The sequence below is a fragment of the Anolis sagrei genome, chromosome 4 (assembly GCF_037176765.1).
Source record: "Anolis sagrei isolate rAnoSag1 chromosome 4, rAnoSag1.mat, whole genome shotgun sequence".
Taxonomy (NCBI): Eukaryota; Metazoa; Chordata; class Lepidosauria; order Squamata; family Dactyloidae; genus Anolis; species Anolis sagrei.
The window spans coordinates 47,944,937-48,089,115 of record NC_090024.1 but is presented as its reverse complement, the minus strand read 5'-3'; the positions used below and the strand labels follow the sequence as shown (position 1 = coordinate 48,089,115).

The following is a 144,179-nucleotide window of genomic DNA, read 5'->3' as shown; positions in this document are numbered from 1 at the left end:
CTATATAAGCCAAAAAATACATATACTAACACTTTTACTTTTATGGTTTTGGAAACCATTAAATGACTTTTCCCCCCTAAAAAATTGAAACGCAGCCAAGTACTCATGAAAAGGGGACTCTGTGTCTTTAAACTAGGCAGAAAAATAAAACCCAATCATTCCAAATGTATTGCTTTAGTCATCTGGTTTCATTCTATTAATGACCTTTAACATCTGCAAAAATATTGTGAGAAGCTAATTTTGTTTGTACTGAGGTGGTGCAGAACAGTTTCTGGCTGTCAGTCTAGGATGTGCTATAAAATAAAATTGTCTTTCTGGGAGCCTGACAAAAACCTACTGTAAAGCTTCAGTTTATTTACAACAGGCTGAAATGAAAAGGGAATTTTACAGCATTCTAATATCTTCAAACCCCTCCATACACAAATGAATAGTACTTACACATTTATATACTGTTTTTTTTAAGTACCCAAAGTTCCAAGATAATCAACAAAATTGAGAGCCCTATTTTGTACTTTGTGGTGTTCCACAAACATTCTAAACCTGTAAGAAAATAAGCACTTCACTGTAACGGCTCTTCACTTAAATTGTATGGACGCTTCTTTTAAATAAGCCATTACACTCACATTCAGCAAACCCTTCATTCAATGGAAAACCTTCTTTTCCTGCTCCTGTTGCAGTATCTTTAGTGCAACATCATTCCTGTGCTGAACATGAAAAGTACAAAAAGAAATAAGGCAGTTTCTGCTTCTATTTTGTTCAGTTAATGACGCTTAGCATTTCCACGGCGTTCAGAGTATGTTACGTATCTCAATAGTTCCATCCTGTGTCTTTGTGTGTGTGTGTGTGTAACATCCATTATGTTTAGTCAGTCTTACTCCCAGATAAGAACTTTATCCCTTGAAGTGCCAACATAACTGGTATTACTCTCACTATTTACACCACTTTGCATTAGTGCAACTGGGCCAATCAGCTAATCCATGGTCTCACAGTTAAATTTCTGCTTTACCTTGCATCTCCAGTCTCCCACAGTTCCACTGCTCCAAGAACAACATCCTACACATCATCACAATTGTGTTTAGCTTGTCATATTTTTTTCTTAAAAGTAAACTGTGGATGCATCAAGACAGCCTCTTTACAGTGGTAGCAACCGTAATAAAGAAAAGGCTGTTCAGATGATGTTCTGGACAAACCCAAATTAATTTGCTACAAACCAGGAAAACCCTGGTTTGTAGCAAATTAATTAGATAGTGGATTTATTCCATGCCTTCTTGGAAGGCATGGGATAAACCCACTATTTCTGGTGTCTGGACTGCATTGCAGACACCATTCTCACAGTTTTCTAGGCAAAATTAGACCGTAAAACTGAGGGAATATCCACCCCTTCCCTCATAGCCCCCAATCCCCTTTAAAAAGAAAAGAAAACTTACCCGGCCTCCATTACAGTCTTGGAGCAGCTCTTCTGGTGTGTAGTAATTGCTCCCCCCACCCCGCTCTCCTGTGCGTCATTTCTATGTGCCAGGAGAGCTGCTCCAAGACTGTAATGGAGGCTGGGTAAGTTTTCTTTACTTTTCAAAGGTGTTTGGGGGCTTTGGAGAAGGGAGGAGGTTCCCCAGATGTTCTGCCAGGCTAGTCCCGGCAGAACATCTGGACACCCACCCTGGAAAGCACACACTTTCTGGGTTGGGTGTAGACAGGCCCCCAGGAACATCCGTATCTTTGAAACATGAATGATCCTGGGATAAAGAGTTGTCTGGAATCACCCTGTATTGGGTGATTGAATGGGGCCTGTCAAGCACCATCAGAGAACGCATGGCTCCCAAAGTGAGGAATGTGTTTTTCCACAGAGAGGAAAGTGTTTTTCAGGTAGCTCCAAGGGACCTACCCACACTTTCCTGCCCATTTCCCCATATGATGGAGAAAGGGGAAGCATGGTAATGTGTGTTGCTGCACATTGCTGGCCTTTCTCTCATCTGATGGGAACAGGGTGCCAATGTGCCCTGGCCCATCCCCACCATATGATGGGAGAAGGAGGAAGGGTGTACGGAGTGCCACAAGGTACCCCACATGCTTTCCCTTTTGCCAGCAACTGCCAGCCCAATTGCATAGCCTGTGTGGGCCATGTGAAGTGGTCCTAAAAGGAGTATGTAGAGGAACATCATGTAGCTGAAATAATACATATGACATTTAGCTCATAAAACCATAACTTGTAAATAGTGGTTACCCAAATTTAACTGCAGCAAGATAATCTTCCCAAATTATTATAGCCAACACTGTGCAAAGTCAGACATACTTATGATGACAGAACTCTATTATTACAGTCATATGTGGCAATGCCACCATGCAAAATCAACTTTTACAGCCTGCCAGCACCATTTCCAAGACACTGCATATGGGGATGTTGGGAGATAACATTTGCAGCTTTCTTTTGGTCATAGGGTGCATCAAGACTGGGCACCCTTAGGTTCTTGCTACAGCTGCTTGTGTCAAGGTGCCACACAACCAATAAAGCATTTCAGATTTTATTTGCCAGCACACCATTCTGCAGTGCCCTAGAAAACTTTCATTGGGGCACTGCCAAGGTGAAAAGGTGGGGGGGGGGTTAGAGAGGGATCATCTTATATCACTAACAGCCATACATGTGAAGTCCCAGCAGTTATAAGGCAGTTTATGCTCTTGTAACTACTCAACAGAATGCCAAACTATTATTGTTTTGAAATGAACTTGTACTCTCGTTGTTGAAAGAAGGACACTTGACAAAATTGTTGTGGTGCTCTGAGCCATCCCTAGACTAAATTGAACTAATGTAACCAAGCTCTATTTGCATAATTAAGAACTGAATGTTCAGATTTGTCTAAAAATCAAACAGAATGTGTGTGTATTTTCCACTTCGAGTTTAACATCTTCAATGCATTGTTCATTGTTTTTCCAATTATTGCTAAAACTATGAGTTACACTCTAATAGTCTGATGGTTCCAACAGAGCATTTGTCCACAATATCAAAAGGTTAATTGATTTATTTTAATTCTTTCCTCTAGAGACAGCATTAATGTTTATATTTCTTTTAGCAACCAAAGGCCGCTCATTATCCTACATATCTAAGGATGGCATATTTATTTTTTTACCTCTGTTCTAGGTCACTAACAGCTTCATCAGAAATGTATTTAGGCAGAAATTATCCTTTCAGCCCTGTGACATGTAACTTCATTTGGGACCTGAGAATATTTTTCCTTCATTGAAACCATGGAAACATTGAAGTATAAGAAACCAAGATCACTTCTGATCAGGAATCCCAGTTTCTAATGATGTTTGACTATTAAATTGAGGGGTTTTTTTTTCAGCCTTCTGAACTCAGATATCACAATAGACTATAACGACCTTATAAATATAATTATATTTTCAGAGTTTTCCTCATTCTTCCCATTTTAAATTACAAAATTGTTTAAAAAAATGTGTCATCAACTATTTAATTAATGTCTAGCAACATTCAGTTGATATACATTAACCAAGAATCCATGAGCCAGTGTTGTATTATTTTAGATGAAACTATCACTTATATTCTCTCTCTTTTTAAGTCACCTAAAACAAAATTTAAAAGCAGTGTATACTAACATTATCATATTTATATAGGGGTAATTCTTAAACTATATACAGTAGATAGATGACTGGTTGTTGATGGCCCATCCCATTACTTCTTTCATAATTATCTTCTGATCACCATGGTCTTTCAGTTTCATATCTTTTGGCCAAATAATCTCATTGAACAAGAAGACAGCCAGAATGGAAAATCACCAATGAAATGCTAATGGCATCTGTGATTCTTTAAACCAGTTGCAGTTTCCAAAATGCAGCCCTGTGTATGTAATAGAGTCCTTCCTTGTTTGCTTACTTCTTTTATTCCTTCCTGCTTGTAGACCTAAACTGATACAGTTGCCATAGTTGATCCCACAGTGTCCAAAACCAAGAAACAGCTATAGTGATGAAATTTCTATTATTTTCAATTATATCTATGCTTTCATCAGGTGAATTCAAGATAGTGTATGTGGTTGTCTTCTTCCCTAGTTATCTTTGCAACAACTCTCCCATTCCCACTGAGTTTCATGGCTCAGTGGAAACATAAATTTGGATATCCAAACTCCAAATCCAACTATCTAATTCATTGCTGTGTGTGTTAATGCCTTCAAGCTTCTGCTGACCTTTGGTGACCCTATGCATTTATTATGATTTTCTCAAAGATGGCTTTGACAGTTCCTTCTTCTGAAATACAACCTATAGCACTTGGTCTCCCATCCAAGTATTAACCAGAAATGAATTTGCTTTGCTTAGCTTCCAAAACAAAATAGGATCTGGTTTCTTTAGGGTATTTAGAGAACATTCAGTACTATGCCACAGTTTTTAAAAGATTTCAGAAAAAAATAGATAAATGAAAAAGCTATTTTCCTGGTACTATGTTGGTGGGAAGAAGTAAGAAGACATTAGGAAGGGAAAAAGAAGAACTAGGCAATAAAATAGAAGATAAGTATAGGCAGAATTGCAGTGAGGAGAGAAGGAGAAAGATGATGAAAGGTTAAATAAAATATTTGAGGGTAAGCTAGGAAGCAAAAAGGGAAGGGTGAAGAAAAAAAGGATAAAGGGAGAGAAGTGAAATCAAGAATTAAAAGGGAAATGAATTGAGGGCCCAAGTTCAGCTGGGATGAGGAAGGACTATTTGTGCAATACTTTCTGCTAACAGTGGAGCAACGCTTGTATGTCTCAGACCAAGAAAATATTGTAAATGACATTACTAGCTTCCAAAATTTAGCACTGAGTGAGGAAATGGGAGCAGAACTGGCAAATTTAATTGTAAGATAGGAAAAGGTGCAAAGCAGAAATTCTTTAATACCATATTTAGGGACACTTGCCACAAACAGTAATAAGATCGCTCAATGCTTTCTTGTTTTGACTACATCCTCCAAAGGAAACTATAAATCAGATCTCTAAGCAGAGAATATTCCACAATAGGGAGGCCAAGTAGGCAAGGCCCACTCACACGTCCTACAATATATTGCTCCCATGGATGAAGCAAAGATGGTGGCCCAGCCGTAGACCACAGACCTTGCACAGATATAGAGAGATGTACACTTTCAAATATTAAGTATCAAATATTTTAATCTGTGTAAATTAGCTTAGTAAATTTGAACATTTAGAAGTGAAGAATTACACATCTTCATTGTGTTTTATGTGATCTGAGGAATGGAGACCAACACTGGACATCACACAACTTTTTGTGACATCTGGCAGAGGCCCTGCCTACAACTGGGGTAAAAGCAGCATGGGACACATCTACCCCAACACAGAAGGCTTCCTATGTTGTCCTGGCTCCAATGGAGCCAGCATGGGGCCTCCCTGCTAGGGAGGGAGCTGTGTACAGGGTGACAGATTTGCCCTGCTGCTCCTCACAGAAGCCGGTGATGAGGTCCATAGGTAGTATTGGCTACAGGAGATGTATAAAAGCAAGGTAGGTTTTCAAAGCTGTAGGTTTTAGATAGATTTTATAATAAGACCCCTATTGTATTTAAATAGCATTATTATTTTGAACTTTCTTTCCCATCTTTGTGGTTATAGTTTTGCCAGCTTTGTCTCTTTTGACATTTTTAATTCATTTGGTCATTTTTGTTAGTATAATTTATTCTTGTTCTGGTTTGAATTAACTAAAGGTGAACTACAATATTTCTAATGAGTCATCAGAAGTACCACCTGTTCCTGGACTCAATACAGTCATGCACACAAATTCAAAACAGTTGTTAAGCTACAAAAAATCTACATGTAATTAACTTAATACTGGGGAAGGGGAGATCCCAATATTACCACAGTGGAAGAATTTAGTGACAAAAGACGGGGAGTGCATTTAACCTACAAATTACAGGAGACTGATACTATTTTTACTGCTGTGACACCAATGCATTCAATCTTGCTATCTGTATATTAAAAGGATACTTGGGCCCCTTCTACACTGCCCTATAGCCCAGGATCTGATCCCAGATTATACCAGATAATCCAGCAGTGTAGGGTCATATAATCCAGTTCAAAGCAGATAATCTGGAATCAGATCCTGGAATATAGGGCAGTGTAGATCAAGCCTTTGTCTTTCCTACTAAGAGAACACTAATACGAGAGTTTTTACCAGCCTCAACTTCCGGGTGTTTTAACCCTCAGTTCCTGTGGTGGGGCATTTCTGAGAGCTTAAGTTCGAAACTTTTGAAAGATAACACACAGAGAAACATTGCTCTAGTGCACTCCTCTACACCACTAAAGCAATATTTTAGTGAATTCTAAATTCAGTAGGATTCAGTAGGAAAGTGCCATGACATTTGAAATGGCTTCCAGCCGTTATAGCTTTGTAATGTAAATACACTCTACATCAATGGGAAAGGTTTTCCCATACAATGCTATATTCCACTTTAACTGAAGATTATGGGGTAGTTTAGTGAAGCCCAAAAGGTCTCTGTCAGAGAATTCTAAATTTGTTCTTGTTGTGTAACCTCAAGTAATTTACGACAGATAGCAAGCCTGAGGTGAACATATCACAGAGTTTTCTTGCCAATAATTATTTGGATGAGGTTTGCCAATGCCTTCCTCTAAGGTTGAGAGTGTGTGACTTGCCCACAGTCAAACCCTAGCCTCTGGAGTCCAATGTTCAAACCACAAAACTATGGTGCGTCTGCCTAAACCACAAATTTGAGGATTTAATGTGATATTTTTTGTGGTAGTTAAATGAAATATAGCACTATAATAGTGTAGCACCATAAGGCTCTCAGAGGAGGTTTGCAATTGCATTCCTCTGAGGCTGAAAGGACATGACTTGTCCAAAGTCACCCAGTTGGCTTCCATGGTTAAGCAGGCCCTGGTTTCCTAGCATCCTATTCCAGCATCCAAACAAAGATAGCATTCTAATTTTCATCGAAAAATAAGCACATATTCGATTATGAACAATACTGCTTAAACTTATGTAAGTCGTCAAGGAAAATGTGTTCAAACAGTGTGGACAATTTGAAACATGTATAAGATGCACAGATGTTGGACAGAAAGTGATAGATTTAGTTCCAGAAAAACATGCACACAAACAAAATGATGGAACTGAATATACAACAGGTGTAGGAATAAGAAAGAACAGATGTGCATGGATGTAAGGTTTAGAATTTTGCCTACACCTAATGTAGTAAGGGGTCCACATTACCCTTGAACACATTATCATTATCAATGACTACCTAGTTTCGCTTTCCAATAGAGGAGATATGAAAGACTTCCGCTTTTATGACATAACTGCATCTAATGGAAAATAAAAATCTTCACACCCCTCCCAGGGCCCTTCTACATTGCCATATAATTCAGATAGTCAAAGAAAATAATCCACATTATTTGCATTGAACAAGATTGTATGAATCTACACTGCTATATAATCCAATTCAAAGGAGATAATCTGGATTTTATATGGCAGTGTAGAAGAGGCCCTAGAGTACCAAATAAAGGTTGCCCTAATACAGTGTTTCTCACTCTGGGGGTTGGGATGCCTGGTGGGGAGGTTGTGAGGGCGTGTTAGGGGGGTCACCAAAGACCATCAGAAAACACAGTATTTTCTGTTGATCATGGGGGTTCTGTGTGGGAAGTTTGGCCCAATTCTATCGTTCGTGGGGTTTAGAATGCTCTTTGATTGTAGGTGAACTATAAATCCCAGCAACTACAACTCCCAAATGTCAAGGTGTATTTTCCCCAAACTCCACCAGTATTCACCTTTAGACATATTGAGTATTTGTGCCAAGTTTGATCCTGATTCATCATTGTTTGAGTCCACAGTGCTCTCTGGATTTAGGTGAACTAGAACGCCAAAACATAAGATCAATGCCCACCAAACCCTTCCAAGATTTCCTGTTGGTCAGGGGAGTTCTGTGTGCCAAATTTGGTTCAATTCCATCATTGGTGGAGTTCAGAATGATCTTTGATTGTAGGTCAACTATAAATCTCAGCAACTACAACTCCCAAATGACAAAATCAATATCCCCCTCCCCAACCCCACCAGTATTCAAATTTGGGCATATCGGGTATTTCTGCCAAATTTGGTCTAGTGAATGAAAATACATCCTGCATATCGAATATTTACATTATGATTCATAACAGTAGCAAAATTACTGTTATGAAGTAGCAATGAAAATAATTTCATGGTTGGGAGTCACCACAACATGAGGAACTGTATTAAGGGGTTGCGGCATTAGGAAGGTTGAGAGCCACTGCCCTAAATAGAATTTGGCCATTTGTGTAGGGTTTCCATCTCTAAGAAGTAAGCTTAGAATTGAATCCTTGGGGGTGCATACTTCATTGTATCATTCAAGCCATATTTTTTTATTAGAATTGTCTTATTTGCTTGCAATGCTATATTAGGATTCATGCAAGATGTGGAAAATATGACAACTTATTACCCCTTTCTTATCCTTGTAAAAGAAAAGTATGTGAGCATCATTGTTATACTGAGTTTCTCCAGGGTCACATTTAGAGATATTACAGCTAGTTTTTCATTGGTGGTTGCATATTAATCATAGTATCATGACAGATATCCCCTGGGCTAAGGGGTTGTTTCAGCAATTCAGACAGACAAGCAATACAAGCAAGTATAGTTTCAACTTCTTGTTGTACTGGATTAGCCAAGAGAAGGTTGCAGTCCATCCATCAAATGAACACTCAGTTGCAAATCTAAAATAAAATCCCCTAGCCCAGATCTCATCTAAATGCCAAAGTTAGCCGTTAGCTGAAACATATTTGTATGGTTGCTGTTTTTCCAGTTGCATTCCTGTGTTGCTGCTTGCAGAATCTAGTGGTATATCACAAAGGAATGGTTATAAAGTATTTTTAAGGGAATAGAAGAATGGCACCTCTATGAACTGTCAAATGTGAAACTCCAGCTAGCCATTGAACAGAAATGCTTTCACAAGCAACCTTATTTATGATCTGAATGTTTATATATACAGTGTTATTAACAAAGAAATTATATCGCTGCAAACTGCAAAAAATGTTTTAAGAACAATGCTTGCCTTAGATTTAGAGTGGAAAGAGAGAAATAGAGACATGTTTGAAATGGTGGCCCTGAACCATCAAGAGTGTTCAATGCTATTAGCTTTTGGCTCTGTGACAACAGACACTATCGAATTACTCAATATGGTCTCCGACTATGAAGCATTTAATTGTGAGAAAAATCAGTGAATTAATTACTTCTGAATAGATGTTTGAGAGTTCATATCTCAAGTAACCTTGCCAGCATACATTGTGTTTGTTCCTTGACAAAAAGCACAGTCGATCCCAAATTTTCCTTCTAGCCCATTTCGTCTCTTTATTGGCATTGGCTTTTTATAATGTAAAACATTTCTTCATTTCCAGCAGTTTCAGCTGAAAGGTAATTTTTGAAGTCTATTACTTGCATTCTTAGTGAAGAGCACAATGTAGCATTTTGTTTTAATATGCCATTGAAATTGTTTGAGTAGATACACCATGGAATCAAATACAATATGTCAAAATGGTTTCCATTAACTATGCACATTTGCACTGCTTCAGTTAATGGGTATGTTTTTGTTCTTCTCCTTCATCTTTGCATCCATAAGATGAAATGATTCAGTTAATGTAACTGAAAAGTACATTGGAAAAGGTAGAGCAAATTACAAAAGCATCAAACCACAATTCCACCCACGTAGGTTATTTTATAATGAAGTTTAATAATGACGGAAATTGTCTTTAGATTTGAACATCAGTCATTCCTGCAATTGTAGTTAATGTGAAAAAATTCACCCACAGTAATGTTTTATGAAAACATGGCAGTAACAGTACATCATATTTTAGACTAAAATGTCATCATAAAATCTTAACTAGATATTATTGAAATATATAGTATATTAAAAGTAATTTGCAAGAATTTTCCAGACTGAAATGTAGACTTTGGGTCCATCAGCAATATTACTAGGGTAGCAAATCCTGCCTGTTTGCTTGCTTTCTTTCTTACTTACTTCATGAGACCCATAATGCATTTTTCTTTTATGCTAGTGAAGAGAGCCTTTGGCATATGTTTTAATAAATTAAATACCATTATTATATCTTAAATGACCTGGACTGTGCACATGGTGTCACTGAATGGAAAAGCTTTTTGTGGAATGGAATTAAGCGATAATGTTTTCTTTTAATGACCTCTTCACAAGGGGCTAAATTTGGTGGCATGTGCCAATTTAGTCCCGGTCACCCACCAGGCCATCCGGCTCCCATCAGATGATGCTGGCGTGGCTCCATGGGTGAAGAAGGGTAGAGCCGGCATAGCAACACAGGAGGCTTCCTGTGTTGCCATTAGTGGAGGAAGCCACACACTCCATGCACACTCCATGCTTCCCCCCACGTGAATGCCCTCAGCTGGAGCCAAGAGATGTGGGACATGGGGTGACGGATTCCCCACACACTCCAGTGAAGTGGAGTGATGCCAGTCGCCGCGTGACAAGGTTGTAAAGAAAGATACCAAGTGGGTGCATCTGCATTACTTATGAAAGAGCCCCCACCCTGAGGGACTATGGGAGTTGGCTATGATCTTGGGGATCTGTATTTTCATAGGTTATGAATTTTAATCTGCACTTTATCAATGTATTTGAACTTGCATTTTAACTCTGCGTATTTTGTTGTATCTGCTGTGAGTCACAGGGTAATAATTTCATCATCATCATCATCATTATTTTAAAAGGAAAAGTTTTTAATTGGATTAAAGTCCAAAGAACTCATTTCAAATTAATTGTCAGGAATGTCATGTCCCAAGAGTGCAGCACCCATGAGGTTAATACATTTTTTCAACATTGAATACAAGTCCTATGTACATATCTGTTTCAGATTAGATGAAGATGGCTCTTATTTGGTCAAATACAATGTTAAATATTAAACTTCAATTTGGATAAGATCACATCGTATAGCTGTTTTATGTTGTTTTTAAATGGCATCAGTAATAACCAGATGGCCCCCTGGTGGTGCAGCAGGTTAAAACACTGAGCTGCTGAACTTGCTGAACAAAATGTTAGTGGTTCAGTTTCAGGGAGCGGGGTGAGCTCCTGCTGTTAGGCCCAGCTTCTGCCAGCCTAGCAGTTCAAAAACATGAAAATGTGAGTAGATCAATAGGTACCACTTCTGCAGGAAGGTAATGGTGCTCGATGCAGTCATGCTGTCCACATGACCTCTGAGGTGTCTAATATGGACAACATCAGCTCTAAGGCTTAGAAATTGAGATAAGCACCAACACACACACACACAGAGTTGGACACAACTAGACTTAATGTCAGGGGAAACCTCTACCTTTACTTTTCAATAATAACCAGATAGCCTAATCAATAGGAGTATCATTCCTTAAATGTTATTCAGGTATGTTTATAGGGTAACTATTGGATAAGGTAAAACTTTTTTTTCCCAAAAACGCCATCAGTCAATACATACTCATTAAATGAATGTGTAGACACTGCATTAATAAAATTATAATCTTGACTATGGCAGCATATGTAGTACAATTTAACTCCAGACTATTGTTTTCATAGTCCCAAAACAAGTCATCTTTATTGGTGCAATTCTTCTAATGCAGCAAATCCTGAAGAATGTATTGCCATTTGTCATTAGATGACAATATAATAATAGTTGCATATGTCCAAAAATTAAGAAAACAGGTTTAAACAATTCAGTCCATCAGTATTTTGAAGGAAGGATTCATAATTGGTAAGGGAAAGAAATATACTTTCATGTATTTCTTACTGAAATATTAGTTAGGCTTATTTTACTATTAAAAATCTTAATTAAGATTTTATCAGTATTCAATCAGAACCTTATGCTAGTTGGTCTTCAAATATCTCTTGGTTTCATCTCCTAATTTATGAAATGAGAAATGCTGTTGCTACATGCCTTCAAGTCTATTCTAATTTATGGAGACCTGATCAGGAGGAGTAGTGGGGGGAGGAGGAGGAGAAGAGGAAGACTTTATATTCCGCCCAGGCATGGAGCGGGGGGGGGGGGCTTGAGGACTTCATCCCCCCCTGAAATTCTCAGGGTGGTCCACAAGAAGGCCTTACTGGTACATTATTTAAACTGTTATGTTTATTCATATCATGATCTGATCACCATGCTCAATATATCCCATATGCATGGGGGTATTGGAATAATGATACAAAAGGTTTGCTAGGGTAAATCCTCACACACACACACACACACACACACCCGAATCAAACTCAGCTCCTCCTGAATCAAACTCACCCCACCCCCACCCCCAATCAAAATCCTGGCTATGGGCCTGATTCCGCCCTATCTCCCCCAGGATACTCAGGGTGGATTCAGCAGACAAAAAAGCAAACATTCAATGTCTCAATACAACAACAACAAATACAAATATAATAGCACAAAAATAATTCAACATATAAAACACATTATAACATGACACCTAAAGTTAAATAAAATGTAATCTATCAGATAAATTATATCTAACCTAAAACATGAACATTGTGTTTCTTTGGTAATATTTATTTGGATGAGATTTCCTGCTGCTTTCTTCTGAGGTTGAGTGAGAGATTGTGGCTTGCCCAAGATTTCCACATTTCAGTAAGACTTTAGTCTAAGACACCTAGTCAAATGCTCAAATCAATTACACCATGTAGGCTCAGGGCTCTGCCACACAGCCCTATATTCCAGAATATCAAGGCAGAAAATCACACATTCAGTTCTTGTGGGTTTTTTCGGGCTATATGGCCATGTTCTAGAGGCATTTCTCCTGATGTTTCGCCTGCATCTATGGCAAGCATCCTCAGAGGTGACCTCACCTCTGAGGATGCTTGCCATAGATGCAGGCGAAACATCAGGAGAAATGCCTCTAGAACATGGCCATATAGCCCGAAAAAACCCACAAGAACTGAATGATTCCAGCAATGAAAGCCTTCGACAATACAAATCACACATTATCTGAGTGTGGACTCAGATAACCCAGTTCAAAGCAAATATTGTGGGATTATCTGCCTTGATATTCTGGAATAAAGGGCTGTGTGGAAGGGCCCTTAGAAAATAAGAATGAGGAGTGTTATCAAGAACAAATGGTTTTGAAAAATGAAGTTATGTATTCAAGTTCTTATGGAACTTACTATGCAGTATGCTATAGCCTGAATCTTATTTGTAGTCCCAGCTGAAGAAAACCGACTCAATTGTTAGGAGGTGAATCAACATATCTGCAAATGCCATTAATTCAACACAGCAAACCTAGTAGGAACTACCCTTTTAATTTAGCCTTATACATGTAAAATATGCCTTAATTTAATCAAAATTAAACAGTTCTGAGTCTGACTGAAACCCAATGGACTTCAGTAGCATCTGGTGGCTTCTTTGTCAGTAAGAGAGGGAATCCCTTCACAGCTTTCATTTGAAACTATCCCAAAGAACAGAGGCCCTTCCACACAGGCTTTTATCCCAGAATATCAAGGCAGAAAAATCTCACAATATCTGCTTTGACTTTGAACTGGTTTATGTGAGTCCACGCTCAGATAATGTGAGATTTTCTGCCTTGATATTCTGGGATATAGGTCCATGGGGAAGGGCCCAGAACCTTATCCCCCAAAATAGGCTTAACACCTTGGATAGCTCCTGAATGTAAAACATCAATGATTTCACAGCCCCACTGACATGGAGGCCACCATTGCTAGGTTCTCCCTTTTCTCATTCACCAATTACAGGCAGGCAAACGGTTAGTGACTTAAAATAGCATAAATCCATTCTAAGTCTTCCCTTCGCCCCTTTTGCTTATCAAAATTCCCTGCTCCTTCCCCAGATATACGTGTTGGTTGCTACTTCCCCCTCTTTTAGCCATCTAGTGAATAAGTGGGGAGGATCAGAAGAGTATTTGGCTGTATTTCTTTTGCTAGATACTAAACAATGGCATCATGCTCTGACACCTCCAAGGGTTCTCTGGAGATCTCAGCAGATGATGACTTTGTCCCATATTTTGCTATGGTGAGACAATTCTCCAATGCCACCCCACACTTTCTACTTGTCATTAAATGAGTGTGGAGAGGGCACTCTAGCAGCTGAAAAGTATCTTCAAGGAGATGTATCATAATTCTTTGCACGGACATTTTATGCTACAGTTCTTTGAATCAGAATCTCAACCATGAATTTATCTAGGAGCCTCTCTTTCCAGTCTGAGCCTCTGAATAAAATATACCACCTCATGACCAGATAGATTCCATTCAGACTCCTTCTTCTCATGAAATCCTGAATCAAGAGCAAATATTACACTGATTTTAGTAGAGGCAGCAGGTGTTGTTTTTTTTAACTTTGTGTACTGAAACTGCTACAATAAATTACAACTAATTTAATTGGTTTAATTTTATGGACATTACAAACTAAATAAATCCCAGGTGTCCCATAGTTTTTGAACCAATGCCTGAAAACATCTGGGGCCAACTTGCAGAGCACTGTAAATGCTCCTGCCTTAAGGCAGATGTGGCCATGTTTTTGCTCTTTGTTTATACTACTTCAGAAAGGACACAAACGTAGGAGAGCACATGTAAGAGCTGTTAAATCGCTTGGGGTCTTTGGTATTTACTACCTGATGAATTTAAAGCTGCAGATTGTATGGCTAATCTTATTAAGTGTGGCCTTTTAATGCAAGTATCAGGTAATGAAAGTTAAATGAATAGAGCTTATACCTGGCTAGTTGCAGTTTAAAGATGTCCTAGTATTTGGTTGGCTGTAGCAATAGAATCACTGATGCTAGAATCATTGGGGTAATTTCACACTAAGGATGAGTTTGCAGCTATCATGTTCTGACATGATAACTGCCATGTTGGAAACATTTAAAGGAGAATGTGATGCTTGTGCTTGTTATTGCATTTGAGAAATAGCTATACATTTGCTTCTACATGAATTTGGTCATAGCTCTTAAAACTTCATCATCATATTCAGTCATAAATCTTCTTTAAGTTCTGACTAGAGTAGGCCCTCTAGCCAATAGGGAACTTGCCTCAGTGGAAAGTCTTGCTTGTGGAAAACAGTAAGTGAGTATCAATTTAAGCAGCTGAGCTAGTCCTGAAGATGTGCTTCTCATATAGAAGGGGTGGAGAATCCTTTCCAACATTCATGATCCCTCACCATTGACTTTGGGGAATGGAACTAATGGGATGCAGTTCAACATATCAAAGGTCACAGGTTGCCCATACCTATTTTACTTATTAAATTAAAATTGTTTTAGTTTCTCTAGATGTTTGTAGTATTTTATTTTTAAGCACCATATTTATGGCACTAGGTTTTTTTAGATGGTTCTGTTGGTTTCTAGATGGGATGCTAATTTTAATACTAATATCTCGGTTGTTTTAATCTGGTTGCATTATTCTAATCCCTTCCACGCAACACATTTTCCAATTAGGATTTCTCTATATATCAATATTTAGCAGAAAGTTGATAATAACATCAATTGCCGCTTTGTTCGATTGAAAGAGAAGTGAAATCCAAACTCTTAAAAGTGCAAAAGAAAAGAAACCTTTTGTAATTTATCTGACTTTTGCTTAATATGAATTTCATTAAAAAATTGAATGCAGTATTTTACTCACATTTACATACTGAAGTCTCATTTTAAATCTACAGTTGAGATGCTTATCATTTCAGAGCTGATTTGCAATTAGAGATAGACTACCAAAAGATTAAACATATTTCAGATGAATTTAAAATATTTGATAGAATACTTTCATGTATATTCTGTTAACTTATGATATTGTGAAATTGCCATTCTAAATTGCTTTATGAATGGAAATGAACAGAAGCATTCATTCTATCTGAACCACTTGGTTCTATGTATTGGCGTATCATAGAATCATAAAGCTGGAAGAAACCACAAAGGGCATCCAATCCAGCCCCTGCCATACAAAACACAAAATCAAAGCACTCCAAAAGATAGCCATCCAGCCTCTGCTTAAAAACCTCCATAAAAGGAGATTCCACCGTGGTCCAAGGCAACATATTCCACTGTCAAACATATTCCACTGTCAAACAGTTCCTCCTAATATTGAGATGGAATCTCTTTTCTTACATTTTTTATCCATTGCTTCATGACCTAGTCTCCAGAGCAGCAGAAAACAAACATGTCCCTTCCTCAATGTGACATCTTTTCATATTTTAATCATGGCTCTCATGTCAGTTTTCCTTACTCCAAGCTAAACATGCCCAGTTCCCTAAGCTGCTCCTCATAATGCTTGGTTTCCAGACCTTTGATCATTTTCATTGTCCTTCTCTATTGATACAGCCTAGAATTGCATTGGCTTTTTTAGCCACCACATCACACTGTTGATTTATGTTCATCTTGTGGGCTACTAAGCTTCCTAGATCCAGTTTCAAGCCATCTTGTATGTGTCCATACATTTCTGTTGAAATTCATTTTCTCAGTTTTGGTCCAATTCTTCAATGTGTTATGTTCATTTTGGATTCTGATCCTGTCCTCTGGGGTATTATAGCTATCACTTTTTGTGAGTATGGTATTCCTTTCTTAGTGCGTATAGTTAATGATCTGCTCTAGAATCTTTTCTGGTACTGATGTCAGGCTGACTGGGCAATTGTTTGTTTGGGACCTTGCATTTCCCCCTTTTTGAAGGTGGGAGCAACATTTGCCTTTTTCTAGTCTGCTGGGACTCCACCTGTTCTCTGGAATTCTCAAAGATGATTGACACTGGTTGTGAGATTACTTCTGCCAGTTCTTTTTATACCCTTTGATATAATTCATCTGGCCCTGGAGACTTGAATTCGATTAAACAGATATTCCTGTATATTCCTGTACCTCTTCTGTACTGCATTTCTCATAATGTGTATGTATACAAGATAGCTCAGCTTGTTAATGGCACTTTTCATTTAAAACAAATCAGGAAAGAAGAATACCTCATTTAGACAAATGTGGAACTTCCACTGGACCTAAAGATGCAGGCATTCGGTTTTTTCAAGGTGTTATCTCTTTATAACTTGGAAATCAACTGCCAATCAAGACATTTTAGCAAACTATTTTTGAATGAAAATGAGACACTCTGCTCTGATGACTGATGCATCCAGGCCTTCTTCCTGACCCTATCACTGAACCCATGGCAACATGAGGAACAAAACATATGTCCAAAAGATGACATTTGGCTTTTCATTAAACAGTAATCTTAAAGAAAGAAAGTTCCTGGTGCTTAGATAAAAGTCTGTGCGATACTTCTGTATTTTAATGGTAGGCTTCTGAAAGCAGAAACCCAATCTACCAATCCACAAATGTGAAATTTTGTGCACAGACAGTAGTTAAACAGACTGATGGCAGTGCCAACCATCTGTAGAGTCAAGAAGAGAAACATGAAGGTAGATCAGAGCTGGGTTGAATACTGATCTGCTGTTCATAGTGCACTGAAGCTGACTGTTAGTATGGAACAGGTCTAGAAACCAGTGCTGATGCAGAAACTGATATCTTGACTAACTCCTGTTGACAATTCAATAAAAGAAACCACATTGTGAAATCTGTTTGCAGCTCTATTTCTTTGGCTGGATCAGATGCACAATTTATGGTATACTGTTGATTCCTATGGCTTTCAAAGTGTACAGTTCTACACATTTCCAATAGGCACTTGTCTTTTAACTGAGGTTGTGCAGTTTGACATGAAAGACTTGTTAGAGCCATGCACACTTTCTGTTATGGGCACAATAGGTTTGGGAATGTATTTTTCTCTACTGCGTGTATTCCCTCCAGGGAATGGTTTCTTCTGCTATCCTGCATACTGTTACGTGTACTTTTAAAAAGTGCCAACAAAAGCCCTCAACAGGATTCTACCCTGTGTATATACATATTTTTTACAGTCTTGTTTCACAAGAGAGTATACCAATTGCCAAATTAATGTTTGTGAGAGCACAAAATAGAGCCTCCAGTTAAAAAATGTGCATTTCCCAAGTGACAGAAATATTCACAGAAAAATCAGCTCATTGATTTCTGAAAACCAGGTCAAAGAAGATATTTCACAGCAAAGTTTGCAAAATGATTCCTGAAATTCAAAACAGTATATTTATTTACAAGCTAAATGATGCCCAGTGAGCAAGGCCTGCCAATTGCACTCTGGTTGTTATAAATGAACATTGAAACAGCCATTGCATTACTCTTTGTGGGCTGTGTTCTAAAAGATCTAATGCATCATCTTTTTTGTACCTGAATCATGCATTAGGTTTGGAAACATATAGCCATTGAAAAGCATGAGGTCCAAATTACAGCAATAGAGCTGTTGCTGCCATAAAAAGGGCATCTTTTTTTAATATAGATTTTTGAAATGATGGAAAACGCCACTATCATTTCTGGCTTCCTTTCAGAATGGACACTTATTTATAAATGAATGGCTCTGTAATAACCCAGTGGCACCTTCATAAATCTCTGCAATGTATAGCAGTCTGTAACACATCTGATGAGAAATGTGTTTACTCTTTCAGGATTAAAAATAGAAAAACACAATAGAACAAGTTCATTGGAAGGTTCAGGTGGCCACTTAGTGTATAATAGAATCAGGAAATGAAAGTGCCCTATGGCACAGGAAAAGAAACACCACAAGTACACTTTTTCAGAGTACACAACAAGTCATTTTATTGTGCTTTCTCAATGGCCAGTATTAAAACAAAATGTAACTATACCTCTTCACAATCGTCTAAATATTTATACAAATCTTCCACTTGTTATTTCTTCATTAGCAAGATTTCCCCTGCTGCTCAGCGGAATATGTGAATAACTGTGAAAATGTCAGGAGCACTCAAGTTGAATCAACTGGGGATGTGCTAACAAGGCACATAATCAAATGGATGTACACTAGTGAGAAATAATAAATCAATACAAAAGGTTCTCTCCTTACTGTGCAATATTGCTATTTTTACTAATACTGAGACATTGGACTTTTCTTTCTTATATAACAAGTATAAAGTTGTGAATATGTGGAGGTGTTTGTGTATGTTTTGTACTGCCCTACCATAATGAAGAATGTAGTCAAACAAATGAACACTGTTGTGACATGACTTTCTACAATAACTAAAATGTAAGAAGGGCAACATTGTACTACTCCTGTCTAGAACTACTCTGGCTCTTTTCATACCCATCATTCAATGCATACATAAAGGTCTACCATGCTGAATATCTTGCTACTTGGAAGGTCAGGTGACAGCTTTGTGAATTAGAGATGGATAAACCTGATAGCTAGAGAACCTGTAGGTGTAGTGATTTAAGAGTTGGACTAAGCCTAGGTTCAAAACCTCATTCAGCACTAGAAACTCACTGATTGACCTTGGGCAAGTCACATTCTCTCAGCCTTTGTGGAAGGGAAGAACAAACCACCTCTAAATCAACCTTTCCAAGAAAATCCTGTGTTGGGATTAAGATGACTTGAAGGTATTACACAAAATTTTATACCCATTTTCCATATACACATATGTTATTGTTGTTAGAATGCAAGGCAGCTTGCAAGAATTGCAACAGATACAGTAAAATATACACCTGCTGCCTCCTGAGGCTGGGCCATAAAAGGAGGATGCCAGTGGAGGACCAGTCAAAAAGCACCATCCAAGACAGCCAAAGAACATCGGTAGCAGGGGGCTTGGAGGAAAAGGCAGTGTTTGTCCACTGCAGGCTGCCTTTGACATCAGCCCCTGGTGACTGGCTCCTTAAAGACACAGGCCCTGACTGCCTGGCTGAAGCAAGGCCCAGCAGAAACAACTGCTGCCTCCTGAGGCTGGGCCATAAAAGGAGGATGCCAGCGGAGGACCAGTCATATAGCACCATCCAAGTCAGCCAAATAAGACCTTGGGTCATTGGTTCTTGGCCTGTGGGCCCCTGGGTGTTTTGGCCTGCAGCTCCCAGAAACCAGCCAAATTTATTGGGATTTTTGGGAGTTGGGGGCCGGTGCATCTGGGGACCTACGAATTGGGAGGCACTGCATTAGGATCATGAGAGGGGAAGGGGGAGGCCCTAGTAGGGTACTTAAAGGATTGGTCCAATGTATTATTTGTGTATGGGGTTATTATGGTTTAATATGTTTAATGGTTTTAAATGGTATTTATATGCTTATTGTTTCTAGTGATTTTATTTTATGTTTTATATGGTTTGTATAATGAGGCATTGAATTTTTGCCTAGATGTATGTTGTACCCTGCTCTGAGTCCCTTGAGGGGTGAGAAGAGCGGGATAGAAATGAAGTAAATAAATAAATATAAGCAAAAACATATAAAAATGTTATTGTTAACCTCTAATTATATATAAATTTAAAACATAAAACAGGCTGGAATTAAAAAACAATACAGCACAATGATAAGTCTTCATTTGCCAAAAGAACAACAAGCAGGAAGTCAGTCTGGACTCTTTAGGAGGAAAATTTGCACTCACTGCGAAGGCCAGCTCCTATATTCCCTCTTGATATACTTGGAAAGTTGGCGAAATGGAGAAAATTACCTTCCTTAAAGATCTCAAATCCTGGTCAGCTTCTTACTAGTGGTGTGCAATTCGCTTAAACCCCATGACATTTTCGGTGCCCAGATTTCAGTGGACCTTTGATCCATTTTTTAGGAGCCTTCCGTATTTGGATTGGCAAAATTCCATTTTTTAATCAGGCAGTAGAAAGATCCATTTTTGCTCTGGGAAGATCTGGTCCATTGGTGGCAATGGGGGAACTTCTGAGGCTCCACTTTCTGTCATTTTCTATGGGGACTCAGGTGAGTCAGGCTATCCCCTCCCTTCAGTAACTACTCAAATATTTAAACAAACACCCTCATGACCTTTCACAGCTATCCCCAAATGCACAATCACACTCACTTTTCTAACAAAATAGTAAAAAAGAGAGGGAGAGAGAGAGAAGGAATAAAAGAAATTAAACCAAGAAAATTAAATGAAATTTTCAAAAGAATAGACTGGAATTGAGTCCAAAAGCAAGTGAAGCAATCCAAAGAGCAGCAAAGGCACTGAGACTGAACACGGAACTAGCTAACACGTGAGTAACTTTCTTTGTCTGATTGGCTCAGGAAGGCAGCAGGGCTCACAGCCTCACTGGGAAACCAGTGTGAGCACATGGCTGCCTCTCTATGCTCCACATGTAATCAAAGAAATGAAAAACAGCCATTTTCTGCAGATGTGTGGTCTATTGCAGCCAGAAAGAAATGGTGGCAGCATCTGTGCAATTACAGCTAGCCTAAGAGCCAAAACAACCAGAGCCCATTTTGAACAATGGATCTGTGTACAGACCTACTTCCTACTAGGAGACTAAAGTTTTTCAGAAAGCAACACTCCAAGGTATAAAAAGCTTTAAAAGCAATATGTCATAAGAATTGTTGTAGGTTTTTCGGGCTATATGGCTAAGTTCTAGAAACATTCTTTCCTGACATTTCATCTGCATCTATGGCAAGCATCCTCAGTAGTTGTGAGGTCTGTTGGAAACAAACAATTCCAACAGACCTCACAACCTCTGAGGATGCTTGTCATAGATGCGGGTGAAATGTCAGGACAGAATGCTTCTAGAACATGGCCATATAGCCTGAAAAACCTACAACAACCTTCAACAATACAATATGTCAAAAGTTGTGACCATCAACAGACCAAGGATCTCATCCCATTTGCTGCCGGAATTGCCACGCATTGTGGCAAATCTAGTAATGCCCAGCAGGGGGTGGGGGAATCTGCCACCCCATGCCCCACATTGCCCAGCTTCCTTCTTATCTCATCCCACAATGGGAAGTGTTTGCAACCCAGCTCCCCCCCCCCCCCCCCCGTTGATCTCTATGCAACATGGGAAGCCTCCTGAGTTGCTGCTGTAGCGGCATATGCCAGTTCCCCATCGCTTTTACCATGGAGCCATGCCAGAAGTAGCTGTGTGTTGTGGGGTGGGAACCAACAGGCTCCATGGCAAAAGGTAAGGGGAACTTGCATACACCACTGAATTCAGTCCCATCTGATGAGGCTGCAAGTAGATAATAGGCTTTTGGAACAAGGAAGCTGTGCATTTCCTGTAGCCAGTTCCAATAAACAGCCTTTTGATGCGCAATCTGCCACAATGTATTTATTATCCTATGCATTTTTTTCATTGGAAAAAATGAGAATAGTTAATATTATCACTATTGGATTTTATGCCATTGATCTCAAATAGGAGTGGGGAGAGTGACTCTTGACATCACCTCCTTCTATGTCTCTAATAGCATAGTCATCTTCAGAGATGTTAGTGGAAATAGTGGAGAAATGAAAGATAATTATTCATTGCTACCAAAGGATCTCTAGTTCACATCTAGATGGGTTTGGATCCAGTAGTGACATTCTGTTGGTGAAACTGCTTCCACCCAGAGAATTGACTCCCTCTTCCCCACTTTTTCCACACATATCATCCAGACACATCAAGCCTCCCCTAGCACCTGCCTAGACAGTATGCAAGGCTCTGGGAGTGAGAGAGAAAATCCTTTCTTCTAGAAGACGTGGGTTTAACCCAATGTGTTAACATCATTATAAATATCATTGGCAGTTTTATGAGTATGCTTTGGCAGCATATTTTATATCTAGTACATCAGACCTGCCTCAGTGACATTAAACTTTTTGAGGCTTCAACCACAGAGTAAATTGTAGCACTTCTCTTTCACTGGCTTCTGTTAAGTAACAATAGATAGGATTCTATCTGACTGAAGCATCCATTATCACTGAATGAAAATGAATTAGCCATTCTATTTCTATGCAAGGAACAGATCCAATATGTCCTGAATATTATACTTTCTGCATAGTTAAAGCAATGGTTTTCCCCATAGTAACCCATGGATGCAAGAGCTGGACCATAAGGAAGGCTGAGCGAAGGAAAATAATCACTTTTGAACTGTGATGTTGGAGGAAAATTCTGAGAGTGCCTTGTACCGCGAGAAGATCAAACCAGTCCATACTCCAGGAAATAATACCTGACTGCTTTCTGGAGGGAAGTGTATTAGAGGCCGATATGAAGTACCTTGGCCACATAATGACAAGATAGGAAAGCTTGGAGAAGACAATGATGCTGGTGAAAATTGAAGGAAAAAGGAAGAGAGGCCAACCAAGGGCAAGATGAAGTGACTGGCTTGACCTTGAAAGAGCTGAGGGTGGCCATAGCTGACAGGGAGCTCTGGCGTGGACTGGTCCATTCAGTTGCTTCCAAATAGTCGGAAGCAACTGAATGGATAAACAACATTATACTTTCATCCTACATACCACCTCCAGATATAGAAAACCCCTAAGATTAGTAAGACAAAATCAATGGGTTTATGCAACCTAGAAACCATGGAAGACCCAGCCAATAGATAAAACGCCAACATCGGATGTCCTGTTCCTCTTCCAGCTCTAGACAACTCCACTAAAATGGTTGCAATGAATTTCCACTCTTTCCTTCCCCCATGATATATAAATATTCAAATATAAGTGTTATTTAAATATTCAAATAATAAATGAAATAATATTGTGGAATACATTTATATTGTAAATGATTGAGAAGCATAATGAAATATATAGTTAGATGCGGAAATGATAGCTGAATAGATTTCTCAACATAAATCAATAAATCAAGATATGAGACCATGATCTTTGACATATTTATGTAATCGATGTATTCATATTTATAGCATTGGTAGAATCAGCCATATCTGATTTCTGTAGAAAAGCCCATAGACGCACATATTCAGAGCAGTAGCAGTGCTGGAGGAACAATCTCATTCATTCGGATGGGGAATGGCTGCCCTCACCAACAGCAGCTGATCGTCTGAGTAAATAACTGCATAGCTTCTTTCCACAAAGTATTAGAAATAATAAAACATCTATACAATAAAATGCCCAGCATTTTTTTTAAAAGAATGTACAAGGTGTATTATTTTAGGATGGCAGAAGAAAGTAAGTGGATATTAATATATAGTCTATAAGCCAAGTGAAATATATTGTCAATAAAGTTATTGAAGAGTTTTGTTGCTGTTGTTAAAGTATATTGAAGATCTGACTGAGGTTTCTTCATTCCTGTCTTAATGCAAAGCAGGTTCTGTATTAAAAAGCAATTACCAATAACATTATTCAAAAGCTACCTGTTGAAAACAGAGTTCAACACAGCTTTGCCCCAGAGACTGTAAATGAAGCTGCATTGCCTACAGACACCAGCCATAATAAACCCGCACTTTTACCCTCACTAATAACATTGAAATTGAGTTTTTTCACTAATAACATTTAAATTATATTATTTTTAAGGTCAACTGAATCTACAGTTTTCTATTTAGAAATGTACATTTGGCTGTTTTCTCTGCCATACTACCTTACTTTCTCCAAATATGTCACATACTGAGAAAATCCACTCTATTTTTCCCCTGAGTGACAAAAGTCTATCCAAGTCACACTTTCTTCACAATGTGATAATATTATTATGCAAAACTATAAAAGCTCTGGGACTAGCCTTTCCACAAAATAAGAATGTTTTCAGCAATGGTTTAGAATAGGTTTATTTTCAATTTATATGAAAATTTTGCAGAAGCCTAATGGTACAAAATGGTTGTCTAGTATTATTCCTGATAACCAATGCTGATGACATGGTTTATATTTTATACCTTCTGCAAAATAATATGAAAAAGCAGTTTTCTAAATTTGTTTCTGCAAGCTGCTGTTACATAAAGAAGAGCTATTAAGAAGGACCACAGGGTGTCAGCAATGTTAAGGGGGGTGATTATCTCCGTCAGCTTCCAACTTTTAAATTCATGTAAATATAATTTTAGCGAAGCAACCATGCATAAATATTATTGTGCCTCTTTCTATCACCATTCCAAAGTATCTCCTAAAATAGTGGTCTTGTGTGGAGTTTTTTTTAAGACTGATAGAGCTTCTATTGTGTTTTAGAAACAGGAAATTGAACTACATCAATGTTTTTAAGAATTTCTTTTTGCCTTTTCACAAGCTTTACCCTTGAATCCCCAAATATATTGTCTGAAATAATCCCATTACATATATTCAGGACAGTTGGACACGTCTTTGGCAGGGAATTCTGGGAGAGAGTGTGTTTTTTTCCAGACTCTTCAATGCAGGGAGGTCTTCATCAAAACTAATTTGAACTTTACACTTAGTTCAGGTTTCATTCTCTGACCTTGTGCTGCAGAGCCCATGAATAGAACATTGTCCTCCTGCTGCAGAGTCTCAATAACTGGACATTTTCTGGGTCCCTGCATCTGTACAATGAGATATCAGCTCCAATCTGTGTGCATAATACTCCAGTGCCTGCCAGGAATGGCAGCAATATTGATGCTTTTCAATGTCGATCCCATTATTCATGGACTAGAGCTCAATCAAACAATACTGCTGTTAATAAGTCCAATAACACCAAAAGTTCCTTCCAAAGCAAAGTCGCTTTCTTCACAACCAAAGACTGTTTATGCACATTCCAGTGATATTGCACTTTCAATAAATAAACAAAATGTGGTCCATCTATTAGTATGTCCATGAAAGAAGTAATCGGTTCACACTAATGAAGCTTATGATGGGCAGAATATATGGAGCTTTTTAATGATATGTTTACTTTCCATTACAGTGTCAAAAGAGACCCATTAAGAGAACAAATTTTGACCAGCAAGCTGGCAAAGATACTTCTTCCTTTCTGTCTTGTTTTTGTTCAAAACAAGCTACCTTTACATATTCAGAGACTTCTTGTACAGGAAGAACAATATTAGTAGGAAACAAGGGATTTAGATAAGAATTCTGGAATAAACATATATTGAATCTCTAGACACTGGAACTACTTTCCAAGTTTTTATTTTGGTTGCTGAAGGTAAGAGGGTGAGATTTTTGTGGATTGTGGTGGTCATATATTGTTAAGGGAAAAGTTCCAACTGATAGTGCACAGATGGTCCAAAAATCTTCATTATGAAAGCTGAGTTGTACCAGTGTGTCAATAATTGAAAATTAAATTAATTTCTGGTGTTATAGTAGATAAAAATAGATGTAACTTGAAATAGTTTGATGGCTTAAAGACATAAATGAAAGGCTCACTTCTTCTATGAAATCATAGGCCTCTCCCATACTGCCTTATATCCCAAGATCTGAACTCAGATTATCTACTTTAAATTGGATCATATGAGTCCCCACTGCCAGATAATCTGAGATAACCAGATAATCTGAGATCAGAACCTGGGATAAAGGGGAGGTGTGGAGGGGGCCATAGAGTCAACTGATGTTGAGGGGTCAATTTCCACCTACTATCACTATCAAATTAACACCTGACAGGCCCGTAGCCAGGATTTCAATTCGGGGGGGGGGCTGAGTTTTTTTCAGGGGGGGGGGTTTCGGGGAGGCTGAGTTTCAGGGGGGGCTGAGTCTGAGTGAAAGAGGGTCTACCCTAGCAAACCTTTTGTATCATTACCCCAATACCCCCATGCATATGGGATATATTGAGTATGGTGATCAGATCATGATATGAATAAACATAACAGTTTAAATAATGCACCAGTAAGGCCTTTTCGCGAACCACCATGAGAATTCCGGGGGGGGGGGTGAAGCCCCTCAAGCCCCCCCCCTCCCCCGGCTACATGCCTGACACCTGAATGAGATGAAGATATCTGATTGGTAGTTATCTGATTGGCAGGGTTCTCTACCTGCCTGAAAGCTGTTTAGGACCAGCCCTTGTAGGAAAAATCAATCTATTGCAACATCAGAAGAAAGAGTAGTTAAGAAAGCAGGTCTACTGCAGATCTCTTGTGGGGGGGTTTTGTGTTTTATTTTAGAAAAAAGCTAGGAAACCCAAACTTTAGCCATTTTTCTTTATATGAGTAGAGACAGTTTTCCTGTGGTCCAGAGATAGACTGAACCATTCCATCCAGTAAGCATAAGCAGAGAGAAACAATAAAAGCGGGTCCTTACGCTAGGACTGTGAACATTCAGCCTACCAGAAGTTGTCAGATAGCAACTCCCTGTCCAGTACTAATACTGTTAGCTGTTGAGTACTAGCAATCTAACAAAACCCAGAGGGCTACAGATAGCCTATTGCTGTCTTACAGACTATCCCGAAAGGCATATAGTGCTTAATCCAAGCTGGAGAAAAAACTGTGGGGATACTGTTCCTACCAGAGCATGGAAATGATTAATTAAAAATTAGTTCACCACACCAACACTAAGATTTTCAACTATGGTTTAGTATTTTTAGTCTTTCCATCTTAAAAACAAGAGTGTGGGGGAGGCATACATACCTGTAATAAAAGGAAATCAGCCACCTTAGGAATAGTGAGGAGAAGGCATAGAGGGGGAAAGGATGATAATCCTGCTTCTTGGTGTCATACTACTGCTAGCATGCCAGCACAAGTGATGGAAACCTTGCAAGACTAGGGCTATTGATGGGTTTTTCTTCACTGTTTTGCTTCGATTGTTTGTTGTTTATTCATTCAGTTACTTCCAACTCTTCGAGACCTCAGTCAGAGCTCCCTGTCAGCCACTGCCACCCCCAGCTCCTTCAAGATCAAGCCAGTCACTTCAAGGATACCATCCATCCACCTTGCCCTTGCTAAGCCCCTATTCCTTTTTCCTTCCTTTTTCCCCAGCATCATTATATTCTCCAAGCTTTCCTGTCTTCTCATTATGCGGCCAAAGTATTTCATCTTTGTATTGTCGAAGGCTTTCATGGTTGGAATCCATGGGTTGTTGTAGGTTTTTCCGGGCTATATGGCCATGTTCTGGAGGCAATTTTTCTCCTGATGTTTCGCCTGCATCTATGGCAAGCATCCTCAGGATGCTTGCCATAGATGCAGGCGAAACGTCAGGAGAAAAATTGCCTCCAGAACATGGCCATATAGCCCGGAAAAACCTACAACAACCCATATTTCATCTTTGCCTCTAATATCCTTCTCTCCAGTGAGCAGCCGGGCATTATTTCCTGGAGTATGGACTGGTTTGATCTTCTGAGTTCTAGATTGTAGTGCACACTATAAATTTATTTATTTATTTAAAACTTTTATATCCCAATCTTCTCTACCTCCGTAGAGGGACTCAGACCAGCAGTTCGTGACAATCCTCACTGTAAATGCATCTGTTTTATGGCTCAAAATCTAATAAAATTGCAGAGAATGATTTCACTTTTTTAATTAATGCATATGGGTAAGCTACAGGGAGAATTTAAAGGTGGTGAACACTGGTACACAGTTTTTACTTATAGTATTGTGTCTTACACTACTTTATTTGCACTACAGAATTGTGGACAAGAGGAGTTTAAGAGAAGCTAGTACTGGTACACAGTTTTTACTTACACATTATTTATTTATTTATTATTTACTATATATCTCACCCTTCACACCCCAAAAGGGGTTCAGAGTGGCTTATAAGAAGGCATAATTTCATGCTGCATATACAAACATACAGTAAAATAGAACATATACATTTAAACCAAAAGTTAACAACATTTCAGTCTTAAAACCAATTATTAAATCATTCTTATTAAATCTTAGACTACTTTATTACACTATTGTTGGTGAAAAGGTCAAGCGTGGTTAGCACCAGTACACAGTTTTTACTTATACTATTGTATCTTACATTGTTTTACTTACACTTTACTAACTTATGTGTAGGGTAGACAACATCCTCTTGTCAATAAGGGTTGCAATGTTGCTGCAATACTGTGGCAACCACCAAGGTTTCTGGTGCCAAAGTTAATCCAACTATGGTGGCTGTCTAAAGAGTAGCAGGGCTCCAGAGCCTTGAAGTCTGGCAACTCAGAGTGACCATTCCCTCCTCTTCCAGAGTGAAGATTCCCAGAAAAGTGGTTTTTCTATGTGTTCATGGCAAGCATTCCAATTTCAGTGACTCTGGGTGCTCTGAGCATTGGTGGTGAGTGCAGAAACGATGTATGATACATGGGATGCATGTGATCTGTGGACTTCACCTATTATAAGCCATGATGGTTCCTGAGGCCTAAACATGGATAGTGCAATAGAATTTGATATTATGTATTCGGAAGAAGTGTTAATTCAATCACCATTTGGCCTGTGGTAATAATATCTGTGAAAAGCACTCCACACTAATTCAGTATAATCATATCAATTATTGGTGAAGAATTTTGCAATGTTGTGATATAAGGCACATTTTCCGTATTTCACAAGCAAAATCATAATGAGAACAAAGAATAGACTATAAATTAATGGCTACTTGGTGAACTATTTATTGATTTGTTAATAATATGCAATAATTAACTGTTGGCCCAAACCCACATGCCATACAGCTCAGAGTATGTGGTTTATTACCAGACATTTCAAAACTTTATGTGGCAAGCAACACTTTTGAAAAGAGTTTTAAAAAAATAGATCTTGCTTCTTTGCAACACTTCTATTTCAGCTAAAGGAAATCTAAGTGATGTGGTCTAGTAAAATATGAATTTCCAATTTGCCCTGTTATTTAAACTTATTTACTTCAATTTTCTTCTATATCAACCCATTTCAACAAAATGTCATATTCAGATATTCTACTGTAAAGTATAAAAAAAATCAGGAATATATAGCAAAATCATATGGTGTTTCACAGATATAATTACTGACTCTGTTGATTCAAGAAAACCACCAGTGATTTATGATATGTACCCATATCTATTGTAAATAGATCGGATGAAAATAAATTGCTGCCAAGATCATGAGTCATTCTATAAAAGGATTTTTAGTACTGTGAAATTCATTCCTTTCCACAGCTACATTTCTTTCACTTTTGAAAATATTTCATGGTCAGAAAAATAAGTGTTTGCTACTCACTAGAACAAGACTGGTCTGAAGTAGGAATTATGTCTTCATTTTAACATGGCAGAATATAGAAATGGTATTTACGTACCATTAACATAAATTAGTTTTCTATGAGGCATTTGTTGTACAGCATTAATTGCAGTTGTGTGCTATAAAATACAATCTCAGTTGCAACAAAAAAAAGTCAGGCCAAAATCCCAAAAGCTTATTTAGATGCTTCCAAAGTTTAGCATATTGGCCTAAATCCAGCTGGGAGTCCTAGGTAGGGTAATACATGAGATTTATACAAGTGTTGATTTGCTATTCAACAGTTAATTCAATAAGCCCTTCTACAAACTGGGGCTAGGAATGAGATTTAGGACATATTCAATGATATTTTTACTTAACTCCATTATCCCATCACCAACAATACCATGTCAAAAACTTAAGGATCTGAATATTGGAAGATGACAACTATAAAGCAGTCCAAAAAGATTTTCATATATATTGTCAAAATAATTTCATATACCCTATATACTTATGTATAAGTCTTTTAAAATTTAACCAAAAATTATCTCCAAAAAACTTTGGAAATGCTGATTTATTATGAGTAAATGTTTGGTTTTTATGCCTATATGGCTCGGGTCACTTAAAAAGGTTAGGCAGAAAGGGCACATGGGTGGAAAAAGTTTAAGAATCCCTGGTATATATCATGTCACACAATTCTGGGCTTTATTTGCTATCTATTTTTAATTTCTATTCCCACAAATTGGCTGATTGGAGGTGTCTGTTGGAAATAGCAACCTTCTCAAACCTCCACTGGTTGTTTGTTATGTGTATAGTTCTGATTGCTTTCTGTATTGTATATGTGTGTATTGGTATGCAATTTGACCTTAAGTCTTTGTTGTGGGAGGGGCTGCAGATCATGTGATCAAGTCTAGGCTTGTTCAGGGCTCAGACTCCAATTTAGAATAGTGATTGCTTTTAGACCCCAACAAGAACAGAACAGTTTAGACTTCAGTTGAGTGTCTGCTTTAGAGACTTTAGGAACATTATGCTGTACAGAAGCCATTAGACCAGTGGTTCTCAACCTGTAGGTCCCCAGGTGTTTTGGCCTACATCTCCCAGAAATCCCAGCCAGTTTACCGGCTTGTTGGATTTCTGGGAGTTGAAAGCCAAAACATCTGGGGATCCACAGTTTAGGAACCATTGCATTAGACAATTTAAGAACCACTGTATTAGACTAGACAGAGACTCTATTAGACTCTCAGAACAGAGAGATGCTTTGGAATATGAACTATTGATTCTAAGAAAGATGCCATTTGTTACCTACACAGAGAAACTACTTCAAATCTATTTGTAACTGAATTGATTAGCAAAGTACCTGTATGCAGAATACATGGAGTTTGTGAGTAAACCAACTATGTTATTTTTGAAGACGTCTGCTTATTTTTGCCTTTTGAGAGCATGGTTTAAAGGCAAATATATTTCAAGGGAGAGTAGATGTTTTGGGGCAACTAAAAAGAACATTTCTGAAACTCCCCTGAATATATATGTGTTTTGTATATTAGCATATCATTGTCCCTAACAATTCAAAGGCATATCTAGGAACATCGGTTTAACAGCAGAGAAACCTAATTGCCTTGCATGAGTGCCATTTTCCCAAAAGGTTATGACTTTAACAGGTCATGCTTTTACCAAAAGGTTTTGGCTTCATTTTTCAAAAGGTTGTGACTTCTAACAAGGTCATCAATTTTCAAAGATCATAAAATCTCCAAAAAGGTTATGGAGTTTCCATTGCCGCCTGCTGTATCTCTAGATCCTGATTCATTTTCTAATATTGCTGCTTTGCAAAATTCACAATGGTGCATTCCTTGGTTAAAGGTGAATTGAAACCTCCTGGGATTGCTTCAGATAGCAAAAAGAGGTTTCTGATTGATTCTAGAGAGAACTATATAACCATAAGTATTTTGTTTCTCCCAAGAAATCCGTAACTTCATATATATTTCTTGAATAATTTGAAATCTTATTTCTTCCAAAAAGGTGAGGGACTTTCATAGGTGCTAAAATGCAAAGTATAAAAAAATCCAGTTGTGATTACAAAATTTTGAATGAGTGATTTTAATCTTTACATTTCATCATCCAGTTAATTCAACTGTCTAGTTAAATGCATTTTTCAAGACACATCTGTTTAGTTAAAATTGCCACAATTTCCAAGTAGAATTAGAATAGTTCTTTCTTTTGGCTGTATTAACTTTTGCAATAAAAAGAATTCAAACCTCTAACTCTGTAGTATTATATTATAAGATTTTTATTTTGTTTTATTTAAGCTATGGCTTATTTCATGCACACGCACACACAAAAAAATCCAATTCCCTTGCTATAAAATAACTCATATTCTGGTCTTGTAAATGCCTGGAATGGCAAATGCCGACGAGATGCTTGGCAGTGAAGACCTATCTTCAATATTTTGATTAGTTCTGCTTGGCTTGTAGCTGAATGGATTTAAGATTGTGCACATTAAACAGAGTCATGTCTTTATGGTGACTTGGCAATTATTTAACCACTTCACTGTACCACAAACCTTCGTAATTCCCAAATAAATGAAATACATTCTTCATCCAAAGTGAGACAGAATTACTGTGACAACAATGAACTTCATAAGAAAATGTAAAGGGCATAATAAGCTTTAAGTTGTGCTTGGAAAGTACTCAATATACTGCAGAAGAAATTTAAATACACTGTTCTGATCTCTTATTTTACTCCAGAAGGGCTGGATGCCCAGAAGCCCATTTTAAACTATAGATTTGCAGGCAAAATTAACTTAAAATTTCACAGTGATGAAGTTGGCCCATCACTATAGGACCATTATGTGCCATCTAAATTTAGCTCAAACTGTTTTAGCCTTTTATATTTCATTGTCATTGTTCTTGTTGTGGCATTTTATAGTAGTTTTCAACATACAAAATGTTTTGCCACTGGTTTGCATGCATCAGAACTATCTTTGAGTCTCTCCTGAAATTGTCCATGTGGAATATTGGCTCTGCACATTTCAGTCTAACATGTTTAAGAGATTTGTGTGTGGTCAGCCTATTTAGCTATTGTTTGTGTCAAAAGCAGCTAGGCATGAGCAAACATGCTTAGCTATTCTATTCACTGGATGAATATTCTTGTATGTTCTACTATCCACCAGAAAACCAATCAATTCCCCCACACAAACACACACACATGCAGCAACACATCCAGGCTTCTGTTCTTTAAATTTAATTCATTGCTGATGACCTTTCCCACTTTCATGACAGTTACATGAAAGAAACAGCCTAGTTTGGCTCTAGTTTTGTTTTTAAGAAAACCCAATACTTCTGAGGCACCACAGTTCAGACACTGACAAGCCATAACATGTCCAGAGAAGAGAGACCAAAATGATCAAACATCTGGAAGCCAAGCCCTATGAGGAGCAGCTTAGAGAGCAAGCTATATTTTAGCTTGAAGAAAAGAAAGTTGAAAGTGGACATGACAGCCAGTGTTTAAATATTTGAAAAGATGTCACGTTGAGGAAGGGGCAAGCTTATTTTCTACTGTTTTAGAAACTAGGAACAAAGACCAATGGATTTAATTCGCAGGAAAAGAGATTCCACCGAAACATTAGGAAGAACTTCCTGATAGTAAGAACTATTCAACAGTGGAATTTGCTGCCCTGGAGTGTGATGAAGCCTCCTTTTCTTGAGGTTTTTAAATAGTGGCTGAATGGCCATCTATTGGGAATGCTTTAATTGAATGTCCCTGCATGACAGTGGGTTGGACTGGATGGTGTTTGTGATCTCTTTCAACTCTATGACTGTATAATTCTATAAATATGAGGATGACACCCAACTATACTACTCCTTTACATCTAAAGCCAAGGAGGCTTCCCGAGCCTGAAACCAGTGTTTGTCACCAGTAATTGGCTATGTGAGGACAAACAGGCTCTGTAATCCAGGACAAGAGTTTTTCTCAGACACACCACCCTCAAAGCACATTTGGGATGCAAGGGAGAGACTTCTTGGTGGCTGCACTAAATTCTGGAACTCTAGTTATAGCTAGACTTCTGAACTTTAACATTCAAGAAACATGATAATTGTTCAAAGTAATGGCACTATACAGCTCACCCCAAGGGCATGGTTTTATCATAATAGAAAGTGACATCAAAATGGAAGACTAACAGATTGAAATAATCAGGATGGACTAGGAGTAAATAGAATACTATTTTTATATCAAAGGAACATTCCTGATTCTAACTCCTAAACTCATAGTCACCCCCTAAACAGAATAGGATCATTGGCAATGTTTACAAAAGCCTCCAGAGAGAAAGAAATATTGTTCATAAAGTCCTGGAGGAATGGGGCACAGCCAGACAACCCCTTAAAAGCACGAGTTCCTGCGTTTTCACATGGGGCATCCAAGCAATAGCCCACGTAAAAACAAATTAATTTGAGACAAAGCAGGAAAACCCTTCTTTGTTCTGAGGTAATTTGTCATAGAATCATAGAGTTGGAAGAGACCTCATGGGCCATCCAGTCCAACCCCATGTTGCCAAGAAGTAGGAATATTGCATTCAAAGCACCCCTGACAGATGGCCATCCAGCCTCTGTTTAAAAGCTTCCAAAGAAGGAGCCTCCACCACACTCCAGGGCAGAGAGTTCCTCATGTTCAGATGGAATCTCCTTTCTTGTAGTTTGAAGCCATTGTTCCATGCCCTAGTCAACTGGAAAGACCCAGTTGCCCATCTACACAGCTGTTTCAGGTTTCTTCAGCTCCTGGAGCAAGAAATCCAAGACAACCCTCACCCCTAAGGAGCAATTTCCTCCTCCTCGCTCTTCTCCTGGCACATCATTTCTAGCTAAGGCAGCAGGGTAATGGCAGCAGAGTAAGTTATTTTCTTTTTTAAGGCTTTTAAAAGGGGTTCTGGGGAGAGGATGTGAGTGTCTTCCTCACCTCCTGGAAGGTTCTCGGGGGGCATGTGAACACCCCCTCCCCCTGAAAAGCACATGCTTTCTGTGGCGTGTGCAGACTTTAACCCGGGTGCAGTAGTGTTTTTAAAACCCGACTGCGCCTGGGTTAAAGAGCTGTATGGAACCACCTATGGTTGCTGCCTTATTTTAAAAGGTGCAGCACCACATACCTTCTCATTGGTTTCATGTATGGCTTCATAATTCCTATGCAGATAAGCATTCATATTCTTTTGCATCTAATTTTTGCTCTTTCATCAATCTACATCATGTAATATGAGAAAAACTTGTCAACAAAATGAGTGCTTGGTGAGCATCAGGTTCTCGTACTACACTGCCCTTGTCTATTTTGAAACTATCAGGCAGAATCTGGTGTCTTGAGGGTGTTTAGGCTTGGTACCTTATTTATAGACACCTTGATACATAAAAGCTTGAAGAGACTTACCAAAGTCATCACAGCAATAAAGGTTAATAGTATTTTAAACAGGAAAAAACAGACTTGAGTAATTTGTCAGTAAAAAAGCATAATAAACTCACAACAATCTCCCCTCCAGGCTTATTGGGTTTGATGCTTTTTATGTTCTTTTCTGTATTATGTTTTCTGCCGTTAGACTTCTTAAGACCTTTTATGTATCTTACTTTTATACTCATGGTTTTAACTTTTATTCATAAAATGTCCTAAGAACAACATCATGGGTGGAGCTGAGCTGCTATAAATACAAGATAAAACTTCCAATTTGAGAAACATCCTCAGGTTGCATTGGGAAATGCAGGAAAAGGCATTGGAACAGAATGGAGTGGGGGGTGGGGATTTCACATTTTTCAAGTAACAATATACAGAAATGTGCATATATTTATCAGATAAATGGGGGAAAGGCTCTTTAACAGCCCTGTAACAGCCCTTGCAAGATTTTACAAAAACCCACTGACTGTGGACAATGCACTGTAACCATTGTCATGTAGCAGAGAAATCATGTTGTACATTTGGGGAATACAAAGTCCATGCAGTGTTGTCACAGACAACCAGTGCCATTTCTTAAAAAACTGATGGTATAACAGTATCTCAGTATCTAGCATGGATGCCCCCTAGCTCCGATATGTCACCCATTTTAGCCCAGGTCACCCACTTCTCCTACTTCATTTGTCTTTCAACTACAAATTAAGATCTTTCTTTCCCATCAGGAAACAGATTTTAACAACACAACAGCAAAGCGGGGGTGGCCATTATGGTTCCGTACCATTTTAAGCTGCCTTAAAGATTTTAATTGGGTTTAATTATGTTGTTATTTTATCCTGTTTTAATCTTAATTATGTATGTTTTTAACTATATTTTTTATATTCTCTGTCTTTTTATAAGCCTCTTTGAATCCCAATCTGGGATATAAATAGAGTGATAAACAGGAGAATTGTATGAGACAATTCTTCCATCCATGCAGTCAACAAGGTTCCAAGACGTCTCTGAAATCCACTGTCATGCAGTAATATTCTGGTATATACAGCTTTGAAATGAGATGCTTATTTTAAAGACCAGAGCAAAACAACAGCAACAACCTCTTGCTTCCAATTTCAAAAACCAAGTCCCAAGATGAGATACATTTATTGACATGCTTGAGTTTCTTTTGTAATTCTTTCCTAGAGATGTGGCAGACAGTTGCGTACAGATGGAAATATGCAGCCTTTTGAAAGCAGAATGTTTTGGCTTATGAAAATGCCTATGAAACCACCATTAAAGGTCTTACTGAAATCCTATTTAATTCAATGCGGAAACTCTTGACTTTTTCAGAAGGAGGGTGAACCCCATTTCAAAGCTAGAATATTTCTGGGTTTGCAGTTTTAAGACCACAAATCTAAGGCAGTAGATTTAAGGTGGCTATAGCAATTGCACATTTTATTTTTGAATTTGACAGTTTCTCCATGAAGAAAAATACTTCTTATGGCTTAAACTTTCAAATTTGCTGGGTTGAGCAAAATAGAACTGTTTTCATTAAAGAGTACCATAGACATTTTTGGTTAGGGGCAGAAATGCTATATGCTGAACTGTGATGTGTTCATTGTTTTATACTTTGGAACACCTCCGAGTATCTTAGATCCACGTGATGCCCTGGAGTTTTGCCATAACATTTCCATTTGGATTTCTAAGTTAACTGGGAAATGTGTTAAGAAGATTCACATAACAAGACAAGTTTCTGTCAGCCTTCCACGGCAAAAGCTCAAAAGTCCTAGTCAAATAGGGAAAGTTGTGGATTAAGTTACAGCTCAGAAATTGGCTAGAGAGATGTCCATTACGAAAAGTAGGCTGCTATAAGGATAATTGAAAGCTGCCATGTGTAGCAAATTTGAGAGTGGCAGCAGCCTCAGGAAATAAAAAAAAGTATCACAGCAGTAGGGAGAGAAAGATAGGATGAAGACAGAGAAATGACAAATCAAACATCTTGTGACACAGCTTTTGTAGAGCTACATGGGAACCTACACATCATATGCAAATCAGTAAATCATGTATTCTTACAAAATATTACAGCTATCATCTGATTCATGAAACCCCAGATTATCAATTACATTTCTTTTAAACAGTTTAGAAGGCTTCCTTTTTTGGATCACAGCACTCAAAATCCCACCACTGTTATGGTCAGTGACTATGCCAGTTGGGAGCTCTGGTCATTGTATGTAAACAAGTTCTGATCTCAATTAATGTGTGGATTCATCAGTTACTTTTGCACAGGCACTTTGGATTCCATATAAGGGAAAAGGAAGGGCACTAAATAAATAAATAAATAAACATGAACTGGTTGCTCTGAAGATAGAGGTAATTTTAAGCTAGCATAAAATAGTTGGTAAGCCTGTCATTCCACTTAGTCCTGGGACAGGTAGGACGATTAGTTTACATTTTCAAGAATGTCCTTGATATGAAAGTGATCATGTTCTGGGTGAGCCTTTTTGAGCTGTGATTGCTCCCATTATTGAGATATTTATTGGTTATGCTTTGACATAGATCAATGTCGATATCTATTTATATTAGATATAATGCCTATTGATTTGTTGCATTGTTGTTTTAATTTCTTATGAATCATTAGTGAAGCCTTATTGAACTGTTAATATTGTTATGAATTTACCCCCTAGAACTTCCCACCAGCCACCTTGGATTCTTTAAAGGTGAAAAATGGAACATTAAGCAAACAAATAAATAAATAAATATGTTTTTATCAAATGGCATGGCTGTTGCTTTTGTTACTGAAATGCTGTTCTTTATTTATTTTGTTATTGTATGTTCACCTTATAAATTGTGAAATACCCTGAACACAGACTGCTTAGTGGAAAGCTGACATACAAGTAAAAGTTTGATCTAATATAAAATGTTGTATTTTTATTGACTAATGTTTCTTGTCCTTCAAAAATAACCATGGGGCTATGGGGCACCACTTACTCAACATGTTAGAAACCAGGGTGCCATCAAAACCAGAAGCTGTCAAGATGTTTAATTTTTCTGGTCTTGTCAAATAAGTGGAGGATACCTTAATGAATGTTTGGTTGAGGAAGAAGCTTTCCACTTTCAGCAATTTGGTACCTCAAATGTTAGCCCTGTTTCTGGAATATTTGACCTGTTGATTCCGAGAAAATCACCAGTTCCTTCCTATCAGCTTTAGTTTTTGAGATACTTTGGTTTTTGTGATGCAGAACATATGCCATCTACCAGTCTTGATCAACTCACCCATAGAAAATTATGATAACTATATCGAAGAAATAAGTGTTGATGTGGTCTATCCAATTGAATTTTTAGCATCAGTACTTCAAATACTTCCAGAAACAGGCCTAAAAATCAAGACACCAAGACTTTTTTTGTTGGGTTGTGCTATTGTTATCAAGAAATAGGACCCCAAATTATGAAATATATAGAAGATATATATTACGGGACACTAATGCGAGTATCCTTACCTTTTTGTAACCTTTTGTTATGAATTGTCTCTGCAATGCTGTCTGAACATATCCTGACCCCATCCTACAATTTCCACAATCCCCACTCAATGAACTGGGAGACATAAGGGGAGAAGACAGTGAATTTGTACCAGAATTCTGTGGTCCATTTCCTTCTTTTCTTCCTGATAGATCGAGGCTATCTGTGGGAACAATTTATCTCCCATGCCTCAAGCACCCTCATTCATTGAAATGGCCATCTCCTCCAAGTGCTTTGGACTAACCCCATTTGTAACCCATCAAAGTCAAACCATTAAGTTCATCATGAGCCCATTATCCAAGGCCATACTGCATTCCTTTCAGATCACACACCTTTCAGAGGTGGATCGATAAATGGACTGATACTTCAGATGGTCCGATGACAGTTTATTAAATTTCCTGCCACCAAGAAAGGGCCAACCAGCAATGCTGTCACTCAGCATCCTCATCCAATCAGGATTCATATCCTATCTGGACATTTTCTGAGCCAATCAGGAGCAAGCACATGTTTCTTGAGTAGCTGTCTAATCAAATAAAAATGCACTGTGTTCATAATTGCAGTACATCAGTATTTTGGGGTGCTTTTTCTACTCACATCATCTTTGGCCTTAGAGAATAAAACCTCTACTTTTGCCTTCAACATGCCTGTGTCTGATTTGGCCTTCTGGAAAGCTTGACATGTTGGGCCCTGAACCCATAGTTCGTGTGGTGGCTGAAATCATCCAACACTATTAAAAGGTGCCTTCCCATCATCCCTCTAATTTCTATCTTTCCATAGATTCTCTTTCCCTTGACAGAGATATGCAGGGTTGCCAAGTGTTGAAGGTGAAAATAAGCAAACTGTGGTAAGGGAGGGCCCCATCTTAACCCTAACACAAACACTTTCCCTCTGCCCCCTCACCTGAGCTCCTCTCCAGCCCAGATATCCCTCATGGCAAACACATTGCCATAGTGGTACTCATCCAGGCAGCACCCACTCCCAGCCTCTAGAAAAGGGTGAGAAGGGGGAAAGAGTCAAACAGGACCTCAGGAGAGGGGGGCTGCCACTCAGAGTGGAACCCGCTTCACCTGAAGGATGCCCAGAAGGAAGAATGTCCATGCTGCCAGGGGGAGGGGGAGAGGCTGGCTGGGCCTGGACTCACTTCTAGCTGGAAGGAAGCACATGCTCAGATTGGTGCATGCAGTGAGACAAATTATGGGACGATTGTCATCCCGGTCCAGAATGTAATGAGACACAGGACATTTTATTGAAATACAGAACTGTCCCTTAAAATCTGGGGTGCCTGGCAACTCTGGACACACATTCACACTGTTTTCTTCACACCCTCCTTTAGTGCCAAGCTCATCTCAATCTTCTCTGCCTTCCAAAGCCATGAGAAACAAATGCATTTACAACCTGCACCTTCTCTGCACCTTGCATTCTCCCCCACACTATTTTTCTTCTTTTTCCTGCTTTACAACCTCCTCTGCAGAGTGAATATAGACACTGCATTTGCTCCTTTTAAAGCAGCTTCCAAACTTACCTGATCCAAACATTCTGGATGTGACTGAATGCCACCCTGAACCATTCTCTTTGGCATTGGAAGAAGAGGAGAAAGAGAATAAGGAAACAGCCACAAAGTTTGTTGTACTGTACAGTACACAGTCTGAAAGAAAGATGGCACCATGTTTTCTCAAAAAGGGGCATGTGGTGGCAAAAACATCGTGCAAAGCATCATCTCTTCATTCAGTGTGTATGGTAGTAGCAGCAATCACCAAAACACTCTTTTCAACCTTTTAAATTATATGCAACAGAAAACCATCAATTCCATGTGTGGTTGAAAGTATAAACCATGCATTGAATATGTAGTACAGAGTATTTATTTAGAATGGATGAAAGAACAGCCATTAAAATGCAAGCCACTGAATGGTACATAGTGACTGTTCTCCATCCTGCTAAAATATGTAATAAATATACCTTCTGTTTACAGCTTTATCAGAGACATGTCTAAAAAGTTGTCCCACTGCTTATCGCTGACATGGTGCAATTGGGACCATGACAGCTAAAAAGATTGCACAGCTACAAGTGGTTTCTATATACTTTCTTCACGGCATAAAGAAAAGATCAGAAATTGTGTTTGGATCATGATTAAACAAGTTTCTACATTAAAAGCATGGTGTGTAGAAAATATTTTCTTTCTTTCTTTTAAACTGCAAGCAAGTATACAGGGCTCCACTACAGATCTTTTCATTCAACTATGCAGGGGTAGGGGAATCATAAACCTCTCCTCCAAGCATCTCTCCACTTACTATCCTCAAACAAAGCATAAAAAAGATCTCCCAAACTTACAATCTTCATCATTTGATAGAACAAGTTTTCCTGTGTTTATGAGCTTGGTTTGAAATGGGCAAGCAAGTCCAGCTACATAAGCCACCCAACGAGTTACTTCATATGGTACTTATTTTTAGGAGCATCAGCGCATGATCTCAGAGTCTACTCCACCAACTTGTCATTGTTGGTGACTGCAAGAAATCCTGTCAGATCCCCATTCATGCTGTATGAGTAGTTGCCGATGCAAAATGTCTTAAATCAACCATTTTCATGAGGCAAAGAAAGAGCACTTAAAAGAAACATCTTGTAAAATTAAATTTAAAAATATACATTGCCATCATATTTATGCACATCAGTACCAGCCTAAAGCATGCCATTTTATTAATAAATCATCAACACCTTGAAGCATAAGGTGTTTTACTCAAAATCTACCTATAATGTATTCATTGACAGTTCTGTTTGTAAAAATTGTAAATGAAGTTTACTCTGAGATAGAGATTTTAAATACCACTTTAAAGCTACCAAAGACATGCAGGCTACAAAGTCATATATAATTGTACTCTGAAGTTGTAATTGTTGATGTGTGCCTTCAAACTTTTCCCAACCTATGATGATCCTAAAGCGAATTCTTGTCCTTGGCAAGAATTGTTCATACTGTATGTTCATACTTCTTCTGAGGCTGGTTCTACACTGCCCTATATTCCAGGAACTGATCCCAGAATATCTGCTTATTCCAGATTATCTGGCATTGTAGACTCATATAATCCAGTTCAAACCAGATAACTTGGGATCAGAATCTGGGATATAAAGCAGTGTAGATCCAGCCTGTGACTTGTCCAAGGTCACCCAATGGGTTTCATAGCAGAACAGGGATTTAAACCTTGGGTCAGACCACTCATTTAATGAAGCTTATTCTTGGGTAAATATTTTTAAAATTGCAAGCCTAACCATTTGTATAAAGTATTAGTCATTTGCAAATAAGAGTTTTATTTCACAAAGCTGCTATTCCAGGGTAGTCACACAAACAGCAATGGTGGATACATACCTGCACAGGCCCATAGCCAGGATTTTGTTTCAGGAGGGGCTGAGTTTGATTCGGGGGGGGGGGCTGAGTCTGAGTGAAAGAGGGTCTACCCTAGCAAAACTTTTGTATCGTTACCCCAATACCCCCGTACATATGGGATATATTGAGCATGGTGATCAGATCATGATATGAATAAACATAACAGTTTAAATAATGTACCAGTAAAGCCTTCTCGCGGACCACCCTGAGAATTTGGGGGGGGGGGGCTGAAGCCCCTCAAGCCCCCCCCCCCCGGCTACCTGCCTGTACCTGCATGAACGCTCTTGTTATTATACTTATCTCCATTTGCACAATCACATCCTCTACTTTATCATCTACTTCCACATACCTTAGTCACCCCTACCTTCCCACACTTTTGCTGTTCCACAATTTTTAAGTTATTTGTTAAAGTGATTATGCAGTTCTAGCAATTGATAATTTCTTAAAACCAACAAAATTCCTATAAAGTAAAAAAAATGAGGTCTGCTTGAGGTGGAGAGGAAGAGAATCCCACCTCCCGATAGCACTTCAGTCCCAGTGTGCCAGCACAGAAACAGAGCAACCATTTTGCACAAGAAACATTGCAGCTGGCAACTACTCATGGATTTTGTCCATCAATAGTGATAATCATTGAGAGGAAGGATACTGGCACATGTTGTTTCAATGTTATAAAGTCCTGAGTAGTGAGTCAGTTTTTTTCTAATGTGATGCTACTCTGTGTGTGTGTGTGGTTTCCACATTACATGTATTTGCACAATTGTGCATTCTGGGTGAGTAATCAAAATATGAAGTGATTATTGTGCATATCACAATACAGAGTGTCACTCTTAAAAAATGTCATTGACCCCTCTAGCTACAATCTAACTTTTAAAACTGCGAAAAATAACAAAGGAAACAGGCAGAAAGAGACACAAGAGGAACAAAGAATAGAAAGAAGAATAGGAGAGGAAAATAAATGTTGCCCTTTCTTTCTCTTCTTAATCACTAATCATCTTTATTTGATCTGTACTATAAATCAGAAGAACACAGCTTTTCGAGGAATTATAGTTCAGGACAGTCTGTTTGCAATCTGTATGTACAACATACAATGTATCTCAGCAACACAGCTGAAATAATACTTATTTAGTTCTTGTGGGTTTTTTCGGGCTATATGGCCATGTTCTAGAGGCATTTCTCCTGCCTCTAGAACATGGCCATATAGCCCGAAAAAACCCACAAGAACTGAGTGATTCCGGCCATGAAAGCCTTCGACAATACTTATTTACTCTCAGGTTAACAGCAACTGCAGGGATAAATGCATTAGTAAATTAACTTAGCACATCATACTCCCCAGCATATTCCATCTTGATGAACTGTTTTAGACATTTTTCAAATTTTTAGAAATATAGTACCTTTGGGAGAAGATCTCGCTTTATTTTTGTTTATATATCTGTTTAGCAATGTATGTGCTTTGTACATCCTCTGCTGGCAACATTTGGCAGAGCAAGTATGAACTGTCAGTGTAAAACTCAAGCTGGGCCAACTGTGTTCCAGTTAAATTCTTCCATCCATTCTCATAGATGCTAAGAGAAAGAAAAGAGGAAATATATCTTTGGGGTTTGGGAGTAAAAATAGTAAATTTTCAGAGGATCATAGTGTTTCAGATGAAATATGGCAGCAGGAACATAAACCTTTAGCTTCTTAAAATATTTTCTTGGCATAGTGATGGGACTTCTCCAAACATCTCATGGCTTTCCCACAAAAGCCTCCTTTGAATGATGCTATACTGTGTTACTCAGACATTGTCCAGGAAAACCACTGCTAATGTTTGGGAGAATGCTTCTGAAACAACACACACACACACACACACACACACAAACCTTTAAGATAAATGAAAGGGAAACAATTATGTTTTTCTTTTCTTTTCTTCTGAAAAAGATCTGTGCTTAAGCTTATCAGAAACATTTTGTACTGTTTCGTTTGCCCTCGCACTCCCCAAATTACAGTAGAGTCTCACTTATCCAACCTTTGCTCATCCAGCATTCTGTATTATCCAACGCAGTCTGCCTCCCTCCCGGATCCACAGCTGTTTCAATACATTACCATGTTTTGGTGCTAAATTCATAAATACAGTAATTACTATAAAATGTTACTGTGCATTGAACTGCTTTTTCTGTCGATTTGTTGTAAAACATTATGTTTTGATGATTAATTTGTACAATCATAACGTAATTTGCTGTTTAGTAGGCTTTTCTTTAATCCCTCCTTATTATCCAACATTTTCACTTATCCAATATTCTGCTGGCATGTTTATGTTGGATAAGTGAGACTCTACTGTACATACATTTCTATCCTTTCAGTTTCAGGGCTCATGAATGTATCAACAGCAGCAGGACATAGCAACAGTATCAAAAGTAAGTTTGTTTATTTCATGCTGTAAATGTATTTGTATTCCCTTCCTCTTTGGTATTGGTTTGACTGTGTGTACGCAACAATAAGACTCCACAGGGAACTCAAACCACACACACACACACACATATTCATACAGCACATTGGAATTGTTTGAGTGTTTATTTGCTATGTAGTTTCAGGACAGTTGATGGCAGTGTCTCACTACGGGTCTGGTACATCATGTTGAAGATGTCACACAGAAAGAAATGGGACTGACAAGCTATTGAATGAACTTCCATTATGGGTCAATAACTATTTTTCTTATGAGAACTCAAGTAAATAACAAAGGAATCTGACCTTATTTTTCTCAACATTCATGTTATACTAGAAAAAAATCATAGATTATTTATTTTAGAGAAAAGTATGGTTCCTATCAAACTCATATAAACAACGGAACACCCCAAAGGAAATGTCTATATGTACCATTCATGTTAGGTTTTAAAAACAATCTAATTTCCACTTTGGCTTCTAAGCTAGCTCAGCATAAATTGAAGTATTTTGAGAAAACATGAAAATTATCAGTAGATTCATTACATCTTCTAGGAAATTAATTCATTTACAGGATGACAAATGGCATCAGCTTACTTTTTTAATCATAAAGCTCTTAGCCCCATGTAATATTGTTTTTTAAAATTTTGGCTACAGACATAACTTGCAAAAATTGGTTTTATGGATTACAATTCCAAAACAAAAGAAAACTAACTCTTTTCAAGTTGTGAACACTGTTAGTACTTCAGCTTCTTCATACCTGGCTCCAAAGAATGTTCAAGGTGGTCATCATTAAAAATTCTACAAATGACACCAAGCCCATTATTTGAACAGTGCTATCAGTTCCATTTTGGATGTGACATTCAAGAATATTCAAACTGTGTGAGATCATTCTTGTGTTTGTATTACAGTTTAAGTAGTACCATATGGGCTGGATCCTGCAGCCTGAATAGCTGCAGTGGTTCAGTGGAATTAACATAAATTTGACTCACATTCAGCAATCGATACAATAGATCTACTCTAATTGGTACTACCAATGAGATTTTGGTTTGTGTGCATGTTGCCCAATGAAATTCCAGAATTTTAGATCCAGCATATCATGACATCAGTTATTAATAAATTAAGCATGATTGGAAACAGGAATCCATGAAATACTTGTGTTCTGATTTTGTAGAACTTAAATTATCTAATGATAGTTCTATCTACTAGAATTAGAAATTTATGTGCTTTTTGTTAGGAATTTTGTAGTTACATCTACTTGTCATATGAAAAATGATTCTGTTCATAATATTTTTGAATGCTATTGTGTGAATTGACATTTTGAGAGCCAAAAGTGATATATAAATGCCTAGGTGCATCAGTGCATCAATCAATAACTGCCCTCTTTTGTTAATCTGTTGATTTTCGTTTCCTCAGTGTATGATGTTGTTTGTTCCTTTGGGTCCTTTCTCCCTCAGGATGTGCAGTTCTTTCAATTTCTCTCTCTATATACATCTTTTAATTTAAAAAAACCCTCAATTTTTTATTGTTAAGTTGATTGTTAAGTTGTTTTCATTGCCCTTGGAAATCTCCTGACTCGTTTTTTTTTTTTTTTTTTTTTTTTAGCTCTTGAGTATTTTCTCTTCTACTTACTGTTTTGTTCCTTTGGAGTCATTCATTTCTTCCTCTTTTGCTTCTTCTTTCAGAGTAATTATATATCTTAGAGACAGTATTATGCAACATCAAATATTAATAAATTAAGCATGTCTGGAAGCACGAGTATTTGGAATGGATGTGACCTAATTTTGTAAAAATTAAATTATCCAATGATAGTTATATCTAATGGAATTTGGAAATTCTATTAGAGTTATATCTAATAGAATTAGGAAAAAATGCTGGTTAGGAGTTTTGTGGTTAGTCTACCCACCATGTCAAGAAATAATGAAAATCCCTCCTGTTCAAAATAGTTCTAAAATGCCAATTTATGAATTGCCTTGATTATCATTTTGTGAGCAGAAACCAGTATATAAATATATAGGTATTTCAATAAGTAAAGGGGTGGTGCTCATCTCCATTTCTAAGTCAAAGAGCCGGCATTGTCCACAGACATCTCCTAAGTCATGTGGCTGGCATGACTGCATGGAGCACTGTTACCTTCCTACCAAATTGGTACCTATTGATCTACTCATATTTGCATATTTTCGAACTGCTACATTGACAGAAGCTGGAGCCAATGATGGAAGCTCACCACGCTCTGCAGATTCTAACTGCTGACCTTTCAGTCAGCAACTTCTGCAGCTCAGCTAACCCTCTCTAATCCATCAGTTTCCCTTTTTCTACCATTTGTATTTTTTAAAATCATGAATCCTTGCTACTTTGTACGTGAAAAAAACATGTAAAATTTGTTAAGTTGTCAAAAATCTGGGGTGGCTATTTTCAATAGAGAGGACCATGTTATTATACCCTCCTCCTATTAGCTGTTAAAGATGAAGACACAATGAGGAATGAATAAAAAAACAAATTGGATGCACTGAACTGACACCAGATTTCAAAGAACTAACCTATTGGTGCCATCCTCCTGAAGGTGTAAATCTCTCTCAGTTTTACTCATTTATTCAGGTTTTGTAACAACTTCTTGCCCCTCCCACCATATCTATACAATATATGTAAATATGGAAACATCCTTTTTTAAATGATCCATGTAAAAAATTCACCTGTCTTTATGCTAGATATTTTCCATCACAACCCCTTCTGCTGGTTTGAGACTTAATGTATTTGTCCTTGGCTAGAAGATTCTCTAGGTATCCACCCCAACATATCTTGTTTTTATAATATCAATATAATAAAGGCATCATATTGTGGCCAATTGAAACATCCACACCTACCTCAAATAGACAAGAGTTCTTTTTCCCACCCTGGACATTCCACAGACATATAAACCCCATTTTCCTCATTTCCAACAGACCTCACAACCTCTGAGGATCCCTGCCATAGATGTAGGCGAAACGTCAAGAGAGAATGCTTCTAGAACATAGCCATACAGCCTAGAACACTCACAAAAACCCAGTGAATCTGGTCATGAAAGCCTTCGACAATACATTAAACATGTAAAATTTTGGAATAGTTTTTTAAGAAGAGAAGATTGCTATCAATCATAATAAGAATATAAAAAAGGTCTTGCAGATTCAGATTCACACTGGATAATTATAGCACTGTGGTTCCACTTTAACTGCCATAATTGCATCTGTGGGATTTATAGTTTGCTCAGGCACTTGAGCTCTCTACTGAGAAATCTAAATAAATTTCATGTATTAGGATTCCATGGGAGGGAATCATGGCAGTTAAAGTGGAGTCATACTGCTATAAATGTGTAGTTTGAAAAAAATGCTTAATCTACATAGTGTTCTCCAATCCATATGTCTCCAAGGAGCTCAAAATCAGAGTATGAAAGTATCACCTTTTCCTCTTAGTTTGCAATAGCCCATATCTACAAATCTGAAAACTATGGAAATCAATATGACGTGTAGCACTGATAGATCTTTTCGCTAATTTCTTTTTTTTTTAATCAAAGTTGGTCCTACTCATAGCAGTAGCCCTTGGAATGGTGTTGGTCCATAAACCACTGGCTGTCAGTCGCTGACAAATTTCCAGAAAAGAAAGAAATTGTTGTAGGCAATTAGGAAAAATATTGCCAGTTCTCTGCATCAGATTGAGAAGGACAGTTTTAAATTAAGACCTGTTACCATATTGTATAGTAGCAAATGATGTAATTAATTATCTGGTGCTGAATAAATGTTTCCTTTGTCTGACTTGAATATTATAGAGTGAGCCTGAACTTTGGTATGATGAAAGAGAAAAACAAAGATGCAGAAATTTCATCTGTGCAGATTTATTAGCCAAGATGTGATTTGAATTAAATTGACCTAGATTTCTTTGGGCATTGCCAGAAAGTACATACAAATTACAATTTTCTCCAATGTAACATTTTGCTTGAGCCTCAATTTTCTTTCTTTTTTCCCTTCCAGTATGTGGAATTGTTTCCATTTTCCTCTGCATACACCTTTAAAAAAACTTAATTCTGCATTGTTAACTTGTACTTGTCAGTTCTGAAGTCCCCTGACTCATTTTGTTAGCTCTTAGCTCTCTTTTCTTTTCTTCCTAGTGTTTTTCTTTCTTTTCCTTTATTCGGTCCCCCTCCTTTTGCTTCTTCTTTCAGAGTAATTATACATTCCTATAAGTCTGCTACTAGAGTTCTTTTTATTTAATGGTTGGACAACACCTACTTTGTCGGACACTTAATAAACACAATGATTATACATTTTGTGCTATAGATTATACCCATGAGAGAAGAAAGCAAAGGTTGGTCCCACTTTGCCAAGTATGTGTCTAGAATATGCTGCAAGCATTACTGAACTTAATAAAGTTGTACTTATTTCTACACATTTATAGCTCTAGGCAGGCAGGCAGCTTGTATGTCAAACTGAACACATGTACGGGCAGTGTTCTAGCCCTACTCCCATCAACACTCTCCACGTTTGAAGAAAGAGAACCTGAGAACAACCTTCTTAGGGATATAAACCCATCCTGGATAGTGAAGATTGGCTCTTTAAATTTTTGCTGTCTACAAAAGAAGAGCAATAATAAAGGCAGAAGGGCTGATACATAATCCCTCATTACATATTCAGTTTAATTCTATTCTGAAAGCTTGGCCTTTCTGCAAACCTATTGATACAATTAATATTGCATAAATCAATCTGTTTCTGAGTCATTTAGTTTTTTAGGATTTTGTGGATTTTAGGATTATTATTGTGGATGTGGATGTGTATGTTATGGGTAAAAGTTTTTCCTGATTTGTGAATTTTCTATATACTTTCCTGTAATACAAAACATTTTATACACACTTCTAGTATATGCATTTTGTAATAACTTTCTATAATGTATACACACTTTTAAACCTGGGAGTTGTGTTACAAAGTATGGGGGCATTTCTAGTCTAAAGATAACTGTTTTCCAACCTACATATTAGCCCTGAAAGTTAAAATTAGGTTACTTTGCTTAAGGTCAGAGGAAATTATCTCCCATTCACAGATTTATGAAGAAAACTTCCCATTGCTTTGGACACATATTACTACATCAGACTTAGAGAATGAATTCACTTTAAATCTGGTTGCTGCCTCCTGCAGAATTCTGGGGTTTGGGGTTTAGTGAGGTTGTTAAAGGCTACTCCCTAAACTACAAACCCCAAAATTTGGCAGGAGGCAGCAACCAGATTCAAAGTGGGTTCATTCACTAGTGTGATGAGGTCCACACCAGTGTCCCATGAATCCTACTAAAATCAATAGGAGTTGAGTGACTGAGTATCATGACACCCTTTGCTGGGACTCTGTGTATATATATTAATATCTACTGTCATAAACTAAGGATTAGAATACTCTAGATGAACTGCAATTCCCATGATTTCTTGCCATTGTCTATACTAGGTAGGGCTGATGGGCATTCCAAGCAATGACCTGGAAGGTCATGAGTTGCCTACATGTGTTTTGAAGTACTTGTGAACCCACTGAATGCTGGCTTTGATGTGATCAAGACTTTTTGAATTACATCTAACATATTAACACTTAATCATTAATGATTAAAGTTGTAATACAGCTAACATGGGAAACTGCCTTATACCAAGCGATGCATAGTTTGGAAGAGAGTGCACATTCCGCATACGAATTTTCCATATTTTCAGCCAGACATTTTCTATAACCCTGCCTAAAGATGTTCAGAATTGAACCTCAAATCTTTTGCATGCCAATCAAGTGATCTACCCCAGAACCATGGACCTTTACTCTGAACTACTCAAGATATGGCCCCTTCTCCTTCATGCATGCTCTGTCTAGGAATTAAATCTTTAATTTCAATTAAATAACCATCTCACATCCAAACTGAGAATTGCCCCCTTAGACCAAGAAACTGGACACAAACAGCAAAATGTTATAGATTTGACTAGATTCTGAGCTCGTATATTTAATCTCCAAATAAAACACGTTTCTTATCTAGTTCTGTTCCATACTATCTTAGCTATGAAATGTAGAATGGATTGCAGAGCAAATGACGTAGTGTCTCTCTTTTAAAGAAACTATCATTTCCCTTTCCTGTGCTGCTTTCCTGTGTTTATTAGAGTTTCTGGTACTGCCTTAACATTGTAATCTCCAATGCTCAAAGTTGGGCATTGAAGAAAAGGCCCTTGATTCAACTTCTTCAGCATCAATATTTGAGCATCTGCAAAAGGGAAAGGACTTGAATATACTCTTCCCTTTCACCACTGATCATCATTACTCAAACATTAGTGTTGAACTCACTGGCTCCAGCTTCAGTCATGTGGAACAATGATCAGCTTCTGAGCAAGGCTCTCTACTCACATTTAGATTAAAGGATTCACCAAACTAACTTACTGGCATATTGAAAATTATTTTTAATATTCCATCTTGTAAATTAAAAATATTTCCAAGTAAGGTGAGATCTAGGTCTTAGCAGGTCTGTGTGGATTGGACCCAGGGACCATGCCACGTAATTCCCAAGCCCAATCTACACAATCATCTCAGTTTTTTGGGCTCCCAGAGCCCGAAAGACCAAGAGGACACCACCCCTCCCCCAAACCCCCAATTTCTGCCTAGAAATGAAATAAAATATACCTGGTTGCCATAACTTTGCTACTTATGCCCTCCTGGCACAAGGAAAAGATGAGCCACAAGAGGAGGAAAATCCCTCCTCACCCCCACCCTCCAATCTCCTGGTGTGTCAGGAGGCCGCAAAGAGCTAAGTTATGATGGACAGGTAAATTTTATTTAATTTTTAGAGGAAAATTGGGAGGGATGACTGCATGCCATCCCAATTTTAATCAAGATGCCATGTAGCCACCCTACCCCATTCCCAGGAAGGCCCAGGTTTTTGGGGGGAGTGAAGACGGGAATCTACACCAAAGCAAGTTTTTAAAACCTGCTTTGGCACAGATTTTGGAAGCACCTGAATTTTTCAGGTTTGTCATTTAAAGCCACATATATGCCATCTGTTATAATTTTCAGAATAATCGTCCTTCTCTAAGTCCCAATAGGATCACAAGCACAGTTGGTGAGGACACAAGAGTCTCCCTTCCCAAGGAGGCCAAAACTGCCCCTGCTATGTTGTCTTTCTAGTGACAGGTTAAAACCTTTTTATTCATGCTTTTAAAACAGATTTTGTTTTGAAGGACAGACTAGGGTGTCTTGTTTTGGGCTAGTGAAGTTGTTTTTAACAGCTACTTATTCATTTACATCACATTTTTCTTTTTGTTTTAATATAAATTCAATTCCATTGTAATTTTTTTTTCTTTTATGCATTTTACTTCTATTGCTTTTTAAATGTGAATATTTTTTTTTGTCTGAACTGTGAGAAAAAAGTAGAGCAAAAATAAATATTATAACAACATCAACTTATCTAAGATGATAAACATGCCTTTATTTGGATACACTCCAAATGAAAGAGCTTCTGTAGTTGAATACATTGCCTTGGAGTGTGGAGGAGTTTCTTTCTATGGACATTTTCAAGCAGAAACTGGAAATATGCTTGACTGACAATCTGTCAAAAGTGCTTTGACTGACATATGGCAGGGGTTGGACTGGATGGCCATTGTAATCTCTTTCAGCTTTATAATTCTATCATTTTCATCTGACAGGGCCAAAATGAAAAAATAATAATTTACAGCTATATTTTAAGATTTCCAATGATAGTATGAACCTTAGAAATATGCAACCAATATTCAGGACTAGGACTTGAGTCAAAATGGATCGGCTTTGAAGGGGTCCAGCTGAAGGAGGCCATTTCCAGATGTAATAACCTGCTATCAGATATTTTGTAGAAACAAAGAAATGTCAACTTTTTGCTTCCACATCCCACTTTTCTAAAACTCACTTTTTCGATTCTATAAATGAAGAAATTATGAACTTTTGGTAAATTATTCAAAAAGAAACTGAAACAAAATTCTTAGTCAGCCATAGCCTTAACAAAATATGTCTTGCTCTAGTGTTTTAATGTTCTAAATATTACATATGTTTAATGTTATAGCCTAAATCTAGTTGCAAGTCTCAACTAGAGTACAGTTACAGTAAGGGAATAATAACACTTACATACATCCCATTAATTCATTGAATGTAATATACCGTATTTTTTATTCAAATCTAATACTCACCTCTTCTCCTTTTTTTTTACTTAATTACCTTCCCAAAATTAGGATGCACGTAAGATTTGCATAATATGGTAAATACTTTTTTCGTTTTCAGGGTTTTGAAAATTGAGTTGAGCATTAGATTCAATGTTGCATTAGACTCGAGTCAACACGTATAATAGCCATGGGACTAAACTTTTGAAACACCTATTTACAATGGCTATTTAAACAATCAGGATTTGTATCTTGTTGTTCCATTGCTGGAACAAGCTTTATTCCTAGAATAAAGCTTGTTCCATTCATAGTGAGTATGTTTAACCCTCAATTGAAGTGTACTGAAATCAACTGAATTTGGTCAAATACCTTTTCATTATTGTGAAGAAAAATATTTCAAAGCATTATTTTAAGATGAGTTAAGATAGTAATTTATTAAGAATATAATTATTTCTCTAATAATATATTATCATTTGTGAGTAAATTATTAATATTGTATAACACGCCATTAATTTATATTTCTTTACTTACAATATTTCAGGGACAAAAAGAAGACAAGAGCATTCAAATACTGCCATGTGAAAAAAACTGGGTAAATATAATGTGTAGTGTGTTCATAGTAATCATCATCTCACCAAACATACTATGAGCTGAAGACACTACAGAGCACTGCTGTGCAAAACCTGAATGTCATAAGCAATAAAACGTTAAGAGTAGCAAGTTGGAAGTTTTAATGTGTTTTCTTCTTGTAATATAAAGCTCATTCCCAGAATTTCACTGGACCATGTGGACAGGCCAACTGTCACAGCTGTCTATCAAGTCTGAATTAGATGAAGGCAGACAAAGCAGGCTTTGTGGAGAAACTGAAGCAGCAGCCTCAAACATTTCCATTTCTCATCCAAGGGCACTGTGGGTGCATTGTCTTCTGCTTTCTGCAAAGAGAATGGAACAATTATGTTAGTGAAATTCCACAGTGAGTCTGAAAGACTGTTTATGTCCAGGCAGGGAGACAGTGAAAACTGAAAGGAGTTTCATGACAGCAGGGGTAGAAGTTTCAGGATATATTCTCCAACATATGATGGATCTGACTCTTCCCTCTCGTGGTGGTGTAAATCAGAAGAAACTCCACAAACGGTAATGGGGTGGAACTCATGGGTACAACTCTCTGTTATGCCTGACATTTTTGTAGAATTGCTGCATTCTATGGACTGTGGGTTTTTATTACCTTCCATCAATTTGTGTGTCCTCTTTCCAAGAGTAAATCTAACGTCTACTTTCATAGAAAAACAGAAAACTGAAGCACTAACATTTTCAATGGGATATAGATCTGTAGATATTTCCGTAACTATGTTATTGAAGGGATCCACTGTTTAAAGTACACCATTCAGTTTCCCTTCTGGACAAAAAAGAAAAGAGCTAACTAAAACATTTGTAATGTTCCCACTGAATACCATGCCCTCAGTTCCTTCCTTCTATCCAGACCCCATGCCTCCTTGAGGAAATGAGCAATAACTCCCTAGAGGTAAAAAAAATAGACACCCAGACACCCTTGGCAATGTGCCAAGTCAACATTAGGTGCTATAGATTACATCAGTCTGTTTTGCTAATCACTTCCTTTCCTGATATTATTTGAGTGCCAAGAATATTGTAGCTTGGTATATAAGCACATAATAACAAATACACAATGTACTATGTGTGGCCTTCTTAGATACTGTGTCTGCCTTTCACACACCTATCTGCAATCTTAAACTCAGAGTGACTTGTTTATAAGTAGAACTGCATAAGAATGTCATGCAGAAATATATCTGAATTATTTATTTTATTGTTATTATACCTGTTGCTGTTAAATTGACATTAATAAACACTGAATCGTATCCAACATGGTACAAGTTTATACAATTGCATTTTTGCCTAATGGCAGTGCCTTGGATTCCAGCATGCAAGAAAAGCAGGGTAGAAATCCAATAAATTGATAGATTGATATTGTGCTTTCCTCCCTTTTCTTTGAACACCCAATACACTACATGTTGAAAATTCCTTTAATCAGTTTCCACAATAGTATGAGTACTGCTGCTATAGGAGATCATTGCTTTGCCTTTATTTTGTGTGCTATTTTGCTAGCCAGGAGAAGTTGGTTCTCAAGGACTGAGTCTTTACATTTCTTGACATGATCAAGATAGCATTTCTGTCCTGTTTATTCTAGGCTTCTTGTATACACCAAAATAGTTTATGACATCTCAATCCAATCAAGGTAACATCTAACAACATATCCATTTAATTGACTATTTAGAGTCTTGAGTTCTTCCAGATGGCTCTGAAGCACAATGAGCTAAAATTGACTATCCTTCTATTTAGAAAAGTAGATATCATTCCTTTAAAAGAAACTTGAAAACATTTTCAGGTGCCATCTTGGTTTTTGCTTTCTGAACCAATATTCTTTTTTTACTATCTTCAAATATCTTTATTAGAATATGTTTAATGAAGTATTCGTTTCTTCTGTATGGTATCCAAAATAACAGTGCAGATTGCAAAAAGACTGTAGAGTCCAGGATCCTCACAATGAGGCAACTGGGAATTCAATAATTTTTCAGACTTAGACTGTCCCACTGCTTCTCCCTGAGTGATGTTGCAATGATTGCCCAGTGTTTGGGACACTGGGCAATCTAGACCCCACATTTTTATCTAGATCCTTATGAAAAACAACTTGATAACAACAGCAGGGGGAGTGGAGATAATCCTATTTGCTGTCCCTGTGTAGCAGTAGCAGTACCAGAAGAACAAGCAGCAGCAGCAGCAGCAGCAGCAGCAGCAACAGCAACAACAACAACAACAACAACAACAACAACAACAACAACAAAATTTGGGCTCAAAGCAGGGCAAAATACAGTTAAATACATCTACAAAATCGCATATTAAAATAGTTGAAATGCAACCATAAAAGCATATATTAAAAGGTACATGTACTAAAATGCTTAGGATAAAAGTCAAAGCACAATAAACATAGAATGTGATTTAAAAATCATAGACTGGGTTGGCCTGCCAGAAAAGATAGGTCTTCAGGTGTGTTCTAAATTCTGACAGCTCGTTTAGCTGTTGATTCTCTTTTGGGAGTTCATTCCACACAGTTTTTTGGCAACCAATGACAAGGTCCTATGGGTGATGGTCACCAGTCGGGTTCTGCCCACTAGAGGGTCCTAAAGGGAGAAAATGCCCACTAGAGGGTCCTAAAGGGAGGGTTGTGCAGGAGAAGGTGATCCTGTAGGTATCCTGGACCCAAACCATGTAGAGCTTTTAAGGTCAGAACCTGGACTTTGAGCTTTTCCCAAAAACTAATTGGCAACCAGTGGAGTGACTTGAGTATAGGGGCATATGCTCACTCCTAGATATTACTGTAATGAATATGGCTGCTGTGTTTTGAACTAATTGGAGTTTCTGAACTTGCGTACAGAGGTAGCTCAATGTAAAATGCATTGCAGAATGTTACCAGCACGTGGACTACCATCCTCTAGTTCTAGGAAGGGGCGCAGCTGGTGTATCAACTGAAGCTGCTAGTAAGCATTGTGTTATATTATACTGTATTAATTGTCTGTTTTTAATCTACTGTGTTATTGTTATTGCATTTTATTGTAATTGTGGGCATCGAATTGTGCCAGATGTAAGCCGCCTTGAGTCCCCCCTAGGGGGTGAGAAAGGCCGAAATAAATAAATAAATAAATAAATAAGCACTCCTGAACATTGCATCCACCAGGGATGACATTTCAAGAAATGGATCCTGGTGCACTCCTAAGGCACAAACACAGTTTTTCAGGGGGAATGTAATCATATCCAGAACTAATTGATACACCTCCATGCCTAGGTTTAGACCCTTGATGGCAAGCACCTGTTTTGTCTAGATTCAGTTTCAATTTGTTTTTGCTTCATTCAGCCCATTACCTCTTCCAGGCATTAATTCATGCTATCCTTAACTAAAGCTGTGTAGTCATAAAATGTCCCCTATTTAGGGGAATGTGCTGCTGATGAGGGTCCGATAGCAACAGATAGCAATGTCCAGCAATGGTGCATTCAGTCCTCTGCTCTGTCATACAACAGAAAGTTGGCACCACAAGTCATTGTTCAACATGGACATTTGGCTTAATTCAGACACACTGGTGGCTGTCACAAACATTTATTATCAATGAACTGTATTCTGCAATGGTGATGATTATAATGGATATAGGTTACATCCTTCATTAGGATATAAGTTGCATTCTATGAAGACATCACCCTGCTTGAGTTGGAATCTAAAGGATCCTTAATAATATTCTTCATACAATGGCTGGATTATTTGTATCAGGGCTAGGCAATTGACCAGGTAATGTTGCCAAAGAAAGTTAGTACTGATTTCAGAAACAGCATGGAACCAAGTTCTTAGAAAAATGCAGAGCCAAGTACGCCCTAAGAAAACAGAAATACATCAATTAATTTGGGCTATGTATGCAGGTTTCGTGTTACAATGTTAAAAGCAAACACCCTTAAACATTGCTGTTATAACAGCTTTTGCCAAAATCTTTCTTAGGGCAAGCACGTACCTTCTCATCCACAATTAGCACTAAACTAATTAACACTGATCTTCAATATATTTGTGAACAGTAGTTCCTTTCCTTTTTTGCTAGTCCCAAGTGTGATGTAAGAGTGATTGAGTAGCTAATTACTCTGTAATTGAATTTACACATTATACACTTGTTCAAGTGGACTACTTGTTCAGGAAAAAAAACCTAAATGAAATTAAGCTATCCTGGCAAACACACATCCGCTGTATTAAAGAAATAAATATAAAATGTTTTAAAATATGTTTAAAGTATTCATTATGGGTTTATTGAGCATGAGATGATATAGGCCCAAATCCAATTTCTGGTTCCAGCTGGAGTAAACCCATTGAATTGAGTGCATCATAAATATGTCATCTTCCTTAAAGTTAAATGTTTTTATATTAATTTTAAAATAATATTTTAGCAAATGTTAAACCTTTCATCATTTAAAAAAAATCAGATAATTTATCCCAAGAACTAGTTGTTCACTGATTATATGTATGAATACCCCATTCCACATATACTATTTATTCATTGTAATAAAATTGTGTCCCTCATTTACATCTGATTATGTATTTTAATATTATATGCCATATTATTCCATGGATACATTTTAATATAGTACTTACTCATTGGGATTGGGACTGGGACAACCTAAATTAAAATTGTCACTCATCTGTTAAAGACACTGAATCAGTTAAAGTAAGCTCATCTAACCTACCTTATGGAATTGTTTGTGTACATAAACAGAGAAGGGTGAAAACTATGCATGCATGTCAAATCTTTGGAACAAACGTAATATATAAAGAATACAAAAATAGTCATGGTCTCAGTGACTTGGATCAGCCTAATTTATTTAAGTGTTGGTTCAAGTTTATCAGGCATATCCATGAACTAATGAAATCACTAGCTGAAAAACCCAGTTATTTCTGGGAAAACAAAGAAAACTGAGGAGTTGCTATTCAGCACCAGATACTACTTAAGACAAATGGTTTGCAGCTCTAGGTGAATTACTTTGTTCTAGATCAGCCCACGTTTTAAAAAGGAGATGGTGGAAACCCAGAGGCTATTCATAAATAAATCCCTAGTGACAGGCATGTAGCCGGGGGGGGGGGGGCTTGAGGGGCTTCAGCCCCCCCCCCCCGAAATTCTCATGATGGTTCGCGAAAAGGCCTTACTGGTGCATTATTTAAACTGTTATGTTTATTCATATCATGATCTGATCACCATACTCAATATCCCATATGCATGGGGGTATTGGGATAACGATACAAAAGGTTTGCTAGGTTAGACCCTCTTTCACTCAGATTCAGCCCCCCCCCAAAACTCAGGCCCCCCCTCGAAACTCCCCCCTGAAAAAAAATCAGCCCCCCCCCCCGAAACGAAATCCTGGCTACGGGCCTGCCAAGTGAATATGTGTAGGGAAGCAAGATCATGCCCCCTAATTCCACCTGAATGAGATAGACTCTGGTCTGAACTATGGTTTGAAACCTATGTTATGTCTCAGAGTAAAAACTGGGCAGCAGCAATGGGATCAACAGTGATGATGGAATGGTCCAAGTGTATTCTTCTCTCTACTATCTTTTTGCAGTCAAGTAAAGACAGGCATTTGATGATCAACTATACAGTTCCTATCCCACTAAAATAATGTCCTGGAGGTCAACAGACCTCTGAGGATGCTTGCCATAGATGCAGGCGAAACGTCAGGAGAAATGCCTCTAGAACATGGCCATATAGCCCGAAAAAACCCACAAGAACTGAGTGATTCCGGCCATGAAAGCCTTCGACAATATAATGTCCTGGATCCTGCTAATTGTTGTACTGGTATGTATAAAACAGCCAACTCAGGGACTATTTTAGCTATTATGGAAATGATAATGACACACATTATGGAATATAGTTGTTTATATAATTGTCTAATTATAGACTCATAGAATTAATAGGCAGACAACTATTGATTCCTTTGTCAATTCAGAATATGTTAAGTAGCATCTATGAGCAATAACTATCTCCATACTACTAAAATACCTCTAGCCAATATCCCAGAGCAATTTCTTCTATAATCTAACAGTTTTCACCAAAATAAAGTTTCTCCAACTGTTGAGCTTACAGGTAGGTATCCTGATATCCTCCAGATATTCTAGTATATAACTCTAATAATATGTAATTTCTGACCATACTTACTATGTATGATTTCCAGAGCCAGGAATGAAAGGAGAAGTCTTTGCCTTTGTCTGTGCATTTGTGTCTCATTGTATTTTATTGTAACAAGACACTTAATGTTTGCCTGTTGTTATTACTATTAAAAACATCTGAAGAACATTAGCTTACTTGTATCTGGTTCAATTGAAATCCATTTACTTGCAGTTTCTGCTCACTGGTACTAGTCCTGCCCATTCTGAGGAAAGAACAGGTCTACATAACAGTGTTTAAGATCAGATTGTAGCTATATCTTCCCTTAATCTTATCTTTTCTAAAGTAACCTACCTAGCACTTTCAATAATTCTATATAGAACCTGGTTTCCACATCCCTAACCAATATGAAATCTTCTATAGGCATTCTCAAATTTGGCAACAACCTTCTTAAAGTATGATGGTCAGAATCAGATACAGTATTGTAAATATATTACTAGGCCTGTGCAATCAATGAAAAAAATATTGGAATATTCATTACTAAATTAGGGAGTGGGGAGGGAATCATTTCTAAAATATTTCCAAAATTGAATGGGTTCCAAATCAATCAATCAAATCATTTATTTCAGTCATTGACCAGCACATGAAATAGTCACATTTTCATACAAACTTGGTATGTTTGGTACATTAAAAATATAAATATAACTACTGAAGCACAGTATGGGTGAGGGAGCAGAAGGGAAGGGGAAGCAGAGTAAAAACATACAATGCCCAGATCCATCACCAAATTTTAGATTCAGAGAAGATTACTGGACACACAGTTAACTTTTGGGACTAGTCATTCCCTGACGGATTTTGTATGCTGCTGCACAGAACTTTGCAACATTGTAGGTTGTAGCTGAATTAATATCTGCAAGTAGCATGGAGGTATAAAATTGTCCTGAATGGTCTGGGTGCTTGTATAACAGAGGTAAGATAAGCCTGGCACAGATATCCCTGTAGAACGGGCACTGGAGGAGCACATGTTCTATTGTTTCTACATGACCCGAGTCACAGGGGCAGAGTCTCTCTCTGGGAAAGGGATCTTCCTGTAGCGGCCTTTGAGTACAGCTGAAGGGAGAGCATGGTATTGAGCCAGGATGAAAGCCCTTCGATGAATGAGAACCTCTAAGTTTGTTAAATATGCCATAGGAGAGGAAAGATATCTGCTGTCATCATTGATAAGGAAGGTTGGAACCGAGGCCAGATCTAGTTGTCGCTCTGTGTCTGTGATACGTTGTTTAATAAGTGTTTTGGCTTGATTGTAATCCATAGCGAGTAGTAGACCTGGAGAAAATCCCAATGAGGAGATTTTGGATACTACCGTCTGCTTCCATGTGGATTGGAAGTCATCCTTCATGGTTAGTGGGGCAAGACCAAAGGGTGCACTGGATAGTCTGAGCCAGAGGTTGAGTATGGCCACCCACACCCTGGCCTGATTTTTAGGAAAATTTTGAAGTTTACAAACAACATTTGTAAAAAGAAACTACAACAGCTATCTCATTGAATACACAAGATAGCAGGGAATCATTCCCCCCAAGTTTCAGAATGATTTATGTATCTACTGATTTTTGGGATTTTTTTTAAGGTTTTGACAAAAAAAATTAAAGCCACAACAGTTATCTCCTTGACACACAACACAACATATGTGACACACAGCACAACATAATCCATATCCAATTTAGGGATTTCCTAGCATCAGTCAGTCCTCTTTGCAGATTCAATAATTGAAACTCTGGCTGCTGCTACAGATAGACATTGGGGATGCCAGCAGAACTCTGGGAAATGTAATTTAAGGCAGGGCCTTTTGAATTCTCTGTCACAGGTGGTCCTCATCTTCCCAAACTATATTTCCCATAATTCTGTGTTCTCTCAGTCTCCTTCACAGTTTCCTCGGTTCCTTTAAAGAGGAATGACAGGTTTTTTGGCTTCGCCTCACTTGCTTATGCTGAAAATGAAACTGACTTTGGAAGGCTTCCAAGGTCTACAGAATTCAAATGAAAAGTATTGGATGAGTGTTTGATTTTTAGGTTTTTGCATGGACCCCCCCCCCCTGGTGATTGTATATACAAATCTTACAAATTAGATATGACAAATGAATTACAAATGAAGTTTTGTACACCCCTAATGATTACCGTTCAACAGAGCAGAACTCTTGTTCCTAGTGAGCTGGACACAATGTAACTGCAGCTGCATTTAAAATGAATTAAATATGTAATATTTTTATTAATCCCCCATATAGTGTCAAATTTTATTCGTAGCTGTTAAAATAAGCCAAATTTCTTATTACCTTCATTAAGGCAAAGTAGAAATAAAAATAAAAATTCTTCATCAAACTATAAATCTGCATATAATAGCATAAAACCTATTTTTCATCCCAACTAAAGTAGACCCAGTATATCAATGGGGATAAACACTTACGTAAGTTTCATTTATTTAATGAATTTGTTCTAGTTGAGTTTAGCAGTTGGATTTAATGGATTTACTCTAGTTCTGTTGATTTCTTTGATATAATGACTCTATTTCATTTGAGACCAGAAGTTGGATACAATTGTCATATTGGTTTTTAACTGAATTTTATTTATTTATTTTATTTACAATATTTCTATCCTGCCTTTCTCAAACCTGAAGATGACTCAAGAAGGCTTTACAACATAGGCATAGGCATATCATAGCTTTCCATTGCAAACTCCCCCAAAGAAGCCACTGTATCTCTATACACATTAAACCGAAGTCAGTACAGAATTTCCATTTTACACCATTCAGTTTTTAAAACTTACCTAGGTTATAATTACTTCTAATATGTGTCTTTGCTACTGGAAGGCAGCCCTTATGATTCTGTCACTAAGTGGTTGTGTTGGTCTAAAGTTATCTCCTAATATTCCATCACAGCTGTCTAGGAGTTCTGTTCCTTTAGCATGCGTCCTCAGTCTTCGAAACTCTTCTATCTAATAAGTCAAGGAAATAATTATTTGAACACTTTAGCTGATGGTCTTATTGTCAGAAAACACATTTGCTAAGTAGTAGGCAACTTGAAGTCACATATATATATACATGTATATCTAATGCCGCTGGAGGTGAGACCCTCTTATCTTCACAGAAGGCCCAAAAATTTTGTTGCTTGTGGTAAAGAACAAGATGGTTTCTTCTCCATTTCATTTACAATAGTTGACTGAACTGGTAACTGAATGTTCCTTTACTGTCCATGGGACAGTATCCTTCATGCCAGTTGCATGAGGAAGGCTAACTTATAGAACTAGTGTGATGTGATGGTTCGAGTATTGGAGGAGACCAGTGTTCATATCTCAGTCAACCATGGAAACCCACTGGATGACCTTGGGCAAATGATACTCTCTTAGACTCAGAAGAAGACAAAGGCAAATCCCCCTGAACAATTCTTGCCAAGAAAACTACATGAGCATCAGGCTTATGATTAAATCACAAATGACTTGAAGGTTCTTGACAACAAAATCAAATTTAAAGAAACCAAGTTATGTCAATGCCTATATTCTCATCTACTAAAATCCCCTACATCTGAAGAGGACATGTAATTCAAAGTTCTGTATTTCCATCAAATTCAATATACATTTTGGATCAAATATTAGATGACAATAGCCACAAATTAAGAGATATGTGATTCAAATATACATTTGTACAATGTCAGATTGTAGCAATAATAATTAATCACTGTCAAGAATCGGAGTCTCTGCAACCTTAGGTTGTCAGTTCCCATGGACATAGACCAGATCAAGGGGATGTTAAGAATCTACTGACTAGATTATCCACACAGTTTAGAAATGTTACTGTCATGCTACACCCAGGTGGAGTCTGGGAAATGGATATTCCTACAGTAATTTTTCCAAGCTTTGCTAAATTACAGCATATAAACTAGTCGTCCCTCCCTCTCGCTTATGCTGTGGTTCATTCAACATCAATTTGAATGGATGTCTCCTTCCACATGGCCAGAAACCCAGTCAGGCATTAGCCAGAGTCCATGACTGGAACAGCCACTAGGCCTATGGAGAGATCTGCTGGCATTCTTTTTATTGGGTACTGAATACATGAACAGAGTTCATCCATGTCTCTAGTGAAACATGTAGTAGTAATTACTTAAAAGCAAATTTTACATGATGGCCCTATTTGTGTATTTGTATATTTCTTTCTTTAATTGTCAGAATGTCTATTTTGTTCAGTGACATTTTTGTCTTATTTCCTGTATATTGCAATGCATCCAATAACTGGTAACAATCACATCTCATTTCTGACCTTTCTTTTGCTCTCAGTGACACAAAAGATTTAACCTTTATTTTCAAAGCCATGTACCAACTGATCTAATGAGATCTTCAGGGTAAAGTAAATGTAATGCCCTGTAAAATATTTGCACGCTATAACCTTTCACTGCAAATTATGTTCTAAGATCATTATAAGCACTGCACTTACCTGGAGTTGGGATACAGTTAAAGGATATCTAAATAAGATCCACGTAACGCCTTCACTGCAAGGTGGGACTGTGAGGGAGCCTTCGTACACCCAATAATCTCGTAATAATGGATCTGGAATTAGACAGTCTATTTTGAAAACAGCAATGAAAGCCACTTTTGTACAATTATTTCCAATTTCAAGATGAAGGGACTGATTAAAAATATGAAGACCCAGCAACAACAACAACAAAAAAACAATTTTAGGGATAAAAGAACAACAGTTTGATTTTTCTGGTCAAAATTTTAGAGAGTGTAGGGAAATGAATTAAGTTCGAATCCGGGGATCAGGGTGAGCTCCCGCTGTTAGCTCCAGCTTCTGCCAGCCTAACAGTTTGAAAACATGCAAATGTGAGTAGATTAATAGGTACCACTCCAGCGGGAAGGTAACGGCATTCCATGCAGTCATGCCGGCCACATGACCTGGGAGGTGTCTATGGACAACGCCGGCTCTTCAGCTTAGAAATGGATATGAGCACTGATCCCCAGAGTCGGACATCACTGGACTTAATGTCAGGGGAAAACCTTTACCTTTACTTTATGGAAATGACCCTATAAGATTTTTCTTTCTTGTTTAGATTGAATGAAATTCCTTTTAAGACTTCTCATTCAACAAAAATGGCAGGAACTGTGTAGCATGAAAATGTAAATGCAGGACAATCTACAGAATTAGAGAGCAACATTGGAATCCATGATATATTGCTGCACCTAGAAGATGCTGCTGTCTTCATGAAAGAGTATACGGGGAGGGCTTCATTGTTTAGTGGTAACAAGAAACAACTGAAATATTTGTTATTTTCTATGTTGAGTTAAAGTTCATGTTCAAATATTCTTCTAACCTTGGCTTTATATTTGTTACTGTTTTATGCTGTTGCTATCCAAATAATACTTTATTTTGTTTATTACAAAATTTGTGATTTCTATTTTCTTTTTTCCCCCTCAGAAGTGAAAAACAAGGATATGTGTGCATAGAACCCAGCGGTTTGCAATATATTCTGACTAAAGGGATGTTTATGAATGAAACATTTGACATTGCTAATGTATCATACATTGCTGGAACAGTTATAAGTTTAGGTTTAATATTAAATTTAATATTGCATATATTTCTGAAGCCATGATTATTTATGGTCTCAGAATTTCTGGAAATTTTACAGTTCTTGCCATGATCCAGTATTGTATCCATAGTCTAAATTGTCTTCCAGCTGTAGCCCAAGGACAACATCATACTCTGGTGGAGTACAGATAGATGTACTTCATCCTCAAATTATACCTCAGCTTAGAAAGGATTGGATAGATTACACTATTGGTTATAGAACTGTAGTAAAAAGTATGTGCAGGATCTTTTCAGGAAGAGTCAAATAAAGACTACAATTTGATCTGGCATGGGGTATCATCTTCCATGTAAAGCTCTATCGGTCATGGTATTTCCCCAGAATATATCTCCACATTTCTGATTTTTACTTGTATAATTACATAGCAAAGACCACCACCACCCCACCCCACCACCCCAGTTCAGCACATATTCAGCCCTCACCAAGCAATACACAAATGAACGTGAAGTCCAAACTGTGCTTGCCACTTGGTGGCAGTACTATGCAAGGACCATTATATTGCCATGCTAATGTATGGAAACTGTTATTTGAAACCCTCAACAAAAGACCTTCTTCAGCAAACAGAAAGATGCCTGTTAGAAAACTCCACTATAGGGAACGAGAAAACGTGAGGCCTGGGAGTAAGAAATGAAGAATACATTGTGCATCAGGGGAACTGAAGTCAAGCCTCAGGACCTACGGGTGAAGAAGAAACTGAGACAACACAAAAAGGAACAGATCACAAACTTTTGTGGGGGGTTGTTGTCTCCTACAGGAACATAGATTTTCTTGTGCAAATATGGTTACACATTTCTCCAGTTCCCACAGTTAATCGCCTTTTGCAGAGAGTATGTGCTTAGCACAGAATAAGTGGATACTTATTAGCCCACAGCATACAGATATGGAGCAAAAAGCAAGACCTCATACTATATGAATAATACCAATGTATTTCTATCCAAAACAAGCATAATCAGTTTTACAAAACCATCCTGCACAGTAAAAAATACTATACAAATTACCTTTGACAGTTTATAATTGCTAATGGGCATATATGCTGATTGCCTGGATTCCACTGGAATTACAGTTTAGAGACAGGTATTTAGAAAACTATTACTCATTTCTGTGAAGAATATGAACGTTACCTAGTGGGTATTCAATATGCACTGTCCTGGCAAGAGACCATTCATCACCACTGCTATTTATATGGGATACACCATTTTCGGAGCTACCTTTGCTAGCACACCAGTGAGTTAAAAATATTGTTTTCACTGAAAGACCCCCAAAGGATTTATAGAGAAGTAGGAGGTTGAAATGAAAGTTAACTATACATGCACCTTTTACAACAGAGTTTTCGTAGAAAAGCAATAAACATTTACCTGGTAATAGTGAGTTGGGATTAAAACATGGTATTGTCTTTGACTTCCCCTGTAAATTTGACAGAAATAAGAATTGCTTTTGCCTTCTCTTTTAAGAAAAAGCAGGAGTAAATTAAGGCTTTTATGGCTCATGGAAAACGGACTCTAATATGCCACACTAAATAAAAAGCATGCAGTTTGGTGAGGAGGAAAAAGTACAATCCAGTAGAGAAAACCATCAAACTTTTCTAGTTATGAAATAACTCTTCATTAATTTTGTTACGGCCTGCAATAATAAAATATTTCAAGAGCTTTCTCCTTGGAAAGTGAGATTATGAGAGGTTTTGCACATTGTTTTTGAAATTTCAGGATTTTTGTGAACTTTTTAATGAAAATAATATTTAATACTGAAAACAATGTGTTCTAGACAAAAAACAGTGCAAAAAATCTCACAGTAGTTGATGTCTCTCTTTTTTCAATGGGGTACTTCAATGTCTCAAGACACTCTTTCTTGTTTGTCTAGGATGAGAAAACCTGAGAATAATCTTTCCATCCTTATTTTCTATAACGGACAATATATGCTGCTCAAAACTAAGCTGTTATGGTTCAGTGGGGCTTACTCCCGAAGAAACAAGCGAAGCATCAAAAGCAAAACCTTGTTTGAACTTTCATTGCAAGGTTTCTGAAAGCTTGACATCTTGATAATTCATTTATTCTCCTCCTTGGAATTTCTACTAATAATTTCCCCACAGAAATAGACAACTTCCCATCAGAACCCTTAACATGGTATTTTAGTAGTTAACAAATCTAGTTTATTAGTACACAACTCAAACTCCAAACATTTTTCTGAAGCTTTTTTATAGGTTCTGGCTGTTTTTAATTGCCACAGATAAAGTGACATCAGGAAATGTATACCTTTGGATATTTATATAGAAAAAATGTCATCCAGTGTTTCCCTGATTTGAACCACAGAATCTCTCACCATTGGCCAAAGCAATGATTACTGGGAGCTGAAGTCCAAAACACCTCAAGGTTTCTGGGAGCTGAAGTCCAAAACATCTGGAGGACTAAAGTTTGGGGTTCACTGTACTAGTCTAAAATCAGTGTGATCATAGGTGTAAAGATATAAAATTAACTTCAGTCTACATGTATAAGATTTATATGAAACATAAATGAATGCTGAGATCAGACTTGGATCCCATCTCCAAGAGCATGTCTACATGGGCCACATCCCCCAAATTGGGCCAGAAGTCAGTCCTGGAGGATCACACAACATTCAGGGAACTCCCTGCCCCTTACAAGAGGCAATACAGGTTAACCTAATTTTACCCACATGAGCGAAAGTTGTGAAATGCTTCAGAGCTTCCCTGAAACTTAGGAGCAACCTTGTACTTCAAGGTTGGTGTGATCAGCTAGGCCAGTCAAACTGTTCACATGGGCCAGTGCAACCATCCATTTTATGTGAAGTCCATAGTGCAGAGAAAAGTGAATGGCAATTACCTTTCCTGACATTAATCACTGCAGCAGCTGGCACAAAAATCTCCAGCGTTCCTGGCTACCCTGGCCATTGGAAGATGCCTTTGCTGATATCCGCAAAAGCACCTATACAATCTGGGTAAAGGAGAGGGGTCACTACCTCCTTTCCCCAGGTTGTATGGGCGCATTTGCCAATATCACCAAAGGCATCCGGCAATAGCCAAGAGTTCTCCTGGGTCCTTTGGCTGCTGTTTTGGCAACAAACATCAGAAAGGGTGACAATCCAGGGTCAGACCAGGTTTAGTTTGACTGGACAGTCAGGACTTTGCTCCCACCTCAGCCACAGTTTGGGAACAGAGCATACAAATATTAATTTTATTTATTTACTATATTTGTATACCGCCCTTCTCAGCCTGTGGGCAATTCAAGGCAGTTTACAGACAGCAACAATTCAATGCCCAAATACTTCCATAGTACCTGGGGGTGGCCCAAAGCAGCCACTATAATTTTAACATATATTTATACAACACCATCCTTTTAGCAAACTTTAAATGACCAAATTATTCATTGAAACAAATACTTCTTCTTCCCTTAAACCATATTTTACCTTGTACTGGATATCTTGCAAAATTTCAGTCACAGCCTTTAGGCCCGAATGTTCCTTTCCTATCTGTAATATAATTCACAAATATACAGAAAGATTGACATACAGTGCCAATGGCATTTCTTAACTCCAAATCTATGCAATGACAAAATTGTCAACAACTGAAGTCAAAGCTGTGTTCATTTCATCTCAATTGTATGACATTTTGCATGACGTTCAAGATTAAAGCAGATGGTAGGAGAGGACCAAGGTATCACACTGCTGAAGAAGTGAATTGCCCCTTTATGCCTTAATGTTTCATTCATCTTATGTCAAAATCAGACATCACTGTGTAGTAAAAACACCAAGGTTGCCATTTCTTCATATCTGAAAATCAGACAGAAAAAGATTGTTCTGTCTGGATCTTTGTCTATTCATTTGCTGTGTGGTTTTGTACATTGAACTGAGAGTAAATAATTTTGACATTACTTGTATATACTGCTGTTCTTCAAGACATCTCAAAATGCATTTTACCCTCACAACCACCTTATATAATTAGGATTATCAAAGCTAAAACTATTACCAAGGCAAATGTAGGCACAACTCTAAGATTATGTTTATTTGACTAGATCATAAGCAATTTTATTTTTTCCTCTAGATTGATCAATGTCTATGAAATTCAGTATCTTGAGAAGAAATCTATTCCTTAAATATTTCATGAAAACACAGGTGCAGATTTCAATTACGCTACTCTGAAACCTAGTAAACTGGCTGGACAAATTCCACAAGTCAAAGACATTTTGCTTCCTAAGACAAATGGTGTCAGCATCATCCCCAATTCTAGGAGCATCATATCCTAGTAATTCTGACATCTGGGGTTCAAAAATATATAGAAAAGAAGAATACTGAAATAATAACTTGATACTTTACAATCCACTATATTTACTATATTTACCTAATATAAAAAAATCTATATTTACCTAATACCAAAAAAAAATCTTCTGCCTGAGGTAATTATCTCACCTTGCTGTGTCTATGAGTGGAGTCAGCCTGACAAATACTTTCAAGCAAATGAGAATATATATCCAAATCTGGACTTCATTATTTTATGCACACCTAGACACCCCAAAATTGGATCAAACCCATTGGATGAATCTGGTTTTCTTCCAATAGACATATCATAGTTCATCAGGCTTAAGGTTGTGGTGAAGAGACATTTTAATTAAAACAAAAATAGCTAGCAATGCAACAATCCCTTAAGTAAACTGCACTGAGAAATGATGAGATTTATTTAGCAATTCTGTGAAACTTTCTGAGTAACTCCAAGGTTAGCTTTGCTGAAATTAGAGGTCAGCTTACAAAGCAATTACAGAATATTCTCTGAAGACAGAACTTGGGGGGGGGGGGGGGGGACTAAAGCTACTTCCATATTTTAACAATTCTGTCTCAATACAAACTTGAAATCAAATTTTCTTTTGTGGCATACTATTTAAAGAGTTCGTCACAAGTTCATTATAATTATGCCATACTCCAAACAACTTTAACTATGGTGTTTGTAGACAGGACAGCCAGATATCTCTTGTACCTACTGACAATTAAGTGAGATAGAAATTTGGCAATCATAGCTTTAAACACCACAATGTCACATATTGTACTTACTGAAAATCCTACTCTAATGTAAAATATGTAGGAGCCTTTCTTCTTCTGCACAGGAACATTCAAACTCATGGTCAAATTCATCTTGCAAAAGCTCCTCAATACAGCTTGTAGGAACCATTCTTTTAAGTATACCCCTATCAGTCATCACATTCTTTACTCTTGACTTCTCTGAGATTTTATTTGAGAAGGAAAGAGTGTCCTTACACTTTCCCCCACAGGTCTGATTCCACCTGGCTTAGGTCATTTTCCAAATGATTCAGAGTACAAGCACCAGGGTAAATGCCCCCATTCCATCATGAAGGAGTGAGGTGCCCTCTCTCATTTGGACCACAGATTATCCAATAAAAACTCCAACAATCCAAACAACCATTAATGGAACAGAAAGTGAGACCACGGTCTCGGATTGCGGCATGGAGGAGGGGAGGTGTTCCACTAGCCGAGGGGCCCCCATAGAAGTCGTGGTGGGGAAGGGGAGATGCGGGAAAAGGAGACCACAAATTCGGCCTAATTCGGACCGCATATCTACATTAATAATCCCAAACCGGTCTCCTATGGTAAATTGGTGTAACCAGGCTGGCGGTCCCTCCGGATTGAAGGTGGTGCTGTTGAACGCCAGATCTGTCAACGGAAAAACGACCTTTATCCAGGACTTAATCCTGGATGAGCGGGCAGATCTGGCGTGCATCACGGAGACCTGGTTGGATGAAGCTGGAGGCGTGAATCTAACCCAGCTTTGTCCTCCAGGCTTCTCCGTGCAGCACCAACCAAGATCCGGAGGGCGGGGAGGCGGGGTCGCAGTGGTCTATAGAGATTCCATCCATCTGACCAGGAGTCCCATCCCGCAGTCAACAAATTTTGAATGCGTCCACCTGAGGGTGGGTGGCCGGGACAGAATAGGGATTCTGTTAATATACCGTCCACCTCGCTGCACTACAGTCTCCCTACCTGAGCTAGCGGGGGTGGTCTCGAGCCTGGCGTTGGAGTCTCAACGGCTTCTTGTGCTGGGAGACTTCAATATCCACGCCGAGGCGACCCTCACAGGAGCAGCTCAGGACTTCATGTCTGCCATGGCAACCATGGGGCTGTCCCAACAAATATCTGGCCCCACCCACTGTGCTGGACATACACTGGACTTGGTTTTCTGTCAGGGATGGGAGCAATGTGGCGGTGTGGAGGAGTTGACCATCTCTCCGTTGCCATGGACCGATCATTTCCTGGTCAGATTTAGGCTCACTGCGCCCCCCAACCTCTGCAAAGGTGGAGGACCCATTAAGTTGGTCCACCCCAGGAGGCTTATGGATCCGAATGGATTCCTGACGGCTCTTGGGGATTTTCCCACCACCTCAGTAGGTGACCCTGTCGAGGCCTTGGTTGCTCTCTGGAATGGAGAGATGGCCAGGGCAATTGACACGATCGCTCCGGAACGTCCCCTCTCAAGTAGCCGAGCTAAACCAGCTCCTTGGTTTACTGAGGAGCTGGCAGTGATGAAGCGAAGGAAGAGGGAACTAGAGAGCGTGTGGCTTTCGGATCCGAGCGAGTCATATGCCCTTAGAAAGGACACGGTTTGTGTCCTTTCTAAGGGCATATGCCACGGCAATAAAATTGCGTCTGCAAGGAACCGTCCGGCGGAGTTGTTCCGGTTTGTCAGAGGTCTTTTAACTCCCGCCATCTCAGGCGGGAGCCCTGACAATTCGGCCACGCACTGCGAAGCATTTGCTCGGTTTTTTGCAGACAAAGTCGCTTCGAGCCGTTCTGGTCTGGACACCATGTTAAATGCAATCTCTGAGGATGTGACACGAGCACCTGCTTGTCCTATTTTGATGGATTCTTTTCAATTTGTGAAGCCCGAGGATGTGGACAAGATACTTGAAGGAATGAGGCCCACTACGTCCATCCTAGACCCCTGCCCATCCTGACCTCTGAAGGAGGCCAGAGGGGGATTGGCTGAGTGGGTAACGGTGGTGGTTAACGCCTCCCTTCGGGAAGGCAAGATTCCAGCGAGCTTAAAACAAGCTATTATAAAACCGCTGTTGAAAAAACCATCACTGGACCCCACCAAATTTGACAATCTTCCCTTGCCTGTTTCCAATCTTCCCTTTTTGGGCAAAGTCATGGAAAGCGTGGTGGCCTCACAACTCCAGGTATTCTTGAGAGACACGGATTATCTGGATTCGGCACAGTCTGGTTTCAGACCAGGACATGGAACTGAGACGGTCTTGGTCGCCTTAGTGGATGATCTGCACCAGAAGCTAGACAGGGGGAGTGTGTCCCTGTTGGTGCTCCTGGACCTCTCAGCGGCCTTCGATACCGTCGACCACGGTATCCTTCTGGGGCGTCTTGCGGAAATGGGCCTCGGGGGCACTGTTCTGCAGTGGCTCCGGTCATTTCTGGAGGGCCGCACCCAGAAGGTGTTATTGGGGGACACCTGTTCAACGCCACAGCCTTTGACTTGTGGGGTTCCACAGGGCTCTATTCTGTCCCCCATGCTGTTTAATATCTACATGAACCCACTGGGTGAGATCATCCGGAGTTTCGGGGTGCGGTGTCATCTGTACGCAGATGATGTCCAACTCTGTCACTCCTTCCCACCTGCTACTAAGGAGGCTGTCGAGGTCCTGAACCGGTGCCTGGCCGCTGTAATGGTCTGGATGAGGGCGAACAAATTGAAATTTAATCCAGACAAGACAGAGGTACTCCTGGTCAGTCGCAAGGCCGAACAGGTTATAGGGTTACAGCCTGTGCTGGATGGGGTCGCACTCCCCTTGAAGGCGCAGGTTCGCAGCTTGGGTGTGATCCTGGATTCATCGTTGAGCCTGGATCCCCAAGTTTCAGCGGAGCATTTGCACAGCTCAGGCTCGTGCGCCAGCTGCGCCCATACCTCGGGAAGTCTGACTTGGCCACGGTAGTACATGCTCTGGTCACATCCCGTCTTGACTACTGCAACACTCTCTACGTGGGGCTGCCCTTGAAGATGGCCCGGAAGCTTCAGCTAGTCCAGCGCGCGGCAGCCATGTTACTAACAGGAGCGGGACGCAGGGAGCACACAACGCCCTTGTTGTTCCAGCTCCACTGGCTACCGATCTGCTACCGGGCCCAATTCAAGGTGCTGGTGCTGGCCTACAAAGCCCTAAACGGTTCTGGCCCAAAATACCTGTCTGACCGCATCTCGGCCTACGAGCCCACGAGGACTTTGAGATCGTCTGGGGAGGCCCTTCTCTCGATCCCGCCTGCCTCACAGGCACGCCTGGCGGGGACGAGGGATAGGGCTTTCTCGGTGGTGGCCCCCCGGCTATGGAACACCCTCCCTGTAGACATCAGACAGGCGCCCTCCCTTATGACATTCCGCAAGAGACTAAAGACGTGGTTGTTTGAGAAGGCGTTTGACTAAGTGCTACAACAATTGGCAATGATGATTGGAACGGAATATGGAAAACGAGATTGGATTGTGATTCTATGATGAGACGTCGCGAATGATTTAGTGTAATTGTATTATTGATAGTGATGTTGTTATTGTTGTTTGTGATATTGCCTTTATTGTAAATTGTTTTTATATGTTGTACACCGCCGTGAGTCGCCCTAGGGCTGAGAACGGCGGTCTACAAATGCAGCAAATAAATAAATAAATAAATAAATAAATAAATAAATGAGACTTTACTGGGGAGTCTGGAAGCTTCAGAAGACTTTAACAGTTTCTATGTGGGGTAGGTGGCTTTCAGTACTGTAAATCTCCATAAACCAGTAATTACTATCTTCTGGATTTCCAGTTAAGAATAATCTCAGGCCCTTAATGACTTGTGTTATTGAGCATTGCCCTCCCTGACTATCCAATCAGACAAAACCTAGTTTTACCTAGCTGAATGGTCACCCTTACTTTTGTCATTGTTTGTTGCTGCAGTGTTAAGAGATGCCAGCCATGACCAGGTGACCTTGCCAATGTCAAAAAAGCTATCCATGTGACTTGGAAAGGGGAGGAGGAAAGGACAATCACCCTCCTTTTTCCAAGTCATGTGGGCATCTTTGCCATCTTCACAGGGACATCTGGTGATGGCCAAGAGCTAATATTTGCTGTGGTGACAAACAATGACAAAGGTAAGTGCCATGTCCCATTCTCCATCCCGCACAGTGTGTGGAAAGTGAGATGACAGCACTGACCCATCTGAACACCAAGGTGACCAGCAGAATCAGCCCTACAGTTCACCCTTCCTCCCCAAAGAAGTGCTGTAGCTTGTTTTACCCCCATCAGGATCCAGAAGTCCCTAAGCATCATCCAGACACCCAGGAGCAACTTCTAGCCTATTTCAGAATATGTGAGCTGTGTAGACAGGCATTTATTCAGTGAGATGGGGTTGGAAACATGTAATCTAATTTACTTTGTTCTATTTAAAAGGTGGAAACATACCAAAAGGTGAATCCTGGCACAACCACGACTGGGAGGGAGGAGGAACCTAACTAAGTAAATACACAGACCCACTGGAGGGATTTTCCAAGTGCAGCAACAAATCAACTCAGCCTTGCAAACTATTAATCTGTTGCTCTTTTAGCTGAGTGGAGCATTGTACACAGCTCTCTCCTTTTGCCTGAAACTGAAATCCCCAAAACTGGAAAACGTGCACCCTCATAATCTATCTAAAAATGAAAACTAGAGTCTTAGGGCCAAGTCTTGAGATCTGGGAACTGTAGTTGCTCCATTAGTTATTGACAGATTTTAAATCATTCTTTTAAAAATAATTTCAAAGTGAAGAAAAAAAATCATATATTTTTCCTAACACAAAACAACACAATCACTACTATTTATTTATATCTGAAAACCTAAATCAGTCTTTTTATATGATCTCAATTATGAATTTCACATCAATTTTTGAATATTTATGCCCTTCTACAAAGCAATAAAGGGCTTCCATCTCATGAAAAAGTCTGCTCACATTTGTCCTAATTTAAATTACAAATAGTTTCTTCCATTAGTACAAGATCTTAAAGCTTCTTTAACCAAGTCATTATCTGGTGTGTGCTTTGATCTTCCCCATGTCTATGGACATAAGCTCTTATACCTACCACAATATCACATGTAAGGTTCATTACATTAAGAACGCACTGTTAATATTCCCAAAAAGATCACTTTTTTCTTTCGGAATCAATTTATAACATAACATTGATTGTGTTCTGAATAATCCTCTAAAATCTTTCCACTTTTAAATCACCTATTTTAAAAAGAAAGCACCTTGTAATACAAGTTCCAAGGTTTTTTGAACTAGACAATTTTATGGCATATTTTTGGATTGTGTTTCAAATACTGTTCTAAAATTATTTCTTCTTTTAAATTTGTTATTAAATATCCCATAATGCAAGTTGTGCGTTTAGTGAACAAGATACAGCTCTCTTCAATACTTTGGTATCCGAGAAATCAAGGGGCTCCTGAGAATATGTCAGCATCCCATATCCAAGACATTAAAGTGCAGATTTCCACAGTCCTTGTCTGATCCCTTTCAGTGCTGTTCTTAAGAAAAGTCTCCAAATGTATAGATTATGTAACTGACCAATGTTCTGATACCATAGAAGAAACCAAAGGCACATTGTCTCCTCTTCATACTTATTCTTGGAAAGGTATGCTGATAGATTCTTGGAAACACTTTCACTTGTTGTTGTGAAACAACTGATTTATGAGTTTTGTCCCTAACAGCAAATGTTCCAACTGCACAGATCACCATGCTAGAAAAGTCAAACAAACACACAGCATGGTTTGTTCCTGGCTGATACCTACATCAATGGGGATTTTGCCAAAGGAATCAGTATCTCTTCTTTGCTATATGCAAACATTTCATTTATGAATATGCCTTAATTCATTAACTAAAAGGATAACACAGATATAATTTTAGATTATTCTTATGGAGTTTTTTACACTGAATTCAGATCTGTGTTTATTTTTTTCTCTATCAAGTGTAGTTTTTGCAAGTGTAGTTTTAGGCTAATCAAATAATTAATGCATTCATGCACTGATATCAATATAATCTAACTGATATCGGAGCATAAATGCATTAATTATTGTATTAGCCTCATTGCAAAAACGACACATGATAGAAAAAAATAAACACATATCTGAATTCAGCATGAAAAGAACTCTATAAGAATAATCTAAAATCCTATCTGATGAAAAATACTTGTTGGCTTGTGTTACATGAATATGGTGTGAAATGTGCAGACTTTACAGTAGTCCACTGTAATGTACCATTCGTCATATTTTTAAAAGTTGACATGGTAGAAAAACAATAAAGACATATATAAAATCAGCATAAAATTGATTTAAACTGTGCTACTCATTTCTGATGGTTACAAAAAGTTTGATTTTGTTGGTGTGTTTAATCTAAGGCAGATGTTCTCAAACTGTGCTCCCTGGAGCCCCTGGGGCTCAGTGAGTGATAGTGAAGGGCTCTACAGCCCCATGCTGCTTCCTGTCTGCTCCTCTTCCCTCCTCCTCCTGAGAAATGTTGGGAAAATAAATTTTGGAACCACCAAAACAGCAGCAGCAGCATCCTCCTGGGGCGCAGAGCCTTTCTCTGCCGCCTCCCTCGTCACCTAGGCTCTTTTTCTTGCTGCCCAGACCTTCTCTCTCCACCTCCCTCACTGCCCAGACTCCTTCTCCACCTTTCTTTGTTTCCAAAACCCTATTTTGCTCCCACCGCTCATATTACTATTATTGTTATTATTAAAAGGCTGGATGTCCATCTAAGGCAGTGGTTCTCAACCTATAGGCCCCTAGATGTTTTGGCCTTCAACTCCCAGAAATCCTAACAGCTGGTAAACTGGCTGGGATTTCTGGGAGTTGTAGGCCAAAAAACCTGGGGACCCACAGGTTGAGAACGAATGATCTAAGGGTTCATACACTAAGGTAAATTCTAACACAATGACACTTACTCTAGTTCGGGAGTCATTCCTAATGCCTCATTAAATCTGTATTGCCAAACTTGTTATCACTCCATAACAAGGAAAACTGTTGTCATTAAGATTGCCTTATGAACACTGCCATGTAAATATTTAGGGAAAACTTTAGGTACTCAGTTTGCCTTATCTATGGCCCCATCTACACTGCCATATAATCCAGTTTAAATCAGATAATATGCATTCAGAAACTGGATTATATGATCAGTGTAGATGGGATCTAAATGTGTATGTATATTTGTTTTTCCAAACTGCACTATTTTCCTAGTTATACATCATGTGTCTAACTGCAGATACAAAAATCCTCACCCGCTTCATTCTGAACAGGAAACAACTTGATATCAAGTTTTATATACTTTTCTCATAGTTTAAGAAGATTTAGATGAAAGGCATAGTTTCTTGTTACAGTAACTGCAGTATCACTACAACTTCTCATCTTGCAATTGCTGTACAAGAAAGATATTTGCAACGTTATATTTCCCATTGTTGTGATGAAAATGCCTATTTATTCATATTTATTTAACATAATTATCACCCATAATAAATAATACCAAACAAACTATACAATATAATGCATTGTAATGTCACAGCCAAGAAAAGCATACCTGTACAAATAAAGCAATAATGGCTATGCCATTCTTCTTCCCAATTGCTTCATCAATATTGTGGTACATTGTGGAGTTCCAGTGCACTAGATGAAGCTAGAGAAAAGGGAACAGAAGGACATAAAGAACATCACTTATTGGAAAGATGCTCTTCAATAAATAATCGCTCAAGAAGTGAGCAGTGGAGATCTGTACAACTGAACACTATCCATTCTCATTTATTTTCAGCATTTTTTATCTTCCTTTGCCACATATGAATTCACCAGTTTAAAAAATGACAGACAACAAGAATTGTTAAAATATCACACATTAAAAGAAATGGATAGTAAAAGCATGCACCAAAATGTACAACGAACTACCCAAGTCCCAGGATAATAAAACTCCCTTCACCTGGCACCTTTAAAAATCACTACATGTACTTTCTTGAGAAAAATGCTCCAAAGACAGAGAACCAGAAATGGAATAGGCAGCATATTCTAGAAGCCACAAGTGATATCCTTCAGTCATGTGATATAATTACTGTTCATTTCCCTATTTGAAAATAAAAAAATATAAATTACTAGATCTTATAACACTGGATGAGTCCAGGTTTTAATACTCATATACTCATACAAGAGACCTATGAAAACCCTATAAAGGCATAGGGCCATCATATCAACAGGTGACTTGAAGGTGCGTACACACATGTAACATATAAAAAGTACTTAACTGAAACCATTTCCTTCAGTACAATGAGTAATTTAAATCGTTGTCTGTTCTGTTATAATGAAGTTATTGTTACACATATTACATGCACACACTCCTCTAGGTTGGTTGCAATAATGGGTGAAATGTTTTCTGATACTTCATATCTATATTAGTATCATAACTGCAAGGGAGAGCGATGACAGAACAGAGAAACAGGAACATGAGAAAAGATGTTAGAGCAGTGGTTCTCAACCTGTGGGTCCCCAGGTGTTTTGGCCTACAACTCCCAGAAATCCCAGCCAGTTTACCAGCTGCTAGGATTTCTGGGAGTTGAAGCCAAAACATCTGGGGACCCATAGGTTGAGAACCACTGGGCTAGAGGGATGCTGACATAGTCCTGAGATTAGTCCCAGAGAAACCATGTCTTGGGAAAGTCAAGCAAACATTAAAGCAAAATGTTGAAAAGTCATGAACAAAGATACTTCCTTTCCTTTTCTCATCTGCACCTCCACCTCTGCTGAGAAGGATGAGTGGAATGAGGTGAGTTGAGTGACTTCATGTTAAATTGGTGGGGGCAGGAATGACCTCTAGTTGGTCTATGAGCCACATGGGTTCATGGGTGGCAATGCATGGCAAAGGGAGCAGGTAGTACCCACGGAGGCCATTGGGGCAGGTCTGGAAGATGCATCCTCCAGACCTGCCCCATTACTGTTATTGGAAAATGTTTCATGTTGTGGACCACAGTATATCAAAGATAATATGCTATGAGTTATATTGTAATATGCTGGTGGACAGGAACCATCCAAACAAAATGAGATCAGAGCCAAATGTGGAGTCTCTATAACAGCAGAATTATAGATCTCTCTCTCTCTCTCTCTCTCTCTCAATTAGGGCTGCATGAAACTAGGCTAAGGGCCATACCCCCCCCCCAACATAATCTGCTTCTGCTTGAAATTCTGTTAAAATCAATGAAATATAGCTCTACAGTCCAATAACTTCTCAACTCAATGGGATTTTAGAGTATCACATTGTTTGCTGCCTAAATATGAAGCAGATGTATATGTCTACTCTGAATTAAAACAAATGTTTGCCTATCAATTTAGCACATATAATGTCACAGAAGCACTTAATTAAATACAGATCAAAAGAGAAAAAAATGAACAGTGAAATCTAGACTTTCAAAAATTTAATACTTAATTCAAAAACACTCTCATCTCCAACTTGTTATATATATATTGAACATTTCAGCTACAATTATTGCATGCTTACCTTTTGTATCAAAAACCGTGTTTAAAAGAAAAGTACAACATTAATATTCAGCATGTCACAATTAGACGGAAGGCACTCATTGCTCAGTCTGGTATTCAAAGAATGTTATGTGTCAAGAGAATATAAAGAAGTAAATTATACTGTTTCACTTTCTTACAATAATTTGTCATGCTATTTTTTAGTTATTTGTCACAGGCATGAACAATTCTAGTCGTTTCTCATGTTAAATGATTCATTTAAATACAAAATAATATGTTGACATTTCAGTTCCAGACTCTTATAAAGTCAACAAATAGAGTGCACGCTCAGATTGAGGCCACACTGTTTGATGCATCATTTCTCTTTTATTGTTTGCTTTTTCTATCAGTCTCCACCAGAGGGAACTCGTGATGTCCAAAGAGTACAATGCAAGCTCAGGAAAAGAGCTTACAACACAAAGATCAACAAAAAGAAACTCCTTGTACTAAAGGTTAAGGTTCTAACCAATGACCCTGTTGCGAAAACAATACTCAATACCACTCCTGTTGTTATCTTGTTAAAGTCAACATATACTTTGCTGTAAAGAGCTGTAGCAATGTTACAAGAGACAATAGTCCAGTTTACTGTGACCATTTGTCAGAGTCACTAGACAACATTTTGGGTAGCACTACAATTACTTTTATTATGTTCAGCAAAGCATAAGGCAATGCATCTTAAACACATGTAAAAGAGATGTGCGCACACTATATTGAGAAACAAAAACAAGCCATGTTGGGATGGAACAAAGGATATAATGAAAAGCATTACTTTAATTATAGTTCATGTTCAGAAGGGTAAAGATGTGGAACAGATTCCTACTCCAAGAATTAAGAGTTGTCTTATTTTTTTAAAGATCTGGAAATACTGAAATACTAATACAGAATAGTATATTTTTGTTAGATGAAAAAGGAGCATATTTTACTTTTGCAACCTTGTTCACTGGTAGGAATGAGGGGGTAGGGTTGGTAAAATAATATTTGTACTTTGATTGTTAAATTTCATAGATTGTATGCTTTTTTCACATAACACAGTAAAAAAATTAGTCAGAAAATATGGAGACCACACCTACTCTGTCCTGTCCAATGCCTTATCTCCAGCTCCTCAAAAGCTATTGTACTCTAATTGTTGTAGAATGGTTATGTCTTATACTCCACAGCTCTACAGCTGACTTCAGCAATCTTGTGGTAGGACAACCCAGCACCCCACGCCCCATATTGCTTGACTCCAGCTGACAGAGATCAGATGGCGGAAGCATGAGCACGTGGCTTCCCCCAAGGATTCCAGTGGCAACAGGCCCCATGTGGAGAGGTTGAGAATGACTACAAAGTATGACATGTAATTGTTGAAATGATTGAAAGTTCTCAATCTCATGCCTCTTGTCAGCTTAATACTTAAAATCACGTTGTACAGCCTGCTTGAAATTTATCATTATACATAATCTGTGTCTATATAGATATTCTGATTCTTTCTGAAGTCACCAAACTGATCTCTGAATTTATAAGCCAAGGAAGAAGGACCAATTCTCTTTCAAACAGTTATTTAACATTGATGGTTGATATTCTATTCTTTGTAATCTTCTTTTTAAATATACAAATTGATTCAGCACAAGGATAATTATTATTATTATTATTATAACTTTATTTGTACCCCGCTAGCATCTCCCGCAGGACTCGATGCGGCTCACATAGGCCAAGGCCTCAAACACAATACAACAATACAATACATAGAGCAAATTAAAACAGATTAAGCAAAAATAAACAACAACAATAACAATACATAGAGACATCAGAAACAATATAAAACTGGGCCAGGCCAGAGTGATGGGTACAGGATTAAAAGTGTTGATGTGGCAGGGGGTATGTAGGATTATAAATTAAGTGCAGAGTGCGGTGTACAACGGCCATTAGTTCAACTAAAGTGCTTCTAGGACTTGGTATTGGGGATTCCTAATCTGGAAAGGCACATCAGAACAGCCAGGTCTTCAAGTTCTTTCTGAAGACTGCCAATGAAGGGGCCTGTATGAGGTCTTTTGAGAGGGCGTTCCAGAGTCGGGGGGCCACCATAGAAAAGGCCCTGTCTCGAGTCCCCGCCAAACGCGCCTGCGACGTGGGCGGGATCACGAGCAGGGCCTCTCCAGATGACCGAAGTGAACATGTGGGTTCATAGACGGGGATGCGATCACGTAGGTAGGGTGGTCCCAAACCGTTCAGGGCTTTGTAGGTAAGCACCTGCACCTTGAAATGGGCTCGGAAAATAAACGGCAGCCAGTGGAGCTCCTTAAACAGGAGGGTTGACCTCTCTCTGTAATGAGCCCCAGTTAACATCCTGGCTGCTGCCCGTTGGACCAGTTGGAACTTCCGAGCCGTTTTCAAGGGCAGCCCCACGTAGTCCAATCTAGAGGTGACCAAGGCATGGACAACCCCGGCCAGATCAGCCTTCGCGAGGTACAGTCGCAGTTGGCGCACGAGTCTCAATTGTGCAAACGCCCTCCCGGTCACCGCCGACGCCTGAGCCTCAAGCATGAGCGATGAGTTCAAGAGGACTCCCAAACTGCGGACCTGTGGCTTCAAGGGGAGTGTAACCCCGTCCAACACAGGTTGCCACCCTATACCCCGGTCCGGTTTGCGATCGACCAGGAGGACCTCTGTCCTGTTGGGATTGATCTTCAGCTTGTTCCTCCTCATCCAGATAGACACAGCGGCCAGGCACTCATCCAGCACCCGAGAGGCCTCCTTGGAATTAGGTGGAAAAGAGTAGTAGAGTTGTGTGTCATCTGCGTAGAGATGGCACCCAACTCCAAAACTCCAGATGACCTCTCCCAGCGGTTTCATGTAGATGTTAAAGAGCATGGGAGATAGAATAGAGCCTTGCGGGACCCCACAGGTCAAAGGCCAGGGATCCGAGCAGGCGTCTCCCAGCTTCACCATCTGGGTTCGTCCCTCCAGGAACCGTGCCCCCGAGACCCATCCCAGAGAGGCGACCCAGAAGGATACCATGATCGATGGTATCGAAAGCCGCTGAGATATCCAAGAGAACCAGCAGAGTCACACTCCCCCTGTCCAGCTCTCTACGGAGGTCATCCACCAAGGCAACCAAAAGTGGTGGTGAAGCCAATGACTGACATGAGCATGAAGAAACAGCCTTTAATAACAGACCCAAATTCCAGGAACATTAGTATTTTGTTGCTCTGGCTTAGCCATCATTCAAAGTACAAGTGGACCACAGATTAGGAAAAGAAGGGTAGATATAATGCAAAGCAGATCAATACAAGACTTTGATTTGCAATGTCTATGAAGTTACTGGAGAATAAAAACATGCACACAGAATCATACCATTATATCACCTAACTATTATAAGAAACTTTATGTATAAGGAAGTATATATGTATATATTCAATTGAATCTTCCAATTTTTTTAATAGAAATTAGATATAAAAGGGAGGGTATGCTTAAAAGAAATAAAGATATAAAATATTGAACATCAAAAGATCCCAGTTGTGACTGATTGTATCACAGCATGTCAAAGGGTGCATCAAAGGGTTGGAGGTTTAGTACAGCTGATAAGTCACCAGCAATTATAAAATCTATCAATCGAAAGGTTGCAAGTTCAAAGCCCCAGGTCGGCGTGAGTTGCCAACTGTCAGCCCAGCTTACTGTTGACCTAAGCAGTTTGAAAACAGCTTTCGCTGTAATTAGAGAAATTAGGTATTGCTAAAAGTAGGGGAGATTTTTACAATGCCATAAAGAAAGAAGATCAGAAAATGCTGGGTGACCAAAAGGAAGGAGGAAGTCTTCATCATAGAGGATGGAGCAACAGCACCCCCGTGGCTGGATTTGAGCCCAACTTTCCATGGTACCAAAACGCTGGATATTGAGTTGATACAACATACTCCTCCTTCTGTCTCCTCTGTATTGTCTATACAAAACAGCATTGAATGTTTGCCGTGTATGTGTACTGTGTCCCCTTCGCAGTGAGAAAGGCAGAATATAAATAAAGTGTTGTTGTTGTTGTTGTTGTTGTTGTCGTCGTCATCATCATCATCATCATCTACACTGTCAATGAATACAATTTGACATCACTTTAATGTCATGTAATGCTATGGCATCATGGGAATTAAAGTTTTATAATTGCTTTAGCCTTCTCTGCCAAATAATTCTGGTGTTTTTCTAAATGACAACTCCCCATATTCCATAGCATTGAGCCATGGCAGTTAAAGTGGTGCCAAACAGCATTGATTCTATCATGTAGGCATCCAAATATGCCCTTCATTTAGCACTTGCACAAAAATACACAGGAAGTGCAGGAAAGAAACAAATATTCAATTATGAATAATTACTACATGTCCTTATATGAAATATACTTCTACTGCAGTAAGAAAAACTGAAGCTTGGACTGTAGGAGGATAATTGGCACATGCAATCTCGCAAGATCTGCACCTGTAAGTGTTTGGAGATGTATTATGTCCAGCTCCTATTTATTTGACGTAAGAGCCACCAGTTAGAATGGCAATTATTCCTATATAAGTGAATATCTTCTCACAAACTCAATTGTAATTTTCTAGCATTAGAATTTTTTCCAAACAGTGAATCATATTCAAGTGGAAGGTCATAGACTGGCATGGACCTGAGGAAGGGAGTGTCTTGCTAACTGTGCAGGGAGTAGAGCAGTTGTCTTTGCCAATTTACAATTAACTTACAACGGAAGTGCTGTCTTGTGGATTTTCACTTGAGCACACTGCACTCTAAAAACTCCCAGTATCCTCTGCTTCATACCTTGGGGAAATCATACCCATTGTGTACAACAGGTTAGTACTATATGAACCCTTATTGTGTGGTAAAGCACCAACTCTGAAGGGAAGCACTGCTTAGTAAGATGAGGACAAAGAAAGAAGTAGCCCCTATCTTACTGAAAGGAGCAAGGCTTGAAAGGGTATGTTAAAGTTAGAAATTGTGCCTTTTATTTTCCTAACAGAGCAACTTCTTTTATATCGAAATGAAATAGCCTTTCAGAAGATAGTTTCTTCTCTCAGTCATTTGATAAGTTTGGTAGTCTTTGGGAGTAAGTTTTTATAAAATGAAAATACAAAGCTGAAAAAGCAAAAAGACTTTTCTTTTGTCTGCGAAAGTTACTATTTTTCTGCAGAACTTGCTAAGGTTATGAGTTCACAGAACAGGAACATTGCATTAAGCACAAAGTTTGGCCTTTCTAAATTCTGTTTCTAGCACACATGGCAAGAGATCCAGCCAGGAAGTGCTATGCTCTATTAGGCGCTTGAACCTAGATATCCAGGAATACAAACCTCAGATTGAAATGTAACCCTCTTGCTCCTCTCACTGATGCCTTGCTGACCACACCCTCTTGAGGGCTATGGGGTCAATAAGAACTCCACCTTTCTCATTTCCTTCTGTCATTCTTGAACATTATTTCATTTGTGACAAGTCTATACATAGTAAAGCACGCAAGAAAAAGAGACAGCTCATTTCCTCTTAGGGCATTTCGGAATAAGAAGGAAGAAAAAAAGTGTGACATGCAACAAAATGCTACAGTGCAGAGGGCTCCCAATTTAGGATCCCCTTCAGTCTGTTCCATCCCATCCCAGGCTTTTGATTTAATTCCCTCAACCTGAGTCAGTTAGCATTCTATGCCCAAGGAGCATACTCTATTTATAATTTATTGAGAACATTTCTGTCCTTTCATTTTTCCAAATAGGCTCAAGCAAACATAAACTGTCATCCCAACTTCATTTATAACCACCCTATGAAGCAGATCAAGCTGAGAAGTGGATGGAGGGTACAGCTCTGCCTATATCAAAGAACAGTTCTTGCTGAATGGAACTGACCATTAGCATATATGGATTATTACTTTTTAAGTTAATCAAGGCAAGGTACTTTCTTAGGTACTGCTCTGAGTAGGAAATATAACTAAACAAGGTGAGCCATCAGGATACACAGTTTTTTCATGTCACAAGCATTGCATAAATAAGTATAAAACTGATAAAAATAGAAGGAGCACAAGCGGCTAAATAATTTTTGACCAAAACTGGGTAATAGCAATTGCATTGTCTGTAGCTTTAAACAATTCTTCCTCTGTACATAAGGCAGGGCATTGTGGACAAGCATACAAGTGCGGAGTTGTTTGTTCAGTCATAGTAGGGGGACACGGAAAAAGCCTCCTCAAAGACTGAGTAGATACAGTTGAGCGTCCCCTGGGCAATGTTTCTTGTAAATGGCTAATCTTTCCAAACCCAAAGGCATTGCTTTTAAACATTTTAAATTGGACATGTGTTTTTCCCTCTACAAATGGATGAACACTAAAGGTCTATCAAGACCTCTGCTAATGATTATGTCTATTAATATAAGATACACAGTGATTTTCAAATATAAACCAAGCCAGTTTACACCACATAAAAAATCAATCAATAAGCAAATTACTTTATTTTTTCACAACTCTATAGCTTATTTCTGTTGAATCTGGTAGTGAGAAGATCCAATGAAAGGAGAGTTCATGGGGTGGGGCGGGAGGAAGGTTGGAAAATATCATTGTCATTATTTATTGAATTCATATCCCACCTTTCTTCTTGCATATGACTCAGAAAAAAATAAAACTATTTCATCTTTTCCCCCAGCCAACTTACAAATTAAAACAAATGTACGCAGTATAGTTAAATCTCACACAACATCAACATTTAAATACAATGCAATGATTAATAACAGTTTAAAACATACAACTTCAAATAACAATATGGTATAAAAAAGAAAAACAGTGTAATATTCTATTAAAAGCCCTTCTTAAAATGTTCCATTCTCAAAAGTCTGTTTAAATGGGAATTTCTTGTCCTGCTAGCAGAAGGAGAGTAAGGCAGGATCCTCTTCAGCCTTGCTAATAAGGAGATTGCAGAAGGCCCTTGCCTTGTGTCACCACCAGCTGTGTCTTGTGGTGAGACTAAGAAAAGGGTCTCAGAACACAGACAAACTCAGATGGGGACATACAAGTTGAGAGCTTACATTGCCCAGGGTTACATAAGGGTATTACATACTCAGGCAGAGGTCAACCACAGCTCCCTACTCAGCATCCCCAGGACACAGTTTTGTTTTGATAGCCCTTCTAAAGAGAAAACTAATGGCATTTTCCACAAGATCCTATAGAGTCTCAAAAGATGATGTCAACTGTCTGCATAGACATAGCCAGATAATTCTCTGATCTTGCAACTCTGTGAACTCTGTGAACCATGAAATGTCCACTCTAGGTAAAATTGTGAGTCCAGGGACTGGGGATTTGTTTATCAGAAAGGACGGAGGAGAAACTCCTCCATGGCAAAATGTAGACCTATGCTTGCATATGTCACAAACAGGATGATAGCTATTGTTCTCAACCTGTTGGTCGCCAGGTGTTTTGGCCTACAACTCCCAGAAATCCCAGCAAGTTTACCAGCTGTTAGGATTTCTGGGAGTTGAAGGCCAAAACACCTGGTCACCATTGATATATGAGATAGACAAGGCCAAAGTGATACAAGAGTTTCTTGTTTTAATTGTGCTTGGAAACAGACCTGTAGCCAATGGAAGTGTTGTAGCAAAGAAGATGTATGGCCCTATATTCTGTCCCAGTTAACAATCTTCTTCCAGCTCTTTTAAGCAAGTGAAATTTCTGAACACTTCTACAAGGCAGCTCCAAATACAGTACCTTACAGTAAACTAAATGGGATATAATTGAAGAATTTGTTACCATGGCTAGATCTCTTGGAAAAAGTGGAACTGGCACACCACCTTGAAGTGTTCTCAACACTCCTAGCCTGGAAACTTTGGTCTACACGGGCTCAAAGCAAATTCCAGTACACCCAAGTTGCAACCTGCTGCCTTCAGGGGCCCATTCCCACAACACAACTATAGCATCACTGTTCCAATGTAATGCCATGTTTCCATCCTATGGAATCCCGAGGTTTATAATTTGGTTAGCACTAGGGCCCTCTGATTCAGAATTCTAAATGCTTCTCCCTCCACTCCAAATCCCGTAGGATGGAAATCATGGCAGTAAATGTGAAATAATTGTCCTATAATTCTGTAATATGAATGGGATCCTGAATAGGACTGAATCCCAATCCCTTACTACACAAATAAGGGGGAGGGGGACATACCAATTTTGTCTGGATTGCACTTAGTTGGCCATTTATGTGAATAGCAGGAAAACTGGAAATTCTTCTCCAAACAGTCTTACTGCTAACCTACTCCTTAAGGCAAACATTACATGTGAATAGCAGGAAAACTTGAAATTCTTCTCCAAACAGTCTTACTGCTAACCTACTCTTTAAGGAAAACATTACATGTCTTTGGAGTTCAAATATTCCAGACTCAAATTCAAGAAGCTTTGCCAGCTTTTCTCTATCCCTGACTCAAGTGTGGCTTGTGTTTAGACTATGCCTTATTGAACCAAATTTATGCTTAAAGGAAAAGAAGGCTCAGCTTAGAAATTCAAAAAACAGAATGATGGAATTCTGGATGTACAAAATGCTTTTATAGACATTCCATGTAGTGTTTTTTTTTTAATGTGCGTCCTTATATTCTCTTCTGTAAAAAGTTGTTTCTAGATAATGATAGTGATTTCTGGTGAGTTACAGTATATCGGAGGAAAGCATTACAACCAAGGGATTTTTTTTACTGTGTTGAGTGTGGTACTACAGTACATGGAGTACTAGTGTACTGCCGCTTCCACACAGCTTTATAAAATCCACATTGAACTGGATTATATGGCAGTGTGGACTCAGATAATCCAGTTCAAAGCAGATATTGTGGATTATCTGCCTTGATATTCTGGGTTATATGGCTGTGTGGAAGAGCACTAAAACACCAGGAGACCGGGTCTCAATCCCTGCTTAACCATGGATTACTTTGGGTGACTTTGAGCACTCTCAACCATAGGACCCTTCCACACAGCCCTATATCCCAGAATATCAAGGCAGAAAATCCCACAATACCTGCTTTAAACTGGGTTATCTGAGTCCACATTCAGATAATGTGGGATTTTTTTGCCTTGATATTCTGGGATATAAAGCTATGTCAAAGGGCCCATAGAGAAAGGGGGGAAAAAAGTCAGTATCAAACCTCTGAATAAATCTTGTCAGGAAAACCCTAGGCTTGAGTTAACATATGTTGAAGTCAACATGAAGGCACATAACAACAACATCATCTTTTACAGTAAAGTCACATACTGACCTGAATAAACTAAGCATACTTCCTGAGTTTATCCTGTGCTTTCTCTTTGAATCCCAGCCTAAAGCTATATTTTTAAAGTAACCTTCATTATTTCAATTGTCCACCGCTTTTGAGATGTAAAGTTAGGGTCACCTGGACTTAATTGGGTAAGTAATCTGAAAAGACTAGTCCAGGTAAGGGTCCTCTAAATTGGATTCAACTACTGTAAAAACACAAGAAAAAACAAAGACACATTTCTTGTTTGCTTTCATTTTTTTAATTCCATTGAAAGTGTTGGCTCAGACATTTTAATGTAGTAGGCATGCAGACTATCTGTGGACTACAGATTGCTGGTAGATTTCCAAACCTTTCAGGACAGCCTATGTAGATACCTAAGGGCATCCAGATGGCAACTTTATTGCGGGAACTGCAGTCCAGACAGTATTCTCACAGTTTACCAGGCTAAATAAGCACAGTAAACTGTGGGAATACCCACCCCCTTCCCCCAAGCCCCCAGACCCCTTAGAAAACTAATAAAAACTTACAGGGTCTCCAGAAGCCTGGGCTGGCTCTCCCCACGCATAGAAATGACACACCAAGAGAGCGGGGGGGGGGAATCGCCCTCCCCCCCCCCCCCGCTCTCCTGGCACATCATTTCTATGCACTGGGAGAGTCGGTTGAGGCTTCTAATGGAGACCACATAAGTTTTTATTAGTTTTCTAAGGGGTTTGGGGGGAGGAAGGTGGGGCACCCGGATGTTCTCTCGGGCTAGTCCCGAGAGAACGTCTGGACAACCCACCCAAGAAAGCGTTCACTTTCTGTGGTGGATATGGACAGGTCCCCAGAAACATCTTCATTATTTTAACGTGGATGCGTCTGGAATAAAGGCCTTTCTGGATCTGGCCAAAGTTGCCACCACTAAATATAGCCATACTACCAGGTGCGGTAGGATATATTTCAGGGAAAGAAATTGGCAAAACCACCTCTAGTATCCCTTGTCTAAGAAATTTAATGTTTCATCATAAGTTGACAAGCAGTTTGAAGTTATATACAAACAAAATGTAACATTTCCATTTTTGGCAAAATATCAATTATTATTTCCCAAAATTTGGGAAAATACATTGTACAACTCTAAACAGAACATACAAGTGAATATAAGGCAGATCCATGTGTCTATGTGTTATTATTTCCTGTCCACAGTCATGCATCTCCCTTTCACTTTCAGTTAAAACCTGGCTAGGAAATGTGACTGGCAGGTATAGCCCTGAAACTCGCCTTTCCATTATTGATTATATGCATGGAGACAGAAGATAAAAGAGCTTATAGAGAAGTGAAGGGAAAATATTCCTTATATTGCCTATAATCTGCCTAACACTATACTTGGTGACATCTTGCCAACCTAAAGGGTAGTGCAGTAGGTTACCTATCCATGGACAAACATTTAGCAGATTTCAAAGTTATGAAGAAATAGATAATGCTGAAAAAGGGAATTCATCCCCCAAACCCTTTTGATGAGGACTGCATATTGAGTAAAGCTGTACATTGTTTGCTTTCGGTGTGCTCCACTGAAATCAAATAGGTTTCCTAAATCACATTTTAAAAAAAAAATTAAAAAAGCCCTAAAGTCACCTCAGCTGTTACTGCTGAGGTTGTGGGCTGGTCGAGCAATGAACTAAACAATCAGTCTTGAAGTATCCTCTTACATGGCATTCAGATTCAGTGAGAAAGGGAGAAAGTCTCCACATCTTGCAATAGATATACAATCCCCATCCCATTCCTTGAAACTTCTGAAAGCGGGTGACAGGGGGTTTGTGGTGTCTTTAAGTCACCTTACTGAGATGAAACAGGAAAAACTGACACTCAAGTTGGAATTACTGGGCCAGCTTAACACAAGCAGAATTTAGATAAATGAACCCAGAATCTAGGAAAGTCCACCAAATCAGATAATATGGGGGTGACGAGGAAGGGAGATCCATTTTTAACAGGCAGACTGGCTTCAAAATGCACTAAGGAACTAAAGCTGTTGTTAGTATTTTCACCAGGGTTCACACCCCATACAGCCTTACTTTCAGCATATTTTTTATCATGTTAGATGCAACTTGAGAAACCGCAAGTTGCTTCTGGTGTGAGAGAACTGGTCGTCTGCAAGGACATTGCCTAGGGGATGCGCGGATGTTTTACCAGGAAGGGAGATCCATTTTTAACAGGCAGACTGGCTTCAAAATGCACTAAGGAACTAAAGCCGTTGTTAGTATTTTCACCAGGGTTCACACCACATACAACCTTACTTTCAGCATATATATTTTTATCATGTTAGATGCAACTTGAGAAATTGCAAGTTGCTTCTCGTGTGAGAGAACTGGTTGTCTGCAAGGACATTGCCTAGGGGATGCGCGGATGTTTTACCATCATGTGGGAGGCTTCTCTCAAGTCCCCGCAGGGGAAGCTGACAGGTGGGAGCTCACCCCATTTCACAGATTCAAACCATCAACCTTCAAGTCATCAGTTCAGCACATACAAGGATTTGACCCATTGCTCCACCACAGCTCCATGTGCAACACATGTAACACATGATAGATTTCCCAGGGCTTTATGCTGCTGGCTAAATAGGGAATACCAGCTTACAGGCAGATTTCTATAAACCCAGTGCTGCTGTTGCCAGAGCTTGTGTGACAAGAAGACTCACAAATGACATTCCGTACCTCTGTCTTGCTCCAAAACTCAGGATAGAGTGTATATGTACTTTGGCCCTTCCCCTTGATTTCTAGTGCAAGTTGAATGTTCATGTTGCCAGGAAATAAATGTCCAGGCTATAGAGCTGCCTCACACAAAACAAACAGAATCAGATGTTCTCCTCCTACACTGCTGTTCACCCTGAGATTTGTCTCCCTTCTGTAGGAGTGGAGAAACACAACAGAATCCTGGGACCTGAAGAGGAAGCTTATGACATGGCAATCCCATTTAGAATCCATCTCTCCTCTCTATATCTCCCTTTCTTTCTTTGAGAGATCTCACAACGTCCAACTTTAGAGATTGTAAATGATGTGTCTACTCTGTAAGCAGGTATAAACTATTTACTCTAATGCTAATGAGTCTAATGCTCACATTTTTTGATTAAATTACCTTCACAAAATTAGGGTGCACATTAGATTTGTGAAATATGGGTTTCAAGGATTTGAAATTTGAGGTGTGCATTAGACTCGAATAAATAGGAGTATGTCCTTATGAATCCTCATGCAACATGACAGAACACTTTATTTCCTCAGAATCCAGGAACTTATCTTGTTTGTAACTTGGAAACTGCCTATATATGGAATTCATTTGCAAAGGGTGTATGTCATCCCCTCAGCAATTCAGTCGCTTTTAAAAATATCACATGTTTCTTTTCTTGCTCCTTTCCCCCTTTGTCCTCAACTTTCTTCAATTTCTACAACCTGACCTCAAAGTACAGTTAGCCTTTAATTAAGGGGGTCGGGGATGTTTTCCCCTTTCCATTGGCCTCTGGTGGAGCTTTTCCTAGTTTATCAGTTCTTTCTCATTAATAACATTTGCATCATAACTACACACTGATGTTGCTTGGAGACATACACCTTTGTAAAATATTAGAGGGACAGGCAGGTGGGCTGGAGTCATCCAAAGTATGTTGTGGGACCAGTGTTATCCTTGAACTCCTGGCAGTTGCTCATTCTGGCAGTTGCTCATTTCTAAACACTCAACACATTGGAATTCTCACTGGGCCTCCATATGCCTCCAGAATTCACCAAATGCATGAGAGCTAATGCAGTGGTAGCATACAATTACCTGAACAAACAAAATGTCCAGTTATGAATGTCAGCACACATCCAGAAATACTATGCATGAGTAAACTTACAGTGGAAGATAATAAATGAATAAAACAGATGAGCCTCAGACAGTGAAATGTTTTGAAGTCAACATAGCAGTCACTAAATGAGATAGAGCTGATTGCAGGGCTTGAATTATTAAGTTAGTATAAACTAGAAAGCACTAAACAGGAGAAAGAGACCAGTTCCGGAGAATGCACTTGTTGGCAAGATAGTGGCAAATCTGGTTTTTGGATACTGATACTGAATTATATAGAAATTCCATGTGTACATAATGTAATTAAATCTTGTAGCATGAACAGTTAAGCACCTTGTAGCATACAGATATTCGATTATCTCTATCCACAGGGCCATTGGAAAGTCACCATGATAATCATTATCAGGTTTCCTGTTAGTCTGGAAAGAAGAAAGGTGATTATGCATATAAAATCTATCTTGGGAAATTAAAATGTAATTAAGGAATACACTTTACATCATCCTTATATACTTTCAGGGAAAACAATACCTAGCATGCAAAATAAATATTTTTCTGTAAAAGAAAGATCAGTGTAATAGTTTTTTTTAAAAAAAATGTGAGAATAGTTAGCTGTACTTCAACCAACAAATGTGTGACATACACAGATCTCAGGGCCTGCCCAGCAAGCAAGGCAAGAGGAAGAAATCTCAAGGTGACACTTTTCTCTAGAAAAGTGTTGTGTATTACATTTGATGTTTTTTATTTGAATGGCATGCTCTATGCCAGGGGTCCTCAAACTTTTTAAACAGAGGGCCAGGTCACAGTCCCTCAAACTATTGGAGGGCCGGATTGTAATTTGAAAAAAAGCATGAATGAATTCCTATGCACACTGCACATATCTAATTTGTAGTGCAAAAAACACCTAAAGCAATATAATAATTAAAATGAAGAACAATACCTAATGCATCATGTTTAATGACATCACCAGGACCTGCCTACTGTGGCATCACAAGGAATTATCCCTAGATCTTTGGTTTCAGCCTTGAAATCTCAGGCCCTGGGATAGTCCTGACTTACAATTCTAGAAGCAATCAACACTTGGAGGGAGGGAGGGAGAGAGGGAGGGAGGGAGAGAGGGAGGAAGGAAGGGGTCTCTATTGTAATTTGAAGCTTATAATGCAGCCCCTTGCTGTTTCAGAACAGTCATTAAAAAGAGGGAGGCCACTGACAACCTAGAGGGAGACCACTGACAAACGGTTCAGGCCCCGCCTATCTTCGCAATCGCATCTCCTTCTATGAACCGGCGTGAACTTTAAGATTTTCCGAGGAGGCCCTCCTCTTGTTCCCACCACTGTCACAAGCACGGTTGGTGGGGACAAGAGAGAGGACCTTTTGGTGGTGGCCCTCCATCTCTGGAACACCCTTCCTAGGGAACTAAGACAGGCCCCATCCCTCCCCTCCTTTCGTAAGAGCCTGAAGACCCGGTGGTTTGAACAAGCCTTTGAGGATGACTAGTTTTAGCTCAGCCCCAGATACTGTTGAATATGGCTATATCTTTTTCTACCAATTACCCAGGTTACTTCCTCCTATTAGGCCCTGGAAATGAACAGCCATAGACTCTACCTAATTTCCCTGGCCCCCTACAAATTGCACTAGCCTCGACCCGGCCTTTTAAATTGCCTTGAACAGGCAGAATTATTTTAAATATATATGTGCTATTGTGATTTTTATGCCTATATTGTCTTGTTAAATTTATGTTTATGCTGTTTTCTTTGTATGTACTGATGATGTTATTTGGAAACTGCTCTGAGTCCCCTTGGGGAGATAGAGCAGCATATAAATAAAGTTTTGTTGTTGTTGTAGGGAGCAACCTTTTACCCAACTGTTCCGTTAGCCCCAATGGAGCAAATAAAGTATATGCTGTTATAGTTCAAGGTTAATAAAAACATTGTCTTATAATTCCACTACACTCTTGCTATCACTGGTAGAAATACACAGTATATTGAACACCTTTGATATTGTAGTTTTCTTAATTCATGCTATTGCATTGAATCAGCAATTCATGGTCCCACAATCATATTTCTGCTTACCCTTGAAATTCTGCCTTTTCATACTATTACTGTTCTGTATTATTATCTTTTTATTTTCATATTTGAAAAACAGAAAATCAAATATAACTATTACATATAAAATAAACAGAAAATGGACAGTTTTAGTATCGTGAGGGAGAAAGGAAAGTGGATAAAACTCCCACTCCTCAATGTCACCTACTATTGCCAAGCCAGCACAGAAGAAGGGATCCATCACACTAAGGTAGGTGACAGGAATGTTATAAGTCTGGGAACTCTTGATAGGGTTTACCCATTAATAATTACAACTTACAATCTTTATTATGGTCCAAAGACCCAATTTGCTCAGCAGAAAGAGTGCACAGCAGATTCATAAACAAGTGCTAGATGCATATGAACATGGATAAAACACTGGAAATATATAAAAGGCAAGTTTCAACCTATGTCTCATACAGAAAGTTGTCTTATCTTGGTTACCTCAGAGAGAAACTTGGCAACAGCCAAGGTCACCTGGGAGAAATTGTCAGCTAGTGAAAACTTTACTTGGAATTGGGCTTAACTACCAGGAAGGTTTCTTTGTAGTGAATCAATAATATGTAGTTGAGCCTGTTTGAAAAAACTGCAGTACAATAAGAGGTGATACATACATTCAACATCCTGCATTAATAGTTAATGATAGGATAGTCACAGAGAGGAAGCAAGATGGCAGCAGGATATGTATGGCATTGTACAATAGGTTGTGCTTTCGGGTTAAACCTTGCCCTGTTTTGTCTCCCGGCTTTTGTTGGGGCCCCAATCCGTTTTTGGGAGCCTCCCAAAATTGGGAGGGTTGTTTTTTGTTTGGGGCCCTGAAAATTGGACCATTGTGGGGGGGGGGGGCTCCACCCACTGCCTCCCCTTCCCACCGTGTACTAGGGCCCATCACCAGAGTTATGATCCAGCTGTAATATATGTTTGCTGCCTTGTGCAATAAAATCTAAATACAATGCCTTCTACCAATCATTATTGTCCAAAATATGAGATCTGGGGCTTTTGATTCTAGGAGTGGGACGTATTGAGTGATGTTTGAAAACTCATTACTTCAGTTGTATCACGTTGTTAATTTTCAGTAAAGCACTAAATGAGTCACGTCGCCTTCTTAGCAAAAGGTAATAAAAATTATTTGCCTTCTCATGAGAAACCACATTCCATTCCGCCTCCTATTAAGTTTAGACCACCACTGCCTCACAACTAATATAAAAGTAATGATGCTGAGAACTGTCATATCATACAAAAGCTTATAAAATGTCAGTCTTGTAAAATGACAGCCTACCATTGAAGAATTTCTTTGTGAATATGTAAGACAATATTTTTTTTGTCAGCCTCCACTCTTCAATAGCTTATTTCACTTATTCTCTTAGACTTGCTACCCTGATTTGATGAAGGGAGAGAGGAAGGAAGGTTAGATGACTCATTCTTCCACAAACTCTTTTTCATGCCTACACACAAACTCTTTTATTCGCATTTTCTAAAGAATCTGAAATCCCATTGAAAGATGTGTGGAGGGAAAAGGAAAGACAGTGAGAGAATCATAGATCACTGCTGTCTATACCATTTCAACAGACTAAGCAGTCTTAATGCTGGATTCTAGTGACAGCTCTTTTCCCTTTCTCTTGTCGCCTACATTTACACTGATAAAGAAAACAGGCCAAAAGATTTTTTTGCTTTTTGAAAAACTATCCATCCAAGTTCTAGAGTTATCATTTGACAAGAATGATCACAAGAACCCATACTAATATCTTACAGTAAGCTAGTTCAAAAAGCGAATGAGAAACTAAAAGGAGCAACTGTCAGTTCCACTCAGCAAAACATAGCAAAAGCTAAGATAATATATTGTAAGAACTCCTTCAGCTTTAGACTTAAGACAGAAGAAAGCATACTTGAATACTTGATACAGTTGAATAGTTGATAGTATCGTATTAGCGATTAAGACCTGATGGACAATCTGCTGGGACTTGCAGTCCCACAAAATCTGAAGGCTGCATGATTCCTACTCCTAAGTTATATCTTCACTAGCACATCCGTCTCAAATAATAGCTTTTTGTTTCTCACATACCTACTACTATTACCCGTACTTCCAAGAAACCACAGTGGTTCATGAAATGTCCTTCTCAGTAGAAAGGACATCATGAACATCACGTAACAACTGGAGATCAGAGCGCAATGGATTTTTTTTTTTTTGAAAGAGCTGCTTATTACTAATGGCAGCACACAGCTGCCTTAACATTTAAATAGCTCCACTGTATGTGAGGAATTTGTGTGGGTGCTAGTCCTTCTGCAGGTGATCCTGTAGGAAACACATTTACCTTCAGATCCTGTGTGCCAATACAAAGCCATCACCATGCAAGTAGGACAGAGGTGTCATTACATTTTATGTAGCCTCAAGCCCTGTTTTGTTTTGTTTTTTGTTTTTTGTTACTCACTAGTAGACAATGGGAAAAGGAACTAAACATATGTGGAGAATATGTCACATCACTTGATGTGACTATGTGAAAGTGCAAAACATAGCATATCCTATTATTTTCAACAAAGGTACAAAGAAAAGGGTGTAGCTTGTGCAGGAAGCCCTAAGAGCTTGTCTAAGCTGACTCAAAAGCCCAGACTGACCTCAAAGTTGTTCTTAATTGTCTACATGACATCCAGGAACTTCCCATCTTTATTGCAAGGTGAATCAGATTAAAAAGGGTTAGCCCATGCTAAGAATCACAGAGTTAGAAGAGGTCACATGGTCCATTCAGCCCAACCTCCTGTCATGCAGGAATAGCACTATCAAAGTACCCCCGACAAATAGCCATCCAGCTTCTGTTTAAAAGCCTTCAAGGAAAGAGGTTCCACCATACTCCGAGGCAGAGAATTCCACTGTTGAAAAACTCTTATGGTCAGGAAGTTCTTCCTAATGTTCAGGTGGAATCTCTTTTCCTGTAATTTAAGCACATTGCTTTGAGTCCTAATCTCCAGGGCTACAAAAAACATGCCTGTTCCTTCTTCCTGGTGACATCCTTTCAAATATTTCTATATGGCAATCATATTTATTTATTATTTCCTTCATTTCTACCCCGCCCTTCTCCCACAAGGGGACTCAGGGCGCCTTATATCCTTTCAACCTTCTCTTCTGCAGGCTAAACATACCTAGCTCTTTAAGATGCTCCTCATAGGGCATGGTCTATAGATCATTTTAGTTGCCCTCCTCTGGATACATTCCAGCTTGCCAATAATTCTCTTAAATTGTGGTGCCAAGAATTGCACACAGTATTCCACATGAGGTTTAACCAAAGCAGAATAAAGGGGCAACATTACTTCCCTTGATCTAGCCACTATACTCCTTTTGATGCAGCCCAAAATCCCATTGGCGTTTTCAGCTTCTGCCTCACATTGTTGGCTTATGTTCAACTTGTGGTCTACTAAGACTCCAAGATCACTTTCAAATATATTGTTGAGCCAGGCATCACCCATCTTGTATCTGAGCATTTTATTTTTAATATCCGAGTCTAATATCCTACATTACTTCTTGTTGATATTCATATTGTTAGTTTTGGCTCAGCTTTCTAATCTGTTAAGGTTGTTTTGAATTCTGATCCTGTCTTCTGGAGTCATCAGTGATCACTTGTGGCCAAAGGAGCCCCCGGTGGCACAGTGTGTAAAACCCCTGTGCCGGCAGGACTGAAGACCAACAGGTTGCAGTTCAAATCCAGGGAGATGCGGATGAGCTCCCTCTATCAGCTCCAACTCCTCATGCGGGGACATGAGAGAAGCCTCCCACAAGGATGATAAAAACATCAAATCATCTGGGCGTCCCCTGGGCAATGTCCTTGCAGATGGCCAATTCTCTCACACAAGAAGCGACTTGCAGTTACTCAAGTTGCTCCTGACACGACAAAAAAAACTTGTGGCCAAGTACGATTGTCTTGCAAGGGTGGAGTCTTAAGTGACTCTTCATAAGTGACTGTGGAGACCTATTCTGAACTGCATGGTCTGTCATAATGAGGACATAATAGATTTCCAGATGGAAAGTGGACAAGGTTTTTCTTGACATGCCTTCCTCTTGGTATGTTTCTTCCTTTTGCCCTCTATTCATGCTGCTTCAAAATCTTTGCCATTGTTGGTAACTGCTGATCTCCAGTGAGAAGGTTTGAGGGCCAGGGCTTCCCAGTTCTTAGTGTTTATTCCACATTTAAAAACCACCCTTAAATCTGAGCTTGGAATAAAGTAACTGCTTTGGGAGATGGTGATCAGGCATTTGGACAATGTGGCCGATCCAGTGCAGTTGATGGCACAGGATCATCGCTTCAATACTGGTGGTCTTTCTCGCTCCCATTTTGCTGTCATCTGCAAACTTGATAAGCATGTCCCTAAACTTTCAACCAAGTAATTAATAAAGATATTGAACAGCACTGGGCCCAGGACCGGGCCCATAGCCAGAATTTCGTTTCGGGGGGGGGGTGAATTTTTTCGGGGAGGGAGGGTTCGGGGGGGGCTGAGTTTCGGGGGGGCTGAGTCTGAGTGAAAGAGGGTCTAGCCTAGCAAACCTTTTGTATCGTTACCCCAATACCCCCATGCATATGGGATATATTATGGTGATCAGATCATGATATGAATAAACATAAGTTTAAATAATGCATGAGTAAGGCCTTTTCGTGAACCACCATGAGAAGCCCCCGAGCCCCCCCCCCCCGGCTACATGTCTGCCCAGGACAGAACTCTACAGCACTCCACTAGTCACTTCTTTCCAGGATGAAAAGGAACAGTTGGTGAGCACTCTTCGATTACGATCACTAAATCAATAAAAAATCCACCTAACAGTAGTATTGTACAACCCACACTTTATTAGTTTGTTTGCAAGAAGATCATGGGGGATCTTGTCAAAGGCCTTACTGAAGTCAAGATATGCTTAATGCAGTCAGCAAATATGCCAGAGCTTGGCCGAAGCCCTAGAGTAGCCTCACAATTTGGACATAGTATGGACAGCATGACTGGGTTTTGAAAACTCTGGAGGTAGGATCTAAAACGGTTCAGACCCAGCTTATCTAGAAAACCGCATTTCCTTGTACAAAACTGCCCGGGCTCTTCAATCAGCCAAGGAGGCCCTACTCTCGATCCCACCCCCACCTCAAGCATGGCTGGTGGGAACAAGAGAGGGGGGCCTTCTCGGAGTTTTCCCTGATTTTGGAATGCTTTCCCCAAGGAGATGAAAACGTCCCCCCCCCCCCTTACTCACTTTCAAAAAGCACCTAAAAACATTCTTATGTTCTCAAACATATAACGAGAAGGAGGATTAGAGCTTGCAACACTGATAAATGGAACAGAAAGGAAACAGATTTGGCACTCTACCTTAGCTGGCATTTAATGGCATAAATGATAATTATTTAATGATAATTATCTAAATTACTTGTTTTAATTCATTGTGTAATGTATCACATTGTTTGTTGTTTATATTTTTCTTTCTGTTTTTTACAAGCATTTAATGTTTGCCACCTTGAGTCCCCCTGGGGAGATAGAGTGGGCTACAAATAAATTATTATTATTATTATTATTATTATTATTGTCAAATTATAATAATTCTCAATAATTATTGGCATTCAAGAACCTCACCTACAGTGAATACACAAGATTTGCACCCCCTGCTTGAAAAATACTCTGCCACCAAACTTAGCAGTGGAACGATAGTTTGTTCCTAGAATTTTGTGAGAAAACCATTGAGGTTTCCAAGGGAAAGGCAAGGTTGTTAACTTGACCCAAAGCAGCTGCTTATAGCAGCTCAGTGAAAAAGACTTGGGTGCTTTATTTTCAAGTCATCTGTATTGTTTTCCACTAATTAACAGCTCTACCATTCAATATTCCTGTTGCTAAATTACCTGAAACCAAACTCCATTTCAGACCCTGTGAATTCACCACTTGAATTAAATAAAAGAAGACAAAGTAAACCTGATATTCAGCAGACCTTAACATTGGATAATAATGTAATCACTGAGCTTTCATGCCTCTCCTTTGTATTTAAAGATAGTATCAAGCACTTTCTCTGGGTTTTTTTCTCGTTATTCTCTGTTGGAAGGTTAAGGGTAAGACTTCAATTTTATAAAACAAACCTTCCAATCTGATAATCAGCTATGGGGAAAATACTGAATATGTTTGACAATATCTAAGTCATGCTGTGAACTATTTGCGCTTCAGTTCTCATGCAACAACAGTGCCCAACATAAGAGTCAAGCTGGATGAGATGAAAAGCACGCCACTAATCCTTGCAGGAATGTGTATTTGTGTGTGCAAAATAGCAGCTGCCTATGGTGTGAAAGGATCAGGATATTGTGGCCTGAAAAGATTAGTTTCACCCCTTTGTACTAGTTTAGGTCCAAACTGGAAATGCGATTCTTGCTAATTTTCCAGAAAGCAGGTTTCCATTAAATAGATATTTTTCTCATAGAACCAACTGCAGATATGAGTCAGGCTGATTCAACTTGATTTTTGAATAATAATTTTTATTGAAGGTTCTTTTTTACAGTGAGGGTTAAAAAAGAGGTAGGAATCTGGGTTGGGAAAAGATGAGTGAGGTAAGGTGGGGTAGGGGGTAAGTTGGGAGAGGGGTGGGGGGTTGAGTAGATAGAGGGTAGATGTATAAGAAAGGCTAGGAAGGGAAGGCGTGGGGGGAGGGGGAAAAACGCAGTCTTGGCTTCCAGTTGTCTTCCTCTTTGGCTCCGTGTTCTTTATCTGTGTAGGTTCCAATAATAAAAGGCAGGCCCGTTTGTATCTTGTCCCGTTGTGTCTGTTTCATTTGTAATTTTGTTGTGATATAGTCCATTATTGTGTTTTGAGTATATTTCCTTTGGATTAAATAATTTTTAAACGGGGTCCAATCAGTTCTTGTTTTCTTCATGTTTTTGGTTCATTTTAATTAAGTGGGTCAATCTGTCCATATTCATAATGTCCGCCATCTTCAGCAGCCATTCTTCTTGTGTGGGGATCTCCTTGGTTCTCCGGTGTCTTGCATAACATATTCAAGCTGCCATTATTAAGTAATTGAAAAGCTTCTCTTTGTTTTCCTCCAGATCTATCACTGTAATTCCCAATTTAAAAAGTTCCAGCTTTAGTTCAATCTTCATTTCTAAGATCTTTTCAATTGTTGCATGTATTTCTCTCCAAAAACATTTCGCAGTTCCGCATGACCACCACATGTGGAAAAATGAGCCTTGTTGTTCTTCACATTTCCAACATAGATTCCTTATGTTGGGGTAGCATCTTGCCAGTTTTTGAGGTGTGATGTACCATCTATTCAACTTGATATTATGCACCCTCTAAGACCAACCCCCAATATACACACATAGCCAGGACTGATGTCAATGTGATGCCAGGGATTGAACTTTGAACCTTTTACGTAATTATGCATGTGGTCTGCATCAATATGTAGAAAAATATGGACAACTACACTTCTCTCAGTGTCAAAGAATACTCAGTGGTACAAGCAATGTTTTTTATGTAGAATGTTCCAAATCATCTTTGTGGAGAGCTAGGAAATGCTTTCGTCAAAACTTTGTAAGGTCATTGCTATGTATCAGAGCAGACAACACTTCGCTAGATCAGCCAAAGGTCTGACTCAATATCACGTAGCTTCCAAGGTTCCTATACTTCTAATGAGACTGACAGATTTCTTCCTCCCTAGTCTTTGCTGAATATTAGTCAACAAAAAAAAAAACAGCAAAGAACTCAGATATTCTCTCATGCAGAGATGTTATCAAGTTAACATAGTAATTTATTTCAAGAGCATCAGTTGCAGAAGTCACACTGGAAAACCTCTACTTCGCTAATCTGCTTGACCATGAACCAGAATGCCCTAGCCTTGAGGATACATTTTTCAGATGTCCAGGAAAAATGGTCAACACTGCCTCACTTTAAAAAAAGGAGGTTGTTTCTTCCCATAAAAATGAAACATAATACAGACTAAGATCATTGGGGTACATGGTCCACTAGGGCTAAAGAGAGCAAAGAACATTTATGAACTTCAGTGCATCCACATTGTAGATTTAACACAGTTCAACTACACATGATCTGCAATCATGGGAGCTGGAGTTTTACAAGGTCTTTAGTCTGCTCTGCCAAAGAGTGGTAGTACCTCACCAATATAGCTCCCATTATTCCACAGCCTTGTGCCATAGCACTGCGGGTGATGGGAAGTGTAGTTACATATATTATCAAGATATCAAGTCAGAGAGAGCTATCCTAATAAAATACCTCATTTCTACTGTCAGAATTGTTGCAACACAATATGATCCCTTATTTGTGGGACGGATCTCTACAGTTTCATTTACCCACATCTGACATTTTCTAACCCTTCCTATGCGTCTCTGTAGTATTCTTGGGCCAAGAGTCCTTTGTTTCAATAGAATTCTGTATCATTCGTGATTATGCATATCCACACAAAGTCTGGGAACATATCCCCTCCAGATATGGGGTTATACCCTACAATCACACAGAAAAAGTAAAACCCTGATTAACTTCTTTCATTTCAGTACTTGTGTAAGATTTCATATACTGATTTATGTCCACTTTCAGAATAACTTCCAAGTTTCTTCTGTCATTGCACAGAGGACTATGTGAACAGGGAATGTGAAAACACTGTCTGTTCTAATTTTCTTTTTCTTTTTCTTTTTTTAAAAAAAAACCCTAAAGGTTTTGTGCAGATTTGCAACTTTTTCATGGTTTCTTTTTAGTAAGGCAGCCAAGCAAATTTTGTGTGACTGAAGTGGACCCAAAAGTCTTTTGGCACAGTGCTGAAAACAAGTCTTTATCACAGCAGCTCAGTGCTTAATAACAAACCCTACAAAGAATTAAAATAGAAAGGAAATTTGTTTTCAGGCTTCTAAAGGGATTAAGATAAATAGCATGAAAATATTTAAAGTCAAACAAATATGCACTGAAAGATCTTTTATAATATAAAAAATAATTGCCTACCATGCAGAAATACCTGAATATTATGAGCCAGTAGAATAGATGGATAGGATACATGCAGCTGTAGTGCTGCAAACTGGTAATATCTAGGATTGTTTTAAAGCCTGCATTTCACTAAAAACTGGAAATCATATATACCAGTGTTTCTCAACCTGGGGGTGGGGACCCCTGGGGGATCGAGAGGGGGTGTCAGAGGGTCACCAAAGACCATCAGAAAACACAGTATTTTGTGTTGGTCATGGGGGTTCTGTGTGGCCCAATTCTATCATTGGTGGGGTTCAGAATGCTCTTTGATTGTAGGTGAATGATAAATCCCAGCAACTACAACTCCCAAATGTCAGAGTCGATTTTCTCCAAACTCCACCAGTGTTCTCATTTGGGCATAGTGAATATTTGTAACAAGTTTGGTCTAGATCTATCATTGTTTGAGACCACAGTGCTCTCTGAATGTAGGTGAATTACCACTCCAAAGCTCAAGGTCAATGCCCACCAAACCCTTCCAAGTATTTCCTGTTGGTCATGGGAATTCTGTATGCCAAGTTTGGTTCAATTCCATCCTTGGTGGAGTTTAGAATGCTCTTTGATTGTAGGTGAACTATAAATCCCAGCAACTACTACTCCCAAATGACACAATCAATCTGTCCCAACCCCACCAATATTCAGATTTGGGAATACTGGGTATTTGTGCCAAATTTGATCCAATGAATGAAAATACATCCTGCCTATCAGATATTTACATTACTATTCACAATAGTACCAAAATTACAGTTATGAAGTAGCAACAAAAATAATTTTATGGTTGCGGGTCACCACAACATGACGAACTGTATTAAGTGGTCATGGCATTAGGAAGGTTGAGAACCACTGCACTAGATAGTTGTGCCATGCATTGGTTCATTTTTAAATACTTAAAAGCCATTGATGATTTTGACTTGATTTTCCCTTACTTACCAAAGCAAGCAAAGAATGTAGGGCCTGTTTGTTCCAGGTATTAGTCAAGGTGACACTGGAAATAGGAGATCTTGTTAAAATATTATTAATGCTGGAGTTAATAGTAGTGTGGGTTAACTTTAAGACCAATTCATCATGCAGTAGAATTTGTACCAGAGGCAGAATACTCTACATATGAATTCCCTGTGCAAATGACAGCCTTTAAGTATTACTATAAATCAACAAGCCACTGGGTTAAAATGAAACCAACAGGTTTTCATGCTGTGGTTTAATATTTTGAGGAGAAAACCTAAGGCTATGCAAGGTGAAGCCATTCTTACCTCCATGGGAAAAGCTTTAAAATTAACAGTATGTTCTGAGCCACGCTGATTTTCTCTGCCCCAGTGAAATCGAACATCGTGCAGTTCAAATTCATGCCCCCGAGGCAACGGCCCTCCAACCAAGACTGCAAGAGAAAACAACACAAATTATAACCAATGACATTCATAGCTGACAATTTGCAGAGGGCTTTCTCAACTAACAGTAGGGGAAGTGTTCCTTTTATTGCGAAGGTGAGGCGCTGGAGGGATGCAGTCACAATTCACAAACTTTGTTGATTTGCTCCATGGCTTCACACTTCAGATAATAAGCTCGACAAATGATATGCCATTCCGTTCTGTTTTATGACAAATTTTCTTAATAAAAGATAAATGTTGCACTTCTTTTATCACTCCCAGGTATAACTTATACATAACTATTGATGAGGCCTGTCTTTTTACTACCTAAAGGATTTCTGTATATACAAATGTGGCCTCTGAGTCTTGGGAAGATGCCAATCCCTGTTCCATTCAATAACATTGGCTTGCTTTCCTTGGTCTCAGGCCAAGAACTATCCTAGCCTGCTCCTAGATGAAGAAGCGTCATTGGAACCTTGATACTGTGACGTTTACTACTATTACTATTGCTACTACAGTAGCACTGGGACTTAAGGTAACATACATATTTATAAATAATACAATGGTCTGCAGACAATTAAAATGCATGCAAAATATGAGTAAAATCTGTAATTAATTAATTAATTAATAATACTTTTATTTTTGTACCCCGCCTCCATCTCCCCGAAGGGCTTACATGCAGACAAGCTCAAACAAACATAGATTAAAAACACAATGCAATAAAATAAACAACTGCTATTTTAAATAGCAGTTGATCTATAGAATTTAAATCAGTTTGTTTGATGAGGTTGGGCTTCAATGTTGCCGAATTATATTTTTCCCCAACACTAATGCCACAACACTAATGCTCATTGGAGGGAAAGATACTAGAGACAAAGTTGAAGTACTTTGGCCACATCATGAGGAGACAGGAAAGCCTAGAGAAGACAATTATGCTGGGGAAAGTGGAAGGCAAAAGGAAGAGGGGCCGACCAAGGGCAAGATGGATGGATGGCATCCTTGAAGTGACTGGACTGACCTTGAGGGAGCTGGGGGTGGTAACGGCCGACAGGGAGCTCTGGCGTGGGCTAGTCCATGAGGTCACGAAGAGTCGGAGACGACTGAACGAATGAACAACAACAACAAATGCCACAACATCTCTCCCTTTCACTGTATCATTCTACTTCTGCAGCACAGCTTATGAAGTTACTTTTAAGAAAGATGACACATTGAAGTCAGCTTTCACTGAACAGTCTCGGAGCATCGTTCCTCCACTATTCAGTTATGGATGGCTTGGCTACATTATGCCATTTTATGAATCCCTCTTAAACATAATGGGCTAAGCTCTGTTTTGTAGAATGTATCAAACTGTGTCAAGGGGCATATGTACTCCAATGACCAAAAGTCTTCACTTGTGATCTAGAAAATATCCAGGTGTTGTTGTTTTTTTTTGGGGGGGGAGGGGGTTGTTTTGTTTGTCATAATGGAAATTGTTGCTTTTACTATGAAGAAAAGATTATGGAAGACTCGTACTTCACCTTCCCCATGTACAACCAAAGTGGGAGCTTTGGGTTAGCAAAAGTTCCTTTTAGCTCAGTAATGTTTACTCTGACTGATAGAATAATTCCAGGACCTCTGCTACAGACTTTTCGTATCATCTGCTCAGTGATCCTTTTAATTACTCAATTATTTGATCCAGAAAGGATGGCAAGCTACCTTATCCATGCCAACATGTCACCACCATGGAAATACAATCACTTCTCCAAAATTGAAGTTCCCTAACTTTAAAATCTTGTAATGCAGTCACCAACAAAATTTTCAGGAACAATGTCTAAATGGCTTTAGCAATGGCTATACTGATCAGAAATAAAGGAAGGGGAAAATCTAATGGAAAGAAAGGAGGCAACCAAACCGCAAATCATGAAAATATGTTTTATGGAGGAGGGGAATATCTCAATAATATGTTTATGTTGAGCTCCTAGAGATTCATTAATAATACAGTTTTTAAATGGGGAAACTTGTTTGAAAACTTGAGAGAGAATGTGTTGAAGTTTTAAGTCATTGCTGCTTTCTACTGAGGAGATATTTTATGGTCTTTGGCAAAATGCCAGTCTTCCTCTATTCCTTTGTAAAATCACTGTGCTTAAAGCAGGCAGTTCATAGCTTTTTCTCCTCTTTGATAGTTCAGGGCAGAATACCAAACTGGCAAAGAAAGAAGGTTTTAAAGATTTACAGAGCTAACACAAAAGTGTCTAACCACCATAAAGGCACCAGATCCTACTGATCTTGGAGACTAACATTGGCAAGGTCTGGCTAGTACTTAGAAAGGGGAACTACCAGGAAATACCAGGAACTGTAGGCTACATTTCAAAAGAAGGCAACAGCAACCAAACTCTGACTACTCCTTACCTAAGAAAATCTTATGCAAGTCATTGGCTCATCATATGTACGTAAGTATCTTGAAGGCACATGTACACACACAATTTATCACAACAAAACCTTCCATGAGTCATAGCTGAATTAATCAGATCCTAATGTCTCATGGATATTCTGATAGTCCTTGAGATTCTATAAAACCCCTCACTGTATTATTATAATCATGCTACTCTTTCAGATAGGGAAGAATCTTCAGAATCTGCATATTTCTACCTTCATCTATACTGTGTAGCATTCTTAGCTGTGAAAAGTTGATGTACAGTTTTAAAAATTGATACTTAAGCCTGTATTAATAATGTATCCTCCTGTAGCAACAGCCACACATATTAATGACTTCGTCTTATATTAGTATTGTTGTTGTTATTATTATTGTTATTATTATTATTATTATTAAATTGCATTCTGAAATATCATTATATGGCAGTGTAGATGGGACTACAATTAAAATACACATATACCAATTAAAAATACAGAATCATTTTATGGTATATAGTGTAGCATCTTTTTTAAAAGCATATACCATATATACTCGAATATATGCCAAAAACTGGGAAGACGTATTGACTCGACTATAAGCCGAGGGTGGGAAATGCAATAGCTACTGGTAAATTTCAAAATAAAAATAGATACCAATAAAATTATATTAATTGAGACATCAGTAGATTAAATGTTTTTAAATATTTACATAAAACTATAATTTGAGATAAATGTGCTTATGTATCCATCCAATCATCACAATAGTTTACTTTAATTATACATTTTTGGAGAAAATGTTGTGTATATATGAATAAGGAAAAGTGGGAAAGCACTGAGAAAGAAGGAGAGGAAGGTGTGCTCTGCATCGAGAGAGGAGGTGAGGAAGGTGAGCTGGGTTGCTGTGTGGAGAGGTGAGGCTTCTGGTAGGAAGGTGTAGGGCTGAAAAGAGGAGTTGCTTAAAAAAACGGCTAAAAAACTAAGCTTATACTTGAGTATGTACAGTATATTAAGAGATTCATAATTTAAAAATTACCAGGGTTGGTTTTTTAAATTTAATTTTAAATACAAACAATGTATATAGCTGTCAAATCTTTTCTGACAGGTCATTCCACAATTTGGAGGCAGCTGATGAAAAAATCCTCTGGTTAATACCTGCCAACCTAGTCCTGGCTGCTTGAAGCAAATGTTCTCCTGGAGAGAGGCCTGAATGTATAGGTGAACCTTTAAGAAAACTGGGCCCAAACCAGGTACAATAAAGGTCAATCCCAATCCTTTTGTCCCTGAAATTAATTGACAACCAGTGGAATGATTTTAATATTGGCGTAATAGGATAATTCCTAGAAAAGATAGTTGTTGGTAAGAAATAATTATTATGTTACCTATAATTGTAGTCTGGCCAGTTGGAAAAGATATATATCCCCTTTGTTTAGTTTAGTCTTAGGTATAGAATGTATGCATGTTTAATGTTCTATGTTATATTATATATATTTTTTGTTTTGGCTTTTGTGTTTGTTTTCTTCAACCCTGGTTGTAGCCTTTACAATTAAAATGTGTGTATTAAGATCAACAGATAGACATCAAGAGAAAGAGAATACAACCCATTCTAGCCAACACCTGCTCCTCTCTCAGATGTCGAGGGCTCCTGAGAAATCTCCCAGCCCCGACCTTTCCTTGGGCTGCCTTGGCTCTAGACCAAGCTGCTTTCTTTCTTCACACAGACATAATTAGCACAAATTCCACAGCTGGGGCAGGGGGTCAGGGGGCTAAGCCCTGATTTTGAAATGGTCAACAAAGTAGCTGTATTAGTCTGTTTCAATATAAAAAGAAGAAAGAAAAAAATATCCTCATGGCAGCTTTGAGATTAAACTATTTATTTCACAATAAGCATTTGTGTGCTACAACATCTGAAAAAGTGGACTGTAGCTTGTGACAGAATCAATCGGTTAGTGAGAAAGATGCTGCAATACTGACACTTTTTCCTTCCCTTTTTAATACTGATTTTGAAATGGCTGTCTCCTTCCAAAAGAGTCACTTCTGGATCATGTATGAAGCAACCTTAAGAAATGCAGGAAGCAAGTTTCCAGTGCAGGATCCACTGACAAATGTTTCCTGCGGACCAGCTGGCCACATACATTGGTGATGCTTGCTTGTTGTCCCCCAGCTGCTTCACAGCATTTAAAGAATTGCCAATAATACGTTAAGGACAAAACATTCTGTGTATTGTTAATTCTGAATGCTAGTGTCACATGTCACAATGCAGCAATAAACTGTGGAATCCTCTACTTCAAAAAATCTAAAAACATAAAGCCAGAACATTTTTGGAAGTTGGTTGTATGCATGAAAACAGGAGACCATGCAAGGCACACTGTAAGTGTTGCCCCTCTTCTGTAGCCAATTTCTTTCAGCACTACGAATTACAACAATTCCGTTGGCTTGGGACCAAGTTTAATCTAGCATTTCCCTAATTAACATGTTGAAAACACAAGAAAGGAATCAGACACACAGTAGCATTTCTGTAATGCTTGAAAGATCAGAGACAAGCACACTTATCTTGAAAGCTTTGAGGATGTTTGTTTTGGTCTGATAACTTGCATCGTCTACAGTTCTGTACCCCGAAGTTTCTAAGGACCTCTTCACATGGCCCTTGCGAGCTGTGCTATTGCATTGGTAATCACTGATGAAAGAGAAGGTATGCGGGCTGGTTCGTAGCACCTCGCGCGCCCTCCTTCCTCCCCTCATCACACGGTGGAGATGGGAGAGGGTGCTTTGGCACCCTTTCCCTCCCCTCATCACATGGGAGAAAGGGCAGCAATGTGCATTGCCCTGCAACCCTTTCTGCCATCACACCGCCAAAAGGGGAGGAAAGTGTGGGTAGCTCCACTGGAATAACTCAAACTACACTTTCCTCCTCGTAGTGGAGGAAAAAGCACCTTTCAACACTTCCCCTCCACTTTGGGAGGAATGTGGGCAGGGTCTGCCATGCACGGTGCATGGCAGGCCCCGTCCTTGTTGTGCATAAAAGTGCAAAACGGGGGAAAAATGCCCCATGTGAAGAGGTCCTTAGAGAGTTGTCCAAGAAAATACAGGTGTGTGTCTTGCTCTACAAGAGGCAATGAGTTTTGAGCCAGGCAATTCTTTGTTCAAATCATACTTTAGCCATTATGTGGCCAAAGGAAACCCCTCTCTCTCTCAACTTCACACTTGACATTTGTAATAACTCTGACTTTATTAGATACTTATGATGTTTATTGAGCAAATTCCTGCATGACAAGGAGTTTGACTAGATGGCCCATGTTGTCTTTTCCAGCTCTGATTCCATGATTCTAATATGTATCTCTGCATATGTGACAATTTTCACAATTCATCATCAGTTTCATTTAGAATGCCAAATCTGGAGATAACCTAAAACAAACAGTAAATAGTAGGAACACATACCTGATTTAGACTTTAAGAGGATCTGAACCGAATGCCCATCATTGATGACCTCACAATCACGGCATACAACGTAGTTTGGCGATAAACTTACTTCCAGGAGCAAAGGATCATATTTGGCTTCTCTTGAGTTCAAATTAATGGGAGATTGGTATTCTCCATTAGCATCTGGAAAAACTAACCCCCACTCTACTCCTGAAAATAAAATTAAACCCAAATGAAATATTTCAGCATTTTCAGATGATCTGAAATTGTGGCTCTTTGAGTTTCTGGACAATTCAGGCAATCTGGGGCCTTTTCACATTACACAATTATAATGCTATGTTTAACTGCCATGGCAAGATAACACGGAACTCTCGGTCAGAGTATTCAGGTTTTTCATGAAACTATAAAACCCAGGATTCCACAGGATGTTGCCATGACATTTGAAGTGCAACATAGTACTATAATTGTGTGGTTTCAAAGGATCCTTGCAGAGAAAAGAGAATCCATCCCTCCTTGCATTCCATTAGTGCAGTGGTTCCCAACTTTTTTTTGACCAGGGACTACTTGAACGGAGACCACTCTCCAACATTGGTACCAAAATGGTTACAAATCAGTTTTTGGTCAACTTTAGATTCAGTTTGGTGTGCTGATTCAGAAAATTGCATTGGATAGATCACATTAGCTCTAGTTTCTGATACAGAACATATGCCATGGTCAAAAACAGAGAAGGAGTGGCAGGCGGTGTGAAAGAAGCAGAAATAAAATGAATAAAATACAATCAATCAATAAATTAAGAGGAAGGATTTCTGTCCTCGCAGCCCACTGGTGGTCCGTTACCCACAGGTTGAGAACCACTGCATTAGTGGAAATATTTTTGTCAGTAGTGGAGGTCTAAAATATCCCTGAACTGGAATAAGTTCAAGAAATTAGTCCACATTTTCCTTGTATGTCTAGTATGTCCCAAACACAGAACAGAGCCAAATTAAGGATCTAATGAGCTGTGACATTAAATGTATTTTTTATGTCCCAAGTGATGGATTTCCTTCCTATGAATATAGTAATTTGAAAGAACATTTTCTCCAGATTATAGGAAGTGATTGAACTACTGTTTCTCTTTGGCATTTTTAATGTTGCTATAGCTCCCCAATTAATGAGCACATACACTAGCAGGTGCTACTTGTATTTTGTAAAATACCCATATTAAATGCAGGCACACTTTTAATATCATATCCAATTTGGTCCATACCAGGAATTTCACTAGAGAAAAGGATTTTTTTTAATGAAAGTACTTCAGTTCTCCAAAAGAAATTAGCATTTCTAAACACCAATCTAACTTTGAGAGAAAATGCCTTCTCAACCGTAAAGATGTAATGTCCTTATTCTAATAAAGATAAACATGGCTTTGCCCATCACTTGTTCCTTCATTCAGTCACTTCCGACGACCTCGTGTACCAGCCCACTCCAGAGCTCCCTGTCGGCCGTCACCACTCCCATCTTCTTCAAGGTCAAGCCAGTCACTTCAAGGATGCCATCTAACCATATTGCCCTTGGTCAGCCCCTCTTCCTTTTTCATTCCATTTTCCCCAGCATCATTGTCTTCTATAAGATTTCCTGTCTTCTCATTATGTGGCCAAAATACTTCATCTTTGCCTCTAATATCCTTCTCTCCCATTAGCAGTCGGGCTTTATTTCCTGAAGTATGGACTGGTTGAATCTTCTCGAGATCCAAGGCACTCTCAGAACTTTCCTCCAACACCACAGTTCAAAAGCATCTATCTTCCTTTGCTCAACTTTCCCTATGGTCCAGCTCTCACATCCATAGGTTACTACGGGGAATACCATTGCTTTTACTATGCGAATCTTCGTTGCCTGTGTGATGTCTCTACTCTAGCCCATCACTAGACCAAATGAAACACCAGAAAGTCCTGAGTATTTTTTTCTGTTCCCCAAAATTCTCCAGTCTGATAAAAAAAAGTTCTTTATTCATGCTTTTCCAATTAACCTGCTAATTTACCATTATCATCTCCTTACCCCTATTTTGGAAAATGAAAAACTTTGATCTTTTCATGATGACAAACCCCAAGTTCATGTTTGCCAAGATGGAGTGAAGGAAACATTATGCCAGTTTAAGATGAGATTATGCTACGTGAAAACAGGAGATTAGTTGGCAAGTGTGAGCAAATATTCTCTCTTTCTAATTGAAAAACTCAGGCAAACTCCAAAGCTTGCTTGCTGCTTTGGGAAGTTGGCCCTAATGTTCTTTCTTACTATAGCCAAGCATTATCTTTCCTTCACACACAAAAATATTATTCAACATTCAGTAAAAAAGGAGAATACTAATATACTTGAGAACTTGCAGATTATCTTCTGAAGGTTAATATGGCCATAATTCAACTTTTCATTTATAGGTGTGCGTGTGTGTATTCTTTTGCAATGGATCAACACACAACCACCTGTAAACTTTGTTTTCTTAGTTCCTTAGTACTACACCAAACACATCATACCCTGCTAAAAAGTGTAGCTCTGTACAGTGCAGTCTTCTTAAGTATCCTGTTTTTGATCCATAAGTGCTTATGTGTCCACCTTATTAAATACAGCATGGGTAATCAAAAATGAGAAGGAATTAGAAATCCCTTTCACTTGTCACAGTCTATGCTCACTATATAGTAAAACAATAACAAAAGTAATCCATCTTCTTTGTGTATAGTCCATAGCTGCTGTCAGAGTTACGATGTTTGAGTTTCAAACACAGAGAAGGAATGTAGAATTTATTTGAGGAGAGGCAACTATTTATATTACTTCTTTGCCTTTCAAAAAAGAGGGGCTTACTGTAGAAACATCATTTTGGTTACAAGGGTTCTCCCTCCTCCTCCTTTAAAACTAAACAGACATCATCCACTTAAAGATTCACTGGTAAACTTAATCTCACGGTGTCTCCTTTTGAGAAAAGTATTCTCCTTTGAAGCACAAAAGCCTGTTGAAATGATACCTGATCCCAGGAGAGCATTATCCAAACGTTTCCCGAATCAATATGTACTTGTTAAGCTTCCTCATTTACACATGATGAAAATGCCACTTTCCTTCAGCTCACAGCCTGAAACCCCCAGTCTCCTTACCTTCTTCATAGCCCCACTCCAGAGTCTCCCCTTTTTCAGGAAAGGGCTCCGATTCTTCGATGTAGCTGTCAGCCATGAGCAAGCACTCCCAGCTCCTTTGGGCACTCAGGGTGTCTCTGTGTGAAACTGTCTCACGGAAGTCTGCTCTCCTTAGACAGAAGAGGGAGGGGGTGTGCCTGTGTGTGCAAGCCAGAGCTAGAGGCTTACTTCACAGACTGACTAGTATGTGACTCTTAGTGACAAGCACATAGCAGAATCAGGCTGTTAGGATTAATCTGGAAATCCTGACACTTTTCTACAGAGTTTCTAGATAATCTTGGGTTGAAGAGGGCACAACTAATGTACCCTTAAAGAAAGCAATGGGAGACACACAAATCAGAGACATAAATGTTCCATATGTTGTGAGATGTGTATATTTTCACACTGAAATAGAAAGGGGGGGCTATTAAACATCTTGGGGGTCTATGTGTGGTGAGCTATGACCTACCTGAACCTAGGTTGATGACATTGTGATAGAAACTGTATCAGCTGTGTAAAGAACAATGCAGTATAATGCAAAAGAGATGCTGAAAGTTATGCTGTAAAGTCATCACAATGATTGTCCTAAAGCACTACCTAAGTGAACTTTCTTGCCTCTCAGGTTGCATCTACACTGTAGAATTAATGTAATTGGATAAGACTTTAACTGCCATGGCTCAGTGCTATCAAATCATGGGAGTTGTAGTTTTACAAGATCTTTTGCCATCTCTGTCAAAACGTGCTGGTGCCTCATCAAACTATAATTCCCTTACATTGAGCCATGGCAGCCAAAGTAGTGTTGAACTACATTAATTCTACAGTGTTGATGCACCCTTAGAAAGCTCAGGATGTTGCGAAGTGTCTACCTATGTGTCTGATCATTTAAGTATTAAAAATCTGGGTTTCAACAGATTTTTTTTATGCCAAATGAGTATCCAGTCCAACACTCTGCCTTGCAAGAACACACAATGAAACCCACCCACCCCCCCGCAAAAAAAAGATGACCATCCACCCCCCAATTACAAACCTCTAAAGAAGGAGACTCCACCACCCTTTGAGGCAAAATATTCCACTGCAGAACAGTTCTTACCATCAGGAAGCTCCTCCTAATGTTTAGGTGGAACCTTTTTTCCTGAAGTTTGAATCCATTGCTCCATGTCCTAGTTCTTCCCATCAGGAAGCTTACCCCCTCCTCAATGAGACATCATTTTATATATTTAAGCATGATTATCATGTCTCTTGGTCAGCTTTCTTTAATCCAAGCTAAACATATGCGGCTCCCAAAGGTCTTAGTTTCAAAACCTTTGATTATTTTAGTCACCCTTCTCTGGACATGTTCTGGCTTGTCCATATCCTTCTTGAATTGTGGTGCCCAGAACTGGACACAGTATTCCAGGTGAGGTCTATGTCAATGGAGTGGTGAATCTGATCTGAGCTGTAGTCTGAATGTTAAAGTTACTGACCAAAGTTAGAAGGCACAAGCATGATTGATGAACATGACAAATGGCATCACCATCCCTTCTAATAAAAATGAACATAGCTGTTTTAGCCAATCTGACAGCAGCGATGAACTCTGTGCGAGTCAGGCTTCCTTCACACAACTCTCAGCTGTAAAACGTATAGAAACATTGCAGATCATATTGGTGAACTTAAGATGGAGACAGATTTTTAGCAATGTTAAGAAACTACGGTAGTATGTACGACAGGTTAAGGTTATTTGTACACTTACAGTTCTTTAATTGCAGTGATGGCGCAAAGAAGATGGCAGAATACACCAAAGTCTTAGAAATGTCAACACAAGCCACTTTATACAAGACCTTTGTTGTTTGTTCTTTGAACAATGAATGAAACAATGTAATACCATGAACTGTGTCAAAATGCTTCGACTTATGTGACCTGTTCCAAGCCAAGAGGTTAGCCTTCTTTCTCCATTCATTTCCTCCATGTACCAGGACAGGATGTTATAATCCCCGAGGATCACATTTTGTTCAAAAATCCACAAAAGTTGCAACTGCAATGCAGGCATTCTATACACTGTTAGCAATAAAGTTCTACATCTACATGTCACCTGACACATTTTTTAAAAATCCTAAATAATCCATTGTTTTTGTTTTGTTTTTGTTTTTTGTCATCAGGATTGTTTGTTTGCTTCTTTGGTTTAGTTCTGGTTTCTTGTTTCAGCCGTTGGAACATGAATGGCCAGTGACTCCACCACTGCAAAGCTAGCCAATCCATGCTAGGTTTTGTCTCTACATCTCCCAATGGGAACTTTGCTGGTGCTGGATAGTCCCTTTTATTGGGGGGGGGGGGGTGTTGAAAGAGTTAAACCATTTCCCCCCCCCCCTTTTTTCCTATTATTCCCCCCACCCATGTTGCCATCGTGGAGACAACACTCATTTATGATATAGGAAAGGGGGAAGGGGAAATAACACGTGGAAACAGGGGAAATGGTTTTCCTCCTTCAACTCCCCCCTCCCCCACATAATAGACTATCCTTTTCTATCTAGGTCCCCTTTTGGAATTGACCCAAATAATGGAACAGTACCAAGAGCACTGGTAAAATCTAAAGTGAATTAACGGATCTTATGTCAGTGGATCTACCACTCAATTCTGCACAATAATTTTCATTGGGATTTAAAACAAATAGTGCACAAGTCACATTGTGCAATAGAGTTCCTCATATGAAACAAAGGGGATTTGTGCAGATTTTGTAATCCTAGTGCATGAGGGTTAAGAAAATATGTGCCTAACACCAAGTTTGCCCCAAGAGTGCTAAGTGTGTGCAACCAAATACATCCTTTGGGGGAAAAATATATAAAGTTGCATCTTATAATTGGAACTTATTATAGCAAAATTGATAATATTTCTCATTCTTGCTGAGACAGAACTTAGAGGAAATATTCTTGTATTGCTTCTGCTTATTGCCTCCTCAACTATTTTCTTCCTTCCAATCACTCACCATCCGGGCCAAGTTAATACATTGTGTTGCCCGACACAGAAAAATTGTCCCTGATTGCATCAAGTTGCAAAGAACTGTAAGCTGACCAAATTATTTTGGCCCTTGTTTTCATTTTTTGGGCACTTCAAAATAGCCATGTAAGATGACTATCTCATGATAGTGCTGGACTTACTCTGTATTTAGGTTCTTGTGGGGTTTTTTGGGCTATAGAGCCATGTTCTAGAGGCATTTCTCCTGACGTTTCGCCTGCATCTATGGCAAGCATCCTCAGAGGTAGTGACCTCACTACCTCTGAGGATGCTTGCCATAGATGCGGCGAAACGTCAGGAGAAATGCCTCTAGAACATGGCTCTATAGCACGAAAAAACCCACAAGAACCTAATGATTCCAGCAATGAAAGCCTTCGACATTTCTTTGGTTGGTTCTACACTGCAGAATGAATGCAGTTTGACACCACTTTATCCACCGCAGCTCAATGCAATCGAATTCTAGGGTTTGTAGTTTAGTGAGGCACCAGCACTCTTTGGCAGAGAAGGCTAAAGATTCCATAGCATTAAGATATAGCAGTTAAAGTAATGTCAAACTGTGTTCATTCTACAATATAAATAAACCATATCATTCCTATTATCCCTCGATGTGCCTTTTTGTCCTCTAGGTGCTTCACTTGTGTGGATACTTGCGGTTATTACCATCATTGTCATCATCATAATCAGTGGACGATGAGATGGGACAGCACTGTAAGGAAATATGGAGTTGAAAAATAGTCTGGTATTCCCTTATCAAGTTATTTAGTTATTTCTTTCCAGAACTTCTCTTTTAAAGGAGAAAAATGTCATTGATTCTCTGGACCACCATCACTTGGCTGCAAGTATTCAGACATACTGTCTTAGATGTGGTATAACTGATGAATACACGCACAAGTAGTACCTGGGTCCTAGGGTTCACAAACCATATTATAACAGGAAACCCCTCAGAACTAAAATGACTAAAACAATTTAATTTTTCTGTTTCTAAAACATTTAGTAGAAGAAATGATAGGCAAAGTCCATTGTGAAAGGGAAACAAGATCCTGGTGAAAATAAAAATGTGGATGAGGAGATGAAGGAAATGAAATGGCAGAATTCCTACAATAATGTTATGCTTCTGGAGAAAGGAAGCAAGACCAGAAACTCATGGGGAGCCAACATAAAAATGACCTGAATTAGATTTTCAGAACAAAACTGCAGTCATAAGGTACTGAAAGATCATTGTCCTAATCTTAATCAAGTTGAAGGCCCAATGAGATTCCTGAAAGAATTAGAGAGACTAATCAGGTCATGCTGAAACACAAAACCAGAGGCCGGAGCAATGCCCACAAAAGCATAGTTCTCATATAAATGCAGTTTGGTACCACTTTTAACTGCCATGAATCCTTAGAGCTTAGTTTTGCAAGTCTTTAGTTTCCTCTGTCAAAGTTTGCTGGTACATCACAAAATTCCAAATCCCAGGATTCCATAGTATTTAGTCAGCAGTTAAAAGTGGTACCATACTGCATTAATTCTATTGTGTATATCCACCAAAACAGAGATTGGAGGCACAGATGCTCCCTTTCACACCTTTACTAGTAGCTTGCCTGATGTTGAAAGAGGGAAACTCAGCCAGGAACACTTCCCTCTGCCATGTCTCCAGGTAGAAAGCTAATTGATCCCCACCAAAGCCAAGGATCAAAGGGATGGAGGAGACCAAGGAAATGGACTATGTACATGCACAATCTCTAAAAGGGCCATCCCTGCCCGATGAATAAATCATATTCACTTTTCCACTCACTAGGAAAAGTCTCACCTGGAACAGTTAGTTAGGAGCACTATTTGGATGGGAGGCCACCAAAAAATATCAGATGCTATGGCCTATATTTCAAAGGGAGGTCATGGCAAACCAACTCTGAGCACTCCTCGCCTAAGTAAAACCAATGAAATTCACGAGGTCATTGTAAGCCAACAGAGGACATGAAGGCAGAAACACACAGCTTTACAAAGAATCTGTTCCCTGTGGAAATGAAAATAGAAGCAGTTTGTTGATATGGATCAACACAGCTGCATACATTTATGGTCTCTTCTCGGAAACCTGGCTGTGGGGTGTTGTCATGAGTGCCTACACTCTCCTGGGAAAGTGGATGTGTGATTTAAAATCCAAAAGAGGCAAGGAGGATTGATCCTTCTTTCAGCCAGCACTATCTATGCAAAGTGAGGAGATTGTTTTTTGTTGCGCTAATAGCTTAATGTGTGTTTTCAAGGGATGTTGATGGCTGAAATATGGTCACTTAAATCCACATTAATGGCTTTTAATGACTGGTAGCTAACAGTACTGGGCACTCCCAAACTGCTTGAGAGGGATCTGGGGAGAAACTCTTGTCAATTTTGAATGCTGAAAAGTGGATGAAGCAGGGTTTTTAAAAGAAGAAGAAGAAGAAATAACTAGCTGTCAGGAGAAAACCTGGGAAGTTCCTAGAGTGTATTTGCTTTCACAGGCCAGGAACTGACACTGCTTGAATAGCTAATGCTTTGCTGTTGGAAACTTGCCTGCCCTCTCTACACTCATCACGTATTTGTAAATAAATAGATACTAATATGACACAATAGGTTTCCAGTATTTTCTACTTATAAGGAAACCAAACGTGTGAAAAGTTCCTGCTCGGAAATTCCTTATTGTTATATGCCTTCAAGCCAACTTTGATTCATGTCAACTTTGATTCTTAAGGTGCATCTACACTTTAAAATGAATGCAGTTTGACACCACTTTAATTGCCATGGATTAATGCTATGGAATCCTGGAAGTTGTAGTTTGGTGAGGTTCTGGCACTCTTTGGCGGAGAAGGCTAAAGACCTTGTAAAACTAAACTTTCATGATTCCAAAAATACACATGTCTATTATTTGACCTCAAGTATTGGGGCTCTGTTATTGGTGTGTTCTTTCAAAACATTTTGACTTATCACAACCCTATAGTGTACTTATTATGACATTTTCTTTGCAAGATTTGTTCAGAGGGAGTTTGCTGTGACCTTCGTCTTAGGCTGAGAGAGTGTGATTTGCCCAAGGTTACCCGGTGGGTTCCCATGATAGAGCTAGGATTTGAATCTGATCTCTACAAATATTCCAGGGTTGAATAAAAATTATTGTAAAAAAAGCTTTTCAAAAGTGTTTTAACCAATTTTGGAGGGTTGGTTCTTATTACTCCAAACATACACCTCATGCTCTAGAATATTTTATAACCGTAATCTCACATTGTGAGATTTCCTCAGTTGTGCTTACACTTAACTAAAAAGGACTTCTGCACTATTGATGTGTGTAAGAGTGTGACTTGCATTAATATAATTGTTTTTGTTTCAATACCCAGCAAATGTTCAGTACAAGAAAAAAAAAGCCAAGTTACAAAGGAATCACTCACCTTCACCCAACAAAGCTGCGTTGTGATTGTGAAGGGAACTTGGCTGAGATGTGCTTTAGTCAAACAGTTGCAGTCGAGAACACAAACCACATTGCCTGGAAATAATGTCATTGTAACAAAGAACATGTTGATGAACGTCAATGTACATTAAATGGGGATAAAAGGAAACATGTATGCATGAGGTGTCTGGGACTTCTGCAAGGGAAAACAAGATGAAATTTAGTGATATTGTTAGCAGAAAGATAAAAGACTGGTATCCAATAACAATCACATCCTAGCCCCATTATCAATCAATAATAGCAGTTCTCTAGGGTTTCTGTGGGCATATTAAATTAGATTTCCACTTGTGGCCTTTAACCTGGTTAGATTTAGGGGTGCCCAAAGAAGTGTGTGTGTGTTCAAGAGAAACCTTACTGTCCATTACTTAATCTCTATAAACATGTCCATTACTTCATCTCCATAAATTAGGGCATGCGTGTTCATAAAGGCAATTATAGGATATTTTCCTCTGCACAAATATAAAATACAAAAATACAATCCTCCAGATGTTGGCTGGAAATGCCATCAGCCCTAGCTAGTACAGCCAATGGTGAGGAATTGTGGGAACTCAGAATCAATGGGATATATTTCACACCGTGGAAAGGGTTTTGTTCCTTCTTACTGGCATCAATGATTGTCTATGTAAATGAGTTGTTTAAAGAGGTAGTCTAGTTCAACAGATCAGTGGCAATGAAAAGTCATCTACATTCCCAAAACTGGTAATTTCAAGGAGTTGGACAAAATGGGCTAATTGGAGATACCCACTTAGGAGAGTGAATGGGTAGCAATCTAGATGATGAACTGCAACACCCATCAACCCTAACCAACATAGACAGTAGAAAAGGCTGATAGAAGTTGGAGTCCAATTTCCAAAAGATCACACATTTCCCATTGTTTAGGATTCCACTTACTACTGTCTCTTTATCATGCCCCTATTATCCTTGCTTTCTTTTGAAAGGAAAAATTGTTGCATGCCAATATCTTAAACTGATTCTCTTTACTGTCTTTGTAGATATCAGTCATGAAGATGAAAATATTGTTAATCTTGTATCTGATCAGACTTTACTGGAATGGCTGTGTTGTTAATTTATATATGTCCTGGTATATGCTCACCAAAGCTTTCAACCTATCCAACCTCATGACTATTCAGCTTGTTTCAATGATATCTGTGTTCCTGCATAGATGAAAATTAAAAAGTTAATTTTAAAAGTACAGTAATTCTTTGCCATGAAGACTAAGATGAAACTGTCATAATTTGGACATATTATGAAAAAAAATGTCTCAATAGAAAATACACAGGTGGTTGGCAAAGTAAAGGGCAGTAGAAGAAAGAAGCTACACCACTTAATTTAATGACACAGTGACTTGAAGGTCTCCCATTCAGAGGGCCACCACAAATCCAAGTGGGCTTGGCAGCAGTTAACAAGTAGTTCTATTCCTGTGGTCTTTCAGTAATTCTTCACCATTGAAAGTAATTTTTTTAATATAAGTAATTAATTATTTTTCGGAGCCCCCCAGTGGTGCAATGGGTTAAAGCGCAGAGCTGCTGAGCTTGTTGACCGAAAGGTCGCAGGTTCAAATCCAGGGAGCGGCGTGAGCTTCCGCTGTCAGCCCCAACTGCAGTTCGAAAACATGCAAATCATGTTTGCCAACCACCTGTGAGTAGATCAATAGGAATCACTCCGGCGGGAAGGTACGCTCCATGCAGTCATGCCGGCCACATGATCTTGGAGGTGTCTATGGACAACGCCGGCTCTTCAGCTTAGAAATGAAGATGAGCACTACACCTCAGAGTCAGACAAAACTGGACTTAATGTCAGGGGGCAACCTTTACCTTTTACCTACCGGTAATTATTTTTCAGTTTCTCAAAAGTAATGAAATTGTTACTTTTCATTAATTAACAAAAACACGGTTTAATTCTAGAAACTACTAATTTGTGCTACAAACCCGGATCTTTGGAAGCCATAAACAGCACTTTGAATTATGACCAGAAATGCCTCTGTAGGCAGTAGAACTATAATAACAAAGTGTTTTGTACTCTAATTACTATATTCAGTTAGCAATCTAGATGTAACTATTTGTACTGACTCTTTGTGCCAGCTCTTTGAAGTGTCTGAACACAGTTTAAAAGCATCCTTACTATCTTCATTATAGTAATTCAAACAGAAAACACAGTATTTAGGATGTATTTCACCATGGCCTGATGTAATGTCTCCAGGAACAGTAGAATTAACACAATGGCTCTTACTGCACAAAGGCATTCCTGGCCACTGCAGAAACACATGCCTTCCGATTCATAGCTGAATTCAAGAGTAGTTCTAAAGTGCAAGCCTTTTTCTTTGTGGAAAATATAAATCCCATTCAGCATGAACTAAAGCTCTATCACTTATCTGCTTTTATTGAGTACAACCTGGTTGCATGTTTAGCTAGGATCAATATTTTGCACCCTATAAGAGAAAGGCAATGACAAACTTCTGAAAAAAATATTGCCAGGAAAACCCTGTGATAGGTTCACATCAGGGTCACCAGAGGCAGGAAACAATTTGAAGGCACACAACAACGATGTTGCATAGAGAATTTCAGCATAGCCCTTTCTATATCTTTATGTTCTTGAGGTGACTGAGAGATTCAGATCAAAATTATTGTTAGCGGCACATGAACTCTGGATGAATTAAATAGATTTTTTATTTCTATAAAAACTTTTCAGACTGCAGGTATTACCCCAAATCATGTTTGTACAGAAGTAAGAGGAGGAGGGAGGGAAGAATGGGGAAAAATGATACCATTATTAGTCTACCAGACATTACTGACTTGAGATGTGAGGCATCAGTGCCTTGGATTCTATTCAAGAAAGAAGGAATTCATAAGGTGGCATATTTGAAGTGGTGTCACTTTTTGTAATTATGCTAAAATGATTCTATGCCAGTTTCAATCAGACTTTGATATTACAGGTTGAATACCCCTTATCTGAAATGCATAGAACGAGAAGTGTTTAAGGTTTTAGATTTTTTGTAAAGTTTTGGAATACTTTATTTGCATATATATACTTAATGAGATATAATGCAGAGGAAACCTAGGTCAAAATATGAAATTCATTTATGATTCATATGCACCTTATACAAATAGCCTTAAGCTTATTTTATACACAATATTTTTAATAATTTTATGCATGAAACAAAGCTTGTGTACATTGAATCTTCAGAAAGCAAAGGTGTCACTATCTCAGTCATGCATGTGAATAAACGGCTTGGGTCCAGGCTATTTGTCCAACCGCATCACTCTATCTCGTTGCAGTGCAGTCAGTGGAGGAGACCCTGCTCTTGGTCCCATCCTCGTCTCAAGCTCAGCTGGTGGGAATGAGAAAGGGGGTCTTCTCTGTGATCGCTCTCCATCTCTGGAATCCCTTCCCTAAAGAAATGAAAACAGCCCCCACTCTTCATGCCTTTAAGAAACTTTTGAAGATGCACTTATGCACTTTAGCATATGGAGAGGAGGAAGACTCTCCAGAATGCTGGCAAACCCATTTGCATTATATGTTGGCTATAATAAATTTTTAATAAACACCTGTGTTAGCCATTTCAATTGCAATTCATGTTTTAACAATTTTTAATTATATATATACACACACTCACACACACATGTCCTAGTTTATTGTCTGATTGGTTTATTGCTACCTAGTCCCCATTTCAACATTTAATTCTTTCATTATAAGTTTACTGTTATTATTGTGCAGTATTTTATATTATTCCTGCTGTTGTTTGTTACTTTATAGGGCATGGGATGTTTCCCTGTTTTTGAATTGTAAACTGCCCTGAGTCCTTTTTGTGAGAGAGGTGCAGTCTAGAAATAAAGTGTTATTATTATTGTTAATATTTGGATATTGAGTATCAATAGGAGCATAGTGTCTAGACCTAGGGAAGTAATGCTACCCCTCTATTCCGCCTTGGTTAGACCACACCTGAAATGTTGTGTCCAATTCTGGGCACCACAATTGAAGAGAGATATTGACAAGCTGGAATGTGTCCAGAGGAGGGCGACTAAAATGACCAAGGGTCTGGAGAACAAGCCCTATGAGGAGCGGCTTAAGGAGCTGGGCATGTTTAGCCTGAAGAAGAGAAGGCTGAGAGGAGACATGATAGCCATGTATAAATATGTGAGAGGAAGTCACAGGGAGGAGGGAGCAAGCTTGTTTTCTGCTTCCCTGGAGACTAGGATGCAGAACAATGGCTTCAAACTACAAGAAAGGAGATTACATCTGAACATGAGGAAGAACTTCCTGACTGTGAGAGCCGTTCAGCAGTGGAACTCTCTGCCCCGGAGTGTGGTAGAGGCTCCCTCTTTGGAAGCTTTTAAACAGAGCTCGATGGCCATCTGTCAGGGGTGCTTTGAATGAGGTCTCTTCCAACTCTATGATTCTATGATTCTATGAGTATTTTGGGTTTCAGAAATCCAGATAAGGAATGTTAAACCACAACCACCACCATTGGTTTTTATTTTCCCCAGGCAGTAAAATGTTTATATAATCTTAGAACATAATAAGAACTGGACTGATTAAAAATATATATTTCTCACATTTTCATTCCATTTTTACAATTCTTCGCTGTGGTCATTGTTACTTCTTCTATTGTACGTCTTTATTTAATTCCTTCCTTCCTTCAAAGAAAAGTACATAAAAACTGCTTGAACAGCTTCTGTGTAATTCTACTCCTCTTGTATTTTGATTATGTTAACTACCTTCGTTCCATACTTTCAATGCTTGCCATACATTCCTAAAGAAGAGCAAGTCAGTAGTTGTTCAACTGAGGGTGACTTTCTGCTGTCATAACCACACTTAGCAATGAAATGTAGTTCTATCAGGTTTACTGGCTTTTCTGCCACACTTAACAGTGAATACAAAGGAAGCATTCATGCCAGTATACACATGATCTAGAAAGTCTAATGGCATTAGACCAGCTCAGTGAAGCATTAAATGATTTGGGGGAGGGGGGAGATTGAGGGAAGAGGAAGAGAAATCATCTACAGTCTAAGGGGTATTTGCAAGACTTCCCTGAAATCACAGACGAAATGAATTGGAGACTGTTTAATTGTTACTTACATTTATATTCCATCTCGCATCTAGTGAAATCAGAGCAGTTGTCCCCTTTCCCCACATATTCTCACAATAACATTGTAAGATAAGTCATAAAGTAACTGGCTGAAGGTCATCTACCAAATTTAATTGCTCAGTGGGGGCTTTAAACCTAGATCTCCCAAGTTTGAGCCCAACAATGGAGACCACTACACCATGTTACCTTTTCTTTCAAGTCCACAATATGTTTCAAATTATGTTATTTATTACTTGTGTTATATTAGAAACATATTCCTCCACATCTTTGTATATATGTCATTAAATATTCACATAATCATTGCCTGTCATCTCCATTCAGTTTCTTCTTGCCATACTTTTCCAAGAATGCTAAAAGTTGGCAACTTGAGGGATATCCTTTCATTCCAAACATGGCACCAGAATCAGATGGTTATAATAGCTCCACTATTAGTGCCCGTGGCTTTATGATATCCACTTTTACAGTTGACGCTTTATCATATTTTAAAAATGAAAACCTATGTGTGTCTTCGGGGCTTGTGATGTTCCTTTCAAGATCAGCTGCTTAGCTGTAAGTAATAAAATGCATGGAGTGCATCCTGTTCTGTAAATGCCAATGGATGTTACCCTCCAGCTCTGGCTCTGACTTTAAATTTGAAATGAATCTTGCACTTTCACTTGGCTCTGTCTAGGAATGATTTTATACAATTCCCCCACACTCAGCACTTAATCTTTCAGCCATGATACTGTTTTTAAAATGTGCACCATGATAGCAATGTCTTCTCTGATGTTTGTTGTTGATTTATTTTATTGTGTGCATTTTAATCTGTAGTTTTGGGCTTGTCCCTTGTAAGCCACCCCGAGTCCCTTCGGGGACATGGTGGTGGGGTATAAAAATAAAGTTGTTGTTAATATTTATTTATTATTTATTAATTTACTATATTTGTATACTCCCCTTCTCAGCCCGCAAGCAACTCAAGGCAGTTTACAGAGGCAACAATTCAATGCCCAACAACACCATAAAAACATTTAAAGCATTTAAAAACATTAACATATAATATAAAACCATAATAAGATCAATAAGACATAAATAATGATGTCATGTATTATTATTATTATTATTATTATTATTATTATTATTATTATTATTTACGACATCAGATGGGGCTGAATTTGGGGGCTTATGCTAGTTCCATTCCCTCTTGCCATGGATGCTGATGGCTCCCATCCCATGATGCACAGCTACTTCCAGCAGGCCTCCATGGTAAAAGGGAAGGGGAACCAGGCTTCCCATGTTTCATAGAGATCAACAGGGGGAAGCCAAGTAAGGTAAGGGAGAAGCAGGTCAATGCAGCGGGTGGGGTGATGGATCCCCCCCATTCCAGCTAGGCACTGCCAGATGCACCACAATATGTGGTGATTTCAGCAGCAAATGGGATGAGGTTCCCAGTCAGTTATGACTTTGGTAAAGGAGCACACACGGTGGCCAATAAGGAATGTAAGGGAAATAATGGCTAATCTGTTGGCTAAAAATTAGGAATCTCAAAAAAAAGTGTTCTGCCTTAATTTTACTAGTGTAGTAGTAACAACCCTTGTGAGTTTGTATCAACAGATGTTCCATTGTTTGAAAGTAACTGGGGCCCCTTCTACACAGCCCTTAAATTTTGAGGGGAAAAGTCGGATAAAAAGGGGGGGGGGGTAGATGACGCACACTGAAAATGAATGCTAGATCATGGGATGGCGTGAAAAACATGTAACGAAAAGGTTCACTTAAAATCTGTGCTACGGAGCACTGTATATCCCTCCACTCAAAAAAAAAAAAAAGCACATGAGTTCTTTGTGATATGCTGGTGTAGACTACTCCAGTGTTTATCTTCATTTTATAATCCCGAAACAGCTAATGAAGGATGCAAACATATGAAGAAATGGAGAACTCTCTCCAACTATTCCTTTGTTCTCATATTTCTCAAATTACATAGAGCTTGAATTTGGACAGTGAGCACAAGCACAACAGGGAAATGACCCCAAAGGGAAACGGGGTTCAAGAGGGCAAGCAAAGGCACAAGGAGGGTGAGGAAATTTGCTTGTGTGCACTTTGTTATATTCGCATCAGCGCTTATGAGGTATAGTGCATCTCAGAGGGTCAATAATAATTTTAAAAATGAAATCTTTCAGTAGATGCCCCATACCTTTTGTGGTTCCCTTCAACTGCATTCAACTGCATTATCCAAACCTTTCCAGATGCCGTGAGACCGTTTCCCGAGACTAATGGATTTATGTGAGAACTCTCCTTAAGGTACCAGGGTTTTTAATTCCACTTTCTTAATCCGGATTAAGCGCCTATCTGGAAGAGCCTGGGGAGTGTATCCACACCTCACAATTATTGCACTTTGCTCCCACTTTAACTGCCATAGTTCCATCCTAGGGACTCTTGGGATTTTTAACTCCATAAGTCCCTTACAGCTTTCTGAAGAAGAGCTCTAAAGATATAGTTCAGGGGTGCACTTTAATTGTTAGCTGCCATGGAATCCTGTGAAAGAGAGAACTCCAAGACACTCTGTTATCAACAGTCCTGATCAACTCAGGGCCATTATTGTTTGAATCAATTAACCTATAATGTGCTCTTCTTTTCCTACTGCTTCTCACTAGCATTCTTGTCATTTCTAATGAGTTATGTCATCTCATGATAAGTGCAATAACCTCCGTTTGGTCATTTTGAGAGTTTAAGCTTGACTTGCTTTATTGGTCGCTATTGCAGTCTGTGGCATCTGTAGAACCCTCCTCCAGTATCACATTTCAAATAAACTGATTTCCTATCAGTTTTGTCCACTGTCCAGCTTTCACAGTCATACATGGAAATCAGAAATATGATGGCGTGGACAGTCCTGATTCTGGTATTCAATGATATGTGACTATGGCTTATTTTATTGATTTGTTTAATATAATTTCTATCCCACCTTTCTGCCAAGACGGAGCTGAAAGCAGCATATGCCTAACAATCATTGTAGGTATAGGTACTTTCAGACAAAAGATTTTTAGATATATTCAACCAGATGTATTCTTAAGTGGTGGCAATCAAAAAATATTGTGCAGCTTTCTCACTTTCCTTGCAATAACAATTTTATTCAAGGAAAAAGAAGAAAGAAGATGTGAATGCATGACAGGATTACAAATGGAAGATGCCTATATAATCACCTGTACATCCTATGAACATGTCAGAATGAGACAGAATAAAACACTTTTGCAAAACATGCAATTTCTGGTGATGTCTCGTCTTTTGCTCCCTGCATACATTTCCATAGAAGTTCATATGTGAAAGAGTCTCCTCAGTATAAAGAGAGATTTTTGTCATAAGAAGTAAACATTCAACAGGATTTATTGCTTATATTAATTTAAATCATTGTATTATTAGTTAATAAATCAAAGTAAACCGACTTTGGCTGGAAGCTGCATATTTATCAACATTATAGCACTCCTTAAAAGACATTGCTCTTCATCACCAGATCGACTGTCATATTATCCCATTCATCATAACAGGATGCTTTCCATATTAGTATAATAATCTCAGATAATCTCTGTAGTTACTTTTCCTTGATTACTAAATAAAAAACCCGTACTCTCTGCACTGAACATGAGCCAATATCAAAACAGTAGATTGTAAAATTAAAAATTGAACTGTCTTCTAGATGCACATTTCCTTAAAATGTTGTTAGAATTAAACTTTTAAAAACTATTCACAAGTACACCTTGCTATTCCTCACATATTCTTTCAAATACTATACATTAAAAAATCTTGTGGCTATGAGATAAAAAGATAAAAAACAACAAAAACTAATCTAGCCACTTCAGCTGTCTCTCATTACTCTTGAGGCCAACAAGACATGAAAATTAAATGACCAAGGGCCCATCCAGACAGCATCTTTATCCCAGAAGTTTCCACAGCAAACAGGAGGTTGGCCAGATACTGTTCCCTGTAAATGCGGAAGCAATCATTGCAAAAGGCAAAAAACACGAAATTTCCAGGTGTGGGAATATTGTGGTTTTGAGCCAAATATGCAGATCTTCTCATGGTTGTATGTCCCTGGAATCGGAAATCGCAGGAATTTTTTAGATGTTTGTTCCTAATTGGGCGGTTCCTAAAAAGAAGATGACACTTGAATAGAAGGCACAAACTTTGTTTGGGTGCCAGAAACTTCATGAAATGTCTGGAGAGCACAGTTTCTCTGGCCAGGACAAAGAATGGAACTTTTGCAGTGATTTGCTGCAGTGAATCTCTGCATATCTGCATCTTGAGGTTGTTGTTGTTGTGTTTTTTTAAAAAAAAAAACACTGAAGTTTCTGGTGGAAGTCCCATGGCGGCCATCTTGGGAGCTTCTAAATTTCGGAACAAAGCATCAAGTTTGCACAACGGAGGCAGAAATCCTAGGACCAACAGGTTTGTAAGTGGATATCTTCTGAAGTCCCAGGATTTTTTACCCCTGTTTAAAACCCATGACTTAGTGCTGTCTGGAAGCACCTCATGGGTGTTAATTAAAAACAACAATGACAGGATACCTGATACAAGCCATACTGCTTTACAAACACAAATGAATCATGTCTATCCCTTGGATTTTTGACAGGAAATTATTTGTTCATATAGCAGCTGATACAATTGCAAAATTATTGGTATGAAGGTAATGATTTACTATGAAATTAAGTCTAGTTGTATCCGACTCTGGGGTAGTGCTCATCTCAATTTCTAAACCAAAAAGCTGGTGTTGTCCATAGACACCTCCAAGGTCATGTGGCCAGAATGACTGTATGGAGTGCTGTTACCTTCCTGCAGAAGCGGTACCTATTGATCTACTCACACTTGCATGTTTTCAAATTGCTAGGTTGACAGAAGCTTGGCCTACACCGCGGGAGCTCGCCCACTCCCAGATTCATGTATCCAGTATAAAATTCCAAAACTCCCCCCTCCCCCCCTCCCCCCCCCCCCCCACAGCCTGGTTACTAGCATTACTAGCATCCCCGTGGCTATTTTTAGACACACTTTCTGATTTCAACTACATTTTTAATATCAAAAGGGTCTTTACTAATTGAGATATGTGAAGCCAATTTTTTTTGCTCTTTTGCATGTCCACTATATTTGGTAAAATGTATCCTCTTTATCACTGTATTTTCAACAAGTATTAGAAAAACCCTTATATTTCAGAGCCCATTTACCTGGTGGCAGAAGTTCAGATCACTATTGCAATCTTGCCAATTATGGAAAAGATGGACATTAAAAATAAGAGCAACAGTAGCAACTCTTTTGGTTTGGATTGGATTTTTGCAGCAAATTAGACTTCAAGGAAAAGTTGTAATGCGTATGTCTTTGCTTGGTGATGCAAAAATAACAGTGTGCCATACAAATGTCAGTGGGAGAGATTTTTGGAAGTGGAAAACTGTAACGATGTACAGCAGAGGTAGAAATCATCTGTCTTTCTTTGATCCAGATGTTATTAGACTTCAAGTCCCTGTAGTCCTGGCTAGAATAGACAATGGTAGATAATGGTAGCCAATGGTAAATTATTCTGAGAGAGGCAATTTAGCACCGCTCGGTGTACAAGGATCTGCCCTTCTCTTTATTGAAGGGGTTTAGACTGAAATGTTCTTCTGAATAATACTGAGAGACAACTGAGAGACAACAGCTAATTTCTCAAATATGTGTAAATATTGTATCTCAATGTATAACTTTTTTAAAAAAATTATATTGATGATGACTACAATGATGATGAATTTTTCAAGAATGTTGAAAGCTCAACTACTTGTTCTAATAACAAGAATAAGGTAAGGGCAACGGTGAGGGAATCTTAATTTATTGTTGTTGTTCATTCATTCAGTCTTCTCCGACTTCTCGCAGTCCAAGGCACTCTCAGAACTTTCCTCCAATACCACAGCTCAAAAGCATCTATCTTCCTTCGCTCAGCTTTCCCTAATGTCCAGCTCTCACATCCGTAGGTTACTACAGGGAATACCATGGCTTTGACTGTGCGGATCTTTGTTGCCAGTGTGATGTCTCTACTCTTTACTATTTTATCAAGATTGGACATTGCTCTCCTCCCAAGAAGTAAGCGTCTTCTGATTTCCTGGCCACAGTCTGCATCTGCAGTAATCTTTGCACCTAGAAATACAAAGTCTGTCACGGCCTCCACAATTTCTCCCTCTATTGTCCAGTTGTCTTAATTTATACCATGTCATATATCTGCATGATACAGCATCCTTCATTCCATATATAGCTCTGTACCTGACTTCATATGGATGTAGAAACTAGGAGAACAAATGAAACAGAAATGCTTTAGTAAAAATAAAGTATAATGAAGATGAAATACTTCAAGACAGAATCTGCAATATAATATGAGAGTTCAAAACACTCCCAATTGGAACGGCTTCTAGTAATTGGTAATTCAATGAAAATTCAGCACTTTTCAAGCCTACTGATTTCAATGGGAACAAATTGAACCATTAAGCATGATCAATATATCCATTTAAATCAGTGGGAAAGGTTTCATGTTGGAGAGGTGGCAACCAATCCTTTTGATAAGTAAACTGAACTATTAAATGAGAGGATAAATCAATTAATGTAACAGGGCCATAAATAGAACTCAAACCTGTTATTAACTGTAAGCAACTCAATCTAATTCATTAATCCTGTATTTTCCCCAGAACTCACTAGAACTTTATGCTAGAAAGTACAAAAGATAAAACAGTGATGTGCTAGAATTATACACCTAAAATGTTAATTCACTGATGTGGGTGAATTACATTTACCAATATTAGACACATACTTGATGCAAGTTCTCCACCTAGTGGTCTGATTTCCAACTTTATAAATTAGTCAGAATTTTTCCTCAAAGAAAAAGCAAGAACACTGGAGAGATAAGTAGTCTATCAGATTAATTCTTCTCTTTGAAGTATTGTGTTAAAGGACCTATCTCAATAAGTATTGTCGAAGGCTTTCATGGCTGGAATCACAGGATTGTTATAGGTTTTTCGGGCGTTATGGCCATGCTCTAGAAGCATTCTCTCCTGGTCAGATCCAGAACTTCAAAAGGCTATTTTTCCTGATTATAACTGCAATAATTCTCATCTGGCATGGCCACCAGCCACACAAAGTGGGGGTCTGTGTAAAAAAGGGTGACATTTTAAAGCTGTTCAGGAGTCAATTACATTGTAGAGACTGAATAGTGTCAAAGAAACATGTGTTACAAATCTGGAAAAAGGAATTGCTTTCCCTATTGGTGAACCTCTTTTTTCATGCTCCCTGTGACTGCTAATTATTTATAAATTGCCCCCAATTGAGATAAATATTCAGAGACTTCCTATTCTGTTCTGCTGTTTCAGCAATTTATGACACTTACTGCCAAGGACTCATCCCTTTAGTCCAACGTTAGGAAATAATTAATTTTACAAAATGAAAACTTTCAATTTTCTTTGGCAAAGTGCAGAGATACAGAAGTGAACATTCTAAAAATGCATAGGATTGTTTGCAGTTATGTCATGCTCTATGTTGGCAAAGAGAAGGGGGATGGAGCCACAGTCATGTAAACTCACAGATTGAATTGCATAAGGATAAAATAAAATCAATAAAGTAAATCGAACTTTTGAATGAATGAGACTTTATTTCTATCCTGCCCTATCTCCCCAGTGGGGACTTTTGACCTTCATATGTACTTGAATATAGTTGGAGGTTCCGGAGATTATGAAGAGCTCATTGCAGAGAAGAGGGTCTAAAACTGGCCTGCACAACCTATGGCCCTCCAGATCTTTGGATCTCAACTCCCAGAAAACCTAGCCAACTCGTGTAATGGCCAGGACTTCTGAAGTCCAAAACACCTGGAGGGATACAAGTTGTGCAGGCTTGTCTAGAGGATAGTATTTTGGTCTCTAATGAAAAATAATTGGGAAGGCCTCTGAGGATAAGCAAGCCAATTCTAACACTTAAGGAAAACAATAAGGGCTAGGTCTATTTTGGAGAATGAATGTTGCCTTGTCCAATACTGTGATCTCTTAGATCTCTGATATGAGATCTAGATGAAATCCGCTACAGCAAAATATATACAGTCTGGTATGCCTGGTATGCAGTATTCCTGGGATGCAGTATTCCAACACAGAGGGGCTCTTCAGGGTCCTTCCAGACAGGGCCCAAAATGCGGGTCCTGTTGGACACCTCAGGTAAAAGTGAAGTAATTTGAGACAAAGCAAAAAAAAACCCCGGCTTTGTCCCAAATTATTTAGATACCCCATTAGTTCCGGGCCTTCCTGAAAGACCCGGTTCTAATGGGGTATGGTCCCTGTGGAGGCAAACTACTGGAACTGTTTCCGCAGTCCCAGTAGTCTGTCCCTACAGTCCAACTCATTTCTTTGGGCCCTAGGAGACCAGAGAAGAGAAGAGGGCACCCACCCTCTCCTCAACACCCTCCCCCCACAAAAAAAACCCCAGAAACATTAAAAAAACTTATCAAGGCATTATAATGCCTCTCTGCAGGACTCCTGGAATGTACCAGTGATGTGCCAGGAAGTGGGGATGAGTGGGAAATCTCTTCTGGTCATCCCCCCTGCAACCTGGCCAGTCACTGGTATGTTCCAGGAGGCCTGCAGAGAGGCATCATGGCGGACCGGTAAGTTTTCTGTTGTTTTTAGGGCATTTAAGTGGAGTTGGGTGGCTCAATGCCATCCTGAAAAAACGGGCAAAGCTCGTTTTTTTCCTCTGGGGTGTGGGGATTTAAACCTGCTCTGAAACAGGTTAAACATATTTAGTTTTGCTTCTGGAGGTTTGTTTTTCCTTTCAGATTTTTTGATTTGGAAATTTTATTGAATAAAAAAACATATTTAACAGAAAATATGTTAGCATTTGGATTAATAGACATTTTTCATATTAATATTATAATTCCCTTTATAAAGCAAAACAAAACTACAGTAAATTATAATTTCCACTTGGTTATATCATGATCCATTAGATATAGCTATGTAAATTCTGACTAATGCTGTGGTGAAAGATGGAAAATTATAAGAAATGTTGCATTCATTTTCAGGGTACAGGACTATGTTTCATAACAATTAGAGCATCCATATTGGTTAATATAGATGACTTGCCAAAGGCATTTTGTCAGGCAAATTATTTTGTCACATGGATCAAAATATCCAAAAAGTATCATCATCCTTTCAGCTAGTAAATATGACATGAAATTTAAGAACTGACAATCTATATAAATAAAAATGTAATGTTAGTTTGTGGGATTAACATAACTCAAAAATCATTGGATGACTTGACACCAAATTTGGACACAGCACACCTCTCAGACTAACGAGTGACCATCACTTATAAAAACACAGAAAAACACAGTGGAAGGGACTTAAAAAGCTAAAAAAGCAAAAAGACTCTACAGCACATGTGCAAAAACGATTCCCCCAGCAAACAAATCACACAATAGCATATCCACACTCTCTTCTGGACTACAGCTCCCAGTATCCCCTAAATGGTTTTAGTTTATCATCTTTATATTCCATTATGAATCAAAGGATCTCAAAGAAACATATGTGATTTTTCCTGCTTTGATCCTTGTCTGTTTGAGGTGGGTTAGGATGAGAAAACGTGACCAATCAAGGTCACACAATGAACTTTATGGCTAAAGAGGAATTTAAAATTGGATTTCATGGACCAAGAAAGAGTGGGGAGAAAGAGGAAGGGAAAGAAAAGGGGGGGGGGAGGAAGGGAAGAGGAAGAGAAGGAAGGGGAGAAAAAAGGGAAGGAAGGAGAGAAAGGAGAGAAAGAGGGAGGGAAGGTTGGTCACAGCAATGCGTGGCAGGTACAGCTAGTAAGATAATCTAAAAATAACAATAACAATCAATAACCCAGGCACTTCCTTTAGCCTCATGGCAGAGCCATCCCTGGGTTCTCCCTCATGTGTGGTCACATACTCAGATATGAGGAAAGAAAATTAATTGAATAAACAAGAAGTGGGATACTGACCTGGAAGGGCACACAGTTCTTTTTTCTAAATAGAACCTCTATTTTTATTGCTTATGACAGATGAATTCAGGGTGCTCTCTGCAGCTGTGTAGGAATCACAGAGAGGGACTCTACATACTCAGAGGTAGCAGGATATACAGATAATCTCACTGTTTGCCTAAGCTGAATCAGTTGTGCAATTACCCTGTTAATGCCACGTCTATTCATAACATATCAGAATAAACGGATAAACCACACATTCTTCTACCCAAATTCAAATCAGCACCACTTTTCCCCTTATTCCCAGGCCCACCTCCTTCCCAGTCAAGCCAAACCATGAGATCAATGGTGAGAAGGTGGATTGAGATGCTCTCTCACTACTGATCACATGGCTGGGCACCTCATTCTGTCTGAAGTCTTGGATTGCTTGACCTCAGTACACAATTTTGCCCATGGGGCACTGGAGAGGTGCTTGTCCAAGAAGGTAGTGCTAGTGCTTGGCTAAGAAGGCAGTTGCTATAGCCCTGAGAAAAAAGAAGCCTGTTGTGTGTGTGTGTGTGTGTGTATTCTTTTTAACGGTGAGAGCTTGATCTATCCCCTCACCATTGATCTCATGGCGGGGCTCTGCTGAGAAACAAGAGGTTGTTCTGAGGAGTTTCTTTCTTCTTGGGCCGCTGTTTTCTCAGCCAAGTAACACTTTTTTGTTCCCTTTCTCCTCCTGGCTGCCAACTGCTTGCCAGCTGAACCTAGGCATAATATCAATGGTGCTCCTAATTGATAAACTAATAAATTGGACAGCGTAAATGTTAAATACACCACAGCAAAGAGCACTGAATATTTTTTAAAAAAACAGTGACACTTGTTGGATGCAGCATGCCATTTTTCAGTCTGTTTTGTCACAGCTGATAGAATCTTGATCCAGATAAGACAAAAATAGCAAAACAAGTTTTTCTCTTGAAACTGTGGAGCAACAAGTTAGGTTTTTTAAAAAAACACATAGACACATTAAAGTTGAAAAACTCCTTCACTGTTAAAATGGTTGTAAATATTGAGTTTCCACAGCACCAGGTGGATATGGATTTTTTTGCTAGTGTGAATGAGGTCCTAGTTAATTTAGTCCAGTTAGTAGATCAGAGGATTAGGTACCCAATGAACCCATCTCCAGATTTGCATTTCAAAAGAGCCAGCCAACTGAAATAATAAAAATTATTCATGAAAATGAGCAGTAGGCTGCAATATGTACCGTTTTTAAAGAGAAATTACAGAATTTATACTTTGATTATTCAGGCAGGTAAACCAGATTTAATTTGTGTATCAGTTGCTGTTATTGCTATGTGCTTTTGAGTTGATTCTGTATCATGGGGAATCTTTATTAGGCTTTTCTTGGCAACTCCAGTTGTTCTTGGATGAAACTGATTATCTGAACCTGTCACAGGCTGGCTTTAGGCTGGGACATGGAATTGAAATAGCCTTGGTCTTCTTAGTGGATAATCTGCATTGGGAACTTGACAAGGAGAGTGTATCCCTGTTGGTTCTCTAAGACCTCTCAGTGGCCTTTGCTACCATAGACCATGATATCCTTCTGAGACACCTCACAGGAATGGGGCTTGGATGCACTGTTTTGCAGTGGCTTCAGTCTTTCCTGGAGGGTCATTCTAAGACGGTGTTGTTGGGGGATACCTGTACGGCCCCGCAACATTGACTTACAGGGTCCCGCAGGACTCAATATCCTCTCCCATGTTGTTTTACATCTACATCAAGCCACTGGAGTATTGGAGTTCGATGCCATCAGTACACAGATGACATTCAAATCTATCACTCTTTTCCATCTACTGCTAAGGAGACTGTTCAAATCCTGAACCAGTGCTTGGTGGCAGTGGTGGTCTGGATGAGGGCGAATAAATGGAAATAGGATCCAAACAAGATGGAGATACTCCTGGTCAGTCAAAAGGCCAAACAGGATATAAGGTTACAGCCTGTGTTGGATGGGGTTTCACTCTCCCTGAAGGTGCAGGTTTGCAGCTGAGGTGTGATCCTGGATTCATCGTTGAGCCTGAAACCCTAAGTTTCAGCGGTGGCCAAGGGGGCTTTTGCACAATTAAAACTTGTGCACCAGTTGAGCCCATACCTTGGGAAATCAGTCTTGGCCACAATAGTCTATGCTCTCATTACATCTTGAATAGACTACTGCAATGTGCTCTACATGACTCAAAAGCTTCAAATAGTACAATGGGTGGTAGCTAGGTTCCTTATAAGAGTGGCGTACAAGAAGCATATAATTTCTCTGTTGCGTCAGCTCCACTGGCTGACAGTTTGCTACCGGGCCCAATTCAAAGTGCTAACTTTGGCCTATAAAGCCCTAAACAGTTGTGGTCCAACTTCTCTGAATGCATCTCCCCTTATGAGTTAATGAGAGCTTTAAGATCTGCTGGGGAGGCCCTGCTCTTGATCCCACCCACCCCTTGCAAGCAAGAATGGTGGGGATGAGAGACAGGGCCTTCTCAGTGATGGCAACTCGGCTGTGGAACTTCCTCCCCAGTGACATCAAACAGATGTCATCCATTCTGGACTTCAGGGGGAAAAAAAGTAAAGATCTGGAGAATAACGTATTACAGATTTTGACTACAACAATTTGAATAAGGACTGTGGATCAATCAATAAGTATAAACTAAGCTTTTAATCTGTTTTTATTGTTCTATATATTTTATTTGCTTATGTGTTTTAATTGTTTTATTGTTGACGGGGTACATTTTTATTGTTATGTTTATATGCGGCATTGAATTTTTGCCAGTTTGTAAGCTGCCTTGAGTCCTCTGCAGGGGGAGAAAGGCGGAGTTTAAATGGAGTAAATAAATAAGATTTATTCAGAGCGGTTGGTAACTACCTTTCTCTAAGGTTGGAAGAATGAGACTTGTCCAAAGCCACTCAGCAGGTTTCCATACCTGTGAGAAAGGTTTAAACATTAGGGCCCTTCCAGACAGGCCCTTTATCCCAGGATCTGATCCCAGGTTTTCTGTTTATCCCAGATTATCTGACAATGTGGGCTCATATAATCCAGTTTAAAGCAGAAAACCTGGGATCAGATCCTGGGATATAGGGCCTGTCTGGAAAGACAGTCTCCCAGAATCCTCTTTCAACACTCAAGCACTACACATACACCATCAGATGCTGTAGGCAGGACACACTATTAATATGCACTGCAACATTTAGCTCCAGAAAATTTTCTGCTTTATCGTTGCTTTTTTTCAAAACTAGAATCCTAATTTTAAGCTATATCAGAATATAGATATTAATGGCCATGTCCAATTCCGTTTGTTTGTTTATTTGGTTGGGCAGAACACGAAACAGGCAGCAACAAGTCTACAAGAATCTTTCCCAATACACCACCAACACATGAACACTCAACACCTTGCCTTCTGCAAGGACCCATCACCCCTGAACCCACTTTTATTTACAAATCATAATCAGAAGATGAACTGACCACCGCCCCATTATTACCCCACGCAGCTGCTCCCAGCTCTTCACGTGAATTCCCTTGTCTTTCCCTCCAAGTCCTCCATCTCCTGTCAAGACTTAGGTCCCCCCAAGACTCCGTTGGTTCCCGATTGCCAGTTTTCACCCCCAGAGACCCCATAAAGGTATCACTAGTTGTTGGCTCCTCACAAATAGCTTGCACTTCTCTTATCTTAGTCCAATCCATGGTGTCTTCTTCTTCTCCTACACTCATTGACCCATCATCCTCAGAGACTCCCCCAAATGACTCCTCATCTGTAGGAGCTGTAAATATGTCCCGGATCCTCTTTCTCGGCTGCTCATCATCAGAATCCTGCTCCTGAGTAACCATTTTATTTATTTATTATTTATTTATTTATTTAGAAGTTTTCTATACCGGCCTTCTCAACCTCGACGAGGGACTCAGGTCGGTTTACAGCATATATAAAGTACAATCATATAAAAGAACAACAGGTACAAATCATTACAAATCATTACATATTAAAATAGTACAACACAGTACAATAAAAACATCATCATTACATCATTACAGTTTCCTACGCCAAATCGTCAATCCAGTCAAAGTCATAGTCATGCTCGTAGTCACAGTTCATCATAATTCATCACAGGGAAAGGTTCTAGGTTCAGTCCTCGAATGCCACATTCCAGAGCCAGGTTTTTAGTGATTTCCTGAACGTCAGGAGGGAGGGGGCAGATCTAACCTCTAGTGGATTTTATTTTTAAAAAACCTCTATTTTCCCCCTTCTGGCACCCACACTACTGGACCCATCATCCCCAAAGAATCCCTCAAACGACTCCTCATCTGTAGGTGCTGTAAATATGTCCCGGATCCTCTTTCTCTGCTGCTCATCATCAGATTCCTGCTCCTGAGGAACCCTTTCCCCCCCTCTGGCACACATACTACTGTTTGTAACGTTACTCACAGGCTCTACTACAACAATAAATATCCATTCACTTTATAACTAACATGCTTTATCAGAGATTATTGTTTTGTGTTTTTCTTTTGTTCTTCATATCTGTTTAGCATCCTGTTTTGTATAATATTAGCACACTAGAATATTATATTACCTAAACAGGGTCCTTTCAAAAACAATAATCAACGTTCCTACGCAGGATTCGTTTTAGATTAACAAAAGCCAGCATCTATGGCAATTAGTTTTAAAATACTGTTGGAGTAGATTTTTCCTCTTCATGCCACCAGAACGTAAACTTCTATTTGTTTCTCCTATCAGAGTATATGATGCCATTATTATTTTGTTATTATGAAAGATCTCTTCTGAACAGTTACAGTAAGAGCAAACACCAATATAAATTTAGTCTCATGGTTTAACTAAAAGCAATTTTCTGAAGATTGCTGTTTTGTAATTACAGGAAGATAGGAAGCCACACAACTGTATAATCAAAGTTGCAGATGAAAGAAAGAAAGCAATGGCACAGAATTACACTTCAAAATTCAGCTTTTTGAAGGAATGCTAATAGTGGAAATATAGTGACTTATCAAATATCTTCTGCCCATTTTCACACACAATATGTACATTTGTAAACCACTTTTATTTACACCCAGGCAAATTCATTCAAGTATAAGTTCATGTGTATGTTTATTCAAAAATAAGGCACACTACCTTCCTTAGTTAGTTGTATTTAGAGCCAAGATTTAAAAGATTCATGGTGACACAGTTAAGCTATATAAGCTGTCTTGGAAATAACATCCTGAAAGAGGGAGTAGCTGTAAACAATGAAATAAGGAAATGTTAATAGGGGTATTTTTAAATATAAGGATATTTAAAACGGTGAGTTGTGCTTCAATTATCCTCTTGGGTCTAATTTATTGTTATCACTCTTCTTTATATTGCTTCTTATACTAACTGAAAGCCAAATTATATGTGATTATCTTTCTGTTTTTTAAAATGGTAGGCTATCTTTTTTTTTTAAAATATTTTTATTAAGTTTTACATTTTACATCTCAACACAAGGGAGAGGGATTGGAGTGGGGAGGGGGGGTTGGGAGCGGGGAGGTGGGGGGAGCGGGCTATGGGGTAGGAGGAGGGGGGGAGGGTCCCATCACCATCACCATCTTCTTTTGTGCTCTGACTTCCCAGGGTTTTCCAAGGGTCTTGGTCTTCGATTTGTGTCCTTCAGTTCTGTTGTCTTCTTGCTGACAAGATTACGAATTATCTCCTTCTTTCTAAAAGTTAGATAAATCAATCATAATGGGAATATCTTTTGATTTTAAATAGTCCTTAAAGCCTGTCCAGTCAGTTTTTTTTTTGACTCCATTCATTCTCTCGGATAGATTGTCCATTTGTATAATGTCAAAAGCTTTGGTAATCCACTCTTCTTGTGTTGGTGTTTCTTTCTGCTTCCATTTTTTTGCAATGACTATTCTGGCTGCCGTACTCAATAGGAATAAGATTTTATCTTGATTTCTGTTCATTTTGGTCTCTTGGTGTATTCCTAATAGATATGTTTCTGGGGCTTGTATGAAAGTTATTTTTAATATTTTTTGGGAAGCTCTGTGTATAGTGTCCCAAAATTCCCAAACTCTCTGCACTACTCTTTGTCGACGCGGAAAAAGCGTTCGACAAGGTAAATTGGAGTTTTATAAAATTACTTGCCAAAGAATTAGACATGGGATTTCAATTCAGAAACGTAATCAACGCAATCTATGGAAAACAAGAGGCTACCTTGATAATTAACGGGCAAGAGACCGAAAAAGTAATCCAAATCTCCCAAGGTACAAGGCAAGGATGCCCGCTGTCTCCCTTGTTATTTATTTTAGTTATGGAAATCCTAGTTAAAAATATAAACAGCGACAAAAATTTAAAAGGGCTGAGAATCCTAAAACATGAGTATAAATTAAAAACATACGCAGACGATGTAGTGTGCTTTATTGAAAACCCCACAAACAATATTAAAGATTGGCTTAAAAAAATTGAAAACTTTGGGAGCTTAGCTGGATTTAAACTAAACAAACAAAAAACTAAATTATTAACAAAAAATTTGGACGACAAAACAAAAGATGTATTGCAAAAGATAACAGGGATTCAGATAGTATCCAAAGTAAAATACTTGGGAATTTTTGTTACCAAAAGCAATGGTAGGCTATCTTTGAAGTAGAGAAATACCAGCTGTGTCCTCAATCTGCTGGTTAAACTGGGGCTTTGTGCTTGGTTTCTGTTCAAAACTTTAGCATCTAGATCCGGGATCCTCAAACTTTTAAAGCCAAGGACTGGTTCATGGTCCCTCGTGCTGTTGGGTGACCAGACTATAGTTTGAAAAAAAACATGAACAAATTCCTACATAGTATAGGTCCATTTTTGGCTGATTATATAGTTAAACCAATTTGTTGGACTCTGATGCATTCTTTTGTGAGACTGCTGCAATTTTTTTTCTTGAGATTAGCAACTCTTAATTATGTTTTCCTTTTTATCCATGACTTCCTTGTGTTGTATATGCCTGTGATGTTGTTTTATTGTTGTATGCCAATAATACACAACACCAGAGCCCAACAATTAGCAGTGCCACAACAATTAGCAGTGCCACAACAATTAGCAATGACAACTGGAACGGAATATGGACAACGAGATTGGTTTATGATTCTAAGATGAGACGGCGCGGATGATTTAGTGTAATTTGTATTGTTGATTGGTATGTTTATATTGTTGTTTTGATATGCCCTTGTTGTAAACTGTTTTTATATGTTGTAAACCGCCCTGAGTCGCCCTAGGGCTGAGAACGGCGGTCAACAAATGCAGTAAATAAATAAATAAATAAATGGATTAAACCCTTGTGCCGGCAGGACCGAAGACTGACAGGTTGGAGGTTCCAATCTGGGGAGAGGGTGGATGAGCTCCCTCTGTCAGCTCCAGCTCCCCAAGCAGAGACATGAGAGAAGCCTCCCACAAAGATGGTAAAACATCAAAACATCCAGGCGTCCTCTTGGCAATGTCCTTGCAGATGGCCAATTCTCTCACACCAAAAGTGACTTGTAGTTTCTCAAGTCACTCCTGACATGAAAAAAAATTGTAAGATAACATATATTTCCCAGATATTGAAAAAAAAATGCCAATAAAGGCTGTATGTGTGAGGATTGTTGTTGTTGTGTGCCTTCAAGTCGTTTCAGACTTAGGATGACCCTAAGTCTAAAGTTTAGGGCCGGAGCCAGGTAAATTACCTTGAAGGACTGCATCTGGCCTATGGGCCTTAGTTTGGAGATCCCTGATCTGCTCTGCTTCATCGAGGCAATTCAGCACCCCATAGCCTGCATCGCCCGACTCCAGCTGAGGGCAATCACACAGGGGAAGTATGGAGCGTGCGTGGAGCGTGTGTGCCCCCCCCCCCCAAATTGAGTCTAACAGCAATACAGGAAACCTCCCATGTTGCCATTGCGGCTCTGTCTTCCTTCACCCACGGAGGCACACCGGCAACATCTGATGGGGGCCAGCTGGCTCCATGGATGATGTGGGCTAACCCAGCACATACCATTAGATTTATCCCCATGTGAAGAGGTCCCTAGGCAGGTATTTACCTGTGAAAGAATACACAGCAGACATAACCCCTCCGGGCAAAAAAAAAGGATAATAAGAATTGAGGAATTTTCTGCACCTCGCTCCCCCATTTCTGTTTCCCATTGCTGCTCAAAACTGATAGATTACATATGTTTCTTCAAAAGACTAAATATTGTGTGATCATGCAGAGGTTTATGCTCCATCAGATTGTAAGGTGACCTAAAAAAAAGAGAGAGCAAACAATTTGTTTCTTTCCTCCCTTCTGTCAATCCAATCACAACTTGGAAGTTTTACTTTTTGGACTAAAACTCCCAGAATCCCCCAGTCAACATAAGCAATGGATTATCTGCACTGTGGTCCCAAAAATAAAATTTCCAAACTCTGGTTCCAAGTAGACACAGGTGAAGGAAAGAAAGCAAGGCCTTATATTTTCCTTTGACTGTGAACAAATTAATTGGCAACAGTATTGACCATCTCAAAAGAGGGAAGGAAGGAGCAGAGAGCTATGTTCCTCTCTGTGTGATAGCACCAACTAGGAATACAAACCACAAAGGGCTCCTTTGTTCATATAAAGAATGCAAACTAATCCATTTTGGCCTTCAAACATCTGGAATTGTAAGCAAAAAAAAATTAAGGAATGATGTTTAAGTAAGCAGGAACCTTAGCAACATTCACTTCAGCAGTTTAATAGCAAGCAGAATATTACCTGAAGTATGCCATTTTATTATTCTGTCTGGCCCCATCCCTGCTTGCCTTTTGCAGGCAGATGAAAACATAACTCTGCCACCAGGCATTTAATT

At 38.9% G+C, this 144,179-nt stretch overlaps 1 protein-coding gene across 2 annotated transcripts; it reads right to left on the bottom strand.

Moving 5' to 3' along the window:
- Positions 1 to 53,344: 53,344 nt before the first annotated feature.
- CA8 (carbonic anhydrase 8) lies at positions 53,345 to 114,099 on the bottom strand. 2 transcript variants are annotated; one of them, XM_060775371.2, is made up of 9 exons: positions 113,862 to 114,098; positions 110,764 to 110,955; positions 104,824 to 104,948; positions 77,551 to 77,646; positions 68,378 to 68,440; positions 66,316 to 66,364; positions 63,811 to 63,923; positions 62,151 to 62,318; positions 53,345 to 53,562 (listed from the first exon to the last, which is right to left on the bottom strand). In XM_060775371.2, exons 1-8 carry the CDS (start codon positions 113,935 to 113,937, stop codon positions 62,184 to 62,186), a joined length of 849 nt encoding a protein of 282 aa, XP_060631354.2. In that variant the 5' UTR covers positions 113,938 to 114,098; the 3' UTR covers positions 53,345 to 53,562; positions 62,151 to 62,183. The 2 variants fall into 2 exon arrangements, with proteins under 2 accessions (XP_060631354.2, XP_060631355.2); XM_060775372.2 differs by lacking the exon at positions 110,764 to 110,955 and having other exon boundaries at positions 113,862 to 114,099.
- Positions 114,100 to 144,179: the final 30,080 nt, after the last annotated feature.

Bases quoted from the DNA above. Each gene is read 5' to 3' on its own strand.
- CA8 (XM_060775371.2), bottom strand. From the start codon at position 113,937: ATGGCTGACAGCTACATCGAAGAATCGGAGCCCTTTCCTGAAAAAGGG. The intron at 77,647-104,823 runs GTAAGAATGGCT...CCTTTTCTCTAG, and splicing joins TTAAAGCTTTTCCCATGGAG to CTTCATCTAGTGCACTGGAA. The intron at 66,365-68,377 runs GTAAAATATGGT...TCAAATTTACAG, and splicing joins TGCAAGATATCCAGTACAAG to GGGAAGTCAAAGACAATACC.